Genomic DNA, 137,531 nt, shown 5'->3' with positions numbered 1-137,531 from the left:
TTGTGACTGACTTGCAACATGGAGCTTTAAAACAACAGGAGCATCTCATATTATTAGTCATCTGAGATCATTTATACAAAAGTGTGTGCTACATACCACAGGTGTTTCCTTTTTTTGTCCAACCCCTTTACATACTCAGTCATGCTTTTGGAGGGGATTTCTATTAACAGATCAGCAAATCTTGCTTTAAGTAAACGGTAACCCTTTTTTTTTGTATTCACGAACCACACATGTGCTGATGTGGTATTGTGGGTGGCTGTAACACAGTGATCTTACTAGAAATACCCAAACGAATCCAGGTGTTGAATGAAGTGATACTGTTCTTTGAAAGAACTGAACTCAGTCTTCTTCAAAATAATCTTTACAACTTCCTGACCCCCTTCTGAATTCATAGAAAAAGTCATACGTACTTCAGAATTATGTTTCCTAGTTTCCTGTGTTCAGTTTTTTTTTTATTCTTATTGGTAACAACGTATACATAAAGATAACTTCACCTTAAGCCTGTAAACGAATCTAACATACCGATATGTATAGAGGATATATGCCCAATCTGTATGCAGTTTTCAGTGTACAGAAGACATTGAAACTATGAATTAGTTATCCAGGGGTAGTTCCTGCTCAGTTACGAGGAGGCAGGGACTGTTTCAAGCGACAGTGGACTCGGCCAGGTGTCCAGGGATGGCCTTTGTCCTCCAGGGGCAGGTAGCTCACCAACACCAGCAGCAGAGCTCTTAGAAAGAAACAGGTTAGGCTGTGAGATGAGAGGGCAACCACTGAGCTTCAGCTTAATTTACAGACGTGCTCAAATTTGTTGGTACCCCTCCACAAAAAACGAAGAATGCACAATTTTCTTTGAAATAACTTGAAACTGACAAAAGTAATTGGCATCCACCATTGTTTATTCCATATTTAATAGAAATCAGACTTTGCTTTTGATTTTTTATTCAACATAATATTGTAAATAATAAAACAAATGAAAATGGCATGGACAAAAATGATGGGACCGCTAACCTAATATTTTGTTGCACAACCTTTAAAGGCAATCACTGCAGTCAAACGTTTTCTGTAGCTCTCAATGAGACTTCTGCACCTGTTAACAGGTAGTTTGGCCCACTCTTCCTGAGCAAACTGCTCCAGCTGTCTCAGGTTTGATGGGTGCCTTCTCTAGACTGCAAGTTTCAGCTCTTTCCATAGATGTTCGATAGGATTCAGATCAGGACTCATAGAAGGCCACTTCAAAATAGTCCAATGTTTTGTTCTTATCCATTCTTGGGTGCTTTTAGCTGTGTGTTTTGGGTTATTATCCTGTTGGAGGACCAATGACCTGCGACTGAGAGACAGCTTTCTGACACTGGGCAGTACGTTTCGCTCCAGAATGCCTTGATAGTCTTGAGATTTCATTGTGCCCTGCACAGATTCAAGGCACCCTGTGCCAGGCGCAGCAAAGCAGCCCCAAAACATAACCGAGCCTCCTCCATGTTTCACTGTAGGTATGGTGTTCTTTTCTTTGAAAGCTTCATTTTTTCGTCTGTGAACATAGAGCTGATGTGACTTGCCAAAAAGCTCCGGTTTTGACTCATCTGTCCAAAGGACATTCTCACAGAAGGATTGTGGCTTGTCAATATGCATTTTAGCAAATTCCAGTCTGGCTTTTTTATGTTTTTCTTTCAAAAGTGGAGTCCTCCTGGGTCTTCTTCCATGGAGCCCACTTTCGCTCAAAAAGCGACGGATGGTGCGATCAGAAACTGACGTACCTTCACCTTGAAGTTCAGCTTGTATCTCTTTGGCAGTTATCCTTGGTTCTTTTTCTACCATTCGCACTATCCTTCTGTTCACTCTGGGGTCGATTTTCCTATTGCGGCCGCGCCCAGGGAGGTTGGCTACAGTTCCATAGACCTTAAACTTCTTAATAATATTTGCAACTGTTGTCACAGGAACATCAAGCTGCTTGGAGATGGTCTTGTAGCCTTTACCTTTACCATGCTTGTCTATTATTTTCTTTCTGATCTCCTCAGACAACTCCCTCCTTTGCTTTCTCTGGTCCATGTTCAGTGTGGTGCACACAATGATACCAAACAGCACAGTGACTACTTTTCTCCATTTAAATAGGCTGAATGACTGATTACAATATTGGAGACATGTGTGATACTAATTAAAGAAACTAATTAGTTTGAAATATCACTATAATCCAATTATTTATTACCTTTTCTAAGGGGTACCAACAAATGCGTCCAGGCCATTTTAAAATATCTTTGTAGAATAAGCAATAATTCATCTCTTTTCACAGCTTCTTTGCTTTATGCTATGACATACCAAAGGCATGCAAGTATACATGATAAAATAGCTTTTAATTTCATCACTTTTCAGGAGGAATGAAGCATTATTTCAATGAGCTGTAAGGGTACCAACAAATTTGAGCACGTCTGTATATATAATTCAACTCAAAGGGTCACTTTTAGAACAAGCCCTCATCTCCAGTGTCATTGTCTTGTTTATTAAAATACTTGCCCTATTTTTGAAGAGCAGACGATTATTTATTCTGGGAGCGAGGGTTCTGAATGGGGTACAATGGGTAGCACATGCCCCTTCCCTGCAGCGTTGCAAAACTGTAAATTATTTTCACTTTTCTGGTAGGCCAACAGTATCCATCTTCCCTTCTCAATTCACTACTTAACAGTATGTTGACTCCAGTGCTTTTACTTTCAGGCCTCCTCCTATAATAGTAAAACTGCAAAACATGCAGAAGTTATTGTAAATGCAGAGATTTCTTAGAACAAATGATATAAAATTACTTCTAAAAGAAGCTGAAAAGAGATTTGAAACTTACCACGAAAAGGGAATTTAAGGTGCAAACACTTTTATTAGAAGTACTGTAGGGTTACTCATCCAAGCTTCCTTTTCCCCTGAAGAAATGCAGTAACAAAAGCCCTCCCAAATGCTTACCAAAGGCCAATTTGTTATTTTGCAGTTTTGCAGAACATGCTTTTCCAATGAATTACATTTTAACCACATTTAAACCCTACTCCTTCATATGCCTTGAATGTTTCTGCTAAACCACTACTGAAGAAAAAAAGTTTCAATAAATGAGATATATTTCAAACCTGAGCAGTAAAAGAGAAAAAAGGATGTCAGTAAAATCCATTCCCCGCCACGGCTATACATTCAAAAAGTTGATGACCAAGTGGACTGGTTTGCAGACATAGACACCTCCATATATCCCAAATACTCTCAATACATCATGCTAAATAAGGGTGACACTGAGGTTCATCACAATTGAAAAGCTTTTCTCCAGATGTATAGAAAAATGGTCATGCTTTAAAATAATAGCTGCAAATTCCTAATGAATACACCAGGAATAGCACCTGGATATCTTCTGTACTTCCTCTGGAGTTCTGAACTCATTAATTTGGAATTCAGCCCTGTTAATTCATGTCAATTGAATTAGCTGTATTGATACCATGTTTCTTTGTAACACATTATGCTGATCACATGTGCTGTATAAGGCATGTATTCATGCATGAACGGGGGCTTGTGAGACGTGTTCATTGATGCGTGCATGCATGCCTTATATATATATGATCAACTTGTTTTATCTGGGGAATCCCTCCTTTCCATTACCCTGGATACTCGAGAGCTGACTGTATATCAGACTGAAATGAGAAGAAGTGAGATTCACTCAGGATCTCACAGGGAGCGTTGCATTGACTCTGATTTGGGAAGGCAAACCCTGCAGGGACTGTTTCAATACATCACATGAGGGATATGCAATAATACATGTATGGCACTTTAGATCATTATTCAATTGTAATCTCGTTTTGAATCTTGCAAGCGTGTGCAATCCTCCAATAGAAATGTAGGAATGTGCTGCACTCAGTAGTTGGGTGGGTTTAAAGTATTCAGAACGAATCAATGATAGGTACAAGTCAGGAAAGAGGGACATTGCCCAACTACACTGGGAAAGGAGAGTTTATTTTTTGCGTGGCTTATTTAATTATTTTTTTCATGGGGAAAGGAGTCAAGTCAACGTGAATTAGACAGAGAAGGGATCATTAGTAAATATCCAGTTATTACAATGTAATTAAGAGGCTATTGATGTACTGTAATAAAAAGGGCTACCAACATTTCTAATTCAGCTGGTTTAAAAGGCTATTGTCAAAACATCAAGAGGCCATTGATTGCCCACAACTTAGTAATTAAACCAATTTCAGAAAGAAAATGTTGACAAGTTGACAGTGTTTTTTTTTGTTTTGTTTTTTTGTTTTTTTGACAAATTCACACTTGAATTGGAAAATGAATCAATTAAAAAAATGCATTAAATACATATTTTAAATATACATTATAGGGGTGTTTGCTTTTCATGATATGTGATGACGGTCCTTTGAAAAAGCACTAAAACGTATAGAACACAATCTAGTCTATAGTTTTATTAATACCCTTAAGTACTGTTCTTGGCTATTATCTAAGAGCAGAATATGCTGATCTAACAGATGCTAATGTATCTGTAAAGTACCTTTAAAACAGCTTCCGCTGCGTGGTACAGGTGGAAAACATAAATGAAAATACAATACAAACATGCACCCTTCTTCTCTTCCTGTAAGTGTTTTTTTAGTCTATTACTGTAAGGTGAAATTTCATTGTTGGAAAGGTTGGTTATGAACCAGGTTTAAAATGTCAAGCTAAGTGACCTGCTCCCATGTACTGCTGAACACAATAACGAGTTCAACTTTAAAAAGTCTATCAAAAGCACTATAATAAAAATATGGTAAAAAATATATATATATATATAGTATTATGGTAAACCAGCTGCCTCGACTTCGGCTTGGGACGCATAACTCTACTTGCGTTCATCTAACACATTTCATTGACGGGTACTATGGCTTGAGTATTGTACAGTTTCAATAAACCAACTTCACCTGGCCACTCTAGTGCACTGGGGTTTGAGATCTGTCCTGTAAATCACTGCAGGAACATATCAACAAGTGCTCTGGCTTACACTATCAGTGCACTACAGGGGACATTTTCAAAAGAGCTTTGAAACAGGCTTTAAAGTTATAGGTGTAAAAAAGTTGTCAGGATGTTAACAATGAAAAAATGACAGGTACGTTATTTAAACAGTTGTAGCAACACGTGGGGACGTGTAACGCTATATTTGTCGGAACCCCGCTACTTACTCTTTCCTGTAAATCTATTTGCACAATATATGTAAGAACACAATTGTATTAGACAACGGTTAGGGTTAGTGTTAGGGTTAGGATTAGGGTATATCATGCAAAGAGATGTACACATTAAGTAACTATGTTTAATAACATTGCAATCATGTATAAGTGCTCCTATAATTAGAGACACTTGATGTAAAGTGTGACTGGTAATTTAGTTTAAGCAGCTACTTCAATGCTGTACTTCCAGTTATCTTTGAGATGTGTCTGAAATGATCAAACTTTCGAGTAATGAAAACACATCAGTCACAGTAAAAACAGTGCTTGGTACTCAACGGCATGCCAGTGCATGAAGCTTTTAAGAGTTATTTTAAAGAAAATACATTTTAAACAATTAAACAACTGCCAGCACTTACTTCAAAGAGCAATGCTTGATTGCATAACAATACTTTTGTGTTGGTTTTTACTTTTGTTTTATTTATTTAGTTTGCTTGCATTATGTGGTGCACTAAATTATTTGTTTGAATGTGTGCTTACTGTACCATTTTTAAAAAAAGAAAACATTAATATTAAAACGCTGCAAATAAATAAATGAGACTCCTACATGCAGCTTAAGCATGTCTTCATAGTTCTGTAACATAAGCAATTTGACAAAAGAATGGTTCAAATATAACACAGGGGTAACTACTTATGAATAGAGGCGAATGCCTTCATCAGTGTAATGATTAGCAGCCTCACACACTAAATGTGTCTGAATTGGGCCTGGTATCAAACTTTCGAGTAACGGAACTGAACTATTACTTACTGTAACAAGAGTGAAAAACAATTACAGTAATTTTTTTTCAAAAACCTTTTTTTTTGTTTTGGAGTTTAATTTCCACTTGAACACTCCACTTGCAGCAGCACAAGAAGGGAAAGCCCCAGCTAGTACAAAACCACAGGAGAAAAAAAAAGTGGCTTTCTGGCAGTATCCAGGAGACCGGCCACAGTATGAGCTTCGTGAGAAAAGCAGCGACAGAGAACAGTGGTCTTGAGCAATCGAGCCGCTTGCTGTAAATTACGTCGGCACGGCGACTGCATCACCGGGGGTGTGGGGGAGGGGCGTAACTTCCTGTTTCCTCTTTCGCTCAGGCGGGCTGTTTCTGTAGAAGCCTGACAGCAGAGTCTGAAGAGGAAACCCCTGCAGACTCCACTGTGCGAGACACTTATCAGGAATTCACCATTTCCTTCAAGCAAAGTAAAGGAACTTATGTTTGAGAAACGCTTGAGTTTGAATAATTTGTAACGCATCTACATGTGTGTTGTAAAGGGTGTTATACATAGCATTGGAGGTTTATTATTATTATTATAATTATTATTATTATTATTATTATTATTATTATTATTATTATTATTATTATTATTATTATTAATAATAATAATAATAATAATAATAATAATAATAATAATAATAATAATAATAATAATAATAATTCAGCACCACTTGGGACCAGACTTATGCTCTTCTTAATTTCTTATCTGTTTAATTCTGTAATATGTTCTGTATGACTCTCTACTGTGGCTTCTGCTTAGATCTATATTTACCATGGTTACTAGCTGTGGGGAAGCACATTAGGAATGCACTGAACATCTAATAGGAAAAAGCATCAGACAATCATACAGGACCAAAGTTAATGATATTAAACAGGCAAGCAATGCAACATTATGAAATGCAGATTCTATTTTGTTCATGGCTTATTGTCACAAAGACGGCCGGAGTGGGTGGCGTCAGACCAGAAGCAGGAAATAAACAGACAGAGAGGTGTGGTTTGGTGAAGCTGAGCGAATGCTTTCGCTCAGCATTTAATAAACAGAACAGAAAATAAAAGGTTGGAACAGACAAAACACAGGGCACGGCACTTGCGCCAAAATAAATAGACAAACAAAACGTTCTAAACACACAAACAAACACGGTGAGCAGATACTTATATTTACGCTTTTACAATTCACAATTACCTCCGTCTCCAATCCCGTTCTCCACTCACCGAACACCCAACCCTGAGTGAAAGAAACGTGCATCTATATATACTGTTGTGCTGGGATTCAATTACTAATTAATTATTCACTTGAATCCCAGCACGTGAATTAATTCTGTGCAACCCCGTGCTCACATATTACATTTAACCAGCACGTGAAGTGATTTGTGCCCTCCTCGTGCCTAAATACAAATCTACACTTTTTAAATACACGTGAAACACAGACCCGTTTATATCCTGTGTACCAATGCCTATACACCAACATTAACACACGCACGCAACATTCAATACATAATATGCACACAGGGGCGGGGCACATTGCCACATATACCCCCCCTGTGCAAAGCACACATGGCCTCAATGGCCACCTCCCCCCTTAAAAATCCAGCAGTCCAGGACAAAGTCTCGGGCTGGGAAGGGAGGCTTCAGTGGGCCCATGGCTGGCCATGCTGTCAGCACCCCTGCCGGTAGTGGCACAGCTGACAGCCTGCTGGTCCACGTCTGCAGCGAAATTGCTGCGGGGGATGCTGGTCTCCTGACCTCTCCCCCTTTCTTCGTAGCCGGTAGCTCCCCTTGGTGGGACTCCGACCACAGTACTTCCGGCAGCGCAAGTGCTGCAGTGGGAGCAGGTCTCCGGACCTCCCCCACGATCTCCGGCAGCGAAACTGCTGCAGTGGGAGCAGGTCTCCGGACCTCCCCCACGATCTCCGGAAGCGAAACTGCTGCAGTGGGAGCAGGTCTCTGGACCTCCCCCACGATCTCCGGCAGCGAAACTGCTGCAGTGGGAGCAGGTCTCTGGACCTCCCCCACGATCTCCGGAAGCGAAACTGCTGCAGTGGGAGCAGGTCTCCGGACCTCCCCCACGATCTCCGGCAGTGAAACTGCTGCTGGGGTTGGTGGTCTCCAGACCTCCTCCCCCTTCTTCGTGGCCGACAGCTCCCCTTTCTGGGGATCCGGCCACCGTACTCCCTGTGGTGGAGGTACGGGAAGCAGAGACAGCTCCTGCTGTTCTGCTTCTGGCAGTGGCGGAGGCAGAGGCAGCTCCTGCTCCTCTGCTCCTGGAAGTGGCAGAGGCAGCTCCTGCTCCTCTGCTCCTGGCGGTGGTGGTGGTGGAGGCAGAGGCAGCTCCTGCTCCTCTGCTCCTGGCGGTGGTGGAGGCAGAGGCAGCTCCTGCTCCTCTGCTCCTGGAGGTGGTGGAGGCAGAGGCAGCTCCTGCTCCTCTGCTCCTGGCGGTGGTGGAGGCAGAGGCAGCTCCTGCTCCTCTGCTCCTAGTGGAGGAAGCGGTGGAGGTGGCGGAGGCAGAGGCAGCTCCTGCTGCTCTGCTCCTTGCGGTGGAGGCAGAGGCCATGGGGCTGATGCTGGCCACTCAGAGGGAGGCTGTGGCGGTGCTGGCTCCCTCTGCTGTGGCGGCTGGGCTGGTGTGCGCCGTGCTCCCTTCAGCAGCATAAATAGAGGCTGCTGGGGGACACCAGCATCCTGCCCTCCTCCCCCCCCGGAAAAATCCCTCTGCTGGCAGCTTGGGTCCTAGGGCTGTGGAAGCCCCGACTTCCCTCTCTTCCCTCTCTTTAATTATTCACTTGAATCCCAGCACGTGAATTAATTCTGTGCAACCCCGTGCTCACATATTACATTTAACCAGCACGTGAAGTGATTTGTGCCCTCCTCGTGCCTAAATACAAATCTACACTTTTTAAATACACGTGAAACACAGACCCGTTTATATCCCGTGTACCAATGCCTATACACCAACATTAACACACGCACGCAACATACAACACATAATATGCACACAGGGGCGGGGCACATTGCCACACTTATATAAAGTATTTAGTTGTGTCTGTCAAGACCAGTACCACTGTTAATGTGCTAGCTCTAGCAGGCTTGGCTTTTGCAGAAACACTGGAACATAATTAATGTATATTTTATACAGGGCAGGGACTGGGGTTTAATCCCTGCATTTACTGTTTAAATATCCTTCAACATGCAGGCAAGACAGCCATGTGAGTGAGTAGCTGGACTGCACTAAGTGTGACGTGATTTGGAGGCACGTGCAAAGAGATGCAGGGATGTGGCCAGGCTAAATTGGTTTATTTAACTTGGCCAGCTGTATATGAGGGGAGTGGCTGGTTTCCTAGTCCATCCAACCTGGGAATCAAGTGTGTGTTTTAGTTCCTGACCCAGCCTTAAAGAGACAGCATTTGAATGTGCATTTTGTTTGTATTTTTGTTTAATAATACAAGAGTGCACTGAAACTCATATTGCGTGTGACTCCTGCTTGCCTGTCTTACCTGTCTTACCTATCACAGGTGCTGAAATGAAGAATACATATCATATCCCACCCAGTTCTTCTGCATTGGGTTCCAAATGCTTTTAACACTACAAAGGTTTGTAGCTTGATAGTAGACCTTGTAGAGACGTCTTGGTTGCACACTCATCATATAACTTCTATTTATAAGAACATGACCACTACAAATGACTTATTAAAACTTATTTCATTTTATTGTTAAAAACAAAAGCAGCCCACAAACAGATAGCTGTACACCACAATGCGTTTTGACACACTTGTGTCTCCATCAGGTGGATACTGTTTGCTATTTAGAAACAACCCCCATTTATATGCATCGTCTATCTTAATTAAATGATTATTCAATTAGTAGATTCAATTACACAAGCTTAAAAAAGATGTATACATACATAGCAATGCATCTGTTACAAAACACAATAAACTTCCAATACAAGAAATAGTCACTCATGCAAATTGAATAATCAAAAACCTTGATTATAAAGCAAAGTGTGCTTATCTACTCATATAAATCAAAAATACACAACCATAGTACTCCATTTATCTTTTTTTACACAATCAAAATAATCCATTTATCTTTTTTTCACAATCAAAATACTCCATTTTTCTTTTTTTACACAATCAAAATACTCCATTTATTTTTACAAACAACCAGGTCACTTCAATAAAGAAACTTTGATCGCCTCAACACCTCAAAGCATGATTTCCTATCCAACAGCAATTAAGTCAGATTGTCTGAAAACTTGATTTCTATAAAAAAGCACTTATTATATTGTTTTCACTAATATATATATATATATATATATATATATATATATGCTACTAGGCCAACTGTGTGGAGTAGTGGTTAGGACTCTGGGACTTGACCGGAGGGTCGTGGGTTCGGTCCCAGGTGGGAGACACTGCTGCTGTACCCTTGAGCAAGGTACTTTACCTAGATTGCTCCAGTATAAACCCAACTGTATAAATGGGTAATTGTATGTAAAAATAATGTGTAAAAGATAATGTAATTGTATGTAAAAATAATGTGATATCTTGTAACAATTGTAAGTCGTCCTGGATAAGGGTGTCTGCAAAGAATATATATATATATATATATATATATATATATATATATATATATATATATATATATATATATATATATATATACACACAATATGGACTGGAGAGGAGGGCTATAGTGGTAAATTATTGACCTGAGGGAAGACTATTTTTACCGACAGGGGGCTATAATGCCCGAAGCCGCAGGTAACATGTTCTATTGCTGCCCTAGTAGAGTTACTTTGTGACTGTTCTTCCACACTCAGCCCCCTTGAAAAGGCACGTTCTAGTGAAGTTTGTTAATGGCATTGTTTATTACCCCTCGCTGGTGATGCATATCCCCTGTGAATGGGATAGAATGGAGGCTTGTGTGGACGTACACATGTCTCACTTTATAGTGTTACATACACACTATCTGGAGCAGGGATGGGCCATTCTGACTCAGTCTTTGTTCCAACCATATTCTTAGATTTCATTGAACCAATTAAACCTCCATCTAGGTCCAAAGTAGTTAAATACTTCACTAACCGGGTAAACCTGTGCCTGCATTCAATTTAAATTAGGTCGGCGCCCTCATTATAAAGTATAGCTATGACAGCGGCATTAACTTTGATTTATTCAGGCCCTGGTGTTGAAAGGTTTTGTGTCTGTATGGCACTGACATACGTTTTGAATGGCTATGTCTTCTAATATATTTAATATTAAAATATTGTTTTGTATGTGATGTTAGAACTGTCCAGAAAACAAAACGAATGGTACGAAAACAACTGGGATATCTGTAGCAATACCCTTATAATAGTTGATCACACTAAATTTGCTCTGTAATTCTGCAGTTTTCCCATGGTTATACCTGCATTTTTGCCGTGTTTTACCATACCTCTCTGGGATCTACAATGCACACCTATGCTTTACCAATGACATAACACTTTGCTATGGTGAACAATCTTCCAGCCCTTGTTAAGTTACAGAGCAGCCTCTGCATAGCTTCTGTTCTCTTTTTAAAAGAGCTCGTCATCATATTGCCTGCTGTTCCATAAATGCACGACTTCACATAATTATCTTCCTGTTTTCTTAGAATGACTTATGTGTGTGTTTTTTTTTTTGATTGAATCACGCTTCCCGCATATCCTGACTTACTGGACCAAGTCACTGATCACATGTTGCTGTATTTCTGTGAAACATGCATGGACACTGCCCTGCTAAATTCCCATGCCCAAAGAGCACATTCTGTAACTAGAAAGATTACGAAATCCTACTGAAACTAAAGTAATAGCACAGCACTTTGATACTGGTTATATCATTAAAATGTATCCAATAAAGGGGCTCCTGAGTGACACATCCAGTAAAGGTGCTCCTCGTGGAGTGCAGGATGCGCCTTGTAGTCTGGTATTCGCCGGTTCGAGTCCAGGTTATTCCACAGCCGACCGTGGATGGGAGCTCCCAGGGGGCGGCACAGCAATTGGCAGAGCGTGCTGCCCCGGTGGGGGGGGCTTAGGTCAGCCAGGGTGTCCTCGGCTCACTGCGCACCAGCGACTCCTGTGGTCTGGCAGGGTGCCTGCGGGCTTGCCTGTTAGCAGCCCAGAGCCTCCAACGCTGTAGCTCTGAGGTGGCTGCATCGTGGGCCTGCAGTGTGTAAAAGAAGCGGTCAGCTGATGGCACACGCTTCGGAGGACAGTGTTCCTCTTCGCCGCTCCCAAGTCAGTGTGGGGGTGGTAGCGGTGAGCTGAGCCTAAAAATAATTGGCTATTCCAAATTGGGGAGAAAATGATAAAAACAATTGCCGACTACTAAATTTAAAAAAAAATGTATTCAGTAATAAATAAATGGTGTAATACGTTCCTGTTTGTGTCATAGCTAAACGGTAACACTTTACATTAAGTGTCTTCAATTACTGTGTATTTACATAGTAGTTACATAGTAAATACGTACCTATAATTACAATGTTATTATGCATTGTTACAATGTAATTAATGTGGAAATCTTTTTGAACAATTGTGACAGAGAGCGAATCAATCTGAATCAACAATCTCCCTCCCGACCTGTGAGGGCGCTGTACAGCAGGAACTGCGGGCCTCGTACTGAATGGTTGGACAGTTCATTCCAGGGGCAGTCGGAAGCCAGCCATTCAGGAAGGGGGCAGAGTCACTGTACCAGGAGTCATCACCCTAATACGGTGAGCGAAGTGTCAGTCATGAATTGGAGGAGACTTGACTGTTCTAGCTATTGGAGGGGGCGGGGCTTAGGGTACTTTAGGGGGGCGTGACACCGTAATCCAATGAGAGGAAATGACTGTGAGATTGTGAGTGAAGTGTTTTTGTTTGTTTTGTAACTGTGTATATTTGTCTTTTCCAGACAGCTTATACGAATGTGGAAGCTGTCACTTCAAGCCAGCGATAAGCTCGGACTGCACTGCACCTGTATACAAACAAGCACCACTGTTTAAATCACTGCACCTGCACCTAGCGCACGCACCGTCCGAAGACGTGTCTGTATCTGTGTTGCGTGTCTGTGTTTTTGTATTATTATTTCGGGGCTGCAACCCCTTGGTTTATACGCTGGCAATACCCATAGTTGGGTAGAGCCAGCATTATTATTTCATATGATCAAGGCGACGATTAAAAAGAAACTGTGAACTTTGTGTTTGTCGTTGTCTGGAGCACCTGCATCACCCCTACACCTAAACACTGCCACCCCACGTTAACAACGATATATGTAAGTACAAAAGAGTATCAGAAATGGGTTAGGTTTAGAGTTAGGGTTAGGGATAGGGTTAGTGTTAGGGATAGGGATAGGGATATATCGTGCAAACATTTTCCACGTTAAGTACATTGTAACTATGCATAATAACCTTGTAATTGTGTGTAAGTACATATGTATTTACAGAGTAACATGTGCTTTTGGCTTTCCTTGCTTGTTCAGTGCTGCCTATGATATATCACAGGATAACAGGTTCTGGAATTCTGCTCAAACTGAATGGCAGAGTGACTGCAGTGTCATATAATAAACTATAAAATGTGATGTGAATAGAACACACTGTGAACACTCACTGAGTGCAGTAGTTATTTACATAACAAACTCCAAACTCCATCCTCTCAGATGTTGTATGTGTTTTTCGGCCATCCCCACTCATGTCATTCACAGGGTAGGCTCGTTAAAACATGCTCATGCGGCGTTGACCTTCCAAGCAGCTTTGCTTTCCCATTGCATTCGATTTGGCAAAGTTACAATCACGAGAAGTCCCTCTGGTGCACTGAGAAAGGCAGCAGAATTTCCAGAGACTCCAGGGAATCAATAGGTGCTGTTCATGCACAGCGCACCAGGACACTTTCACTTTGAATTTACGAGTACAGATAAGGGGTTAACTCGAGCAGGTGGGAAAGTCTGCCTGACTCAGAGGTGGAGAGCTACTTTATTCCAGTAAGCTGAGAAACAGTGGGGAAGTCCTGAGGAAGAACAGAACAAAACCTTTCAATTTCACACAACCCTACCCATAGGAAACCTAATCTATCTATCTTTCTATCTATAGAAATATATCAAAATTGTATATATATATATATATATATATATATATATATATATATATATATATATGATCTCAAAGAACAAATAGGAATATACTGAGTTAGTAGTTAGAGATAGGATGACCCATGAAGGACCTAAGTTATTGCAGCAACTTTAAAATCAATTCAGTTACTCGCTGATACCCAATGTAAGGACCTAAGCACTGGAGTAATATGTTGAGAATAACGATTTTGAGAAAGCAGTCTGGCAGCTGCGTTCTGGACAAGCGAAGCCTTCTAAGTGTAGTGCAGTAATAAAGACGAGAGGTTGTGAATGCATGTATCATTGCTTGTGTGTTGTTCAAAGCTAAAGACTGCTATGCACACTATCTGACCTTAGAGGTCACTGTTGAGTGGATCTGGGATCTGTAGTAATAGAAATGCATCGGCAAAGATCACATCCAGTGTAATAACTTCCCACTTTTGTGCCGTTTATATACTGTATAAGAAGAAGAAGAAGAAAAGCAACCTTTTTATTTTTAAAGCAGAAGCAGGCCCTTTTGTGGCAAACAGGCTTTCCATGTCTTTCAGTGATTAATTACCCCCATAGAGACTGGGGATGCAAGTAGTAAGTAAAGCGAGTGTGGTGTAGTAATATGATGATCTGTGTAAGCACTAACACATGAGAAGGGATGAGAAGTGGGTTGTATCAATGCAACTCAAGCCTTCAAGTGTGTGACTGTGCTTATAAAATGGCTTAAAATTACAAAAAAACAACACCTTTTAATCTTTAAAGGATGTTTTATTGAACTTGTCACTGCTGAATGAATTGTTCATTTACTTTGTACATATGGAGATGTGTTTATTTAATAATATACTGCAGTTTGAATGTATTGTTTTTTTTCTCTGAAAAGGAAAACATTTGAAATAAAACAGCCTACTTGTATGTTTTATACACATCGGTATGTCAATTTGAAATGACTGTTCCCCTACAATAGTCACGCTCTGCACCTTTACATTTTAAACACAAATCCTTTGTTTAGCTCACCACCAGTGCTCCAGACTTTCAGGCGCAGCGCTTGCTTATGGCAAGCCAAATGATCATTTAGAGATATCTCAAATGGCTTTTTAAGATATCTGGAAATATTTTGAGATATACCTTCTTTTTTCTTGTTTCATCTAACAAGGGAGGGAGAGGCCAAAGTAATAAACAGAGCAGTTTAAGGGAATATGAAAATACATGCAAGGAAATACTAACAGGGATAGTTACAGAGCATGTCATTGTTGTATAAGTCATGCCTTATAATTACTAGTACAGCACGGGTATTTTGTTGGTTTGATTCAGAGCTTAAATAAATTATTTCAATTTAATAAATAGCCTTTGCTTTAATTAATATGCCCATTTAAACAATACTGAAATAGGTTTTACCATGATTTCACTATGCTCAATTACATTTTGCTATGCTTTTACTTTGAGAAACTATTATAAGTGTCTGGAACTTTAAAAAAAAGCCTTGGCTGACATTCCAGGAAAGGATCATGGGGGTTTGCTTCTCCTATCAATCCCAACTTCCATAAACTGAGAGAAAACAAAAACACTTTTCAGGAGCAGTGTCTTGAAACCTTGTTCAAGGGGACCTAGTTCGAGGCAACTTTGCTGTATCAAACCTAGTCTCCTGAAACCCAGTTCCAAACTATAAAGTGGCTTCATGTTCCTTCAGCTTAACAGACACAATCCCAGATGCAACTTCATCCACCATGTCCCCAACCTCCACTCTGTGCAGATAGTCCACTAAATGTAGGGAGAAGAGCATGGCTCTATCACGGTCCACCATGGCTTCCTTCTGCCCTTGAGATGTGGTACCAGTCGCCAAATCTGGCATCACCCATATGCCAAAGAAGCAACCATGATCTAGACATTGAATTAGACAAGTCAAAGTTGGGGGTAAATGTGGACAATTTTCATCATGACTGTTTGCAGCTCACTGGTGAGGGCATATGGAAAGGCTCCAAGAAATACAATTTCCAAGTAATTTATAAATGATGCATGTGGCTAGACAGTTTATTGGCAAGTACTGCACTGTATTATCGCTGTATTCAAAGTAGTTTGCCTCAAGGCACAGCAAACAATCACAGTGATTATTATAACAATAGATGTATTGTATCTTTCTGCATCGGTGGCGATAGAAAAGTCCCTTTAAAAAAAAACTCCAACCTTTTAAAATTAGCCTTGAAACAATAATTGAATGCATTGTGCAATAAAGGTTTTGCATATTTCACTTGTATTGTAGTTTCCTATGTTCATCTAATTTACACCCAACTCTCACTACCTTATTCTCTTCGCTTCAGGTATTTTCCTTGTAAAGACATTTGCAGGAAAGGGCATGTGTGATGATCTTAGCTGTCCTGGCAAAGCATCAGCCACTCACTTTAACCTTAGTTCAAATATGAAGCATATTTTAGGTGCTTCCAATAGCAGACTAAATCATCAATTGAATAGTTTATTTGCCCCTCGATAAACAATACGTCAAATGATTGGCAAGGAAAGGATTTATATCTTATCTCAATCCACTATGTCCCTGCTATGCACCAGAGTTTGCCTCCTCCTCCCCCAGCCTCCACCTTCTTTTTTCTTGTTTCATCTAACAAGGGAGGGAGAGGCCAAAGTATAAAATAGGTAAATTGTAGTAGTGTTGTCTAGTCAAGTGGTTCGCAATCTGTGGTCCCTTCAAGTGGTCCGTGGAAAGGTTACATAATTAGGAAAGGAAGCAGCAGCATAGTTTATAGATCCCACTGAAAACCCAAAATTTGAAACTTTAAAAACTCAACTACAGAAGCAGGAAGAAAATGCATACATGGAGAATATCTCCTAGTTAAAAAAAAAAGGTCTAAACTCTGTCATATATAGTTTTGGAGTGGCTACAGTATTCTTTACTGGAGTTTTTGTGTATTGCGCTCACATGCACTCAAAACAGCAGCTTGTGAAGTTAAGGGATAACACACGACAGGGCGTGCGTTGTGTTGCATTAACATATGGCTGTAGTTGGGTTGGAGGCACAAAGTGAAGCAACACAACACACAAGCCCTGGAGTGTTTTCCTGTTTATACAATGGATACAATAACATTTTCGAAAAAAGTGTTTTTCTTTAAAAAAAAACTAAAACAAAACAGCAATTTTATTATATTCCTTCCACTTTGTAGACAAAATAGTCCCTCAAACAAGGTTCTATCTGTTGTAAACATTACACTGGAGGTTTTCAAAGTTTCCATTTATTGTAATTAATTCAAATGAATGAAGCCTCTGTGCTGGTCTCAGTCGCTGCGTAAACAGAGCTGACATAACCCGCAATGTTAGCCTTGAGTGACCAAGCATTTAAAAATGCCATTCATGTATTTGTGTTGATAATGAAAAGATACAGAAAAGGAGGCAAAGACAAAGTTCACTATCCACGCATTACTACCACTGATCTGGAGAAGCTAATACAACAATACATGATTGGCTTTTTTAAATGCTTGGTCACTAACAAGCTAAGATTGCAGTTTAGGTCAGCATGGTTTACGGAGCGATCAGCATGGAGGCTAACAAAACAAAACTGAGTACTCTTGACCAGCCGAATTATGCACTGAAGCATAGAATTATCGTACCAGACTGTTTACACAATGTCACTCATTTTTAAAACTTTAAAAGACCTCTCACAACAATGTGTATATGTATTGTGAGTTTATTATTTATTTATTAATTGAACTGTGGCTTCAATAAAAATAAGCCCCGCCATGCATTGTACAGTACTATATAACTACACGGTAATAAACCCTCAACAGCCAATCAGCATGCAGCATCCAAACATTCTGTTTTATAAATAAAGATTAGAGCTGGAGATTCGTAGCTCCAACTGTGCTGGTACCTTATGGGTGTATTGTAACTTCACAAATTATTAATTCACACAAATTAATGTCTGCTGTAATTATTAATTTAAAAATAAAACAACCTGGGATTTCGTTCCCCTCTCGGTAAATTCGTGTTATGAAAAGTAAACTAGAACCATTCTTTAAAACTCAAATTTTAAAATAACTTTGCTCACAGAAATAGGTCCACCCATCGCATTAAAACAAAGGAAGGTAAGTCTACAGTTATTCTTTGTATTATAGTGATTTTTTTACGTGCTTATTTTTCAGTCAGCTACACTGTTTATTGTGTGGTCCGCCGAGAACAAAAAAGTTTGAGAACCACCGGCCTTGTCTATGTTTTAATAAATAATCTATCGCATGAGTTTCCTGACTGAACCAATAGTAATCAAGACAGGCACATTTAAACCCACCTGTCTTTGCAGTCTTGCTCTGTGTTTGAATTGATCTTCTTCCTACCTCCTCCTCATTTTCGGCCTGCCATTACCACCAATGCCAGAACCACCGCCAGAAACTCTGAGCTTTACCTCTGAACCTGGAGGGAGGGGTATTGTGCAGGGACATGCAATTAAAATTAAGGGTAGTCTTGCCATCCTTTTACTGTGCAGTATTATATAGCAGTGTGACCATTAAGAACCAGGTAAATAAGAACAGTATTTACTGTCTGTCGTGTGTGTGTGACTGCCTGTGCAGTATTGATTTAAAGGAGTGGGTGTGCGTTGTCTTTTCAGCCTACACTCTTGGGGAGAACGCAGAAATAAATATTACTGTGTACTGTTGCTGCTGCATGTCCACCTGTGTGTTTGACTGTGTCGCACAACTCCACTTTGCCTGTGTTGTGCTGTGAATTTTAGCTGAAGTGCAGTTAAAAAAAACAACAGCCAGTCAATCATGTAATTCCTCCACTGGGGTTGCGTTGTAACTTGCCCTGCTGTAGAGTAGACCTCGCTGGATGCCTCGGCCCACCCACCCCAGTGCGGCCCCTGCCCCCTGCCCACCACACTACCCCCCTCCCGGCCACCGCCCCTACCCCCCCCCGCCTGGAACTTTATTGTAAGTAACCTAACGTTATACTGTATAATCATTTGTTTAACTGTTCTTGTGTTTGGGGAATTCTGTCTAAAGTTTCCAAAATCTACTTGATAACCTGTTTTACCACTTCCTATTGGAACAACTGTGGTGAGCAATCCCTTGATCCTCTACAGACTATGTAGCAATGTAACCGGACCTTGCGTAAGAACCTAGTGTTCTCATGTGGGTGGTCTTCATCTACCAGGGAGTTACTGGAGCTTTTTTTTCTCAGTAAATGTATTTATTTTTTCTCTATAAGAACACTGCCAGTCACACAATATTGAAACAGCTGGAGGACAAGCTTTTTAATCAATCGAAACAGCCTCCAATGCCTTGCTGGTAGTATTTTAAGAGGATTTAGGCTAATTGTCATATTCTAGTGCTGCGTAATGCACTCACTCTCAAAAATGATGTCATTATCCTTGTGAGAAGGTGTATATGTTTATTGATGCAAAGCAAAGCAATGGGGTTGCGACAGGTTTTATTAAACATTCAAAGAGCAGCAAGACGAATTTTACAAATACTGGTTTTTTTATGAATGCCAATGAAACTGATAGCAGTTAGACCTAACTGAAACAGCATGGAATAGACAGTAAGAAACATATCATATGTATCTGGAGAGCTCGTTTTGTTTTGTTGTTAATGTTACTGACGTGTTATCTGCACAATAAAATACAGGCAGGTGTTGGATTTTGTATCAGTTCATGCAATTTAAGTTTCTTACACAGAAGAGTTGTAATCTATGCTGTGTAAATCTAAGGTTTATGAGGTTTTGGAACTGACGCTAGGCTAGAGTCCAACACAGAGTCAGCATTGTATAGCAGACTGCATGCTAGAGGGGAACTGCTAACTAAATGTGTGGTGTAGTCGCGTTAGAGTAATTAGCTGTACTGCCTAGCCTTGGGCCTGTGACTCCCCTATTCACTGGAGTAGCACTTGCAGAGGTAGGGGGGCTTACAGTGATGCAGCCCTGTAGCTTTAAAACCCACTGGTGACCAGGAATGAAAGTGAGCGACAATAAATCACATTGAAGACAAAACAACAGTACCATAAAAATACCCCTTCTTCTTGATAAAGGCGTGAAAGCGAAAGGATTTTATTCCTGGATCACTGTTGCAGGGTGTGTCTGACAGCCTAATTATGGTAGGTTAATATATATCGGCAAGCAAGCCACAACAAACAGGTAAAACAGCAAGAACATGAACAGCTGTCACTCACTTCAGCACAGTATGAACCCAGTGTACAGTCAGCTAGATTCTCAAAGCTCTTTCATGCAAAACGTTACAGCACAATTTGAAAGTAGAAAAGTCCCCTATTATTCCATAATGTTTTCTTAAAGGTCACACTTGTATGTTACTTTTACAGAGATCACCAGTGTCTTTGAGCTATGGTGCAGTAGATACTGTATGAGAAAACGACTGTAGGCTGTGTGGCCAAGTGGTTAAAGAAAGGGGCTTGTAACCAGAAGGTCCCCGGTTCAAATCCCACCTCAGCCACTGACTCATTGTGTGACCTTGAGCAAGTCACTTAACCTCCTTGTGCTCCGTCTTTCGGGTGAGATGTAATTGTAAGTGGCTCTGCAGCTGATGCATAGTTCACACACCCTAGTCTCTGTAAGTCGCTTTGGATAAAGGTGTCTGCTAAATAAACAAATAATAATAAATAATAATAGTAGCATAAAAGTGCCATACAACATTACTGAGCTCCAATGTGTCAAACATGTTGCAGTATGCAGCAAGTTTAAGTTTACTAGTGTAAAGTACAGAGCCAAATGACTCTAAATACCCTCCATGTTTCAGAACTATATCACTTGTACCAAGTTTTCTGACCCCTAAAATTTAAAACAATAAGAAATGAAGTCAACAGACATTTCTGCTAGTACACTGACGATGGCATTTCTCATATCATTTGTCTGCTTGACAGAGTTGCCAATCTTGTCCAGCAACAAAAAAAGTGGAACTTCTTCTTAAAGGAGTGCTAACCAAATGTAACAGGGGGAGGCTGTGCACAAACCTGCGACCCCACGCACTGCAATAGAACATCTTAACCACAATGCAAAAGAGTGGGCTCGTCTGCAATCGTGGTTATAGAGCTCTTAACCTCATCTCATCTCACCGTCGGGGGACAGAATCCGTAATGGCAGTGTATCACACAACACTGACCGCTACACCAGCTTTTAAAATCCATTTGAATTACCCTTTCTTAGGATCAGCAGAATTATCACTGCTGGATATCTTTTGGTTCTTTTTTTTTCTTTCCCTGATTTCTCCCCCCAATTTAAAATGTCCAGTTAAACTCAATCACTGCAGCAATTCCCTACAACAGCTCAGGATAATTGAAGGTCAATGGACAACTGCCTATCCCTCAACCAAGCCAATCACCACTTTCCACCTAGGAGCTCCAGCGTGAGCAAGCCTCTGGACAACAAAGACCAGCCCTGCAGGTGTCCACTTGAGCCTGGCCAATAGGGTCCGCTGTAGCATGATGAGGAGTAACACCGAGAGTGTGCTGACAGATCATTTTTTTAATAGCACATTAACTACATTGTGATAAAAACAGACAAAAATGGGGCGCCAACATTGACATAAATGCTTGGTTGTAAAGGGGTTAAAAAGAGTTTTTGCAAAGCAGTTGCAGTAGCTGATTGATAATAGACATTTCCATAATCCAACACTGGCAGAAAAACATGTTGCAAAATATTTTGTTTTGAGGCAAACCCTAATCATGAACAAGATTAGTATAAAGCACAAAGTTTAAAACAACAATCATATCTTAGAGAAACTTCAAAGTCCAAACATACACCAAGATATTTAAACTTAAATTAAGTAGCATTCTTTTCCCTACTTTTCCAATGCTTTATGACATTTTTACAATGTGCCGTCCACCATAAAAACCCATAAACCCATACAAGCGAAGTTTTCATTATGATGTATTACACCGTGTACAATTTTTTTTTTTTTTGTTCCTGGGTAGTAAGTGTTATTTCCTAATTGCTCAAAAGTATAGAAAATGGCTATTATTCCCCACAAACTTTGCTTTTGTGACCAGGACAGTGATATTTTGAAATGTACCTTTTTTCCAGAACATTCCAGATAGATTCAGTGCTGAGTAAACTTTCTAGAACTTTCCAGTAATATAAATAGTAGTATAAATACAGGGGCCTTAAGCCCACCAGTTCAGTTTAGTTCCAGCTGCCTAAGTGGATACATATCTGCATTTTTCTGAGATGGCATCAAGAGGCTGCAAGCATCCGGCAGACGCATTTTGCTATGTCTGCGGCCAATTTATCAAGACAAGAGAGAAAAAGTACTCCGTGGAAGCATCTGCTAAGATGTGTGAGGCCTACAAGGCATATTTCGGCATGCCTGTCGGGGATCAAGACAAACCCTGGGCACCTCATTTCACCTGCGAGCACTGCAAAAAAACTCTGGAAGGTAAGATGGACAATTGTTGCTCGGAATTTTATGTTATAAAATTTGTTAAAATTTTTAAAATTGTAAAAGTTTTTAATTTTAAAATGTTTTACAATTTTCAATGTTATTGAAAAAATATATCATATATGAAAAATGTTGCGAGAATCTCTTACACATTAGTCATGGGTGAAATAAATGTATTTTTGTAGGATGGTACAGAGGGGAAAAGAGAGCCATGAAGTTCGCTATCCCAAGAATTTGGCGGGAACCCACTGACCACTCAAGCAACTGCTACTTCTGCATGGTGGACCCTTCCAAATGTCGGACTGGCAAGAATGCACCTGCTATCACGTATCCGGACCTTCCTTCATCCATCGCCCCGGTGCCACACTGCCATGAGCTCCCCGTACCCACTCCTCCAGAGAGAGTGCAGCCGTCTTTAGAAGAGAGCAGCAAGTCAGAGAGCGAGGAAGACGTTGTAGATCCAGATGACAATTTCAGAGGTGGAGCTGAGGAGAGAAACCCATACTACCCCAACCAAAAAGACCTCAACGACTTGATTAGAGATCTTGGTCTCACCAAGTCCAATGCCGAGCTTTTGACGTCTAGGCTCAAGCAGTGGAACTTGTTGGATGAAAGTGTGCAAGTCGCAGATCAGAGGAAGCGTCACCAACCTTTTTCCAGCTTCTTCACCCGTCAAGATGGGCTCTGCTTCTGCCACAATGTGACCAGTCTGTTCGAGGCAATCGGAATCGCCTGTAACCAGAATGAGTGGCGCCTCTTCATTGACAGCTCATCCAGGAGCCTCAAAGCCGTGCTGCTCCATAATGGTAACAAGTACCCGTCTCTTCCCCTGGCTCACTCGGTGCACCTCAAAGAGGATTACAACAGCATCAAGACCTTGCTGGACGCCTTGAAGTATGATGAGTACGGCTGGGAGGTCATAGGAGACTTCAAAATGGTGGCATTCCTGATGGGTCTCCAAGGCGGTTTTACCAAGTTTCCCTGCTATCTTTGCCTTTGGGACAGCAGGGACACCAAGGCGCACTACCACAGGCGGGACTGGCCACAGAGGACCGAGTTCTCTGTGGGGAGGAACAACGTCAAGTGGGAGCCACTGGTGGACCCCCAGAAGGTGCTGATGCCACCACTGCACATCAAATTGGGCCTTATGAAACAATTTGTCAGAGCTCTAGATAAGGAGTCGGCAGCCTTCAAGTACCTTCAAGACTTCTTCCCTAAGCTGTCTGAGGCAAAGGTCAAAGCCGGTGTCTTCGTCGGACCACAGATAAAGAAGATCCTGGAGTGCAATGAATTCCCCAAGAAGCTCACTAGTAAGGAGAAAGCAGCTTGGAACAGCTTTGTCGCAGTGGTTCGGGGTTTCCTGGGCAATCACAAGGCCGAAAACTATGTGGAGCTGGTTGAGACTCTGGTGAAGAACTACAGCACAATGGGCTGTAGGATGTCCCTCAAAGTCCATATCCTTGATGCTCATCTTGATAAATTCAAGAAGAACATGGGAGCGTACTCGGAGGAGCAAGGCGAGCGCTTCCACCAGGATATACTGGACTTTGAACGCCGCTACCAAGGACAGTATAACGAGAACATGATGGGAGACTACATTTGGGGGCTGATTCGTGAAAGTGATTTATAGTATAATCGTAAATCTCGAAAAACTACTCAGTTCTAAATCTTTTGTAGTCATTTTTGTATTACTTTAGTATAAATACATGTTAATTTGGATTTATATGTTGTTTTTTTCTGACTTTATGTGAACGAAAAGACACAAATTCGCCCGTTTTCTCATTGAAAATAGGTAAATTTCAAAATATCACTGTCCTGGTCACAAAAGCAAAGTTTGTGGGGAATAATAGCCATTTTCTATACTTTTGAGGCATGAGCAATTAGGAAATAACACTTACTACCCAGGAACAAAAACATAGTGTTATTTCTGCACACATACAGTAGCTCTCAAAGAGATAGGCAGCCATCGCTAATCATTACTGGCAACACAGTCAGAAGCCAGAACATTGAAAGGATGAGTTCAACACCAAAAAAGGAAATTATAAAGGTTAATTGGATGATTTCATTTGTTGACACAGTGAATGATTCTGAAAGGGAATACTGTCTGTGGAAAGTCCCAAACTTTCTGTGCGGTATAGATGTATCCATGCGTAAAAGAAAAAAAAAAAAAAACTTTTTAAATCTTTATTGCTCACTATACTTTTACAACCGTGATGTAAGGTTCTATTTCTACTGCATGAACATGTTGATAGTCTACCCTGGACTAGAGGTAGCGCCTTTCTCTTAGGGGATGAGGGAGCAGTTCAGTCTCCATGCCTAAAGCCTGCCCTGGACTGGAGGTAGCGCCTTTCTCTTAGGGGATGAGGGAGCAGTTCAGTCTCCATGCCTAAAGCCTGCCCTGGACTGGAGGTAGCGCCTTTCTCTTAGGGGATGAGGGAGCAGTTCAGTCTCCATGCCTAAAGCCTGCCCTGGACTGGAGGGACCACCCTTTCTCTTACGTAGTGAGGAAGCAGTCATCATTGGCGTTGGCCACCCAAAGCACTTTTAAAAGACATACAGCTAACAACATAAATATTCTTATCTAATATGTATTCCCATCATTTCATAGGTCTTACATTTTCCTTCTGGTAAACTTGCACTTTGCTGTTGCTGTATAATAAATGAATGTCTAGCTGTGCTTCGATTGGATGAAACAACCTAGAGTGAAGTATATAACTGGCCGTTTATGTATAGTAGTTAAAACACAAGCTTCTTACTGTGGCAGAGTAGGGGAGTTGTAGTCCCGGAGGGTGCTGCAGGACTACATTCCCTAGAATGCCAGAGGGTTGCCAGGAGCCAGAGTGGAATCACCTGGCTCCATTTTAATGTGAAGCACCTGAGGCTGATTAAGCCCTGGATAAAAGCAGGGGAAACCCTGTAGACAGGGCTGAAGGAGGAAAGTCATGTGCGGAGCAGACCTGTGTGATCTAAGAGATGGTACTGTGTGAACCTAGGGATATTGTTAAACGGTGTGAAACAAGTGTTTTTGACTGGTAAAGGACTTAGCCGCCCAGTGTGTTAGTTAAGATTGAAGAAAAGTTTAGTTTAGCACTCCACGTGGGAGATAGGTTTTTGTTTTGTGTTTGTTTATTTATGAATAAAAGTACGCAATCGCTCTAAACTTTCAGTTCTGTGTCTGGGTCTCAAGTGTTTTAAAGGGTGCAGATGAACGCTGCCTGAAGGTTACTGTTACACATACACATCCACTAGCTCATACCTGTCTCTTCTATGATTAATGATAAGTCAGTGCTTTTATGACACTGCAAAATCAGAGTTTCCAGGTTTGGTTTTAAACTTCTTCAAAACGGTCAGGTCTGGATTAGTCATCATCTGTGTTGACTTAAAACTAGTAAAACATGATCTTCAGTTTTAGCTCAGTCAGAAACACAAAAAGGTACAGAGGGTATGACACAACGTTTTATTCCATCATCAAGGAGCAGCAGTGTGAGTGGGTGTTTGTGGAAAGTGTCTGTCCGTGGCAGACAAAGCAGGTCATATTTCCAAGCAACAGATAATTCAATTAGATTTCCCTGATTAGTTTGCTGAAGTGACATAATGGATTCATTTTATTTATACACATACGCACACACACAGATAACTTTTATAACAATGCACTGCAGATAGTAGTAAAAGTTGTAAAACATAAACATTATACCACAATGTAATCCAAAAGTTTTATAGGATGCTAGAAATCAATGATAAATGTTTATTAGAAGTTTGGCGAGAATTCAAAGCAGTTATTGGGTTTGCCACGTTAAGCATGACAGACAGAGAGACAAACAGAGTCAGACATGGGGTCTAGATTTTGACTATGTTTAGTATGTTTTTGTAAAGACTGCTGAAATCTTAGGTAATGTTTCTACAGGAGTGGTATTTCCTGGAACAGTGATGACCTCATCGGAGGCGTGCTATGACATTAGCACCCCTGTAGCTCACAGAAAGACCACAATACAAACCCTTTACCTCATTCTCCCAGCTGAGGCCGCCCACTCCATATTCATATTAAAATAACAACATTCTATCAAAATGCTGTAATGTCAACTGGCTGAAAATATTTATATTACAACGTAGTTTCTATGGTGACCGAGAAGTGCAAACAGGTAGCAAATCTACACAGAGACGTAGCTGCAATCAGGTGACTGAAACAGGGTGGTGACATCAGAGAAGGGGTGGAGACATCTACAAATCTGCATCAGAAAAAGACAGGCGAATTGTTTAGAACGCGTCTACAGGAAGTTACATTTTGTAATGGAAGTTTAATTTTATGACAGAATTACCTTTTGGGGGGGGGGGGGGGGGGAGCAGTGGATGGGGGTAGTGTTCAAGGGATACTTAATTTAAATTTTATTCAAGGAAAGGAGCTTGGATATGGATCTGTTCCACTTTACGCTAAATTTTAATTATTATGATTATTTATTTATTAGCAGATGCCCTTATCCAGGGCGACTTACAATTGTTACAAGATATCACATTATTTTTACATACAATTACCCATTTATACAGTTGGGTTTTTACTGGAGCAATCTAGGTAAAGTGTGGCTCAAGGGTACAGCAGCAGTGTCCCCCACCTGGGATTGAATCCACGACCTGGGATTGGACCCACAACCCTCCGGTCAAGAATACAGAGCCCTAACCACTACTCCACACTGCTGCCCTAAATCTGTCTGGGCACGAGCTTTTGGAGCAAAAACCTGCAGCAGAAAATCCTGTTAGATTTATTAGCCTCTCATGCACAGTGTGGAGCGGTCTGGGAAACATGTCAGTAAGATGGTGCTGAACAGGGCTGCACAGAGTTCAAACGTGTTATAACCTTTAAAGAGATGCTTCCTTCTTAATTTGAATTCAGTATATCAAGTCAAAACCCCATGACACAATTTGTAAGGAATGGGATTTATTTGATGATTATGGAGTATGGTACAAGATTATCATTTTGGCCTCCAACCCACTGTGTTTGAGGGTCCATCGTCTGACCATTTGGAAATAACGATGGGGTACGAGGGTTCAGTCAGAAAACTCATGCGATAGATTATTTATTAAAATAGACTAGACAACACTACTACATTATACATATTTTACACTACATTATCTGTCCATTGGCCATAAATTAGCTTGCAGATAAAGTGGATAAGCTAACCGTAGGGAAGCCATGGGCAGGGAGCCAGGATAGCTGCCCTTTCCGTTAGACGAAGCCAAAAAAAAGCAGATGGAGGCTGGGGAGGAGTTTTATTTCACTGGGCTTTAGTTATGAAATATCAAACCTTTTATTCTGTGAGAAAGATGCTTTCTTGGGGAGTTCAAGATAGCAGCTTCATGACCAGTTTTGTTGCTGCCCTCTTGCAATATGACATATTGGGGATGATTTAAGGATACGCGCAAAGTTTTTCACACTGCAGACTCTCCATGCAGCCACCCAGAGCTACAGCGTCGGTGGACAACGCAGCTCTGGGCAGCTTACAGGCAAGCTCGCAGGTGCCCGACCAGACTACAGGGGTCGCTGGTGCGCGGTGAGGCGAGAACACCCTGGCCGACCTAACCCTGCACCGCCCCCTGGGAGCTCCCGTCCTCGGTCGACAAAGAAATAGCCTGGACTCAAACCAACGACGTCCAGACTATAGGGCGCATCCTGCACTCTACGCGAGTGCTTTTACTGGATGCGCCACTCAGGGGCCCCATGCTGTGAATTTTAAAGAAAATATCCGAGATTTTCACAGGGACTTACATATAATTTCTTAAGGGTACTCGCTTAACTGATGTTAGCCGAGGCTTTTCCAAACAACTCCATTTCATGCTGAGTCACCTCAGTCATAAGGACTCTCAGCTCCTTCTCAGAAAACTTTTCTTTTTTCCCCCGTGCACCAAGGGAACTTTGTTACCCTTTTCTCACATATTTTTTTTTTGGTTTGTATTTTCATGCTCCACAATTGTCATACAGCGACTACTGTACTCCTAACTCTGCGGCTGCTAAATAGTATTCCTATCTAAGCTATGGTTTATAATGCATACTGTAATTATCAGAATATAACGGGCACCCCTTTTACAACTTGCAATAAAGAGCAGAAATCTGAGCTTGGATTTGAATGCATGCAAGATGGACTCTATGGCAGGTGGAAGCCCTGCTTGTAAATCATGCATGTTTGGTTGTTTAAATTTGGCAGGGAGGGGGTTAAATATCAGCATGTAGAACGTGGCCATTCCCAAATTAGATAATTATTATTATTTATTTCTTAGCAGACGCCCTTATCCAGGGCGACTTACAATTGTTACAAGATATCACATTATTTCACATTATACAGATATCACATTATTTTTACATACAATTACCCATTTATACAGTTGGGTTTTTACTGGAGCAATTTAGGTAAAGTACCTTGCTGAAGGGTACAACAGCAGTGTCCCCCACTGGGGATTGAACCCACAACCCTCCAGTCAAGAGTCCAGAGCCCTAACCACTACTCCACACTGCTGATTGGAAATGGCCGTGATGCTATCCTGCTACAGATTCTAAACTGAGATCCAATGCAAAAAAGCACTGACTATAGGGTTGAATAACCTTTTCATGTTCAACGCAGCAGTCTTTTTTATCTTTAATTTATATATATATATATATATATATATTTACCTGATCTCAGTTTGAAATCAGTCACAACTTGGTATCTCAACACTTGTTGTTTAATAGATTATATGCACAAGCAAGGGCAAAAAGACATGGGTGTATGCTGTGATTGAAGCACCCTGTGTAGTGCTTCTATAACAGGAATGCCCACCTACAGTACATGGGTGCAGTTTCCACACGGTGTACAGCTCTGTCCTGTCTCGTGCGAATCCTTACTCATTTGCCTCACACTCACGCATTTCACCACAATCCCTTCATAGAATATAATTTACCTGCCCCAGTGATCTGTAGAAACATAGTTCTGTGTTCTTTGAAACACGCCCATGAACCCAAAGTACACAAAGAACAGGGAGGAATCCTATTAAGCAACTTCACAAACGCAAATAGGATGAATTTAAATGTGTCCACAACAAACTGCCGCTTCACACTGTTCAGATGATATTAGTCATTTCACAAAACGAAATCCTAGTGCTTTCCCAGTTCATCCGACACCCAATTGTTGTCCTGAATGAACTGCATTGCTTCAGTGCTGGTGTAAGTGTACAGTATTTAACAGTATTTGTTTCTTAACTTTGAATACTGTTTCATGCAATCGTCATGTAGTTGATGTTGCTAATTCCCCTGAAACTGTGTCAGAGACAGCGCATCAAAATGATTTCTGAGGACTCTTAAATACGTCAATCATTGCCTAACAGCTGCCAATTAGTTTCAAAATCTTTAACTTTTAAACACCCAATGAGAAAATACTGGAAACTCTCTCTCTATATATCCATCTGCTATATATTTCACAAACATATTTGAATTGCTATGTGAAGGGTTAACGACTATGCCCATTTATAGAGATTGCACTCTAAATAAAAATAATATGATAACACTTTACATTAAAGAGTAACTAGTGGGGTTCCGAAAAATATAGTGTTACACGTCCCCACATGTTGCTACATAAATAATGTACCTGTCATTTGTCTTTTTATTGTTAACACCCTGACAACTTTTTACATGTATAACTTTAAAGTCTGTCGCAAAGCTCTTTTCAAAATGGCCGCTCTAGTGCACTGGGGTTTGAGATCTGTCATCTAATCGCTGCAGGAAGAGCGATTAAAAAAACAGGAAAACATAACAAGTGCTCTGGCTTTTCTGTTCCATGCTACATCATGGATCATTATTGCTGTGTTACCTGTTTGACAATGTGGGCAATAGTCCACTAGACTGGACATTTTAAAAAGAGCTTTGAAACAGACTTTAAAGTTCTAAGTGTAAATAGTTGAACACCGTTGATAACAATGAACAAAAAAAATACAGGTACGTTATTTAAACAGTTGTTGCAACACGTGGGGATGGGTAACGCTATACTTTTCAAAACCACGCTACTTACTCTTTAAGGGCACTGTCACACCTAGTTCGTTTGACCCTTTGATGCAGATTGAAGTTCGGTTCAGTTCTCTTGGAGTGATCTGTGAAGCCTCTGACATCCATGGACTCGCACCAGGGTGCGCATCAAACCAAGTGAACCCAGATCACTTGAAATGGTCGTCTCGGTTCGCTTGGCAGGGGACTCAGTATGTTTGCCACTTTGCTCTGTTTCAACGTTTTGCAATGTGAAGCCAAACGTACTCCAGTTCACTTGGAAACGAAGCGCTCCAAACAGAGAAGCACACTGTGGAAGCACCAAGGGAAGCGTCTCGCCACTGTCTCTCATACGCAACACAGGGCTTGTCAAAACACACACATACACACCAGACAAGAACACCATAATGTCACATGTACACAAAAGCACAGCACCAAAAAATACTATGGAGCTGATTTACTAACTGATGCAACTCGGGGCTATTCAATGAAATGACACTTATACCAGTGTTTGAGATTTACTATTGCAGCATGCGCCTTCTTTAAGAATAACAGCAAAGCTGTCACAAGCAAAGGAAAGCATGAATGACATGAAAAACAATTCAATAATGATTTTAGCACATGTGTTTGTCTGGCTTTATTATAATTGTGCCATATACACTCACATGGAAAACATTGTGCCAAGACAAAGTGGTACAATCTGTACAGACATTAGTAACATCTAAATTGCAGTTGAATGTACAATATGTACATCATTTTCATAATCATGATTGTCTCTGGCATTTCCACCAAAAGAACAGTGTTTTTCCGACAAACACCGTGTTCTCACCCTCAATTTGAGGAAAAAAAACATTAATAAAGATGCATTTACAAATGAATTACGCATATAAGAAAATGATGTATGGAGGCTGTGTGCGGCTGTCTGCCGTCACACAGAGCATTACAGTTATGTGCTGCTTCTCATTTCCAGTCGTGATTACTCACACCTGTTTTTCTCCCTTTCTGTGAACTGTGGTATTGCTTGGCATGTTGAAAAATACAGCGGTTTGATCAGCATTTCAGATCTGTCCAAGCTGGTACTTTTTGTTAGAACAGAGCCTAATAATGAAACACTGAAATTGTAAAAGCTTCTCTTTGAATTCCTCAGGCGCTTCTTTGAAAATGGCTGCATGTATGTCATGGATGAGTCGAGACAGACAGAGACGTTTGTGTTCCTCGTTGTTGAAATGTACTTAACGTGTAAATCTTTTTGCACAATATATGTAGGTACACAATCAGAAAAGGGTTAGGATTAGGTTCATATCATGTAAAAAAATGTACACATTAAGTACATTTGAACTATGCATAATATCATTGTAATTCTGTGTAAGTACACATGTATTTACTATGTAACTACTATGTAAATATACAGTAATTAGAGACACTTAATGTGAAGTGTTCCCCAAAGCTTATTACTTGATCCAGTTTATTAGGGGAGGTTTAGCCCTGCCCTCTTCTGGGTATGAGTGCGATGGCTCAGGGTACAAGTTCCAGTAAAATGAATGGCTTCTCTACACACCTGGATAAGGGTGTCTGCTAAGAAATAAATAAATAATAATAATAATAATAATAATAATAATAATAATAATAATAATAATAATAATAATAATAATAATAATAATAAAAAATGGAATTGCTTAAACAGCTAACTGAATTTATTTTGCATTGAGGAACCAGATTTTCAGAGTGAAAAACTGGGAAGAGTTTTTGTTCTTCAATTAATCTGCTGCCATTAAAATAACTGTATTTAATAACACAATCATTGGGTGTATTTCTTGTATGTTTCTAAGTATTCGGTGCCTTCCTCCAATCAAGTTGAGTGTATTAATCGCACACTATCAACTTGATTAGAGGTAGGCACTGAACACTTACAAACATAAAATTAAAAATTAATAGTTTTCTATCTATTGTCATCTTAATCCCAGTTTTCCTGAGACTTCTGGTAACACAAATTTTGCCATATGTATTTCTGTGTAGGTGCCCTGTCTGCTCTTCTCATCCCCCAAGTCTCACGGGCAGCTGTGGTGAAAGCTGGCACAGGTATATAATGCTGTATGAATGTTTGCACAACCTTTTTAAAAAATGTAACTTATAACATCAATACATTTTGCTAAAATGTATTTCCGATTTTTTATGGGGCTTGATTAACTGTATTTGTGTAGTATTTTTTTAGTTGAAGTATTTTCTCTGAAGGCGATTTCTGCTGCAACACGTAACTGTACTTATTTTATCAGAATAATCGCTAAATGCCCCAGAATTCCTCCGTAACATCACATTGTGCAACATGAGAAAACCAGACACCCAGCTAAACACAGGATACTACCCTTAACATGTCTGTCTCGGAAAATAAAATGTGTTAACTATTTAAGACTTCTTATTGGCAACACTGACTCCCATTTTATAGCATGACTTTTATTGATGAAAGTGGTTTATTGATGAAAATTTCTATTTAAAAAAAAAGTCTTTGTTTGAGGGGCAGATGAGTTATATAACACACCCCAGTATTCAGACACCAATCCTTGCTAAATCTTTAACACCAGAACTCTGTGCCAAACCACCAATTTATCACTTTGTGTCTGGCCAAAGTGCCAGTGGCAGTGTAAATCAGGATTATGTGTATTCCACTTTATATTGGCCCTGGTGATAACACTGAACAAGCACCATAAAGAACCTGCTTTCTAAAGCTGATAAGTACACAGAGCTAACACAATAATTCCAGTAAATGGTATCTAAATGGTGCGTGGACAGTATCATTTAGCCACATGAAAGATGCAGACGTTATGGTAAAGGTGAATCTGACGTGCAGATGCTGCTCTCCTGTTCACGTGTTCCACTTCACATAAAGGAGCACAGTCGACTTTGAAACACGTCAGTCGTAGAAAAAGCAGCAAAATGTATCTGGGAAGGCGAGACAATGACAGATCAATCTCAGAGTTATGAAAACCAAACTTACGAACTGACCGGTCTACTGAATACCCCACTTTCAGGAGGAGGTATGCAAATCACTCTATGTGTGCAATGCAACCAGATATAAGAGGCAACTTTTAATTTTAATGGTAACTTAAATGTAGCCTTTTTCCATGTTTAGTACCATTTTAAAGACTTTAGAACCATAACAATCTGAGTACTGCATTAGTGTGTTGTATCCTTGAATTATTCACCAGATTGAGGCTGTAGATAGCAGGTGTGCACATTTATTAAAACCATTGAAAACTCATTTTCATCGTTGCGGACATTTCGGACCTATGAACAATCTCCAATCCCAAGGTGTTTGTAACTCTGGGGTTCTGCTGTATCCAGGAGTTTGAGTTCTTGTAAAGGAAATACATGGCAGGCATTTATAATGCTTTTTGTATCTAGGAGTTTATCTGACTATTCTTAGGAAATGTATATTTAAGCCAAAATATAAAAAAATATACATTCTGAATTTATTTTTAATTTTTCAAGAACTCAAACTCCCAGAAGCAACTCCCGTATTTCCAAAGTCGTCTGCGTTCCAACATAAGGGGAGCAACGTTGGAAAAAATGCAGAAGACATTCGCCAATTGCTTTGTTCACTAATAGGTATGAAAAAAATACCATTAAAAAGCGAATACATGTTTAACATAATGTGTGTGTCTTCTCTATGGGAAAACGTGAGATCAGTGATGGTAATACATATCAGGTGAGTGTGGGGTGTGGGTTATCCGCTTCGAGAGATGTTGTGTTTGACACGTCATGTAGATGCGCGGGTTTTATTTACAAACAAAACAGATTTTCTGGTGCAATACCATGCGCCACCACCGAGCTACCAGCAATGGTAATACTGGGGACAGTGTAGCTTCTTTAAACAAAGCATTACAAATAAAACAAAATAAAACTACAGTAGTTCGGCCGTGCGCTGCTCCCCTACACAGGGAGGCCCCGCACCAGGAACCTACCCTAACTCAATTAAACTTGCTGTTTGCATTTATACACATCTGAAACTGAGCTGAACTGAACTAAACTCTTACACTTTACCGGACTTCTTTGGTAAACGGCCCAGTCACCTCGACTGCCCACAGTCTCCTCAACCTGGATTAGAACAAAGGAGCTGGCTTTCAGTTCCTTTTTATATGTGACCAGGGTTAATTGACAATCAATAAATCACTTAACACCTGGCCACATTCCACACTTCTAATTAGGGAGGGGATTCAAACCCCAGCCCAGCCATATCTAACACACGGTTACATGTGATTATTTACAAAAACTAAACAAACATAAAAAGCACAGTATTTCCATGCACAGAGCTTCAGGCCTGCCCAGGGAGACTTCCTGGAATTGTTTGGTTAGCTCTGCGTAACTAAGGGGAGCTATGAGTACATAATTGGAGTCTGTGTGCTCCAGTGGTTAAAGAAACAGGCTTGTAACCAGGAGATCCCCGGGTTCAAATTCCGGCTCACTCACTCACTGACTCATTGTGTGACCCTGAGCGAGTCACTTAACCTCCTTGTGCTCCGTCTTTCGGCTGAGACGTTGTTGTAAGTGACCCTGCAGCTGATGCATAGTTCACACACCCTAGTCTCTGTAAGTCGCCTTGGATAAAGGCATCTGCTGAATAAACATATAATAATAATAATCTTGTTGGTAACACTTTATATTAAGGTACTGCTTATTAATGTTTTATAAATATATAATAAATAGCTATGTTATAGAGTGTTAATAAAGCATTATAGATGGTTTATAACCATGCAGTAGCCATAGACGGAATTATAGTTTTACGCCCTGGATAAGGGTGTCTGCTAAGAAATAAATAAAGGGGACAGGTTTTAGCCACCTATTCTCCTTTGGGATGTTTAACCATGCAATAGCCATAAACGTAATTATGTTTTTATAAAGGGGACAGTTTTTAGCCACCTATTGCTGCTCACTTTACCTAAAATGCACCCTAAGAAATAGTTTTACATACCCACAGATCTTAAAATGGTGTTGTATGTGAGGTTAGAGTGTTTAGTCCAGAAAAATCATTTGAATGGCACTGACACCCTGGGATAGCTGTGGCGATACCCTACACAGAGTCCAGACTGACACTGCTGGGGTAGCTGTGTGGCGATATCCTACACAGAGTCCAGACTGACACTGCTGGGGTAGCTGTGTGGCGATATCCTACACAGAGTCCAGAATGACACTGCTGGGCAGCTGTGTGGTGATATCCTACACAGAGTCCAGACTGACACTGCTGGGGTAGCTGTGTGTTGATACCCTACACAGAGTCCAGACTGACACTGCTGGGGTAGCTGTGGCGATACCCTACACAGAGTCCAGAATGACACTGCTGGGCAGCTGTGTGGTGATATCCTACACAGAGTCCAGACTGACACTGCTGGGGTAGCTGTGTGGTGATATCCTACACAGAGTCCAGACTGACACTGCTGGGGTAGCTGTGTGGCGATATCCTACACAGAGTCCAGACTGACACTGCTGGGGTAGCTGTGTGGCAATACCCTACACAGAGTCCAGACTGACACTGCTGGGGTAGCTGTGTGTTGATACCCTACACAGAGTCCAGACTGACACTGCTGGGGTAGCTGTGTGGCGATACCCTACACAGAGTCCAGACTGACACTGCTGGGGTAGCTGTGTGTTGATACCCTACACAGAGTCCAGACTGACACTGCTGGGGTAGCTGTGTGGCGATACCCTACACAGAGTCCAGACTGACACTGCTGGGGTAGCTGTGTGGCGATACCCAACACAGAGTCCAGACTGACACTGCTGGGGTAGCTGTGTGTTGATACCCTACACAGAGTCCAGACTGACACTGCTGGGGTAGCTGTGTGGTGATAACCTACACAGAGTCCAGACTGACACTGCTGGGGTAGCTGTGTGTTGATACCCTACACAGAGTCCAGACTGACACTGCTGGGGTAGCTGTGTGGCGATACCCTACACAGAGTCCAGACTGACACTGCTGGGGTAGCTGTGTGGCGATACCCTACACAGAGTCCAGACTGACACTGCTGGGGTAGCTGTGTGGCGATACCTAGTCTGCATAGACAGCCACAGTAGTTTTCCTTCATCCTTTATTCAGACCATCTTGCCTGAGGAGGCATCCTTCACTGTTTTCTTTGTGTTCTCTTTACATTTTGTTGTACTAGTTTTCATGTTGTTCGTTGTATAAGCACCTAGTTCAACACGAGAGCATTCTGGCATTAAACCTACAGGGCAGTAAAATGGCACTGGCAGAAATTCCCAGATGAATCATTTGAATTGAAAATAATAAATGAGGAGCAGTATGATGCTACAGGTAGTGAAAGTTGACTAAGTGACAGTATAACATGATCTGTAACATGATTCACCGAGATGTCTGCTGAGAAACCAAAGATTGCTTTATGCAGACTTAGATTGAAAATGACACTGTTGTGTAAGAAGGAATCATTTGCCAAATCACTATTAACAGATCCATTTAGTTTGCCCAAATGAGCTTGACTTGAATAGTCTTGGATAGTCTTTTAAGTAACACTTTACATACTGTGTATTTACATAGTAGTTACATAGTAAATACGTGTGTACTTACACATTGTTACAATGTACTTAACGTGTAAATCTTTTTGCATAATATATGTAGGCACACAATTGTATCAGAAAAGGGTTAGGGTTAAGATTAGGTTTGTATCATGTAAAAAATATACACATTAAGTAACATAATAACATTACAATTATGTGTACATACACATGTATTTACTATGTAACTACTATGTGAATACATACAGTAATTAGATACAGTTACTTAGTTACTTAATGTAACATGTGGATTATCAGTGAATCATCAGAAAAAATAATAATAAAAAAAACATAAATGTAAAAATAAAAAGAGACACATGAAAGTCCCAGTCCTGTACTGCACAGAGGGAAATTAGCAGAAATATTTCAGATCTTTGATACAGTTGGTGTCTTGTTCATTGAAAACATTTTAAAGAAACCTTGCAGCTCTATGCAGTGTGTGTTCAATCATTTACAGGAAGCAAACTAAACCGGCTGCCAGGTTCCTAAATGCAGTGTAACAGGCAGTGCGTCAATAAGGCAAACGATTGCTGAATTTATTTTTAAGTGATAAAAAAGAGGTATAACCCTGAAAATTCATGCCTTACTTATTCCTCTCTAGAAGGTAAACCATAATCTAATTCAGAAAAAAAAAAACATTGCAAATAGATTGTTAAAAGGAAGTTTCCAGATCTGCCAATATGCTTATCCATTGCCCCAGAAGGTGTGTTACATCCACAGATATGAATGTGTGGGGAGTTTGTATATTTCTACTTCAGAACCCCTATTGGATTCACTGAAAAGGAAATAGAAGCTTGTATTTGTTTGACCTGTCTGCGTTGTATAGACGTATTATATTAATAAATTAAAAAAGCAATGCACCAGGCTGACAGCGCTTATATAAACCAATCCCTATCTCAATGCATGATCTGCTCTGATGAACTGGCTATCTCATTTCTACTATGAATAAATACAGTGTGCTTTTTAATGGGCAGTCCTCTGTTTGGCCCTCATATTCCTAACACCCATCTCTAGTCTACTTTGCCTTAGATGCTAATGTAAGGACATAGACAGTCGTAGTCCTTTGGAAGTTTTTTTTAATTACAAAGCAGATTTTTTTTAAACATACAAGCTTTTCACCTGATTTCCTTGATTTGTAGGAATCACCATGTTGCTTGCAATTCCAGCAGAGAACTACACAATTGCATTGAAACACATGAACCAAACAAACTGTTCTACAGAGCTCTGCTCTCTGCTACAGCTAGCTAGCTAGCTTCAGTAACGTACAGTGCGATCTGCATGAGACCCCTGCAGGGAGTCACTCGGATCGGATGCGTTTCTGCTGTGCATCTCCCATGGAAACAGGGTGATGACTATTATGGGCTGTCTGCACACTTGTTCAGAGGGCTGGAAAATCTCCATGGCAACCAGTTTTTAGGGAGTCTTGTGGATCACATGGCAGTCAACAGTGTGCGGTTCAGAAACAGACAACAGAGGGTAGCAAGTTTCAATTCCTCTATTTATATAATACCCTTATTCATCAAGACTAATCACCCAGCCACACTTACACTTCAGCAGCACACTGTTTCAGTATACCCAAGTGTATTGTTTCATTCTGAACTGGTCTTGTGAGTTGTTGATGAACACGAGAGGTTGAATGACTGATCTTTAAAGCCAGAGTTTGCAAGTTCACATTTAAAGTGTATCACCCTCCTTATAACTGTGTCAGTAGCAGCGCTCCAGATAAGCTGTGCACTGGGTGTTCTACGCATTGAAAAAATATGAATTAGGCATGATATTTATACATACAATATTCTGTGTTTGGAGACAGCTGGGATGCTTTATATTGCTATAGCTATATACAAATATATACAGTGTTGTTTCTTTATGTGCAGTTGTGCAGTGTCAGTGCAGTTCTTTTTTATATTTTTGGACAGTTATTTATTTTAATTTTTTAATTTTTTTTAGGTCCGTCTGCTTAGAAAGTGAGAGCACAAGACTGAGGAAAGAACATTTACAGAAAACAAAATAAAAAAAACCTGTAACACAGCCTAGTACTAGTTGGAGGAGACTCGGTGAACGCAGTAGCTAACTACATCGAGAGGAGCAACTTCACAGACTATAATGTTATAGACATTAGTGAATTTTTTCAGGTGGAAAATAATAAAAAGGTTGTTTTTATTGGAAGTTTTTGTGCAGTAGTTCAAAGTTACAATACAGTTCAAATCTAAGGCTGTAGTTACTGCATACCCCATAAGTTAACATTAAAGTGTGTACTGCATTTATTGGAAGTATTCATAACTTCAAGGTAATGTTACATTTAATCACCCAAAATATATTTTACTCACATAGGGGCCTATGTACTAAGAGTCGGCAAGCGCAAGCAGATGCGGCTGCGTATTTAATTAAAGCTGCGCAAGTGCGCAGGAAATGAATTAACTGTATTGAAAACTGCACCTGTGCATGTGAATGTGTGCCGGCGTATTTAAATGAAGTGAATGTGCCGCGCATCAGGATAGTGTAGGCTGTGGACTTGGCTGAAGGGGGGATTGTGTTTCTGTTGCTTGAACTCCTGGCACCGTGACCAATACCCCTTTCACACACAAATGCACTACCGTCTCAGAGAAGTTTAAAAAATACTTAAAATACCCATACACACAGCACGAAATTGCGTAAGCTATGTCAGTATAATGCCAGAATGACAGTCAACAGATTGTTCTCATGGCAACAGAAATTTCACTTCAACAAAATCTTTTTTTGTTTTCTTTTGACACCCTGCAATGCAAATGCATTATATTTCACACTGCGTATTGTTTGAAACAACTATGAAGGTTTTGATAGGGGCACCTTTAATATTTTAAACACCCGTATTTAATTGACAGCTATGTATTCATTTTCATTACCATTGTTAAACCATCTCAATTACTGTATATCATAAATATCAGACGATGATAAAACGTGCAAAAAATAAATTCTAGCTATACATTCCTTGAACAAAACTATTTGCTTTCCTCTCCCTGTAAGGAAGATGTAGTCACTACAGTACACACAACCTGTTTCAGAAAGAAGGAGATGCACTCTTTTTAAGATTAACAACTAGCAAAAATGTAGAATTAGCAAAAACCACTGAGCACAATGGAACACTGGTTGTACTAGCAACCTTTGTTATAGATCCATAGCAATTATAATAATATGATCTTCTGCTTTATCTGTCTCTCTATCATTTTGTGCGGTTGTGTTTTAAATACTAACATCCTATTAAACAATTATTGAAAAATGAAACAAATTCTACGAAACAGAAGCAGCATCACTAGTGACTACTGGGCTGGTTTTTTATGTGTCACTGTCAAAAAACATTCAGAATTGGCGAGAGCGAAAACACTGAGCGCATTACAATAAATTATACAATTTATTTTTAATATAGCCCTATAGCATAAACTAATTAAGCCACACAAATGCAGGTACTGATTCAGAGACGTCCCCCCAAAGGCACGTGTTTAAAACAAAATTAAATGTGGTATATACAGTATATTATTGATGTATGCATTCTTGGTACAAACAAGATATCTCATTAAAGGCCATGACATACGGCATTTTTATGTTATTGCCACATCTGCCCATGATAGAAATGCCGTACAGTATGTCACGGCTTTTCATGACTTATCTCTGTCTGGAGAACACACTCACACAAGCACACCTTTTTATAGCCCCGTAGCATCATTTACATCAAGTCCTAAGTGGCGCCTAGTCCTAACTTGTTGCGTAGGCATAAAGTTGCCCTCACGAATTCCAAGATGCACTGGGCATTTCACTTTCGTACATATGTCGCAATTTTGCTCATGTGCATAAAAAATGTTGCACACACGCAATTTTATATTTGCACACGCACAAGTCTTAGTACATAGACCCATATGTGGTTTCTGTCAGCTTGCATAATTGTTTCCAATTGCAGGTAATTTTGATTAATTGTGAAAACTGTCTCTATGTACTGAAATTCTGAACAATAAAGATACTCTTTGCCGGGCTTATTCATCTATCTCTGTGGTTAAAACTCTTCATACTGTGCTTCTCCAGTGCCAGTCAGTCTGGGGACTAAACCATCCTACACACCTAGTTTAAGTGTTTTCATTGAGACCTGGCTACCAGTAATGGTGAACAGCACATGTATCTTACTTGTGTGGGTGTTCTGAAATCAAATTCTTTCTCATACCTGTAAAGCGATGACCAATTCGTGTGCCAGACCAACATACTGCATTCATACAAAATGAAATTCCATTCTGGATAAGTGGCATATTTAGCTAAGTTTGTCTACAGTTTTTTTATTGAGCATCTTTACATATGTATTTATTTTCTACTGTCTTCTGTATAACTTTATATGGGTTTATTATGGGATGGGCATGTAGAGTTTTTCATGGATGGATTTTGTTTTTTTCCCCAGAGGAAATAATGAAAAATATAATCGTTTTGTTTTCTAAAAAATACAAGCACCTAGACCCCCTGTTATTGTTTGTTTATTTTTTATTGTTCAATTGAATTAAAATATAAAAAAATATTAAAGATTAAAAACTACAACCCCGAACACAAACAAAATACATTTTCTGGTAACTAAAATTGTGAGACAGACGCCTGACTTATATATGAAAACGAAAGACGAACTTCATTGTTTCAGAACACAGCGTGTAGCCAAGTACAGGACGTGCCCAGACACAGTATTTACAGTTTTACAGTGTGAACCGAGTATAGAAAAGAGTAAGCTCAAATATGTGTTAGTTAACTATCATGAATTAAAGAAGCTGGCTAGATATGTATATAGTATGCTACAGCAACAAGTGTGCACTTTGAGGTGAAATTCTGTATACAACTAGCCGTATTAAAACTTTTCCAAATACTGTTTGGTGTTCCATACAGTACGGAAGTACAGATCTGATGGCTTTTCATCTGTTAGGATTCCCTTTTAAAAGAAACACAAATAAACAACAGCATCGTAAAGGGGAAGTCAAGTTAGCCACAAACCTAAGTACACTTTGCTTTCTGAATATAGTCCATATCTGGGCGTGCCTTATTGTTGTTATCCCTCCTCTGTTCACTTCATGAAGTGTCCCTTGAGCAGTAATTTAAGTGCTTTCTGAAAACCAGCCAAAGAAAACCATCACCTGCTTTCAAGTCAATCCTAACCGTTTGCCAGCAACTTCCCCACACCATTGCTCTCCACATGGAAGAAACAAACTTCACGTTTACAAACATGCTTTTTCCTTTAAAACTCCCTAGTTATAATTATTTTCTTTAATGGTTTACCACACTATACATCGGAATTAACTGATTTAGAGATGCTTGTTAATTACTGGCACATTCCTACTTTATTATATAACAATGGTTTTCTTTCACAGTTAAAATAACACAACACTGTTTCATTTATTGGTTAAGATATGCAGTTGAATTTATTTACACATCTATTATATGTGTGCATTACTACAATATGGCATTTCATTTTTTTTAGTTTAAATAAAATATTTTAGATCCAGTTTCTTTTAAACTTTTAAACTGATGTTCTCATGCTATGTACTCTGTGATTCGATACCTGTGAATCAGGTTTGCTTTATGTTGCCTCATCTATATCTACACAAACCTTTTAAATGAACAGCCACATACTGTACAATCTAAAACAGCAACTTATTCCATATTAACCAGTACCCAGTCTATTTTCCTACCTGCTTATTTATTAACCTAATTCTCTGTGTTTGTGCTGTGTCGTATCAAAGGTTTTGTGCACTCCCCAGTCCTCTTCATTGCTTATATAAATGTGCTCTGTACCAGCAATACATACTGGACTTTCAGCCTGGCTCCTTGGAGCGGTGGTTAAGACGCTGGTGTGTATGCCCACTATCAGCATTCCTCATACCCTCCTGTGTAACACTATGGTTACTGGTAGGACCAGGAGGTTTGCATCAGAGGACTTTAGGGGTGCAGGAAGTCAGTACTGTGGATCAGAGTGCCAACTCAGACATTTTGGTAGCTCCCCTAAATAATTAAATACTGAATTTAAAGGTTAGTTATTAGCCCATATGTTTGGCTCTTACAAGTGATCAAATAATACAGCTTTACTTTACTTTACGACCACCCTATTTTATGGCACTATGCTATCATTTATTATATTTGTTAAGCTATAATAAAGGGAACGTGTTACCGTTTTTACAATGTCTTTATAATAAATGGCTTTTATAATCATTCTACGTGGTTCTGGGTTCTGTTCTACACTAACTCTTGAAGAATCACTCAGCATGGTTACTAACCCCATCAAATGTAAAAGAGCAGTGAAATCAAAGCCTCTTACTGCTGAAGTAACTATAGGGTGCATATGCAGGAGGCTGTGTGGTCCAGTGGTTAAAGAAAAGGGCTTGTAACCAGGAGGTCCCCGGTTCAAATCCCACCTCAACCACTGACTCATTGTGTGACCCTGAGCAAGTAACTTAACCTCCTTGTGCTCCATCTTACCCTAGTCTCTGTAAATCGCCTTGGATAAAGGTGTCTGCTAAATAAACAAAAAAAAACAAATATGCAAGGTGATAACAGTGTTTCAAGTTGTTAACATCTTAAAAGAGTTGAAATGCTTATTTGATTGACTTTGGAATGGATTTGATCAACTGATACCCCGCTAGGATAAACAGCACTGGAGAATCTCTTGATGAAGGAATTGTGAACAGGATTAAACTAGAGGTGCGGTGGAATAATCTGTGTTCTTGTTTGCAGATTGCACGACATTGTCTCTTGACGTTCCCTCTAGGTATTATGACGGTGGTTTGGAAAAAGGACACTCAATGGAAAAGCTGAGAAAGCTGCAGGATGAAACATGTGGCTGTCATGAAGACAGGTGTGTTAAATTAAAAGAACAAATCAGAGATGAAGAGAATGAATTGTAGTGGGTGAAATATACAGGCAGAGACAAAACGAGGAACTGACACATGGGTGGGCTTTTGACACCTTATTCAGGTAAGGCGTGGTTCTTTCAGGTGAATAGCAGCCACAACATTTCCAGGATTCAAGGAAAAATTAATTCAAATACATTCATGTGCAGAGAGGCTACATTTAACAAAATGACAATCTCTAACGCAATATAAATCTTCAAGAAATTAAGAAGATGATAAACTGCTAAGAAATATATAACAAATTATCCCTTAGAAGATTTGTGAATGTGCCCCAATATTTATACATATTATTATTATTATTATTATTATTATTATTATTTATTACTGTATTAAGTATCATTTTTATCATTTGAAATGCACACAGATCACATATCAATATAATTTGTATTACATGTTGTGAGCGGGGGGTGCACACAGAGAAAACAGACAGGAGTTTCCAAAACAAAGCACGTTTTTATTTCAATATTTTATAAGGCTTGCTCTTATACTGCAATGTCAGCTGCGTTATCGAGCCATGTCCATAACGAAAGTAAACAGTTCAAACAAGATTTCAAACAAAACAAAACCACCAAAACAAAAACGCCGATGTAACCCAACTGGACCAATAACCACGTCCAGTTGGTGAATAGGTCATTCCACCTGGGGTTTGGGTTTTTTCCAGCTTGCTTGGCTTCTTCTACCCTTACTCTGCAGTCCAGTCTTTTATGGATCCCAGCAGCGGACAGGCCGTTCCTCGTAGCCCCTGTAGAGAACAGGGAATTGCGGATGCAAAGGACCACAACGTTATCCGACACTGATTCCTGTTATTCTATTCCAGTCTTGTGGTAGATAAGCCCCAGAGGTTCTCAGGCAGGAAAACAAAACAAACAACCCCCCAGACTGCCGGCACATGCTCCCTTTTACCAGCCAGGCATTTGGCTGTTACAGGCTACAGGTGTGGGCCAATTAAGGCCAATGATAGTCTAACAGTAGTCAAGCCATGGTTGCCTACCTAACCACACCTGCAGCCTGTTGGCCCGTTAACTCCTTGACGTTATGGCAGGCATGTATGCTGCCCACAGGTCCATCTGATCATTACTGGCAACCTCTGTGGGCTCATACCAAGCCTGCCATGAACGACTCCTGGTGGTAAACTTGTGAGCTGGCTCACAATGTAAAATAATTATGGATACACGGCTGGTTTCACAAACCCTGATTAGCACTAGTCTTGGACTACTTTACCTAAAATAACACCAGTCATCCAAAATTAAAGATAATTGGGGTCTGTGAAAGCAGCCATTGGTGTGCAAGGTTCAAAAATGTTTTTTCATTTCATGTTTTTAGTTTTCATCATTTGACTTCTGAATGGGGGTAAAATGTAATCAACAATAAAAAAAATGAAACCTTTTTGAGTGACATTCAGATGTACATAATTTCTTATGTATTGATTTATTATAGTTATTAAGATTGATGGGTTTATAGTTTATAGAGCACTAAACCCTCCAGCCTCATTGTCAGGACATTCTGTTCACTTCCCTTCATTGCGTGCCTAAAAGAAATGCAGTTGACTTAGAACACGACAGACGTGCTGTCAGCACCAGCATGTCTTTCATGTTCATGTACAGAACCTTGCTTTCTATCTGAGATAGGATGCTTTGAAGCTGGTGCAGACAATGTTATCACCTAAACGTCATGTGATATCGCTGCTGCCCATTTACAGTAAGCCTAGTTTGAAACCTGAATTGATACTGTGAAACTACTGTAGCAGGTTCATTTGTGCCAGATTGCACCCAAATTCCATACCTAAAATTACCACATTTTTTTTTATAGATTTCAATGAGGACTTCTGGTCGAACATCTGTCATTGAATATATGAAGTTTCTTTTAGTGTGTCATTGAAATATTGTTATTATTATTCTGTTAACATTTAAAAATGTACCACTATTAAGTGTTTTATAGTTCTGGAAGAGTGAAAGAGCATACTGTCAATAGCACAGTTAAAATGTAGTACCTGTTAAAAGCTGTCAAAACGTTTGTCATTGAATGTATTATTTCAAAGCTGTTTTATTATTACTTGTTAATATTGTTGCATGGGATTTCATGGAATAGATGGTAAAATATGATCCTCACAGCTTGTTGTTGAGATAATGCTAGATGTTTGTTAACAGATTATAGGGCTGGGTGTGTGGGAATGGGTGCTTCATTTTGGAATTTATCTTCAGGGTGTATCTAGGATTTACTCACAGGCTATGAATAGGAATCTATGGCTTAGATAATTGGCATCACTGTGGCCAGCTACTTAGTGTCTGTTCATGACAGCTTACCACAATGTTAGGGTAAGTGAGGATTGAATCACATGTATGTAATACGATATCAAGACGCACCTGCTTCTTGAAGTCTAGAGTGGGAAACTCTTAAATTGACTTTTGTTCAAATGCAAATGTAAACAATTTTATGGAGCCCATTTTATGCAAATACCTCAAAGCGCTCCACAAACTATTAAAGAGAGGAACATTGAGAACATAGAACTGAAATCCATAGAGCTGGATTTTAAAGCTTCCCCATTCTTTTTCTAAAGCAGAGCGAGCTACCGGCCTCTGGAGAGCGAAGGCCAGCCCTGCAGATGTCCTCTTGAGCTCACCAGGCCACTGTGGACAGTCCTTGTTGACTTTGCCTCTGTAACCTGCGGGGGCACCACAGCAAATGCGACGAGTCATCAGTTTAACACAGCCTCCCATGACTGTGTGACTCACCCTGCACACCACAGGGATGAGCCATTACCAGGAGAGCCATGCATAAGACATTTTGTAAATAAGTTCTATTTGGAAAACATGTGTGTAGCAGGGCAAGCAGCAGGAAAGCAAACTGGGAGTCAGGAAGCTGCCGTTTTGAGCGCAATGCACACTTCTATTAACAAAACAGAATAAACTAAACAAAGAAACAAGGGACAGGGGTCAAAATAAAAGGTTCAAACAAACAAGTCACGCACCTGCAACACAAATTTGACAATCAGGCTGGGCAGCCTCCTTCACTTTTCTCCTAAACTCCTCCACCAAACAAAGGATTCTGCTCCCTTTTTAGACCATGTGGTCAATCAAGATCCAGGCACATTCCACACGTGCATCTGCAGGGATGGAATTAACCCCATCCCTGCCAAACTTAAATACGAAATGATATTTTTACCAAACCTGTTATAGGTCTGGGTAAACTTTTAAACCCTTGTTACCAAGAAAGAAAGTATATTATCGGTTTTATTTTTTCAAAGAAATATTTCAAATAACAGCATTGTTTTATATATATATATATATAATGTGTGTTTTATACCAGTGGCGGCAGAAGCTTTTTACGATTTTTTGAAAATCTCACTATACATAAATTGCGACAAGTTCAAAAGATGCAGCTCAATTGAGATCAAAACATGACAAATTGCAGAAATGCAGTTCTGGTGCCTTAAATATGAAGGTTAAAAAAGCCATACAAACAGGGTTTAATTTTTTTATTTCATAAAAATACTAATCTGAAATGGCAAAAACATGAAACAAGTAGCATTCTTTTTAATGGCAATTGTATATACATGTAAAAGTAGAAATATTTAACAGTAAATCACTTTTTAAAAAAAATCAAGTCCTGCAGACTTTGTAGATTGCTCGGTGCATTTATAGTATTTCACAGGCATTCAATTTCAAACAATAAAACATTTTTCAGATACTGCCAAACACGGTCTACATGTGAGCATTCCCTAGGGCTTACCAGAAAACTGTTCTGTAAGTTCAGGTACCTCCTACATAAAAGCGAACAGGTTTGTGAACTGCTTTTATCTAACTCTTTAAAATGTCAAATATGTAAAATAATAAAAGTACCAGCAACTTTTGTTGTCTGGGCGAAGAAATAAAAATAAAAATTTTCAAGCATAAAAGAATAGTGTATTTACACATTTGTCAGGCTAAAGGAACTCTCTGATCCATTTTTTAAAACATATTTCTGGGCCCCACAACGCGCACCCCCCACGTTTTCACTGTGGTCACCTGCTCTCGATTGTTCAGACAAATAGATTTAATCTATAAAACAACTATGCAACTTTTGTTTGAAATATTTGAAACATTAAGACAGAAAACATACTTCACTTGCTTTCTTGGCAGTCAGGATTTCAAAGTTTACCCTGGTCTGTTGCAGATTAGTATCACTAAGGATTGCATTCCATTTGTCTCATTATTACTGTGACTCATTTCTTTAAAAATGTTAACCCTTTGTTTTACAGCTGGAGCTTTGTAGAAGGGGTTGTGTGTGCGCTGACAGCTATAGGAGAGACACAGAGGTTGTGGTCCACAGGCCACTCAGACCAGCAGGATTTATTTACAAATATGTACAATAATTCAGACGCAGTGGCAGGCGGCCACCACTAGGGTACCAGCAATGGTGGCAGGAGTGTGGAAGGACATACACACAAGTGTAATGAAAAAGACAATACAAAAATGCAAAACAAAACTAACTGACCAAAAGTTGGCTATACAGGGAGGCACCAGGAACCTATCCTCTCGAACTAAAAAACACTGGGTGGGATTGGAATCCCCTAAATGAGTCCCTGCTCTAAACACTGGGGTCCGGGCAGAAACGCGGTGGTCTCGAGTCGTTGGTTGCTTTGCAATCACAGTCGTGAGGATTCCCAGCCAATTCACCGCCATCTTGCAGAGACAAGGAACAAATAACTGGCTTCTCATCTCCTTCTTTATTGCAGATGGACTGGGTTAATTGATAACCAGTTTATAAATGAACACATGGCCACCTTCCACACCTGGGATTCTAACTCCCAGCCCTGCCATATTTAACACAAACTTAACTTCCAAATAAAACAAACGGTATAAACCAAACAAAAATACATGCTGCAGAACAAGCTCTCCCCATCAGTTACCTCAATCACAGGTCTTGTTTGTCCTGTTAGCTGGTACTTTTTAAAAAGCGACACAAAACCTACCACGGTTAGTGGCAGCCGGTAAAGTGTTTTGAGTTTGCATTTTTTTTTTTGCTCGTACTTCGACAGAGAAAGATTGTACTTTCTTTAAAAAAGCACCCTTTCTGCAGGACTTGTGTTTTTCCCTGATGCTTGCTGGCTGCAGCTAGGGTATTTCTCAGTAAGTCGGTGCACTGTCACGGTTTGGGGAAATACATTCCATGGCAATGTGGTCTGATGGACCAAAAAATGCACATACTTGGGTATCTCAATAACGCGTTTCTACAATGAGCTCTTTAAATCGAATACCACTGGAACTCGTACTGGTACTGGAACGTTGGTGCGTTGGTCCACACTACCTTTAGGACTTGCTGACCGTGTCCATTCCATAAAGATTAACACTCTAACTACATTTGTATATCTTTTCCAATGTATTCTTGTTTGTCACCAAAGCCTTTTTTATTTCACTTGAGCAAATGATCTCTTTTTATTTGGAACAACAGGGCTCCTCATATCAACAGGTTCTTCCTCCAGAGACTGAAGCCTTTGGGAGGACTGCCACTGCCTAACTTCCAGTTTGACTGCTGGTCAGCTAGCATTCATGGTATTACACAGTGGTTACACTCCCATCATCATCAGGATGGCCCTGCATGGCTATGTGTCTCAGGCTATCAGTCTACATCATTGTCCACTCTGCTCTGCTCCTCCCATACCTCTTTCCAGCTCTCCGTTCAGTACTAACCCTCTAGTTTGACAGTCCCTCCTTCTCTGGGGGACCTGGCCTTTCATATTGGGCATGAAAAAGGTGTCAAGTCTCTTAAAAACCTAGACATTGAATTTTACATCGTTTGGCAAACTCATTTTTTCCTGCACCAAAGTGGCACAATTTCCTTTGTTATCCCCCACATCCATTTATCCTCTGTCTGTGCCAAGCATCGATTCATACAGTTAAATATTTTGCATCACATCCCTTTATGTAAGAATAAATTGGCTAAGATCTGTCCAGATTTGGATTCAACCCCTGATCGATGAAAGAAAGCGCCCACTTCCCTTATCCATAGGTTTTGGTCCTGTCCTAGATTGGCTCCTTTCTGGACCTTGATTTTTGAAGCTTTCTCTCAGATCACTCAAACATACATTGACCCCCTCCCCAATGATATCCCAGCAGTCCCTGGCCTTTGCAACCTTGTTGGCCAGACGCCTAATTCAGTTTAGCTGGAAGCAAGCTGCCCCACCCTCTTATATCCACTGGGTTAGGGGTGTCAAGCGATTCCTAACCCAAGAAAAAATGCAATTCACACTCGTGGGGGTGCACAGAAAAATTCTACACAGCAGGGCAGCCCTTTCTAGTTTTTTTCAATCACCTCTTCTTACTCCCAGAGCTAGCTCAAGGTCTGCTCTCTCCGTTTCTCTCTACTCACCATTATTTTTATCCACCAAACGTGACTCTCTAGTCTCGGTTCTGTTTTTTTCTTTCTCTACCTCTTTTTTATCAATTGCAGTGTTAGTTTAAGCTCCTTTTATTTGGCTCATTTGATCCACATTTGCTGTACGTTACAAAATCAATAAACACGTTACAAAAAAAGAAGAAGGCTGCTCCGCATGGAATGCTCTTATTCAGATAATCATGCCACTATACACTGAAATTGAAATGTTGTTGAGTATTTCTCTTTTGTGTTGCTTGCACCATCTAGTGGACATAGGTTGCAAGTATACCTTTAGTAACCAACCAGCTGCTTCCCCTATTGACTGAGTCACTGCAATTTCCCAGGAAATGGAACAGATTTCCCGAGAATAAGGCATGCAAACGGGGAACTTTCTTCAACCTGTGTGGTACCATAAAAATGAAATACAAGCTTGTATTGTAATGTGTGTTTCTTTAAAAGCTGACACCTGAGACCTATGCAGCTAACGGAACAGGTAAGATTTAAGGAACAAAAGTAAGATAAAGGGACATCTGTATGCAATATATTTAGAATGTGTGTCAAAAGCCAACCAGCTGCTTCCTATATTTACTGACATGCTTTGCAGCCAGTGACAGATGCCGTGTTTTAAAATGAAAATCATTGCTTGCTATATTTCTTTCCAAAGTGCAAGTCTGAGACCTATAAAGTGAATGCAAGTGCACGGCAGGGAAGATGAATGGAATTCCTTTGTTAGCGCTGGCATGTAAACCAGTTGAGATCATGGGTTTGCACTACAGTATAATTGCTTGGTGTCTGTCTACTGCATGTCTACGGTTTATCTAGCCTGCTGTGCCCGCTGTCATAGCAGAAAACAGACACTGTTGACCAGTCTGTAGAAACCATTCAATGAACGAGGCAACAGCTCATATACAGATTAGTAATAATAATGTTTATTAGATGCATGGTTATATCACAACATTGTGGCCCAGAATCTCATCTTATGGCCAGCGGGAGTTGCTCTCTGGGTGATGGGACCCCTCTGTGCGGAAACTAAATGATTTATTTATTTGGGTTTCTCTGGGTGTATAGGAGTGCATGCAATGAGGATTTAAGCACAATTTAGCAATCTTCCTTTACTGACATCAAACTTCACACTTTTACAGCTTAATCATTAACATTAGACACAGTAGTGAGGCCACTAGTTATTAACAGAAATGAAGCAATGAGATCAGTTACCGATCTGTGGAAGAAGCATCAGACACGGTGCTGGTGTGTGCTCATGGAGCACCTCCGAGTGCTGCTGTTTCTACAGTCTCTACACCCCTTTGCATGCAGAGCTTAGTTGCTGGCTTATCTCTGTGTGTCAGCAACATTTTAACCACACAACTCCTGCTTGCACCAGGACAGGTCAGTCTTAGTGACACTTTCTCAGGCACTTTCCCTGACTGCAGCCTGATAACAGCATGTTTTGCACAGTTGCACTCAGAAGCATAGTTTTGTACTTATAATCTTTTCATTGTCATTACACATCGACCACCTAAAGGGAGACACAGCTGTAAAGGAGGCAGTGGGGTGCAGGAACGAGAAAGAAACTCCACACTGTTTGGAAAAGGTAAGCACTGAATTTAAAACTATCCGGCTGATGATATGACAGGGAGACACAGTAGCCTTGCCCCAAGAATCCCAGCAAGCCTCCCACTTGGTTTGTTTACAATACATTCCACACAGGTAGCTTAGCTGTACCTGTATGGGTCCTCTGCCCTTTACCTTCTTTTCAGCTCAGGAAGTTGATCCGAAATTCAGCAGCTTATCTTTTTAAATATATTGTTATTTGGTGCCACCTGCTGGCTATTAAAGAACTGCTTCTTGTTTTCTTTACAACTTCCTGCCGTCATATAGTAGAGTTCATGCCACAGATCTAGAAGAGGTGCACTATGAGAAAGACCTTGGTGTTGTTACAGACTCATCGCTATAGTATAGTCAACAATGTAGAGTACAAATCAAAGGAGCTTAGTGGCCTTAGAGAAAGTCCAGCGAAGAGCAACCTGACTAATCCCTGGGCTGAAATACATTAACGATGAAGAAAGAGGGAACTGAATGAATTTAGACTAGAATAAAGAAGAATTTGGAAAGACTTGCTTGAAGTCTTTAAAATCTTAAAAGGAGTTGACAATGTTAACCCTAGATGCACAGCACAGCAGTAAGGTATGTTATGTGAGATTACAAATGAATGTGTTATACAAATATAATTCATATTACACAGCCCCAATGACACCCCCTCCCCCCTCCTACGTCTCATGCCTGAATGCGCTTTATCATGGTATTCAGTTATATATATATAACAGTTTTTGACATTCTGTTTACCTCCAAACTGATAAGGTAGTCAAAATGGGAAAAAAAAAAAAAAACAGTCTAGTAAATCTGAATCATTTCTGTGTTTGGAACAGCATAACAGAGTATAATAAAGCACAGTGAAAGCATGTGAACCGCAGGTAAGCATTGTACTATGTGGTAAAACATGCTAACTATGGTAAGTTATGGTAAATGCATAGGATAGCCAGGGGAAAAATGACTCTGCAGATGTACCTGTCAAGTTGGGGGCATTTTACCAGCATGAATGACCGTCATGTGAAGGCTGATGTGGTGAACAAACACTGTGGGATTTGTTATCATGTTGAGGGTGTGAGAGGGAGATTACTACAGTCCTGTTCCCATTGATCCTCCACAAGACCCTGCAGTATAATACTAAGAACCGTCACTGTCCCAGAAGCACGGGGCTATGCTTCATACTGACACACCTGACTGTGATTTCAAACACTTCAGAAACATCCTCAAAACACACCTGCACTGTATTACTGTGAACCTTCTGTGTGCTCCAGTGAACAGAGTGTTGGTCTAGGTCTGTAACTGAGCTTAGGCACTACAGAATGTTAAATATTGTGGGGCTAATTACGTTAGTTTGTTTAATAATTCATTTAAACAATTAATTAATTTGAATAATTACAATAGTTCAGATTAATGTGCGTTAATGATCTTGAATAAATACAATATGACCATTACCATATTAGATCGACTAAACACAGACAATCTATTGTTTATGTGTAAAATAATCGGAATATTCATTCACGTTAATAAAGACCTCGTCATAATCATTTTATTTAATGACGTGTATCAGATCGAGGAATTACAATGAACACACAAAACACCCTCAACCACAACACAGTAGGTTTAAATATCTAGCAGTTTTTTAGATAATAATACTAATGGTACAAAAATGAACAACTTAGAAAATCATCGTGAGGTAGCAGTTCACATACATATCAATGCAGCACAAGTAAACACTTATTACTGTAATGCTTCTATATATGTCGTTTCTCAATAATGCGTTTAAACTACAGTACAAGTGGAATCCTATTGCTCTCCTAACATCCAGTACAGGTTCAACATCTCATTCTAACACAGTACATTAACTCCTGTCTCAATCTCAGCACAGGCTACGCGGCTCTGCTAGCAGGTGATGACGTCACTCTGCTGACAGGTCCCTCCGCTACACAGACACCCGCGTTTATTATTAAAATGTGTGGCCTCCACGACCTATTCTCTACTTAACTGTACAGGTCGCTATGCAAACTACGCCATCTATAGTTTAACGAGGAATAGAACCTCACATAACCTTATCTATCTAGCAGCAATATTTGGGTACACCACATAGAGCCCCTCTCAAATAAATAAAAAGACAAAAGAATGGAAATTGGTTGTGCTCTTTTCAACAAAATCTTTATTATAAACAACAACACTAAAATCAACAATTGCTGCAGTGCAATAAAACAAACACAATCCTAACCATATATATATATCTTGCACAAAAGAATAATTGTTTATTTATTGTCCCTAGCGACACCTAGAGGAGAAATAGAGAAACGTCCATCCAATTAATAAATATCTGGCTGCTCCACCCACCAAAGCCCAGAAGGGCAGTCAACCACCAGCTGTGATAAAATAAACAAAAAGAAACCACACGTGAATTATTAAAGTAAATATATTAAAAGTGTAACTACAGACAAAAATCACCACACCAAACGTAATAGTGCACAATTCAAAAAGAAAACACAACCCAGGACCCAACCTGACTGAGCGTTCAATGCTCTGTAGAGCAGAGCAGCCACAATAGCGACGCTCTCCCTCGCAGCTCCTATAGACACACACACTAAAAGCTAGCTAAACGCTGCACGATACTATTAAAACTGTAAAGACAAATAAAAACGTGCGTATACACAAACTAAAACAAAGGGAACAGTGGCTGGCGGCGTTCCACTTCCTCGGGAGAGTCCGGAATTCTGACGTCCAAAAGTATATCCGCCGACTCGCCCTCGTCACAGGGGGAACCCCAAAACACAGCTACACATCGACTACCTGGCGCTCTTGCACCCTTATGGTGCTGGTATTTATAATGCCAGCCATTCACACTTCCTGGTTCCCACGGTCCCACCTGTTACAAATGCAAAACAAAACGTGTTCAATTACAATTCTTCTAATAACATATCACAGCTAAGGCTGGACTACAATTGTTTACTAACAATTACACAAGTATACTTTCAAACAAGCACTTCATATGACAATATGAGTTCAGCAGCTTAGTTACTTTTTAACAAGGTTCAAACTCTGAGGTTTTTTATTCGCGCGTTAAAAGCGCAATGTAAGAGAACTATTTTTTTTTTTATCAATTTCTGTGTGTTGTAGTTACCATTAATTACTCTAGTTCCACAAGGGAATGGTAATGGAATTATACTCAACGGCTCCTTGAAGAAGACCCCAAAAGTCTGCAGAACAAATCTTCCCTTGTAGTTATATTTTCGCTTCGTTTCCACAAATCTTCAAACCCAAGTTGGGCTCCTTTATCTTCAAAACCCAAGTGGGGGTTTCACACACGTTTCTTCTTCGCAGGCAGACACAGTCTCGTTATGCTGTATGGTTCTTCTTTCCTTGCATGCTTCGCCTCGCAGGCAGACACAGTCTCGTTATGCTGTGTGGTTTCTTCTTTCCTTGAATGCTTCGCCTCGCAGGCAGACACAGTCTCGTTATGCTGTGGTTACGACTGGGAACAGAAGCTTGTATCCGAGCCGGGACGTCTCTTTTTCCTATTACAGGTGTCCTGAACACGGAGCTTTCTTTGACGTACGTTTATTGCAGGGTACAGAATCTTCTTGCAGTCAAGAGGTATAAAGCTTATACTATCTTCTCTCATGGAGCCATGTTCGCCTCAGAAACCAATTCGGGAATCCAATTGAAAACCAATTCAAAGTTCTGGCTGCAAGTTGCCAGTTCTTATAGGACTTTCACATAAAGACCTATACATTATCCCTACAACTGTCTTCCATTGTTTTGGACCATACCTCACCCTTCATGGGATGAACACATGATCTAACTATGGCTTCATTCTGCTGTGTCCAGCTTTCGTTTCCCCCTTTCTGATCAGATGCTCCGATCTATTCATGATCCTATAGAAACCCTTTGTGTCGGGTTCAGTTAAAGTCCACCGGCCCGAGGCTCACTACCCCCTGCTTCGGATGTTGCTCCAGTCAATAGTTCACATGCTGCAATGCATCCTGCGTGTTCAAGAATGAATCCAAAAGATTAGTTCAGAGATGTACTTATATCAAAAATAGTTATTAATTCCAGGCAATTGTGCCTATAATATGAATGTATACGCAGTCAAAAACACCTGCCATAACACTGTCAGTAGATAAGAATGAAGAACACAGACATCGGTTTTCCAACCCACACTACAGAACTTTGGGACTACACCAGTGAGCTGCAGACAGGGAGCGAACGACCCATTTGCGCATCCTTTATTTAACAAATAAATAAATACATATTTAGAAAACTACAGTGAAATATATGGGCAACTATATTCCAATATATTATTAATTACAAAATATATTGTACAATGGATTAGTGCTAATCGGGGTCTGTGAAGCTAACCTTAATGTATCAATACAGAATATTGAACTATATTCAAGTATTTTATAACATATATTCAAATACATAGATATAAATATCTCCTGTTATAAGAATCAATTCTCTGCATTGTGTAAGTGATATACAATGACAATCAAGACTCGGTCCAACCCGTTTAATACCATTTCAGAAGTAGATACATGCATTACAGTCCTGTTCATTGTTATAATTGATTGTTACACATTGTAGCTCAAACGTGTACTATATGTTGTTCTTTATGCCAGATCATTTTAATACTACACTCGTCGAATGATCATTGGCTCCCCTTTTATTAGCTAGGTTATCAGCACCCAGGACAGAGAATCTTGCTTGCAGTCTAGCACGTCGCCAAGAGGTGGTAGCAGCGAGCGTGCCTGCTCCTTTGATTGGGCTGTCGTGTCTCACAGTATAGTGGGCGTGAGTTCACCTGTACACAACAGCAGGTTGTATGAGACAGCTGAGAGAGAACCGACAGCACACCTGGAGGGGATCGACTTGGTACACAACACCACTAGTTTATATAGAGGGCATCTCCAATAATTAATATTTACTTTGAATAACTGGTTTTGGAAAATGTTTTAACTACTTTGGCGAGTTTCGTGGAATATACCCACAACAGTCTTTCTTCTCTGTCCTTTTTTGTATCGTTTCGTGCAGCATCCATCCTTTTTTTTTTAAGGACACGTTGGTATTACGCTTTGTTTTACCTGTTTGTGGAGGAGTCGACAGCTGACGAACCATGGCGAAAAAAGAAACAAGCCAGAAAAATAGTTTTTACAAAATGTTCGCCAAGAGCGAGGTGAATCTGGAAGACTGTGATAAAAAGGACAAGGGGAGCGCGAGGTCGTTGAAAAGCCTCTTCAAGAACGACCGGGTGAAAAAGAAACAGAGGGAAGAAAACGTAGAGGAGCGCAGCAAAGACTCTACTGACGGGTAATGCACATGCACCTATAGTATAGGACTCGATACAGGGGCTTTTCCGTGTGTTGTGTGTTTCTCTAAGGTCCTGCATTAACACAATAAACATGTCCCAAACAAGCACTCAGAGGGAAGTGTCCTGCGGGTTTTAATACAAATATAGTACCTGTATTCATGTTAACAATAACAGCTCTGTGTCTGTTTCCTGTACACATCTAATCAAATGAAAACAGCCCAAATTAATTTCTGCTTTTAAAACCGAGCTTGAATATGCAATCTATAAACTCCTGTCGCAGAATTATAATTAGAAGTATGCATATTTGACACACGACAGTACATACACAGTGACAAAGTGGCGTTTTATAGCAGGGGAGTGGAAATGTGTGTATTTTGTTTCAAATTGACACTGTGTTTTTATGTGCATAGGTTGTAGCATGCATATGTAGTATTGGGGGTAACGCGTGTGGCTATGATCGCTTTTGGAACGTGTATGTTTTCCCATAATGCAGCGTCCTGCTCCCGAGCTTGCCTTCTGTAAATGTAACTCGGTATACTTACAATGCTAGAGCTTTCCCTTGCCCATATTCTTTGGAAATTACTTCAGAAATTTTGTTTAGCACTCATGCTGGAGTAACTGAACAATGATCTTACATATAAGTTTTATTTTGCACGTTGTATATGACTGTCGCGGGTCTGCGGTTTTTAATGTCAATTTGCGGGCCTGACCTGTGAAATGCGGCTTAGGTGTGTTATCGTTTGTTTTGTCATCCCCTCTGTCTTCCTCACAAAGTAACACCAGCAGTTGGTGTAGTTTGTGTTAAGCAAGCAAGTGTGCAACCTAACGCGTTCCTTCAGCCCTCTATATCAAATTCTGTCAGATCTGCTTGTGACTGGCTAATATAAAGTGAGATTTTACTTCAGCCCATGTTTAATTAATAAAGGTGAATAATATACTGTGCTTCGTATTTGTTATTTGCATTTCTATATTTTTTTCTCTTTGTCCTTATAATTTGCTGGCTTTAGGCATGTATTTAATTGAACTATCCACCCAACCCACCATTCACAGATAATCATGCAGATCAGAACTAAGACAGAGCCTCAAGGTAGTCCTAGGACAGAAAGATTAGTGTGTGTGTGTGTTTGTGTGTGTGTGTGTGTTACAGTATAACCATTCTTAAAATCTTTTTGGTACAACAACCCATCCAGTATCTGGGGACTGCTTTTGTGATGAATCTTGAAAAGGACATTCTTTTAGCACAGGTTATTAAGAGCCAAATTCAATAAACTGGGATAAATATGAATGTATGCAATAAACAATGGGAATGTGGAGATGTCCTAATTAAAGCGATGTCTTAATTAAATCAAAATGCCAAACGAAATTTCCACATTCTCCCTGCTTAATCCATGACATTGTATTTTCCTAAAATACTTTTGACCAGATAAAAGGTAATTACATCTGTCTGTCCGTCCGTCCATTTGGCACACTTCTGTTTTTACAAATATCTAGAGATGCACTTGTTCCTTGTGATGATAATGACATATGTTTTGTACATTGTTTAGAACACATTATTGAGAGTATCTATGAGGCATATGAAGGCATGAGTGACACCCTGTTTCCATGCGCATTCAGTGGATCATGGTCGTGCTGGTCTACTTTGTATGGCTACTGATGGTGACAGTTCTGTGCAACTATTCAGAAACCGTCACGGGAAAGCAGAAGGATCTCAGACAGTGATTTCACCCGGGGCGCGGTACCGCGTAATCAACTCGCAATCAAGACAGGCTCACAGTGTGTCCTACATGCTTGAAAGAAAGCCCAAGCAGGGAACGCGGGATTGAGCTCACAGACATACACAGCGCAGGGTGAACGCCCTGTATGTTAGCTACAATCGGTTTAAGGTTCATTCTCTTTTTGAATAATCACCATTGTTGCAGGTAGAGCAGTTAAATAATGTGCTGAGGAGTGACGGTTTTAGGTTTCTTTGCCTTTGCTTTGGTATACATGGTGGTTTTCAGAACCCCCTGTCTTTTTATAGAGTGTCATCATCTGTACTGCCTTCCCATGAAAACACTGCACGAGATGTTATTCCTCTGGCTAGAGTCCAGTCTGCAAAAAGTCTTATAAAGCTTTATTGTAGCATGCCATGGTAAAAGCATTAGCAGAGTGTAACAAAGCACAATGGAAGCATGGTAAAACCCAGTGACATTTTATACAGCGCAGTGTACAGCATAGTTCACGTGTGGCAGACTGCAACATTATTGCTGTTTATTTAACGTTATTATGGGAGAGGACTCAGACAAAGGAGAGTTAATCTTAAAATGAATCCATTTACAGTGGTTGTTTGTTCAGTTAAAAGTGTTTAGACAGAAGGACTCTCTGAATTGTACTGCCCAGTTGCTGGTTTTGGTAGATAATAAAGTTCATTTGGACCAATTGTGCCTTTGTTTAGTATTTGCTGTATGAGATGTGAACTGAGCTTTCATTAGTCACAATTATGTCCCAGCAGGCATCTGCTATCTAATAGAAGCCTGCTTATTGGCTGATGGTACTGAATCATATTCTAATATAATATTACTGTCCTCCCAAAAGTATTGGCACAGCAGCCTTGAAACAGAATGACTGGGGTGGGGCTTGTATTTCCCTTTGTACATCACGTAGACCCCTTACCTATTAAATATCATGGAAGAGATCATCATCTCCTCTGTAAATAGAAGCATTGTAATGAGAAGGCCATCTCACAAGTGCTGTCGTTCCCCAAAATGTTATGCATTTCCTATCAATAGAGAATAACTAGGGGTGCACCATCTATTCCCATTAACTGCTCAGGCCCCTTGACTAGGAGCAATAAGTCCCACAAGTGCAGAATAACTGGGTGGATTTTTTTTTTATTTTCTTTCGCTTTCCCAAGAGTTTCAGCACTGGTGACTGTCAATGCTGGCACAGCATTCAGTGACGTGCCTGTCACCATTGCAGGCATCATTCACAAACTCATTTTGGAGGTTAAAAGTACAAAACCCCACCCCAGGTATTCTGCCTGGGTAGTAAATGGATAGCAGTAGGGGTGCCACTGCACCTTTTTAAAATCTGTTGCCTATTTTTGAAGAGGGGAAAGAGGGAAGAAAACTGCTTTTTAATGATGAAGTAATGCGCCGTCTTTCACACTTTGTAAAGTGGTCTGTGTTGAGAACATTGTGAAAGTACGGTAAAGTCGTGGTTAAGCACAGGCAAACAGATGGACTCATCAATTAGTAGAGGCTGGTTAGTGAAGGGATATTTACACGGGTGGTATGAATAAGACCCACTAAGTATAAGAATAATTCCAGAGGTTAATGCTGCTTGAATACTTCATTTATGCTTTGGAAGTGAAAGTTTCCAGTCTCTTCTATTGGAGTGGTTTTAAATGCTGTGTGCTCAGGTTGAAGGAGGCATGGCAGGTGTGGAACTTGAGTTACGAGTTTTATCTGATCCAAGGCACATCTTTTGTATCTAGTTCAATTGTAATGCAAGTTTCATCCAGGGCGGTAGTGGAGCTACATGGTTATAATTACACGTTTAGCAGTGCGACTGCATGGTTTGCATAGTTGTGCTTGTGCAGTTGCTGCATCATAAAGGAATAGCTTTCTGTGCTCTGATTGGCTGAAATGACCATGAGAGGTGCTGTAACGGGCGTTCGGTTACGTGTGGGTATCCGCTGGGAGAACAGACAGACACAGAGGGTTTGACGGACCGCAAAGGGTTAAAATCCCCTAAATGAATCCCTATCCTAAAGTTCTAACAGTTATCCCGGTTCCACATGCAATGATAATCCTTAGTGCACCCTGGTTCCACACACATTCGCAAGGGTTCTCCTCGTTCACCTCCAGGCTTGCAGAAAACAAAAGTACAGCACCAAGCAAGCAACCAACTAAACAAACAAACAAACAAACAAACAAACAAACAAACAAAGAAGAACAAAGAAACTGGTTTTCAGCCTCTTTCTAAAGGCAGGTGGGGTTAATTGATTGTAATTCTTCAATTGCCCACTGGCCACCTGCTGCACATTCCTTTCAATTAGACAGGGAGGGGAGTCTAATCACCCAGCCCTGCCTTATCTAATCAAACAAAATTACATTTTCTTTACAAACCACCACCAAAACACACTATTTACAGGTGCATACTGTACAACACAGTACATGCAGTGAAATAGCAAAGCAAGGCAAGCATCAACACTACTGTGCAAATGCAGCATGAATACCTTCGTCATGAAAAAGATTTAAAAAGAATCCATTACAGTAGCTGTTTATTTAGTTAGCACTGTGCGGACAGGGTGTCTTGCTGTGTGCTGTCCCAACTGTTTAAACACAATGTAAACCCAACTGGAAATAGATTGTGTGTACAATGCATTTAAATGTGTACATATCAAACACAATGATGAAACATACGCTCAAAAAAGCAATGGCTTTTTAATGTTATGTTAAGTGGTTTTATTCTTTTCTATTACCTATTCTGTACATTTCTTAGAATCATCCCTAACTATGAAACACTCAACAGTGCTGCATTTAGAAACAGTAAAAGAACCTTAATACATCCCATGACAAACATTTCAAACAGGATCCTTTCCCAATAAATTCATTACGTTTCTTTTTCTTAGAATGATAATCGTCTTCCGAATGGATAAGTTACAGGAATGGATGTTATACTAGTGAGGAAGAATGAAATCCAAATTCCCCACAGCTAAAGATACAAAATGATGTGCACACATGTGCTGCTAACCCGTCCAGCTCATTCTGAGCATCTGTACAGAACTCCGTCCTGTACAGATGATGTGCCGTACTGCCTTGTAAAAAGCAATAGATTACCGTACAGTACCTTCAAATGAGGTCGGAGAGCTACACTGTATTGTTATTTATATAAAATATAAACATCTGGCATAAACACGATATGTGATGAAAAACCATTACTTACGTTATTAATGTCATGGGTGTTTGATTCCTGTTTTACACCAGACCTTTATTACTGAATATTTTGGTATTTTGGTATGAAGTTGTGTTTCTAACACCTCCCTGCAACCCTATATTTTAAGAGATGACTCATATACCGCATAAGGTTCAGTCAAAATGCCACTGCTAAAATTAATAAGTAATGAATGTCTTTGAGCACACTATAAATACTTCATTCTTTCCTTTAAACATCATTGATAACATCTTTCATTCTACTGACGAAACTTTTTTTTGTCAGTTTTACTACTGAACTACTACATTTACCAGATGCCAGGCTACATGACATGTGTTGAATCATGCAGAAGCAAAGACTAAAGCTGAAGGAAAACAAAGCCACTTTTTCAGGAAGAGTGGCTTGAAACTTGGTTCCAGGAGACCGGGAGACCTAGTTTGAGGCAACTTTGCTGTATCAAACCCCAAGTCTCCCCTGGCGTGCCATGCAGTGACCTGAAACCATGTCTCCTGAAACCAAGTTCCAAGCCACTAAGTGGCTTCATGTTCCCTCAGCTTAAGACCTGTCAAATCTGTGTGTTTCACAGAAAAAAAGTTGGTTAATAAAAAGATGACATAACCAAATAACAATTCCATTCTGGTAAAAAATAAAAATAAATGGAGACCCCCTGTTATTTTCTCTTATTTTTAGAATTAAATATATCAAATACAATCAAAGATTCATTACTATTTTTTTTTTAATTATTATTTCCATAGGGAGGCATACAAAAAAAAAAATCAGTATATAACATTACATAAATATCTCTTTTATGTTATTAATTCAATTGTTCAACAAGTTTTCATGTGTTGAACAATTGAACATGTAAATAAAATTATCATCACACAAAAAAATACCTTTCCATGGATGTTATAAACATCATAAATACGTACTCAAAAACATAGAGGCCTGCTGTATAATTAACTCTTCCTTTAAACAATGAGGTGGCTTCTAGCTTGGGCCACTCCCAGACTGTCTGTTGTGTGTGTTTAGAATAATCTATTGTGTGTGTTTAGAATGATATGTTGTCTGTGTTTAGAATGATCTGGTGTGTGTTTAGAATGATCTGTTGTGTGTGTTTAGAATGATCTGTTGTATGTGTTTAGAATAATCTGTTGTGTGTGTTTAGAATAATCTATTGTGTGTGTTTAGAATGATATGTTGTCTGTGTTTAGAATGATCTGTTTTGTGTTTAGAATGATCTGTTGTGTGTGTTTAGAATGATCTGTTGTGTGTGTTTAGAATGATCTGTTGTGTGTTTAGAATGATCTGTTTTGTGTTTAGAATGATCTGTTTTGTGTTTAGAATGATCTGTTGTGTGTGTTTAGAATGATCTGTTGTGTGTGTTTAGAATGATCTGTTGTGTGTGTTTAGAATGATCTATTTTGTGTTTAGAATGATCTGTTGTGTGTGTTTAGAATGATCTGTTGTGTGTGTTTAGAATGATCTGTTGTTTTATTTAGTAGACGCCTGTTCAATCAGAAATGTTTTATTGATTCCTGACTCCTCTCGCTATGTTCGGCATTTTGATTAGAGCATGTGAAACGAAAACAGCTAGTCAGAACTGATTTATGTCCAGCGATATGTTAATAAAAATATCAAAACAATCGCAATTATGTTGAAAAAGATATTACAAGAATACATTCAACAAAGCAGGGAACTAGGGAAAGTAGTGTGTTGTGTTTTAAACCCTACTGCCGGTTCGGTAACACTTTACTGACTTATATAAATATGATACCTACATATTTCAAGGTTACATGTAAGGGGTAAGATTTAATGGAATTCCTCGAAAACTTTGGACAGTGATTAATCTGACCTAAATTATTAATTACACTACAAATCAATAAGAGACGAAGGAAACAACAACATTGGCTAATTTGAAATGATATTTGCAATTTGAATTAAGAATCCATCAATGAATAGAGTGCATATACAATCATGTGTTGATAAAGACAAACTTTGTTGGTTTTTTTTTTACAGTAGATCACCCAGACAGTGATCTTCACGTACGTTTTATTATGTGGGTTGTGGGTCGTATAGCCAGGGGGGCGCTGGTTCGTGTCCTGACTGAGCAAAGTTGCTGGTCTTCACTTCCAAAGGGTGTTGCATTGGCTCTGGCGCTCCCGGTTCTCTCAAGCTCCTGTGTGTAAAGAGGCGACTGGCTCCAGTTCTCCTGTATGTCCGTATGGCTTTCAGTTCAATCGCACGCTGTGGTTTGGACAAGACAAAGAAAGCCATTAGAGCTATTATTTGCATAGATAAAAGGGCCTTAGTTTCATTGTTTCCTTTGCCTCTGTAGGCAGCTCCTGCTAAATTGCAGCTTTGTCCAGGCCTCAGTCTTGTTTTATGCCTTCATAACCAGCAGTTAAATAAATGCAGATCGCTTGGATATTGCAGGTAGCAGAACAGCCTGGCCATTTGCCCTCTCAGCCCATTAAGTGCCATTGTCCACACTTGAGGGCAGTCTACTTTGTAATTGTTTTGCAGCATTTTTAACTGGTAGCTACCTGTTATTTAAATATTCTCTGTATCTACTGTTATGGTAACTGCAAAATTTAAGTGTAATGTATCAAATTGCATAAGCACAGCGTGTATTTGGCACTGTATACTGTCTGTAATGTTTCTCTTTGTTTATCCAGGCTACTGTTAATCTGCGACTGTCATTTAATTTTTTAATGTTAGTGCTTGTGAGTCATTGTTCATGAAAGGTGAGGGTCTGGCAATGGCTACAGTCAGCCAGGCGTCATGAGAACTTCCCTTCACAGCTCTGCAAGCGAGAGAGAGAGAGATTACTAGCACATGCCTGTTTTCCGTTGCATCTGAAGGCTTTTGCAGAGAGTGCAACAGTGCAGCGGTGCAAATGGTGAACGAAGAGGATAACATTGATTTTGAGGGGGTTCATGTGACTGAGGGTGCTCTGCTGTTGGGATTAGATACTGCTTTCCTGCAAACAACTGCACCTGCGGATTTCAATATACAAGGTGTAGTAAGAGGTTAAGAACTCCGACCTGAAGAGTAGTGGGGCAGGTGGAATCCACCCAGCTCCTTTCACCTGTGTGCTGAGCTGCTTGTGAACTCAGACCTAAAGGACTGTGCCACCTACCCCCTTTCTTCTTCCTGAGCCCAAGCATCCAGTTATACGTTAGCAGAGTTAACTGTGAGTTTTCTGAATTGATATTTTGTTAATGACTAGTGTGAGCCGTGGCTTTATCTCTCTTTTTGAACCGAAAGCTAAAGATAGTCATTATCTCTTCACTACAGAACAATCTGTTATATTTGGATTTCCATTTTGTTCGCATTGTGGTATTCTGTGAGGTATTCACAGCAACGCAGCTCCAAAGCATTGTCAAAATGTGTCTTGCTTTTTGTTTACATTAAAGTGTGTAATCCACACTACATTTTAAAAATACAATTCAAAACACGTAGTACTACCTACCTCAGATTGAAAACACATTGCTTTTTAAACATATTTAAATGGTCTTCTGCTCCTATTACACATTTGGGTGAAGTGTATTCACTTCACATTCCCACATAGTCAAATAAATCATTTAAAAAGATGTCAAATACATGGATTTGTATTGAGGTGCTTATTAATGTTACTTGCATTTAGTGTTTTCTGTGTCTGTAAGGAGGCTGATGCAACAAACAACAATGACAACTTTTTAAACAAAAGATGGTTTTAAACTCTTAAAAAACGTTTTAAACCAAACGGCCTGCCACAAGCTGTATGGAAAAAGTAAACCGTGCAGAGGATAGACGGGCAGGACACAGCAGCTGTAGATTGACTCCCTGTTCTTTGTTGGATCTGTCAGGACTGTGGAAGATGTGGGAGATGCAGGGGACCCTGCCCATCGCTACATACTGGGAAGAGACGGAGAGAACTGGCCTGACCTCATCGGATCCAAACAGACCTCCATCTACAGCACAGCCCCCTCCTCAAAGGTCAGTTGCAACACAGGGACACCTTGCTTTAGGGCCCCCACAGTATAAAGACCACATCACATTTTTTTATTATGGAAGTCAGTGTAAAGTTACCTTCACTATTAAGCCACCCTTTTATTTGGTATTAATGCCCTTACCAAGTGTCCCAGAGAACAGTTTGCAAATGAGAAATCTAAAACCAATAACTGGACTGGCTAAACTGCTCATTAACATGTTAAATAAATTGGCTGAAATAACAATGTTTTAGATACTCATAATCCTAGAATACTATGAAAAAGTCTCCTTCAGCAGTAATAAAGAGGTGTCACTGTACTTGAATGGGGACTAATGATCAAAGCAGGTCAACCATGATGTTAAACACTTACACGGTCATGATGGGTGACTTTTTATGAGGAGTAATACGATGAAATGGATATGATTGTAGACAAAACTTGAGATAGGAAGTCTATATTCATAGCAGCTATAAATCACATGCATTCGTTATTCAAGGATTACTAGTAGCTGCAGGTATGGAGTGATTTCGGTCATACAGCTTTATTAAGGCTGCATTTTTTTCATGGTTATCACAGATTTCACGATTTCTCTGAAATGAACCCAATGCGTACAATGCAATCCAAATGTAATATGCAGTTCCCCATCAAAATTCCCAATTTCTGAAACATAGTATAAATATACATATTATTAGCACTTCAAAATAAACACAGCAATCGTTTGCCTTATTGACGCTCTGTTACACTGCATTAGGAACCTGGCAGCCAGTTTAGTTTGCTTCCCTGAACATGTAGCATAGAGCTGCAGGATTTCTTTAAACCAGCTGCATCAAAGATGGGAAATATGCAAAAAAATCACTCAGTTCAGTACAGGAAGGGGACACTTTACATGTCTGTTGTAATTTTTACATGTATTTATTTATTTTGTTTGATAATCCACTGATGGTAAAAATAGAAAGTCTTCAAAAAAGATAGACATAAAAAACCAAAATATTACTGTTTTCCAGTAGAGCATTTAAATATCAGGGAATATTTGTTGTGTAATAACATGATACATTTTGAATGTGACAATGCTATTTTTTTCTGCTTTAATAATTATGTTGAATTGTGACATATCTTGAAATACCTATTTTTAGACCGTGAAATGCTGTGAAATTATTATTTTTAATAATAAATTAAAATTATTATTTTTTTGTACCGTGAAAAAAAATACAGGCCTAGTCATAATACATGCAATACCACAATGCCATATGCAAAGAGAGTTCTGCGATTTTTCACAGGTACTCGATGTATGTTACACCCCTACTTGAGTGATAAAACGAAGTTACAGGAGAGAAGGGGTTAAACTGTGAGGAGTCGTCTTGTGTGTTGTGCTGTACGGAGAAGTCAGAAGTCAGGAACAGGGAAGCTGTTTTACAATTTCCCATCTACATCAGCTTTGCTATAACCAATCGAAGGCACACAGCTTGCTTTTCCAGCCCTCTGTGCAAATATCTGCTGATCATGTATTTGCATGTTGGTTTAAACGAATAGTCCTTGTTTTAGGTGAGGTAAGGCGCTGTGACCTACATTGAAGCACAGTAAACACAGACTGTTGCCTAAATACAGTCCAAGCCAGCAGCAAAACAGCTTTGCAGGTTTGTCAGTAAGGTGATAAATATTGAAGATCAGAAGCCACACCTTACTCGGTTTGAACCTCTTCAAGCTGGCCAGAGAAAGCCCAGAGCCCTTATAAAAAATAGCACTGTGTGTCAAAGCACAGTGAAAGCATGGCAAAGCATAGGGAAGCAGTGTAAAACTCAGAGGTGAGGTAAATCATATATATAAAAGAAACATGGCAAACCATGATAAACTATGGCAAAGGCACAGTACTTAGATGCCCTTGTTATGTAGTGTGCATTATTTGCAGTATGATTGAGGTGGCTGTACATCCATACGTCTGTATGTCACACTTACATTATTACATGGATCTTGAGAACACAAGACATTGTCCACATGCTGTAAAGCAGTCATTTTAATATGCTTCACCGTGATACTAACACCTCCTTGTATTACGTCATGATATATCACACACAGTATCTGGTTGTCATTAAACTATTGCCTCAGTCTGTACTATTCTGTGCATGCTGTTGACATACGACATGGTTAGCAACTTTTCCATCAGATCGATAGCTCTAATTCTGTTCCTCCCTTAATATCAACACATCCATTTTGATCTGCTAATTCGTTTGTACAGCTGCTCTGAGGTGAAGCTGCATATTTATTAACTGCAGGTGGCATTCACGCTGTTGCTATTAACATGGCTTGCACCACAGCTGTAAATAATAAAGCTATAAACGACTGTAGTTTAGACAGATGTACATATCCAGTACTAATCATAAAATGTATTACAGTTCAGAAAACATGCATGAGTTTGTTTTGAATTAGTACCGTAGAAGAAAACAGATTGAAGGTTAATGTAAGTCCAGAGGCTTGTTTGCATAGCTTTACATTCAAATAAAAATTGGTAGTGAAAGTGGAGGCAATAATTATGTTTTGCCAATACTAATAAAATAGGAAATAGATTTGAAAGCCATGCCTCCTTTTAAAGGGGAGGCAGTGGCATAGCATCCTGATTTGCACACTTGCACACCGATCACTTGGGAAATGCTCTTGGATAGGGCTGCAGTGTAATTCGCTCTCAGCACTGGAAAGAAAGCATGCCTCCCTTGCCACACTGCCCTTGTTGTTTTTAAAGCAGGATGTGCCAGGGGATCGCTGCAGGTGGCAAGCTGTTACGCTGAGTCGCTCTGATTATCTGAGAGCCCTCGGGGGAGAAGGAGACATCAGACACTCTGCTGGGTCTCATCTGTGATCTCATCTCGGTGCCGATCACCACTACAGTGCCCTCAAACACACATGATTACTATGAAAAATTAGTTCATGTATTAGTAAGCTAGTTCTTGACAGTTAAAAAAAAAAGCCCATTAAAATAATTAGAACACATGATTGTATAGGTCATGATAAAAACACAGGACAATTTCACCAGTGCAAATGTACCACAGTGAGCTTTGATCAAGACAGTATCGATATCCTGCAGTGACTCAGTCAGCCATGCAGAGTGTTGTTCTCCCTGAACTAACAGCGTTGACGAGTGGATCTAGCAGGTGCTTTAGTACAGAGAGGGTAAACACAAGGTGCCTGCTCTCAGGGACAGGAGTAAACACAGTCTCATAGGGCAGAGATAGCCATGCCCACATCCTGCTCCAAAGAGGCATGTTGAGCCAGATTCACAGAGCTGGGTTCTTATTTGTCTTGTTTTCATCCCTACCTGCCCCTGTACACCTTGTTTTTTAGACTTTTCTACAAACCCCTCCAATTTACTTGGAGTTGTAACCAAGTAAATTAACAAAAAGTATTTTAATCATGTAATAAGAATGATTACAAACATCGTAAAAAGATAAGGAGACAGTAAAAAAAAGTAATGCAATGGGAAGCTGCTCTGTAATATCAACATTCATTACCTGCTACTTAGGGGAATTACATTGAAATGAATGGAGGATGCCAAGACTTACGCTGTATGTAAAATGTCATTTACTGCAAAAGGTACTGTTCTGGAAAATAAGTAGCAGGTACTATATATTGGATAATGCATGCAAATTCCATCCATTGATAAACTCTTCAGTTCAATTGTACAAAATTAGGCTCCGTCTGCTAAGATAATTTACCAATGTAAAAAAAAAGAAACCCAATAAGAACGAAAGTCACATTAGACCAACGGTGACGCTGTTTTAAACATGGCCCCTCATGTCTCTGGATCTTTACAGCTCGGAGGCATCTCTGGATTTTAGAAACAGCAGGCAGACAGGCTTTGCTGTTCTGTGAATGGGAGCATTTGTGACCTGAATTATGCATATGGAGGCAGTTTTGTGCTGCTTTTCATTTCCAGTCATGATTACTCACACCTGTTTTTCTCCCAATTTGTGAACTGTGATATTGCTGAGCATGTCGAAAAAATACAGGGGTCTGATCAGCATTTCTGATCTGTCCAAGCTGGCGCTGTTTGTTAGAAATGCTGAAATTATAAAAGCTTCTCTTTGAATTCCTCATGAAGCTAATGACTCTTCTTTGAAAATGGCTGCCTGTATGTGATGGATGATTTGAGATCGGGCAGTAACGTTTTGGTTCATCTTTTCTCGTCACGTTGCTGTTTGTGTACTCGGGTAGTCAAGTCTTTTGTTGGCGATTTTAATAGATGCATAACTACTGTACTCAAATTTAAGATGCAGGCTATTTTTGAGAAGCAAAAAGTGGTTAAAAAAAGTATGTCTTAAATTCGAAGGAATATGGTCTTTCTCTAGGTCATGATACCTGCTATGGATGATTTCAATCTGGGAATGTATGTGACTGGCTTTCTTAGTACAGTGACCTCAGGGTGTATGGATGTTCACTACACTGTGCAGGAGTTCTACCTGAATAACAAATCAATTTTGGCAGCAGCAGTTCATTTTTTAGTAACTTGCTTAACAAGCTAGCCAAGGTTTTATAATCCTTTCCCCTCGTAGTTTCCCCAGCGCTGGTATTTGGTGTTCTTTTCAAATAGCTCTGTAAAATTCATTTTAAACTAAACATACTATATTGACCTATACTGTAATCTGTGACCTGTATAAACCTCTTGGTTGGACATTTTTCACTTCTCGGAGGACGAAGCACTGTTCTTGTTAACGACCTGTAGCAGTGCTTAGAAATGTCATTTCTGAATTTGGTAGTTTCCAAGGTACGCACAGAAATTAGTAATGTATTTACTTGGCTTCCTCTTCCTGGAACCATAGCAAGCTGCTCTATACAAATATATTGAATAGCTCTGTCGGCACTGACTGAGTGCAAGGTGCCATCATTGTATGTGTGAAAGGGTGCCCTCTGCAGGATACAAATGGGTATGTCACCCCTGACTTAACCCCTTAAGGTACACAAGGAACCGAGTGGTTGATCCCACAGTTTCTTCTTAAAATACATTTGAGAGTCACTCACGAGGAAAGTGACAATTTGGATGACCAGATCCAGCCTGTCAGTACATTTTAAACTCTGTTTTGTGCACCTCATTGCAAAAATAAGATAGTTAGTGTAATTTTAACCTTAAAGGTTTGAACACTCAGATATTGTATACAGTGGTACTAAAAATGAACAGCTAATATAATAGAACAAGTAATATAATTTGATTAATGTTACAGTTGTAGACCTAGGGGTGTAGTTTTAGGTTCTGTTATTTTGTGTAAGGATTTAAAGTCTGGGTTTGTAAATGGAAATCTGTGTCTTAACTTGCTTTAACATTGTGTGTAAAGTGGGGTGTTTGTGTGCTTGATTTGGTTTGTTGGAATTTCGACTGAGCATATTGAAGTTATAAATACAAATTATATACATTTTAATCATATAAACTGGAATAGAGAAAATAATAGGAATTAATAATAACCAATACAGAAAAAGAACTGTTATTGGAATACAATAAATGTCTGTTGTTTGATATTGTAAATAGGTAATTGCACGAAAACCAATACAAATATAAAAATAAAGGCCACAGCAAAGCACCATTTATCGCTGAAGACCTGGAAGACCTGGTTCTTCAAGCTGAAGGGTTCAGTTCTGTGTGTTCACAATGAGTGTGGAAGACCTGGTTCTTCAAGCTGAGGGGTTCAGTTCTGTGTGTTCACAATGAGTGTGGAAGACCTGGTTCTTCAAGCTGAGGGGTTCAGTTCTGTGTTCAGAAAGAGTGTGGAAGACCTGGTTCTTCAAGCTGAGGGGTTCAGTTCTGTGTGTTCATAACAAGTGTGGAAGACCTGGTTCTTCAAGCTGAGGGTTCAGTTCTGAGTGTTCACAATGAGTGTGGAAGACCTGGTTCTTCAAGCTGAGGGGTTCAGTTCTGTGTGTTCACAATGAGTGTGGAAGACCTGGTTCTTCAAGCTGAGGGGTTCAGTTCTGTGTTCAGAAAGAGTGTGGAAGACCTGGTTCTTCAAGCTGAGGGTTCAGTTCTGTGTGTTCACAATGAGTGTGGAAGACCTGGTTCTTCAAGCTGAGGGGTTCAGTTCTGTGTTCAGAACGAGTGTGGAAGACCTGGTTCTTCAAGCTGAGGGTTCAGTTCTGTGTGTTCAGAACGAGTGTGGAAGACCTGGTTCTTCAAGCTGACGGGTTCAGTTCTGTGTGTTCAGAACGAGTGTGGAAGACCTGGTTCTTCAAGCTGAGGGTTCAGTTCTGTGTTCAGAACGAGTGTGGAAGACCTGGTTCTTCAAGCTGAGGGTTCAGTTCTGTGTGTTCAGAACGAGTGTGGAAGACCTGGTTCTTCAAGCTGACGGGTTCAGTTCTGTGTATTCAGAACGAGTGTGGAAGACCTGGTTCTTCAAGCTGAGGGTTCAGTTCTGTGTTCAGAACGAGTGTGGAAGACCTGGTTCTTCAAGCTGAGGGTTCAGTTCTGTGTGTTCAGAATGAGTGTGGAAGACCTAGTTCTTCAAGCTGAGGGGTTCAGTTCTGTGTGTTCAGAACAAGTGTGGAAGACCTGGTTCTTCAAGCTGAGGGTTCAGTTCTGTGTGTTCAGAACGAGTGTGGAAGACCTGGTTCTTCAAGCTGAGGGTTCAGTTCTGTGTGTTCAGAACGAGTGTGGAAGACCTGGTTCTTCAAGCTGAGGGGTTCAGTTCTGTGTGTTCAGAACAAGTGTGGAAGACCTGGTTCTTCAAGCTGAGGGTTCAGTTCTGTGTGTTCAGAATGAGTGTGGAAGACCTGGTTCTTCAAGCTGAGGGGTTCAGTTCTGTGTGTTCATTATTAATGGTTTGATTAACTCAATGAAACCTCCACCCAGGTGCTAAGCAGTTAACTGCTTCATTATACCACCTGGGGTAGAAAGGTCCTCCAGGACCAGAGGTGCCAGTGCCTAGCGTAGCACAGAGCAGTTTATTACCTGCAAAACAAAAGGTAATTCAAGGTGATCCAAAGTGGCACTAGATGGCGCTCTTGCTTCTATAAAGGCACTTAGGCACTTCAGCAAAACAGTATCTGAGTAATTGTTAAGGCTCTATTTTTTTCACTGTAAACAATGGCTAATTTCATTGTATTTAATATTTATTAATGCAGAAAACAATAGTGTTGTCACATTCAAAACTGATAAGAGTTTATTACACAAGAAATGTTTCTAAATATGCAAATGCTTACCCAGTTCTCCAGATAAGGTGTTTGGGTCATTGAGTAATTTAATCTCCAATTTAGACACTATGTGGTGTATTTTGGGTGAGTAAAATGCAACATTACTTGAAGTCATGAGTACTTCCAATAAATACTGTTCATACTTTAATGATAACTTGTGGGGTATGCATCAACTACAGCCTTACATTTTAACTACTGCACAACAACGTGGTCTTATTTAGTCCTCATGTAGCCCTGCCTCAATATTACAATCCGTGAAGTTGCTCCTCTCGATGTAGTTAGCTGCTGCGTTCACCGAGTCTCCTTCCACAAGTACGAGGCTGTTACAGTTTTTTGTTTTTCTGTAAATCTTCCTTTCTCAGACACTTGTGCTTTCCCTTTCCAAGTCAACAGACATGCTCCCTAAAAATGTAAAAACAAAACAATACTATTGTTTTCCTTACTGATCACCTTGCTATAGCTATATAAAGCATCTTGACAGACTGGAGAATTGCAAACGTAATACCGATCCACAAAAAGGGAGACAAAACCCAACCACGTAACAACAGACCAATAAGCCTGACTTCTATTATATGGAAACTTATGGAAACTATGATAAGATACAAAATGGAAAATTACCTATAAGGTAACAGTATCCTGGGAGACAGTCAGCATGGTTTTAGGAAAGGGAGATTGTGTCTAACTAACCTGCTTGATTTTTTTGGCGTGGGTGGTGACGTCAGCGTCCTTGAAGCAGCACATAAACAACCAAAGGTACGGGGCTGAAACGGCCGCAGTCATATATTTATTAAACAAACACATTTACCAAACACAAAGAAAAGGGCACATTGCCCAAAGCAAAACAAACACAACGACTACCATACGTTACTAAAACAAGCACCTTTCAACTTTCTAGTCATGGTAGCATTCACTCTCTCTCTGTCTCTATATTTACTTCTTTCTCCTCAGCTCTCCATTTAATGAGCCCGGAGTGGGTCCTTTTATATTCTGTGGCTGGAGCCTTAATTACCTATTAATCAAATAATTAGCTTATTAAGGTTCCAGCCACATTCCCACAAGGTTTTTAGGGATGTGGATTTAACCCTATCCACGCCACCTAAACATCACAAGACCAGCTTTTTCGCCGGTCCCAAATAACAAATAACAATGACGGACGACCTTCACAGCCCTAGGCATTGCAGGCGTAGCAGTCCTAGGCGTTGCAGGCCCAGCAGCCCTATGCGGTGCGGGACAGGCAATCCCAGGCGGTGCGGGACAGGGCAGGCGCGCCCCCTTCAAAGGCAACGGCAGCAGCAGACCCTCGTAAGGCAACGGCAGTTGCGGACCGTCGGGAGGTGACAGCAGGGGGGAGCCCCTGGCCAATAAGGTGGCAGCGGGAGCTTCACTTCTCCCCCTGGTGATGGAGGTGGAAGCTCCAGGTAGTCTCCCTCTGGTGGTGGAGGTGGGAGCTCCAGGTAGTCTCCCTGTGACGCTCGGAAGTGGTGCTCCCTCTCCTCCGCCTCCTGGAGTGCGGGGCAGCTGACCACAAAGTAGCCCCATTCCTCGCAGGCCGAGCACAGGTTCTCAGCCTCGAGAGTGCTGACGTAGGCCTCACAGTGGTCGTCCCTCTTCCTTCCCGGGCCGGGGGCAGTTGATGATGGAATGGCCACTCTCCTCCCAGGAAGGGCACCAACTTGAGGCCTCCACCAGGGGGAAGTATTAGCGGCCCCTCTTAGGTTTCGCTTGGTGGTGCGCCACCTTCTTGGGCACTGGAGACCATGGCGGGAACATCATGACGTCTCTCCTGGATGACGACAATGGGCACAGCAGGCTGTCTCCCTCTTGCGGTGGATACATAAACAGCCTGCACTGGGGCTGTGGCTACTCGTACTCCTGCCTTCTGGGCGCTGGATGCTGGGGAGGTTGCTACTGCTGTCGCTGCTGCTGCCTTCTTTCCATTTTCAAAAAATAAAAAATACTTTTTCTCAAAAAAAAAAGAAAAAAACAAAACCCAAAAATTAAAGCAGCCGCAATATTCCTGGTCTGACACCTGGAGGCGCTGTTCTCCCATGATGACACCATATGTGGCAAGGATGGCTTTGAGGGGCACGGGTGGTGACCTCAGCATCCAGGAAGCAGTACAAAACAACCAAAGCTACGGGGCTGAAACGTATGCAGCCGTATATTTATTAAATAATATAACAAACACGTTTACCAAACACAGAGAAAAGGGCACATTGCCCAAAGCAAAACAAACACAAACAATATCAAACGAGTACCTTTCAACCTTGTAGTTGCGGTAGCATTCGCTCTCTCTTTCTCTATATTTACATCTTTCTCCTAAGCTCTCCATTTAATGAGCCTGGAGTGACACCCTGGGATCCTTCAAGAAGCTGCTTGATGAGATTCTGGGATCAATGAGCTACTAACAACTAAACGAGCAAGATGGGCCGATTGGCCTCCTCTCATTTGTAAACTTTCTTATGTTCTTATGACTCTCTCCAAACATAAAATATGTTATTTGTTATATAGATTTACCTTCCAAAAATGTGGTTGACAGATAGGTAAATTGGTAGATTAGGTTGGGGGGGGACAAAGACAACGCTGAGAAATCCTTACTTTAAAACAAATAATAAGGACTCAGAATGATGGCAAACATCAGAAAAAGGTAAGGGGACAGTGCTCAGCTAAGCAAATTGAAGGTACTTTGTCTTTATAAAAAAAGGGCAGTGTTCAAGATGAGAAAGGAAGAAATCCCACACTATGGCTAGTTGTCTGGAATTGTACAATATGATATCTGTAGTAACATGCAGGATATTAAGAGTTAGTAGCTTCAAATGTCATTTGAATTGCTTTTTTTACATTCCTTTCATGGTGTGTGTAATGTAGCTCTGGGTTCTGGCTTCAATATTAAATTCATTTAGCAAGCTGTCAACTTGCTGTGAGCTTGTCTCATTCCATTCAAATCATGTGATATCAAATCATGAAACTCTGCCAACCCTGTAGTTATTTTAAAAACACCTGGATGTTATAAATTAACAATGTCAGGTACACCAGTGTGTCTAAAACAGCTACTGTAGGTATACTATACAAAGAAAATGAGTGAAAACGATTGCAAAGTATTAAATAAAGTATTTGGCAACTTACAAAACAGCATTCCAAGAACAGTTCTTGTCGTGCTTCCTCAGTGAATGCCAAAGTAATCCGACACTGTAAGTGTGTGTTAACCCAGGACAAAAATGGTGTTTAAAAAGTGTCTACACAAACACAAACTGGTTTTAGAGGTTGGTGAAAAAACTCTTGTTTCAGCTTTTAACGGTACTCAGTTTGTTTCAAGTCGAGTGACCGCATGTAACAATTGAAACTGAATTCCCAAACACGCCGTCTTTAACCTGCAAATGAAATCCATTCTGTTCTGCTAAGAGTGGAATTTACTGTTTTAGACCCATAATACAATCTGTATTGATCAGTTTCTTTCTGTACCATTCAGTTGGTCACAGTGTGTGTAAGTGACACATGCCAGAGGGCCATCAGATAATAGGGAGCATTGTATCTTTCAGATTCGAATATGACAGGTTTTGCTGGAAAATGAGAGATGAAGCTACCTGCTGTTTAAATGTTAAGAAACTGTGGGCTGTATTTTCATAAGATCGGTCCATGCAGAAGCCTATATCATATTATTATTAAAATCAACTCTGGGGGACAACCAGGTTTCAGAAATAGTCAATACGTCATGTTCATGTGTCACAGTCTAAACTTGAAGTTGGTCAATTTTGGATAATATACTACGACTATGTATGTGAAAAAACATCACTGAATTCCAATTGATTTCCTCTCGATCGTCACAGTGTAGGAATGTATTATTACCAAGGACAGGCCAAGAGGCCTCGGATGCTGCTCAATATCCCCACAGAGTATTAAGTCTTGCAAGTGAGCGCACGGAGGACATACAGGGAATGTGCATAAAGCAAAATAAAAACACTGTACAAAAACTATAAAATAAAAGCGTGCACTGCTCCCTAAGGCATGGATGGTCCCGCTTACTCACCTCGCTCTCTATACATTAGAGGGATCTACAATGCCTGAACTAATCTTCTGTGTTCATAAACAAACCGACTCTACCGACTACTGCCTCCGGTTTTGGTTTCTTTTCGTTCTGATCCCGGGTCACTCTCATGGGGATCAGAGGATTACTGCAAGGTCTTTGTCCGGTAGCGTGGGCGGTGTTCAGCGCAGTCAATATTTCAAGAACAAAACTCACTAGTTCACATGTAAAGAAGAACTGCCAGCCAGTCTCTGCTTCTCACCCACTAACTGTTCAGATGGCCCTCCAAATAGAGGTTTCTATTTAGGATGCATGGTTATTTAAAGCAACATTGGGCATTAATGAATTGACCAAGGAACATTCCAAATAACATAAGGGACTTGAGATTCTGTTCCTCAGATGGTTTACTTTGTGTTCAGCTGTTCTTAAGATATCCAGTCAATCTGTAGATCCCTACTTACACCTTAGCAACGCTTTCCTTAGTTACATTTACTCCATTCGTACATCCATGCTTGTAGCTGCAACAGTAAATGGGCGAGTACATTGGTAATCTCACAGTTTTAGAAGCCATGGCAATGTTGACCGAAGACACTTATCTCTTGGCAAATGTCTTAAAGCCAGTTCTCTATTTAGGACAATTCCTCCTTCAGCCTGTTCAGGTGCAGTGAGTACCTGTGGCTGTATTACTATGCTTGGAGGTGAAATGAGGAAATTGGAACAGTGCGGCACATCTAGTCAAGCTTGACTGGTGATAGCATTCTCTTTCGTTGGTGCATTTACTTCATCAGTCCATACATCCAGGTAGGGCACTGGCACTAGATGAAGCTGGACAGCCTTGCAGGTTGAATAATTAAGTCCCAGGCACAGTCTAACATATATATATATATTTCCCGTTTTCAAGTGTATTTATATGGTACAACGATATATACTGTAGTTGTACAAATATGGCACTGAAATACATGTTTTTTAAATGTTACTGTGTTAAAAAATGAACATGAAAAACACGAAATACCCAAACATAGAACTGTTACTTCACGCGTGTGTAAAACCCAAACGGGGAGTAGGCTTGAACAGCACTACACAACGATGTACAACAATTGTCCTTACAAAGAGTAAAGCAAACATAAAAAAATATGTGTTGCACTTACAATCAATTCTAAAGAACACACTTTTAAATAAGAAATTGTCCAACGTTGTCTGCTTTTTACAATGTACCACCTCCTGCTGTAAAGCCATCTCAATTTTGCGTGCAGCTTCGTAGCCAGTTTCAAAGCCACGATTCTGCCTCAGTCCACCAGAAATACGCATTGCAGTGTTATAACAGCTGCATGAAGTATGTGCATAAATCATGCAAGTGCGCTCTGTAGCACTGGCTAGTAATAAAGCTGTCAATAAGCGGCGTGCAGTTGCTAATATCAGCCCCCTTCCTATTCACATCCAGCACTGTTTGCATATGTGTGAAAAGATACATTAAACCTGATATTAAAAACTTTACAGTACTTCTGAATGGCCTGGCATTATCTATTATATTTACTTAGCTGGTAGAAGATCAAATATAATCTCTTTATTAAAAAACAAAGCTCTTGAAGCGACATTTGTATTGTACGTGTTTAGTTTGCTCTCTTGAAGCGACCGTTGTATTGTACGTGTAAGTGCACCTCTCCATGCCGCAGGCCTGCATGGGCCTGCAACAACAAGCTTGACATTATCAGAGATGACATGCTGTACCATTGGGGTGTAATACTAATGCCATTCAGCTCAAGGCATGTTTTATTACAGTAAATGTGAAGCTCCCAAGACGTATAACCTTTAAAAGTCATGGCTCATTTACAGACATTTCTAAGCTTCTTCATTTGGCTACTAATCCTGTATTCCTGAACCTTCTTGTGTTCCAGAATCTGCTGCCTACATCTGGCACTGGGGCCCATGGGCTGATTCAGATTTTTAAATCAACAGGAAGTTTATTCCTAACTTTGTATTTGTAAAACAAACAGTTTCCAAATCGAATCGCCAGGCCTGCTTTTTGATTGAACCCGAAAGGAATCATGTTAGTTCCCACTGTGGTAGCATTCGACTTGTGACAGACTCATACAACTATAGATCCTTTGCACAGCCATTGCCCCTCATACAGAACTTACAAGTGCTGTCGCTTAAGGTCTCTGCAGTAGGGGACTGCAGATCAATGCAATGCAATGAGATCTTGTATATTCTAGCCCTGCACATTTAAGCTTTGTGCTTTTTGGCGAGTGACGTCTCACTCCAGCTCCCAGCAAAGATGCACTGTGGATGTGAGATGACAGGGAATGGAGCTGGATGCTAAGTGAGTGAAGTGGATGGCAGCTAACAGGTGTGCAGAAACATAGCAAAAGCAAATGGAATCTGAATGTATTTTGGAGCTGGTACTGCTATATTATTCTTCACAATGTTACTCCGGCAGAAACCTTACACAAGCATGGCGCACTCATTCTAAAGACCATTCAAGAGCAAAAACGCATTGTATTTCAAATTCTCACCATGATGCTGTTCTATCAAACTTTCCAGCGGCACGGCTCATGAGTTTGAAATGAAGGTCTCACAGCGATAGTTAATAAATCTTCCTTCTCATGCACATCCATTCACTATGTGGCTCAAATGCGCACTTTCAGAAAACACACATGATATCGGCAAGCATCTGGTACTACAGTAGGTGAAGGAACACTCTCAGTAAATGTGTTTCCCTTATCTTTGGGGTCAAAGCATCTTACTGGCTGCAAAGCATGTCAGTCATTAGGGGCAACAGCTAGTTGGTAATGACAGGAAACAAGGTCCGGAAGGGGTGGGGACAATTTCACTCTCCAGGTGAAATGACCATGAAAGGTGCTATCTGAATGCAAGGCCTACAAATAGAGATTATTTCAACCAAGGTATCATATTTTTAAAAATGAAAATACATGTTTGCTAAACATAGATTATCAAAGCTACACATCTGACTTGTTACAAAGCTGTATCATGGTGAAAACAGCAAAGGGGCTGATTTTCAAAGTGTAAATTACTCCATATTTTCAAAAGGTAAATAAAAAAAATTAAAGTTACAAAATGAGAAATAACTTAAAAAGTAGCGGGGTTCTGAAAAATATAGCCTTACACGTCCCCACGTGCTGCTCCAACTGTTTAAATAACGCACCTGTCATTTCTTTTTTCGTTGTTAACATCCTGACAGCTTTTTTACACTTGAAAGTCTGTTTCAAAGCTCTTTCCAAAATGTCCGCAGTACAGTGCAGTGAGGTTTGAGATCTGTCCTCTAAATCACTGCAGGAAGAGAGATACATTAAAAAAAAAAACATAGCAAGTGCTCTGGCTTTTCTGTTCTGTACCACAGCATAGATCGTTATTGCTGTGTTACCTGTTTGACAAAGTGGGAAGAAATCCTAACACTATCAGTGCACTAGAGCAACCATTTTGAAAAGAGCTTTGAAACAGACTTTAAAGTGTAAATTACAGGTACATTTCTTAAACAGTTGTAGCAACAGGTGGGGACGTGTAGCGCTATATTTGGAACCCCACTACTTACTCTTTAAAATAAATATCTGCTGTGTTCTTTTTTTCTAGTTGTGTGAGTCGTAACAGTTGTTTTTCTTCTTTTAAAAAAAGAAGTAATTTACTCTTTGAAATCCTCGTGGTATGGTACGGTAAAGGCTTTGTTAACAGCAGGACTCACTCTGTTAAGCACTCTAATGCTCTGGGAATGTGCATTGTATGGGAAAAGCAAGGCAAACTGCAGAATTGTGTAAATGTCAAGATAATCTTTACTGAGTAACGTTGAGGATGATAAACCTATTAAAAGTGACATTTAATCTTGGCTGAGCTCCGCTGTGTAGTGCATAGGAATGCAGGCTAGAGGTGCTGGAAGACATGTGCATGTACCGACAGGAGAATCAATTGCTGGAACAAAAGCAGAAGAACATTACTGATGAATAATACAAATAATATCAATACTACTACTGTCATGCTAATAATGGTATATGATATACAATAGGATACTAGATGGCCATTATAAGAAAATTAAAAAAAAGAGGTTTCAGTATTTTCAGTATTTTTGTGCAATGCAAGACAGACGCACTTCAATCCAGTCTGTGTTTCATTTTTATTCTTGCTATTTCATGGCATTTGCAATCATTCTAAGGGGTAGATGTACTAAGATGGGCCAGTCGCAGTGCAAACATACCACAGTTTCCATTTATGTTGCAACAATTTGCAAAGTATACATTTTGTTGTATGAGAAAATATGACAAAAGTGTCAAATATTTGTTGCGTCATCTCAGTGAGATTTCTAGCAATGCGAGAGTCATGCTACATTTTTTTCAAATAAATAATGAAAGGCAGTTTGATCCCATCAGATTCTATAGTGGGGCACCCACCTTCACCCCCAAATAAAAAATGTGTTTCTATCAAAAAGCATTTGATAATCATACAGTAGGTCCTCGCTAAACCGGACATGTTAGTCCAACATTTGGAGGTGTTGGGTTTAAAAAAATACAATGCAGTCGCACACACATACATTTCTAGGGCTCAATGTATTTTAAATGTATACATCATTGTGCTGAAATAACACTGATGTGTTTTGGGTAGGCTACACATTGCATTATGTAAAAATATAAATCTGTACAGTAGGCCTATACAGTATACAGTACAGTAGTAAAATCAAATGAATACCTAGCGCACTTTCTTTTTAGTTTAGCCTGTAGGCTGTAGGCTACCGTTAACACAAAATAAGTCATGCTGCTGCATTATATACATTGGTGTACAATGCGAATAAAAGATTATTTTAAATTGAAACTTAATGATTTTATCTATTATTATTATTATTATTATTATTATTATTATTATTATTATTATTATTATTATTATTATTAATTGGCCTACTTAGTAGCCTAGATAATTAACACACAATAGATAATGGTGTCGCATTGACAAGTTATGATACTTACAGGAGGACAGTCAATTCTCATCAGTACGAATCTTAAGGGACCAGCAACACATTTTGCATTATACCACTAATTCATATTATCATGAGTAGCCTATAAGTCAAATGCATACTGTCAGTTTTTATTTAAGATAGTCAGTGGTGCAGTGCTAAATTGTGCACAATTACAAACCACCTGCACATTAATAGAATAGGTGTGTTTCCTGTTCCTGTACAGATGTTCAGAATGAGCTGGAGGGGTTAGCGGCACATGTGTGCAGTCTATTGCTCCCAATAGACTGCACACAGTGTCATAGAAATTTAATTTCAAGGCTTGTAAGTACACCCTTACTTTAGGGAAAATAGGTTCTGGGTTATTTGAGCGTAACTGTAGAACCGTCTGTAGAATCCTAATAATGTGACAATGAGACATGTTAACAGTAGCACAGTCAGCCCCATCCACTCTTGCTATCATTATATATATATATATATATATATATATACACACACAGCATATAACTGTAGAGTAGCAGGGCTAGCAGAGTTGAAGTTTCATTGTCACATGATATGAATGGAATTAAGAAGGATGTTCAGTTCTGCCACTTTGGATTTTCCAGACAAGGTCAAAGCCGATCAAAGCCAGGTGAAGTCAGATTAAGAGAACAACATTACACGTCCAGGCCCACTCATATGAATGGAAAACAATTGAAATTAAATGAAAATGACATGTGAAGTTTGTCAGTAGATACTTTCCTCTGACTGGACAGATACTCAAACTGCCCTCTTGTGCCTGTAGCGATATTCCCTTTAATGGGTTCCTAATGGTCTTCAAATAAAAAGCACTGAAAACATTTTATTGAACAAACAATTACCAGCAAAACTAGTCATGCTGGTGATCTGAACCATACATGAAGCAACACCCGCCACTACACAACAAAGAAAACCAAAATGCCAATTTCATGACTCAAACATCTTGACAGAGCAGAGGAGAAAACTGGCACCTGACCAGCCAATTCCAACTGCTGAGCCAAACATCTTCCTGATGGGTGGAACGCATTGAAGCTATATGGAGAGTTTATCTAATTACAGTCATTTAAACTGGCTTAAAAGCATTAAAGCATGGAAGCACATTCAGGTGTTTAAAAGTTTTTTAATTTCTATTAAGCAAAGCGGTGGTTGTGGCTGGGAACTCTCTGAGCTCAACTGCAGAGCTGTGTGATGGTGGAAGGGAGACCGAGCAGGGAGCTGGTCTGGTACTGGAGGGGAACCTACAGCCTCAGGCTGGGGCAGCTGTCCCTCCCTGCGAGGGAGAGGGGAGCAGTGCTGAGCCAAGCTCCAGAGCAGGGTCTGAACCCAGCGCTGTGCAGGGCTTCCCTCTATCTGAATCCCAACTGGAGTGCAGTGTGAGATCTACACTCTCAGCGAGTGTAGTTGCTGCTGACAGGTTCCAATGGGGACATGACTTACAATTGATTTCACAACTGGTGAATGAAAAGTCCATTCTGAGTGGCTTTTCATGCACTATATTGTAGGTGTTTTTTTTAAACACCTGCTGGAAATGTCATCTACCCCCTTACACAACAAAACAAATCCAGTACTTGCCTCCTGTTAATTCTCCTGCTTTACCTAAATGTCAGCTCTGACTAGTTTAGCATTTAATCCAGTGCAGTCTTGTCTGTAAATTCCTACATGATTCATCAGCTACTTTGTATTAATGCTTTACAAATCAAGTGTGTGTGTGTTTATTTCCTTGTAGTTAAAGTATATTATTTTGCTTTAACATTTTTGTCAAATGTATTTTGTTTTAACAATCTTGCATCGAATAACTGTCATATCCAATGCTGCTGCATTAATATATTTTTTTTTACCAGATTTTATTTTTGAATCTTGTCTACATTCAAGTCGGACGACAGAATCGCCGGGTGAACTACCCTATAATAAATGACCCTGCATTGCTAAGCTGATGCAGAGTTTGATTTAAGGGAATTAGGACTCGGAATGTAGTTGTTCAATTTAGAGTTATTATTTTTTTTTTAATTATTATTATTATTATTTATTTCTTAGCAGACGCCCTTATCCAGGGTGACTTACAGTTGTTACAAGATATCACATTATTTTTACATACAATTACCCATTTATACAGTTGGGTTTTTACTGGAGCAATCTAGGTAAAGTACCTTGCTCAAGGGTACAGCAGCAGTGTCCCCTACCAGGGATTGAACCCACAACCCTCTGGTCAAGAGTCCAGAGCCCTCACCAGTACTCCACACTGCAACCCTGCAATGCCCATTTCTATGTCACATATGGTACAATACTTAGCTACCCCTCTATATTATTAATTTTTAAATCCAGTCTCACAAGCCGGAATTTCTCATATGCAGTACATGGTGTGTTACCGGACAAGGGGGAAAAAAAGTGTTTTGTACCAGAAACATTGTACGTACTTGATAAACAGAATACGCGATGCACCTTCATGGATTGCTGTGTTTGTTTTCCTCATGACCGTAAACAGTTCAGCTGTTCTCATTGGTAACTGCTGTAACCCCATGCACGTTAATGTAGTCTCCTGTAGGTCTATGTTAAATGAAGCAAGGCTTCTGTTCCAACAGGACACAGTGGAGCATTGCAGGCTTGTCAAGTTACTGTGTACTGGCTTGTCCGAGTCCGCCAGCTCATTTGCTGATGCTGTCAATTCATTGGACTAATCAGAGGGTTTTCTGTCTTTAGCCATCCTTGTAGGTGTGTTTGAGCAGGATGTATTTTATATTACTGAGTACTGTAGTAATAGTAACTGTCATTGGCCCAGTTCTGACCTTTGTCTGCATGTTTTCTTTTCTATTGAAAATAGGCGAGTGACTTCCAATGTAGTACTTTTAGAAACATACATATACACACACATCTATATATATACACTTCCCCTTTAAGGAAGTCGCACCAATCTGTTATCAGTCTAATCAATAAAACTGCTCTTCCGAAGAAGTTTGCTGTACTGTTTGTAAAATCATGCTCCCTGCATCGGAATCTGGAATTAATTTAACGATATGCAGTTCCAGTGAATGTTGCCACAATTACAAGTCAGCCACACCTAAATGTAAAGGACATGTAAAACATAGACAGAAAGGCATGATTTATACTGCTGCGTTATCAAACTCCTTTATTATTTCATAAAACAGATTGCTAGTTCATTACATAATCCATTTCTGACATAGATAAATACTAAGATAAAACAGAAATATTGCTGCACTGATAATATTGAAAGTGTCGCTCACTCGTAAATATGGTGACATATCTGTGCCCAATTATTTTCCCTCACAGCAGCAATTCCCCACACAGCTCAGGAGAACTGAAGGTACAGTGGACTTCCTCCGATCCCACGACCGAGCCAGCTTCCCTTTTTACCCAGTAACTCGAGAGCGGATGTCAGCGAGCTATCGGCCTCTGTATGACAAAGGCCAGCCCTGCAGGTGTCCGCTCTGAGCTCACTGGGCGCCTGGCCAGCAGGGTCCGCTATAGCATGATGAGATGTGTGTAGATTTGATACCTCTTTGCACTTAACTCTCTCTCTCTCTCGCTCTCTCTCTCTCTCTCTCTCTCTCTCTCTCTGTCTGTCTCTCTGTCTGTCTCTGTCTCTCTGTCTCGTTTCTGTAGGGTGGTTCTTGTTAACTCTCCTTGCCTAATTACTGCAGGCGAGGAATGAAGGCAGGGGACATGTCTCCTTAGTGAGTTGCAATCTTCACATTACTGCTCTTTGATGTGTGGCGCTTCCTGGTTTGTTTTCTGTTAGTTTGATTCTTTCATGCATTCTTCCATACAAACTTCTCTACTTGCTTTATTTGCTGTTAATCCCAAAAATCTAATATTGTGATATACAGTTGTTTCTTTTTTTGAAAATATATTATAATTATTAGTTCTGTGAGACGTAAGAAGAAAAAAAACAATCTTACCTAACATTTTCCCACTTCTTTATTTTCACATGGACTTTCTGAATGCTTCTACAGGAGTGTTACAGGTAATAGGACCTCATCTGACCCCACACAGAATGTAAGTGTAAGGGTCAGGCTGGGTCCTATTATGTGTAACACAGGAAGTGAATATGGTTCAGGAAAATGCATTGAAATCAATGGGAAAGTCCCACTCAAGGATAAATCAACGTTTTACCTCTTTTCCAAGAGTCCCAGAGACAGCAAACAGAAGAATCGGTTGGAATCCACCTTTCCCACCTGGTATAGACAATGCTGGACAGCTATGACCAAAGGTTTTGCATCACCTAGAATTTTAGAATTAAAAAAAATATATATGTGTTTATGAACATAATTTAGATCTTTTATTTAACATCATGTAATCAAAGAAACTTCAAGACTACTGGAAACCATAATAGTAGTACAGTATTTCATGTTAGATTTCAAAATATCACATTTTAAAATTGTTGTCAGTTTTTCGTGAAGTATATGGAAAACTACAAAGCGGTGTGTAATTCAATATGTTAACGTAGCATTATTCAGCAGGTTTCATTCGACTTTATGAAGCAAACTTTGTTAATTTTATAGATTGATGCAAAACCTTTGGCCATAGCTGTACAGCAGCAGACACTGATACCAATGACAACTGACACAGGATCTTAAGAACAACAAGAAGCTTTGGGGCTTTTCACAAGTTAAGCACTATTTTAAGGGATATTTTTTAAGGACTGTTATAGCTTTTAAACCTTCTCTTTGGTTAAACAGCACTTTGAATACAGAATAATCTTTGAACCCTCTCAAAAACATCATCAGGAAAAAAAAAATTCCATGAAGTGGAGCAAGATATGCAAATTAACAAGAACCCAAATCCATTTTGAAACAAGAGACATCATGCGTCAATTTTCAATAACAAAAGAAAAATGACAAACATCTATCCTGACAACTCAGATTGTTTACATTCCACACAGGAGTTTTTAGCTGTCAAAACTTGTACAGTGTGAACCAAACATGTAGACCTTCCCCTGCTCTCCCAGTTTCATCTTTTCCTTTGAAATGTTTGTGCTGGTAAATGTAGTTCCCGTCTAAGGTGAGGGACACATGGCCCAGGGAGAGCTTCTCCGCACAGCATTGCGAGAGAGAGAGTGCTCCTAAGCCTGGCCTGAACCCCACCCCATGCCTGCCTGTCTCTCGTCACACTGATTGACAGTTACACTATAAGTTAAAATGCCGTGTGTAGGGTGAGATGTCCTGCAGTTTGGGTGAGAGGACCAGGAAATTAACTTATTATAAATCACACCCTCTTCTGTTTGTGAAATGGTCATAAAGACTTTTTTTCCATCCAACTTTTAAGCTTGGTAAAACTTATGAGGATAAGAAAATATATCCAGCAAACGCTATGGAAAACAGTTTAAGTCGACTTTTTTTACTCGCATGACAAGCTCGCTCGCTAGAGGTGGTTTTATCTTTTACTCACAGCGACATTTTATTCCACACTTGCATGGGAAACTGTAACGAGCGTGTTTCTCGTCCTAACGTCCTTCTTCGCCATTCCAGTGACGTCAAATTGTTTAATGCGATAGAAAATGGCGGAGAAAACAAGGCACACTTGGAGCAAAGGAGAAACAGAATTATTTTTTAAATTAACGAAAATTATGTTGCCTATGCACTTGACGGCAAATGACAACATAATTCAACAATATTTCAAAACATATAGCGTGACATTGCAGCCCAAGGTATTTTAAAACCTTGGGAGGTGCTGAGATATAAATGGAAAGCAATGAAGCAGCGGTATTTGTCTGAACGGCGCACTTTAGGACGAAGTGGAGCTGGTGAAGTGAAACAATGTCAGTGGTATGATGAAATGGAAATGCTTCTTCAAAACTGGTGCCAGTGTGTGTGTGTGAAGGGTTGTTGCACTCCTACCTCCCACCTCCTCCGAGTGCGGTAGTACTGCCATGTGTCAGGTGGAGACTGGCATGGTATACCCAACATCTGCATGGACATCTCCAGCTTCTGGAGGGCTAGTCTTTGCTGCCACCTTCTCCGTTGAATCATTTTCATGATGGAGACAAGTTGAGCCAGCAAAAGCAGTAGTAATCTTCCAAACAGAAGCATTCCTTGCAGTGGTGTGTTTTCCCTTCTGGGATACATTTGTGTGACTCGCTTTCAAATACGCATACTCCAAAACCTTTTTTTTTTTAAATATATTGCGTTAGCGCACCAAAGAAACAAAATTGTTTTTCAATAAACGCGGTGGAAAATTTATAATAAAATGTAAACTAAAAGTATCTATAAGGAAATATTATTATTATTATTATTATTATTATTATTATTATTATTATTATTATTATTATTATTATTATGATCAAGTTTCATTTCGATTTTTAAGGTGCTTGCTCAGTAGAATGTATATTCGCTAGACTAGTGAGCAAGTTAAAAAAAACTGTATGTAAAATCTAAAATATTTTATGCGAGTTGGCAGAAAATGTTGCAGCATATACAAATTGGCTATGACATCACAAAATGTCTCAGGGAATTCCCTTTGACTCGCTAGAATTTAAAAACCATTTTTTCACCCTTATGTCGCTACTATTTTTGTAGTAATTTTACCGAGTAACTTATAAACTCACTCGATAAATGGATGGAAAGGGGACTATAGTGAGACTATTGTATTTATTAAAAACAAAAGTGCAGCCAGAGAAACTTGTGTTTTTAAAAGTTTGTAGCGATTTCTGTAATATTTTCTTCGGAGAAGCTTGTGTCAAGTCCATCAGACTTTAAAGAGTGGAGTTAATAGCATGGCCCATTTTACAAAAGGTACCGTGTGTGTGTGTGTGTGTGGTATGTTTTTTTATTTTGCTTTGTTTTGTTTTGATTTTTTTAATATTGGAATTAGGTGTGGTGTTCTATGCATGGGATTACATCTGTACACAGGATAAGATGTGCTAGAATTTGGGCAAATAATACACTGTGATTGATTGATTTGTTGCTGGTAATATTCTGTTTTGATAGGGTTACTCAAGCTACAATAGTATCTCATATTTGATGTTGCCCCAGGACCTCTCTTAAAATGAGATGTATCATTCTAGTTGTATCGTGTTTATCCTTAGAAACCCTACCCTACTCCTACCCTAGAGAAGTGGAGTTTAATAATTGGGACCTTAGTTGACACCTGTGTTCCCTTGTCTTCTTTTCCCAGAAAAGAGGTCTCAGCTACTCCGAGCTGGACTTGCGGAAGGGGTCCCTGCTCAAGAGATTTAGCTCGTTTGTGACGGGCAGCAGCGGGCGGAAGAAAAGGAGCAGCATCCTTGACGTGTACAGCAGCTCAGCCAACCTCCGTCCAGACGAACGGGCGGCCCTGGACGATCTGGATAGCAGTATCACCAGCGCCAACAAAGACCCTGGCATTGGCACATCCGTTGAGTGTTTAGACACGCTGTCACCGGGGGGAAACACACAGGGCAGGCATGGAAGGTTTGTCACCTCATCCGAGTTCTTACCCCAAGATGAGGGCACTTCTCTGGTGCTGCTTCACAACCCAAACTCAGGCCATTCCCAAAGGCCAGCATCCACAGTCAGAAAAGCAGATCCCAAAGCAGAAACTGCGGAGCCCCTAGAAGCTTGGGCGGAAGATATTCTAACCACCTACCTAGGGCCGCCCAATTCTGCTCTAGAGGAGACCCTAGAAGTCCAACAGGAAATCACAAAGGATTCTCTAAAAGAAAAAAACAAGCTGTTTTCGAGTCCATCGTATAACAAAGAAACCACGTTTCTTTCGGAAGTAGTGAAAAGAGACCGGGGTTTAGATCTGGCCCCCAATGTTAGGACCGCCTTGAGCAGAGTGTCGGACACACCGAGCCATGGCAGGAAGACCAAGTACAACATCACCATCACGATGACCAAAGAGGAGCATGAAGGGGTTAGCCAGGATGGTCCCGAGAAGCCAGGCACTCGTGAGTTTGTATCAGATCAGAGAGAGCACAGTAACAAGGAGAGAAGCCCAATTCATGAAGAATTAATGGAGAAAGCAGCCAACAAGGACAAGCACACAAAGGTTGGCACCAGGCAGCAAGAACCTTTGGCATCAGCTTCAAGGGATCAGGAGAGGGATAACATAGCTGGGGGATTAGACAGCATTAGCCAACCAGTGAACCAGGGGGATGGTGGAGCCACGGTTAAGAATAGCAGCATTAGCCCTGGACTGGGCAACGTTACACAAGCTACTGACAATCCAGTAGAAGTAGCTCAACAAGCCAATCAAAGCAGTATAGATAGCATGCAGAGGGATCTGCAGAAGAGAGAATTGGATGGAAGAAAATTGGCACATGTTCCAGAGCAGAGAGAAGCCATCAGCCAGCACGAGAGTAAGAGTAGGCATTTCGAAGAAATCATTTCAAGGGCTGGTAGTAACCATTCTGGACATCTGTCATCATCAGATCAGGAGATAGATAATAGCCCTGGGGGGACAAAGTTGGAAAAACCTCCAGATGTGAATCCAAGAAATGAGTTGGAATATGGGGAAATGACAGAGGCATTAGAAGGCTTTAATTGGCTAAGGGATGCAGAAGGATCTGGAAATAATCACAATTACAAAGAGCAGCCCAAATCCTCTGACTTAGAATTAGAATCAGGGTTAGGAGGTTATGAGAAAGATAAGAGAGAAGCAGGATTGGCTGGGACTTTGCAAACCATGAGAGAGTTGACAACAGATTGTGAAGATAGCGGGACAGACCATGGTGACAAGACACATGGAATTATACAAGATAGTGAGCCTGGAAATGAAATAGGGCATGAAGGGGGTCTGATAGGATCAGACAGGGACAAGCAGGGTTTCACTGTGGATCAAACAGAAGCTGAAAGGGACAACACTGAGGAGCTCAAAGCACAGGAGAAAACTTGCAGAGGGGAGGTCCTTATTGGGTTTGGTCAAGCATGGTCACAGTGTACAGAAGAGCACAGATTGAGCAGGGAGAAGGAGGGAGTGTGTGAATCAGAGCAGGCAGATCTCGGGGACGATAAGAGGAGATTGCAATTTCTAACAAAACCAGAAGAACCAGTTTCTCTGGCTCCTGAGGGAGAGGAATCCCAAACATCTCCACCCATAGATGGGTGTGAAGCAGAAACCAGAGATGAGCGAGAGGCGCATTCCAAAGATGTTTCTGCTGCTGCTGCAAACCTGAGGCTGCCAGAGCTAGCCCCTCCTTCACATCCACATAACAATGAACTTCTAGACAGGAAGGTGTGGATACAGCCAGGGGATTCAGGTGCTGCAAGTTCAGGCATATCAACAGAAGACCAGCTTGTTCTGACAGGAGAAGAACCAGCAGCTACAAAGTAAGTGGGGCTTTATCAATGAATAGAAGATTAGAACCAATTATACTTGTCTGTGGGTTGTCCTTATTAAACCTTATTCATTATTCATTTCTCTACAGTTTCATGGCACCTGTATCTCACCAAAGTTACAGTGTGTGTTACATAGGCAGTTTTCATTTTGAATGTTTACTAAGTAAAAGAGGAAATCATACAAACTGTTTTTGTGGAACTGTTTTTGTAGTATTGTGAAAAGACTTAGGTTCCAAGTAAGGAGTTCACACTGTAGGCATAGAAATACTCCTGTATAAAAGCTCTCCATGCATTATCAGTTTTCGCTCAAAGCAAGAAATTGTTCAATCTTCATATTGCAACAGCCAGCCAGAAACTTGAAACCTGTTCTTCTTGGTTTCAAAAGAAGTTGGACTAGTTTAGTTCATAATTAGTTTGTGGAAAAGTTTGAGAACTTGGACCCTAGAATACATTACACAGAGGAGTGCTGTAGTATTCTGTTTATATGACAAGTACAACATATGGAAAGACCTTTAAACCTCAATTGAATAGCCTAATTGAACAGATTAATTTCCTTAAATCGAGCATACTTATCTGCTTTGGAACACAGCTTAATTAGGAACAGCACGGTTCGCCCGGTCATTCTGTTGTTGGATTTCAATGACACATTCTCACTTTCCACTCTGCAACTTGCTTGCCACAGTATGTATATTCCTCTTATTGGTCACACAGGCATGCTTCTGTTGCTATCTGAAGTATAAGAAGAATATTATAGCAAAACTGAAAGAAATGGATGAGCTTTGTCACATGGTATTCTCTTTGTATTACCCTGATAACAACATGCCTGCAGATCTGATACAGCATTTTAGTTTCACCAAAGGCCTAAGAGTGTTAAGGTGCACAGTTTGTAATATTTGGAAATATTTATTTTTGTAATAAATGGAAATAAGGCCTATTTTGGATTAACTGCAACACCAATGCCACACAATATCAAGAGTTTGGTTACACTTTCAAATAACGTCCTCAAATTCCTCTGAATTCCAGTGCATTAGCTGCTATTACTGTGGAGTTCCATTTGAATTCATTATGAATTTGGGGCCATTTTTTATCTTCAGAGCTACAAGCATCATGCAAATGAACAACAACAACGCGTTTGTTATTCAGATGTTACTGCAATTCAATCCTCTGAAACTGCTCTGAAATATGTTTCTGAACTTCCTTGTTGAACTGATGAATACTTTTGATGAGCCATTTGGTAACACTTTACATTGTGTCTCTAATTATGGTGTATTTACATAGTAGTTACTTAGTAAATACATGTGTACTTACAATGTCATTATACAAAGTTACAATGTGCTTAATGTGTACATTTCTTGCACTTAACCCTAACCCTTTTCTGATACCATTATGTACTTACATACATGCAAAAAGATGTACACATTAAGTACATTGTCACTATGCATAATAACATTGTAATTATGTGTAGGTACACATGTATTTACTATGTAACTACTATATTAATATACATAGTAATTAGAGACACTTAATGTAAAGTGTTACCAGACATTCTTAAGCTGAGGGAACACAAAGCCACTTTTCCAAGAACAGTGGCTTGAAACCTGGTTCCAGGAGACCGGGAGACCTAGTTTGAGGCAACTTTGCTGTATCAAATCCCACGTCTCCCCTGGTATGCCAGGCTGTGACCTGAAACCCAGTTTCCTCGTGTTCCCACAGCTTTATTTGTTCATGATAATTGAGAAAGACAGCCATCCCAACCTATTTTGGCTACACAAACTTAGGCATCTGATACTCAAGGCACCAGCAGGAGGCAAGCGAGGGAAGCAGCTCTGCTGTTTGTCATTGCCTTGGGGCACTCCTGTCAGCTAACTTCATAGAAGAAGTCTTAAACCTTTCAAACGAAATACCTACAAGTTAGATCTAGATAAAGCAAATCCAAACAGGTTTCAACAAAATATCTTTATTTTTATTTTTCAAAGTTCTGCAAAAATGCAACTAGTACCTAAAAGTTAATTTGGGTATGGCATCACGAGGCATGTAGAGTTTGGGTTAGGGTTAGATTCTGAGAAATCAATGCTATTTTTTTTATTTGATTTTTTTTGTAAGCAATGGATATTTATAGAGCAAGTATAAACAGATCCTATTAAGGCTTATGAGATTCGCTTGGATGAATCGTTGTGGAATGTTAGGTTAATAATAATGAGCTGTTTGCATACTTAACTGGAGAGTGTCTTCTAATTATCCTTTTCCTGAGGAATTATCATACTTAAATGCCTGTACTGTGTTTGCACTTGTTCAAAGCTACAAGCAAAAAATGTATTGAAATAATATAGTGTAAGAGGTTTGATTTCTTCTTAAAAATAATTAATCTTCTTTAGGTAAAGTTAATCAAAAATAATTTATTCAGGAATCAAAATGCAAACAGGAACAAAGCAAATCGAAGGCAATACTTCAGTGATCTCACACACATCAGTGATCTCACACACATCAGTGATCTCACACACATCAGTGATGTCACACACATCAGTGATCTCACAAGTCTAAGCTGATGCTGTTCTGAGCTGCATGAGGGTAGGTGTTTCTGAGCTGAGACCACCTTTCAATTTCCTTGACCAAATTTGGTCTTATTTCCCTGGCATGATGCATGGTGTGAGACAAAGCACATTAAAAGTTAACATTTGCGTTTCTTCTTCACTTTACCAATGTCAGCAGAAAGCCAGATAGCATTTAAGATATGAGTTTTGCTCAATTCTCACAGGCAGCAAAGCGCCACACACAAGCATCACAAGGTCGAGTGACAAGACTGGTGATTGCAAACTGCTGATGTGCACCAGCTATGTACAGCTTAATGTTAAGACTTCATTAACCCTGCGTTGATTCAGAGCTTAAAGTGGTTTTAGAACTGGTTTTAATTGGTTTAATTATGGTTTGTACATAGGCTCAAAACAGCTTATTAAACAGGTTTTATCATCCCTCCGAGGTCACAGCTGTACTCTGAGTTATGAAAAGCCAGTCACTCCAACATGGGTGTATTTCAGGCCACATGCCAAGCCAAAGAGCTACACGGTCAGGGAAGCAAGAGTTTTAAAATCCTTTAGGAACAAACATTTGTACTTTGTAAAAAAATCTCTGATTATTAGTGCTGCTGAAAATATGAGTCCCTTCTTCATGCAGATTAGCCCCCATACCATAGCATTATTTTCTGTATCTTCAACGCGTTTGACGGGTTGCAAAACAGTGGTATTTACAATCAAGAACTAATGAGAGCTGAAAAACTTCTTATAAAACCTACTGTAACAATCAGAGTCATCCGCTGTGGCAAGACGGCTGCTTGAAGCTTGTGTGCCTGCAGTGGCAGCTACCTTTAGGGCATGTAAACAAACTGGTATTCAAACAGAGCCTGCTTTCTGGTGAAGTATAGTGCAAAGACTTTGGACTCCTACCGTATTTTACTTTACAGTTCAACATGCTTCCCTGGAATTCTGTAAACAAAGGTTCCATTGTTGACCACGATTGTTTCATCACATTGAAGCCTAAGGGTTGTTCTCCGACTAATCATAGTTGAATAATCATAGATTTGGTTTTGGAAACTATGCATACAAAACTTTAATTAACTTTAATTATAGATCAGTGATTTTAGGAGTAAATGTTCCCTTGAAAATTGTCAGATATTGTGCAGTTTGAAAAAAACATGCACAATTTAACTTTATAACTTTATAACATAACTTTTCTGCTGTACGATGGGTCATTCAGAAAGTGATTGATACCAGCTTGTAGGCTCTTATAAAGCTTGATAAGCTGTATTGCAGTCCCTCTTAATTCCTCATGGAACCGACATGCCTGAGGAGGCTGTTCAACTCCTCCTTCGAAAGTGCATTAAATCTAAGTCTACCGTTTTTCTTGGAGCCAGTTTTGTATGATATTCACAGTGCATTTAGAAGCCTTTATTTTGTTTTGTTTTTTTCGTTTCGGGCAAGTTCAAGTAGATTCAGGTCTGGTTCTGTTATTTCACTGTGCAGTTTTTCTTTTAAAGAAATTTGAGTTACTGGATCTTTGTCCGGTTCAGGAAATTCTTCATACCATTATTTATACCATTCTTCAACAAGTTAATGGTTGCTTCTAGATATTAAATGTTATAGAATTAGAACAGGTAAGAGGAATTTGAATCAGGGGTGATGTGTCTGTTGAATGGTTGTGTGGGATTAATGTATTAGCTGATAGACTGGTGCTAACCAGTCAGAGATTTCCAAGCAGATTTAGAATTGTTTATACCAATGTGATACCTCTAGATATCAAAATAAAAAATGTTCTCTGTGGTATCATTCTAGATGTAAGTGTCTTATCGCATTGCTGCTGACTATGTGCTACCATTGCATTGCCACTGTAGCACCTGTAATGTTGTTAAAGATCATTTGGCAAGATTGTTTTCTCAAAGACATGCCAGGCTGGTTTCACATACCTTGAATGCCATTGATCTTGCACCAAGTCTAGTAGTCCAAGTTTAGAGCTAATCAAGGTCTGTGAAACCAGCCAACAAACCAAATTGTTGGCTGGCACTGTGGTACAGTGAAAATCTTTGGCATAAATGCAAAGGCTTAAAGCATTTGAGGTGGAGGCCTAGCTATTAAAGAATTGTCGAGCTGCGGGAATGCTAGGACGTACTGAATCATCAAACTTGCCCTCTAATAACAAAGGAAGGTTTATTGTTTTTATTTTCTTCTCCCTTTGGCAGAAATCACTATGCACACTCATCCATTGGCTTCATGTGTTCTTTATGTGTCATTAAGCAATTTCATTAAGCAATAGTCATTTGCACTATTAATGAATCAATCAAAAGTATATATTGCAGGGGATATGGTGGGTAATAAGGACACAGATATCAAGTACACCATAATCTGAGGTATATGGAGTCTGTATGTCTGACCATCTGTCTGTATGCTGCACATGGATTTTTACAAGCATCTAAAGATCTTTACATTATTTGGTGGAGGAGACCACATTGTCCAGAGTAGAATAATGTGAACCAAAACTCACTTCAGCATTGAGACAAACTTATAGTCATTGCATTTTTACAAAGTTTCTTTTAATATTTCTAAATATCCAGAGAAGCATGATGGAACTTCAGCACAGCGTCTGAGAAGTGGGTGAGTGAAGAGGAGCCCTCTCCCTTTGTATGCCACCCTGACTGATTTACAAATATATGTTTTAATTGTGGCGAAAATTACTTAGGACATTCTTTACCAGATGTGTGTCTGAAAGTACACATTTAAACATTTATTTAAATGCTTTTCACTAGATTTATAAATCTGAAAAAAGATTTTTTGTTTACATCTGTGAATAAATATAAGATTTAGGTTAAATCTGGGAAACAAGACATGTTAAAATGCTAACGCTTTTTTTTTTACACTTGGCGCCCCACAGTATTTTGTATTAATATGTTTCAACAGCGGGAAAAGCTTAGCTTGTTGCTGAGTTGTATATTCTATTTATAATTTATCTAAATAAAAAATGTACATTATAAACAGATTAACCAGGTTTGCATTACCCCATAGAATGAACACATTTTACTTCATTACACTGAATGAATCCTGCTGAATAATGTTACGTTTATATATTGAATTACATACCGCTTTGTAGTTTTCCATACACTTAACGAAAAACTTTTGCGATAGCATTTTGTAGTTTATTTGTTTATATGATGTTAAATAAAAGATCTAAATTATGTTCGTATAGTTTTTTGATGATATCTCAATCCTATAATTCTAGATGATGCAAAACTTTTGGCCATAGCTGTACATGCATGTAATTTATAAGGGAGTTTATCTTTAGTCTTTAACTGCAGCTGATAAATAATTTACTTGAGTTCGGATAACTACACACATTGCACATTAATATGGTGCTAATTATTAAACCCAGGCTCACACTAAAGCTTATGTAGCACAGAAGACCTGATTATCATTCAACAAGGATTCGTTGTGCTTCTTTTCAGAAATACCCAGGTTAGATTAATCATCAACAAAATACATTTTAGTACAAAGATTTATGGGTTGCAGAAATAATTTTACCGTTGTAGATGCAGAACAGAAACCTGCTGGAAAATGTTACTTTAAATAATTTACTTGCATTCAGATAGTTACATTTGGTTGTATGGGGTTGGCAGAATCAGTCAGCTCAGATTGTAACAGTAAATAAATACTTAAACTCATTCCTAATCCCGAAAAACATCTGAACAAGTTGTTTTATATGTTTTGCAACTTGTTCTGTTGCGTAATAAAGCTGTCTTGTCAATAATCTTTTCATAATAACTCTTGTGAATAATGCCTGTGAATGGGAAAGGTCTAAAGTCTATGAAAACTAATTTAACAGGCATTGCATGCCTAAGAGACCTTCCACGTGTGTGGTCCCTGAGTGACTCACCTGGTAAAGGCCCAGCCACGTGGTGTGTAGGATGAATCGTACAGACAGGGGTTCCTGGACGTGCAAAGATGCCACCCTTTGCTGTGGATTCCACAGGGAGTGTCTACAGGGACACAGGCCTCCCGTGGGACTGATGTTTCCTCAGCACGATCCAGCGGCCGCCAGTAGTGTCCTGTGATCTCAAGCGAACACCTGCAGGGCTGGCCTTTGTCATCCAGGGGCCAGTAGCTCACCAGTATCCGCTGTTGAGCTCCTGGATGTATAGAGGCCATTAGCTTGACCATTACCTTCAATTCTCCCGAGCTGTTGTGGGGATGAAACATAGATAAATAATAATAAAATTATATAAAAAGAAACCTTGCATTTTTGGTTCTACTGATTTGAAATAATAATAATAATAATAATAATAATAATAATAATAATAATAATAATAATAATAATAATAATAATACACGTTTCTCAGTTGAGTTTTATTTCCATTGAGATTGATGATCTCAAATATGTTGTCAAGTCAAGACACATTCCACTTGGTTCAAGCCAAACCTGTAATTAATCATTTTACAGGTAGAACATCTATCCCAGCAGAAATGGAAGCTGTTAAAATGCTAAAATTCCTGAAGGAGTTCTTTATAACTCTATAAATGGGTTTAATAATTAACTTTGATTAGCATGTTTGAATACACTCACCACCAACCTCTAATCAAATGGGGAGTGTCAAGTCAAGGAATGTAGTCGAGGCAGGTGGGGAGCATGTATAAAGATACAGGGACACCTACCATCTATAGCACAGGGTTTTGTGTAAACCCTTTACATTTATTTGGCAAATTACATCCTTGGCATGTATTCTGTAATACTGTAAAAGGGCAGGGAGGGGGTTAAAAGCCTCCCTGCCATCACATGTGCAAATGCACGTTTATTAATTTTTTTAAATTGATTTGGCAGTGGCTCGTTATTGTAAATTAGAGCTAACTGCCAATATATAAGAAGAGCAATCAGTCTGCTCGGGAACTCTGCTGTGTGAAGAGCCCTGACTGTGTGTCGTAACAAAAAAAAAGATACTGTGTGAACCTTTCTGGCTGTGTTTATTTTAACAGGTAAACAGCCTAGATGTCCTGTTTTATAGTTAGGGTGTTCCTGACAAGGTTTAGTTAGCGCTCCGAACGGAGTTAGGTGTTTGTTTTTGTGTATTTATTTTTGTGTGTAAAAATAAAGCAACACAACAGCGCTTTAAAAATCAATTTATGGTGTGAGTGCTGAGAAAGAACCTGATGCAAGCCTGTGTGGCAAGCGTCAGTTTACAATATATACAAGTTGCATCTCCCTGTTTCTTGTCTGTTTTAATCTGACAGACTTTGATAAAAGGCTGATAGTAGGCGATTGATTGGCAGGGACAGTCACAAAATAAATTACTCTAGAAAACAGACTTCTAAAATCTACCCTATATACTGCTTACCTGAAGCCAGACATCATTGAGGAATGAATGCATATCCCTGTAGAAACATCTTGCAGGTTTGTCATGTCGCTTCATTGCCGTTCCTTGGTGGCTCTTGACAGTGTTATGGCTGGTGTTTCAAATTGTGTAACTCCTGTATAAATGTTAGTATAAGAAGTTGTCAGAGCGCAATGCTACTCTAAAACCTTTTTTTCTGTTGCTTCTTTCTTTTAACAGCTCTTTCAATATTTCTGGGGCCCCTGGACAATCGGTTGCTGAACATTTCCTTTTCGAAAGCCCCTGGGATTTAGACCAGATGAAAGAAATGAGTGCAAACGGGTCTTTCAGCTACACTGGAATCGGGGTCTTGAGCACCACTATGAACCTGAAGCCAGACCCCCTGAAAGAACCCAAGGATGATAGAAGAAAAAGGTTCCATAAGGTATCGCTGGTCAATGACAAATCCAAACCCAGCGAAGGCCACAGTCCCTTTGCAGAAAAGACATACAACGATGGCATCAAGAGTCCAAGGGAAATCGTGGAATACCCCTTCATGGAGAACCTGAAGCAATTGCCCGAACGTTTAGAGAAACCTTCTGCAAACACCATACCAGAAACCAAAAGCCTAATAAATAACAACTCAGTGACTCAACCAGCCTCCATGTTGGAGGATTATAACAAAAAATCAACACTCATTCTTAAAACCTCACCTGCCAGTCATACAACACAGCCTGATCAGGAAACTGTAATCATTGAGCTTAAGAAGAAAGAAAACACTGACAGTACCGTCACAGCCACAGCAGCCAATTCCAAAGGTCAACAGAACTACTCAGAGAGCAGGGAGGAGCCTGCAAAAACTACTAATCACACCTGGGACTCGCAAGCTGTTTCAGCTCCTGTGCCAGAAGCAGACTCTGAGGCAAACGACATCTACAGAGCTGTGCGAGTGGAGTTCATTCCCAGCTCTGAGCCTGAGGAAAGAGACACATCTACCGCAATGGACAATTTGGTGGACACCCTGCGTGGCATGGAGCCTCCCCACAATTTGAGACTCAACCGAGGGCCCAGACCTGCACGACCAGTCTCTCTTCCAAGCTTCTCTTCCCTGCCTGCAATAGACGAAAATCTGCCTTCCCCAGATGTCACACCCATTCCATCCTCCAGATCGATTGAATTTCAGCCACACAGTCCTGTGCCGCCAGCTCCAGGTCAACCTCCCAAACTTCAATCAGATTTTGGTTTCCGATGGACCCCGACAAAAGACATGCTGTCCCCATTGGAGATGATGAAGAAGCAGCTGGAACAAGACTCAGTGGACAAACCCAAGCTCCCTTCTCTGCTCCAAAGGTCTTCCAGTGAGACCAGTAACGTGTACAAGAATACCCAGCTGAATGGGAGCACCTTGTCAGGCAGTCTGCTGTCTGATCGTTTGGACAGCAAGCTCACACCCACAGAGGATAAGCTGTACTCCAGGCTGAATAGCAGTTTGTTGTTCTCAAGCATCAAGGCTCAGGAGGTAAGGGACAAGCCTGTGGAGAACGGGAAGGCCATATCTCTGCCAGACAGCTTCTTCCGGAGGTCATCCATGCCTGATCTGCCCAGCTCCGTGGAGAGGAGCCTGTCTCAGGTCGATGGCCCCAAAACAAGCAGCTATGAGCGCTTCTCCTACCTGACCTCCTCCGCTGACCCGCTGTCGGGGGGCTACGACCCCAGGAGAAATAGCCTCCCGCCCCCCAGTCCACTGGAGTTTAAACAGCAGAGCTCCTTTGATGTTCACTCCATTGCGACCCCAGCAATAGAAACCCAGAGGAACAACGTGGTGCCCAAATACACAGCCTTCCCAGATGCTTATGTAAGTAGAGCTGAAAACTGCATTTTATTATACAGGGTGTTTTATTAGAGCATAGACACGTTTTAGTTTCATCCACAGCTGTAAAACACTCAATAGAGCACAATTAACAAATAATAAATGAAAGACAAAATATTTGTCATTAAATTATTACTATTACATTTTTTTTGTATTTCTTAATTTCTTAAAAACTAGATAATTACACATTAACAAATCTTGTTCATTTTGTGTAAATAGTTACACAGTTATTTATATACTGATAAAAAGTGGTTTATTAAAATAAAATCTGATCTTGCTACCTTAGCATTACTACAGAGCATGTTATAATATTGAGTATATTTAGCACATGTGGTGAAATATATGAACATAAATATATGAGCATAAAATACAACACAATGGCACCTATTTCATAATATATAATACAATTAAAATGGATACCATATAAAAATCACCTCTGAAAAATACCTATAAAATAGGCAACAATCTGTGACTTTTGCAATAGAAAAGAAAGCTTGAAAAACAATATATAATCGTATTCCAAAATAGAAAAACGTATTCCAAAAATAGAAGGTGGTACAGCTGAGGGTGTTGCCTGTCAGTTTAAACTAAAAAGTTTGATCGTTTCTATATGCGTAGGAGTTAATGAGATAAACAAGCAAACTTTGTACATTTAAAAAGAGTTTCTCCCAACAACAGTATTGCTATGTAAACAAGATACCTTGTTTACTTAGCTTAGGGAATTGGTTTACAACCAGGCTGTGTCCTTGTTACTGGAACTGCATGTAAGTTTAAAATAATGTCATTCCTTTGAAATCAGTGCCGACATTCCTGTCCTTAACCAACACGCTGCTCCCCCTATTTGACTAACATGGATATCCCCGTGGTTATGCTGTGCATTTACTGTAGTTTACCCTGGTTTGATGTGTTTATTAACAGCGTTACCATACCTTGCTTTTTTATAGTGCTCACCTATTCATTCCCATGCTTTCACTGTGCTTTATTACACTTTGCTTTGCTTTTACTATGGGAAGCTTTTATTAGGGAAGCAATGCAATACAGAATAAATAGGTTTCTTGAACTCAAGAGCGATTTTAACCCAAACCAGTTCATACAGAGGGTTCTTATTATTGCACAGTACCTAAAAGGTTCAGAATTCTTGAGCTGTGTTGTGTTTTTTTTTTTTTTTGGTTAGGTTAATGAAAGGCTATCAGGACCACTTACCCAAATTTGATTGGATTTTGCATGAACATTTGTAAGAAGTTCATTCACACACTGGATGCAGGGCATAGTGACTCTAGCACATCCTTGTCTGTTACTGACATACCTTCTTAATGGGGCATACTTTCTTAACAGTCTGGTCTCTAACAGACAGATTTGCATACTGCAGAATGTACATGCGCAGTTGTTTCTTCCTTTGGTTAAAAAAAAGCAGCCGGTTGAAAACCAGTTAGTTAGTCTAGTTTTAGGTGGTTTAGTGAAATACTGCATGTGTAATTGATGGTAGTGCATTTCAGATATACTGTGAAACCTGAACTAAATATCCACCTGCCTTTACCAGCTAGCAAAATCCAGAAAGTATTTTAGATTTTTCCAGTACGAGAAATGACAAAGGCAACTTCAATCTTGATAGCCAAGATTTCAAACCCCATTTTCTTGCCTCTGGGGGGCCCAAACAGCAATGTCACGGGTGCCTTTTTTTAACGTGGTCAAAACCTTTTGGTTCATGTCCAGGAGTTGCTGTATTTTTTTTTTAACCAACCAAGTTTTGTAAGCCAGAAATGTAGCTACGGTAAAGCATTAGTGAAAGAAAGAAAACGGGAGATTAGACTAAATACTTTAAAATAATCTGCAGATTGCCCTGGTACAGTAGCTACAGGAAAAATCCCCTAATAAATAGCTGCTGAAGGATTCTTAAACATTATTGTTTAAAAGCTACTGCGTTCCCACAATCATCTTTAATGTTCTAGTACAATATTAGCCCTCGGACATGGCTTTCTGTATTCCTGCATAGTTTACCAGACAGCGCTTTCACACACGCGATCAAGCTCAGTCATTTTCAGAAACGCCTGCAGGTAAAAATTCAAAACTCTGCGCAAACGAAAAATCCCCATTCTACTAAAATCAAAACATTATACCGGCCAGCAAGTACAGTCGTGTTCAAAAGAAACAAAATATGAACAGCAAGACTAGGAGTGAGGATTGTACTGCCCGTTTTTCCTCACAGAGCCCCATTAGAATCCTGTATTCTGTATGATATTTTTACAGGGATACCAAGATATTTAGTGAGCAAGTAGTCTGTGAAGTTATCTGGCAACAAACTCCCCATCCCTATTTTTCCTGCTTAGTATCACCAGGAATCAAGACTTCCACCAGGCCCTGGCAGTGTTGATGCTCCAATCAGATGTTAACAGCATCCTGCCAGGAACGGATTCTGTAATTGAAGCAAATGGAAGTCACATTTAGATTGACATGTCTAAATGATGTAGAACAGTGCCCCCTCTGGGAGACAGTGGCAGTGCGAGTGTGGAGCACATGATGGTTAGGGTTAGGGTTAGGGTTAGGGTTAGGGTTAGGAGTCGACCAACTACATTCTAGCGCATAGTTGTTGTTTAGCCCCCACCACACTGTACATAAATGGTACAGACATGCACTGCAGAATCATATGACATGAATTAATATAACATGTGCAATATGGGGATAACAAGAATGCCAAACGGTTCACCTGGTTTCTGTTCTTGTTCCTGTTTCTTTATGTTTTCTGCAGGGGATTACAAAACCACTGTGTGCATGTCACTCTGGATGCAGTCGTCATAGGCAAGCTGTTCCACATTCTTAGCATTCTGACAAATGCAGATTTGTTTGTCATTTCACTAGTTCTTTTCCTGGTGTGACTCAAGCTCCTGACTAAATACTAAGTGTTCCACTAGGCTGCAGCATGTCTAAGTATTATTTTAAAATGTAGAGGTACCACTTTAAAAAAAAACAAAAAAAGCTGGTTCAGTGAGGGCTCAAGCTAAAGGGACACTACTGGTATCCTAAACCAGAAAGAGAAGTACCGAATAGAATCAGTCAAACTTAAAGTCCATGCAATGGAACTCAGAACTAATCAAATATCATAGCGTGGTTAGGGAAGATACTTTCTCTTTAAATTAAATGCCATTCACGAGTCAAAGGAAAGTATGGACAAGCGTAATTGCTATTATAGTGTTGATTTTTCTTCCTTAAAAAAATCTATTAAAAATAAAAATTGGTGCAAATAATTTATTTTACATAATGTAATGAAAATGCTGTATCAAATCCCCTTAAAAAAAGTAGCAAATAATATAGCATTAAAGCACACCTGTTGTATAGGCCTAATAGATTATATTCTTTTGAATAGTTGTGGACTGATATAAATCTGTATTTAAATTTGAGGGTGCCAGATTATTGTGGGTAAGAATCAGTAAAAACATTCTGAAAAAAACAAGGAAAGCAGGACTTTTTGTTCTTCACTAAATAAACTCTGTTCCCTCGGCTGGTCTTCATTGGCCTGGGATTAGTCTGGTTGCTCTCCATTGAGCTGGTAATGTGCTGATGTGGCTTGCTGAGCCTGTTCTAGTTCCGTGCCACACATTTGGTGTTTAGATCCTGCATGTTCTTGTGACCGGCTTGCACGCATGTTGTTAAAGTTACATTGATTTTGCCAGGTTCCCTGCCCAGTTCTATAGCGTTCGTGCGCGGCTTTCACAAGCTTGCTGGAACATGCTCAACTATGCACTGGAGCAAAAGCTAAATCTGTCAGAAAATACCTGAAAATGTCACTTGATAAATCGAGCTTGGTGCCAAGCAATGAACGGAATGTTTTGCCTGTTGTTTTGCATGAGGTGTAAATTCATCTTACCATGGGATAGGTCTGGAGAAGTGTTTACCTTACATGCAGAATGACCAGGCAAATTGTGCTGTTCAAAATGACACTGTGTCACTAAGTAGATGCAGAGCTTGATCTTGATCAATATAGGTTTTAGCATACTTTCTTTTCTATATAATGTACTTGTTATATACATGACCATTCACAGAGTCATGTGGTTAATTCACTCACACACATGGAATACCTACAGCACTGTGAATGTTCATGGTGTATCCTCTATCTCTACCACTGGATTTTATAGATAACTGCAGTTACTGTGTCTCTGTTCAGGTTGTGAGTTTTGTTTGATGTGTCTTTGTCATTCTATTGTAGAATGGATTATTTTGCAAGAATTCCATTAGCAGTAATCCTTTTGTGTGTCAGATACAGTCCTTTCAGGTTTAACCGCGGGAGGATTTCCAAGTTTTACTTACCTTTCATACTTTTACCACAGCAAAAGAACCCTTTTGGCTCACATTCAGTCATAAAGTAACTGACTGCCTCTAATTCACATTGTATTTGCTGTGCACCATGGGGACTGTGAAGGGGTGAAAAACCATCACTTGTAAATAGTGTTGATTTATTTTGTGTTCATAATTTATTTTGTTCTGGCACTTGTTTTCACTTCCACAGTATAAATGCACATAACTCCACCAAACTACGTCAAGAACAGATTATCTTTCTGTTCTCTTGTTTTTGGTATACAGTAAATGTTTAACAGTGTTATTGTTAAATGTGTTTATATTAAATGAACCCAGGAAAGGGTTAAGTTAGAGCCTTGATTTAAATGCCCATTTCCATGTGAGAGTGTGGATAGAATGGAGTAAACTTAGCCAGGATTGGTGGTCCAATTCATGAGTTATTCAGTTTAGTTTAAATGATGCTGGTGTGTATGAAAGGCTGCAGTGAGCCCGTCTGTTAAGTCTTCAGAGGCTGGGGCCAAGGAAGGAGATTCTGTGGGTTGCTAAGAAAAGCAGCCAGGCGTCTAGTTTAGGGTTAGATTAGTTTAGTTCTCAATAGCATTGCTATTTCAATGGATTCCTGATTGCTTGCACTTAACCCTCACAGGGGTTAACAGTGTGCACATTGAAAACAAATACATTTTAGCCAGACACCTTAATTACAAAATATTGTGGTTCTGTATCTATGATGCAAAATATGTGAATAAGCCATTCATCCCTTACAATGGTTTCCAGCAATGGTGACTGACAAGATTGGTACCACATTGGATGTTTAAAATGGAAGAGGCTGAAGGAAGGAACATCCATTAGAAACGTCCCCACAGTAAAAACATGACAGTTAAGCATTGTAAAGCCCATAGAGGTATGATAAAGCAACATGGAAAATCATTGTCAAATATGGTAAATGCATAGTATAACCACGGGCCAAGCCCAGGAAAACTGCAAAATTACTGGGCAAACTAACTGGTAAACCTTTAAAAGGGATTTATTACAAAGCTTGAATTCAACAGACAGTATTTCAGGTTCAGCACTAGAGGGCGCACAGAACACTTGATTTCTCCATAAGCTCCTATGCTGAAGCCCTGCACAACACAATCACAGACCACCCAAGTGACACGCAAATTGACATTAAAACCAGCAGACCCGCTACAGTCATTGTACAACCCACAAAATTAAACATATGCTGTATGTAAGATCACTGTGTGGGTGATGTTAAAAACTGGAGTTTGTCATTATCACCATGTGATTATATTATTATTATTATTTGTTTATTTAGCAGACGCCTTTATCCAAGGTGACTTACAGAGACTAGGGTGTGTGAACTATGCATCAGCTGCAGAGTCACTTACAATTACGCCTCACCCGAAAGATGGAGCACAAGGAGGTTAAGTGACTTGCTCAGGGTCACACAATGAGTCACTGGCTGAGGTGGGATTTGAAGCGGGGACCTCCGGTTACAAGCCCTTTACTTTAACCACTGGACCACACAGCCTCCTATGTGCACTCCATTCATTGATGGGTGCTTAATTGAAGTTAATATACTTTTAATATATAATTGAAAATAATATACTTTTAAATGAACCAATGTTCTTGTTACCTTTTTTTCTTTAATTGATTTGAAATGTAGTTTTAATAATCTAGGTCAGATTAATCATTGTACAAAATTTTCATGAGCAGCAAATAGTCTAGACCAGCATTCCAGTTGATGAAACTTGGGACCTACAGTATGACTCACAAAGTTCAGGGTCTACGTTTTGTTCCACAAGCCCTTCAGTTTCACAATGCCCTGTTGACCAGTTAGCTTGCCAGCACTCACTCTGCTCAAATTTCACAGCTGTTAAGAGCTTTTAGTAAATCTAGCTTTCCTCAACACTCACGCAAACTGGCTTGCCAGGACCACAAGAGCCCCCCAGGTTAGACTCACTCTTTCAAGTTTACAATTCCTAGCTTCAGAAACATTCTGAAAATCTCACTTTGGAGTCTTGGCCTCCTGTTTTCAGAATCTATTTTGAAGTGTTTTTTAAAATGATAAATACCTTTTAAATGATTTTAAATCCTTAGGATAACTGCATGCTGTGCTGAAAGGGACTGACAAGACAATATGTTTTTCTCCTCAGAGAACCAAAGAAAAAGAGCATGGCAAAATCAATCCTAGACCAGGAAAGGTAATGTGATGTTTTTAATACTTTTTATTGATAGAGTAACATCCCTGTATTGTCTATTACAGCTTTCATTTTAAAATAAAACTACCAGCACTGTCAAAGGGGAGTGGATATCCAATATGGCACTGATTCCCTTTGAGATGGTTCCCCATGAATCCTGTAAATATACTGTAGTTGACTTTTCTAAAGGATACTGGTACCTAAACAAAAAACTAAGTTACTTCAAATTTATTGAGTGGTTATTTTTGCAATTTTGCTAATATTATTTTTTATAAACCTGTGTTTATTGTTTTTGACCATTGGCTGATTTCACAGATCCCGGATTATCACTAATCTTGGACTAACTAATGTAATTTTAATTAAAGTAGTCCAAGACTAACGCTAACCAGGATCTGTGAAAAAACAGCCGTATGAGTTCAGGAGCTGCTCTTTAGTTGTATAGTTGCCAGCAATAGACATATTTAATGTAGCCAAGTTTGCTTATATCTTTATATTGTTAAGCTGCAGAACTAGTGGTGTCTTGCCAGCACCGTGGCAGATCACTTTGGCTGATGTAGTCTGTGCTGCATTTTTGTGACACAGCTGGAACTGAAGAGCTTGCCCTGAGTCAATGCTAATTTGGGGGCTTGTAGTCTTTTAGTTGTTATTGGTAATTGTTTTCATTCAGAAAGAAATGTAGTTCCAGTTAAATGTATATGTTACACCTGCAGTGTTTTCTGTTAGATTATAGTAACAATTTGAGGTTAAAGAGTAAGTAGTGGGGTTCCAAAAAATCTAGCGTTACACGTCCCCCCTGTTGTTGCAACAACTGTTTAAATAACGTACCTGTAATTTAACTTTAAAGTCTGTTTCAAAGGATTATTACCCACATTGTCAAACAGGTAACACAGCCATAATTACCCATGATGTGGCACGAAACAGAAAAGCCAGAGCACTTATTATGTTTTCCTGTTTTTTTAATCGCTCTTCCTGCAGTGATTTAGAGGACAGATCTCAAGCCCCAGTGCACTAGAGTGGCAATTTTGAAAAGAGCTTTGAAACAGACTTTAAAGTTATACATGTAAAAAGTTGTCAGGATGTTAATAATGAAAAGAAAAATGACAGGTACAGTATTTAAACAGGTGTAGCAACACATGGGGTAACAGTGCTGTTATTACCAGAGCAGGAACACAGGCATTCGGTTTCTGTGCCAGTCACAAAGTTCAACCTGAAAATACATACATTAGTTGTTTCTGTTCTAGTTCTGTTTTCTCCTTTTTAGCATAGAAAATGTCCTGCAGTCTGACCTCAGAAGTCCTGATTCAGTGTATAAAGGTGTCGTCATTCTGTTCGTTTCAGATGCTTATTTACCAAGAGCCTGGCTTCACTGGGGAGAAGATAGTGATTCAGGGTGATGTGATAGACGCTACCCCCTGGGACCTCCAGGAACCCCTTTGCATCCGTGTGCTGAGAGGAGGGTAAGAGCATCTCACAGACTCCCTCAGTTGGATATATTGTAACAAGCTTGCCGGTCAATAACACGCTAGGAGAGGAGACATCTGTTTTAGGAACTGGAGGCACTTTATTCAAGCTATCATCACATTAGGAGACGCCCAGAGATTGCTTAACATACAGGTGTTCCAGAAAGCATTTACCCACCACATTAGAACCGGCTAATTACTAAAAGCCACCCCGCCCTGTCTGATCTGCAACTATTTACTAAATGTGCCTTTATCAACTTCCCCACATACACTCCCTGAACCCCAAAATACAGAAAAATAAGTACCCCAAACCCCAACCCGCTCCCATTTATATAACTAGCACAATACAGAGCTTCCTATAGAACATAAGAACATTTAAGAACAAGTGAAGGCTGTTTGTCTGAGCTTGTCCAGTTCCAAGTAGTTGGTTGATCTCAAGTTGGGTCTGAAAGGATCCAAGTGATTCAGCCTCAGCATGACATAAGGTAGGCATGATTGCTGTGCACTGCACTGCCACCTGCTGCTTACACTGTACTCCCCCCCTTGTCCATCACAACACTGTTTTAATCCTCCACTAAAGGTAGGTCTGTACACATATCTGCAGCCATCTCAAGCCGTCAAGCAGACAAACGTCTTGGTCAGTGAACCACAGGTAATGACCGCTGCGGAGGATAGTAATGCTATAAACTCAATTGTATTTTGCATCTCTTAGGAATGATGTTTCTGTTTAAAGCAAGTTGCTAGTAGCTTTTAGAGAGCATCCTTCTGTGGTATAATGAGCGCTCTGTTTGGAACCTGATCCGTGAGGTTTGCAACTAGCTATCCCCTTAATATTGTGGGTTCCACTTGCCAGCAGTGACTTCAGAGATTATTGCAGTGCCACATTTCCATCAAACTAGAACCCTGTGCTGTTCTCTCCTAGCTGGGTGCTTTATGAGAAGCCCAGTTACAAAGGGGAGAAGTGTGCCCTGGATGAGGGGGACCACAAGCTCTACTACCCCTTTGGACAGAGTGAGGAGCAGCCCCCCGAGGACCAGGACCCCGAGACCAAGCCCAGCAAGCGCTTTGTCATCGGCTCGCTGAGAAGGGTGGTCAGGGTAAGATCAGGAGCGCATTGCAGTCACATCACAGACTTGTCTTCAGTGTGGAGCTGTTCAACCGAATAATCAAACCCTTTACTATCACTTCAAAAGGGATGTGCACAAGTCGTGATAACCTGGCAAAAACACAAACATAAGAAAGCTGTAAACACACACTGCAGTGCTCTCTGCTCTATATAAACAAGAAAGCTGTAAACACACACTGCAGTGCTCTCTGCTCTATATGAATAAGAAAGCTGTGAACACACACTGTAGTGCTCTCTGCTCTATATGAATAAGAAAGCTGTGAACACACACTGTAGTGCTCTCTGCTCTATATGAATAAGAAAGCTGTGAACACACACTGTAGTGCTCTCTGCTCTATATGAATAAGAAAGCTGTAAACACACACTGTAGTGCTCTCTGCTCTATATAAATAAGAAAGCTGTGAACACACACTGTGCTCTCTGCTCTATATGAATAAGAAAGCTGTAAACACACACTGTAGTGCTCTCTGCTCTATATAAATAAGAAAGCTGTAAACACACACTGCAGTGCTCTCTGCTCTATATGAATAAGAAAGCTGTAAACACACACTGTGCTCTCTGCTCTATATAAATAAGAAAGCTGTGAACACACACTGCAGTGCTCCCTGCTCTATATAAATAAGAAAGCTGTGAACACACACTGTAGTGCTCTCTGCTCTATATGAATGAGAAAGCTGTAAAAACACACTGTAGTGCTCTCTGCTCTATATGAATAAGAAAGCTGTAAACACACACTGTAGTGCTCTCTGCTGTATATGGTGGTGTTGTTCTTTATATGCTCAACATTTCTAGACTGCACAGCAACTTATTTGCATGGAAACCTTCTGAATCGATATTGAGGTTAAATGTGAAATAATTAGGACCACACCTGTCATCTGACTGCTACAATCTACACTTATTTTTTATAGAACTATGACCCCATGCATTTATGTACAGTCCACAAGGTGGCGCCACATAACCAGTGATTTGAATTGAACAGCACAGTACATAACAAAATAACAACTGCTCAAGAGAACGGATGGTTTTTGCCATTTTATGCAATAATGTTGTGAAATAATGGTACGATTATTGTTTTTGTTATCTGGAAAGCCACCATAATTAAAATGTTACCATAGGCTAAGTTATGAAAAAAAAGTTGTAATAATCTGTTTGAAAAAAGAACACAAAAATGTATTTTATAAGTTACCCATAGTAGAAGCATAGCCAAGTGTAATACAGGATAGTGAAAGCATTGTAATGCCCAGAGAGGTATGGTAAAGCATTGTAAAGCCAGGAGATGTGTGGTAGAGCATATTAAAAACTATGCCAAACCTATGGTGGTAAAAAAAAAAAAAACATTACTGTGCAAATTTACCTGGGTAAACTTTTATAACATTTGCATTGTAGGTGTATTTATATAACTTGAAAACACTCCCATATTCACAGACACATTTCACCAGCCCAATATGAAACATTGAGCACAAATATTAATATAAAACCAATACAAATGCTTTCATCTGGCCCTCTTTTTCAGGATTACAGCGTTCCAGAAATCAGCCTGTTTCCAGAAGAGAACGCCGAAGGGAAGAAGGTGACATTCCGGGACACCTCCGAGGATTCCCGGATCTATGGACTCCCGATCAAGGCCAAGTCCATTATCATTAATGCTGGCCTGTGAGTACTGCCACTCCCAGCTCCCTGCCGGCTGCACGGAACAAACAAAGCAGCAGTGTCTTCAATGGAAAAACACTGCTGCTGTTTACAGTTACAGTATGTTTTTATAGCTATGGAAGAAAATAAAAACACAACTGCATTGCTGCCTAACTCATTGCTGTCAGCCTAATCAATCAATGTAATTTACAGTCATGTGCAAATATACTGGAACACCACAAGATGTGTCATTTATATCCTTTATATACCTACCTGCATGGAAACTCTGTGAGAATTTCCATTTTCGGTTCCAGTGCTTTGATTTCAGGTGCACAACAAATCAAAACAACAGAAGCAACAGAGTGTTCTAATAAATGTGCTGTGCATGTGAAATCAAACCACTGTAAATGGAAATGTTTGGCAAAATAGGTAAATTAGGGATTGTCTGATTTAATGGATGACTTTAATAGTGCAATTCATTTCAGTAAGAGAAAAGAAACACACAGCCACATATGGTGAAATGCATGAGACTTTTGAGAAGTTGTTAAGGTGCCTAATTAAAGCACAAAGTGGTCTAACATTTCCACACATAAGTACCTATTGTTTCTGTATCACTGAAAACTGACTTAAATGTGAAATTCTCACACCAAGAGGTTTTCATGCAGGTAGGCATATAAATGATATACATGACTATTATTGAGGGGTTCTACTAATTAAATACACAGCATTATTCTGTGAATACAACCTTAGCGTACGTTTATATAGCTACACTGTACTGTAGGTTTGTGATGAATGACTCATGGCTGACTAAGCGCACCCCACTCCTCTCCTCCACAGGTGGCTAGTGTTTTCCAAGCCCTTCTTTGAGGGGGCTCCCCGGGTTTTGGAGGTGGGGGGGTACACTAATCTGCAGGCATGGGGAGCCACGGAGCCAGACGTAGCCTCAGTTCACCCTCTCAAAATAGTAAGTAACAGGATGGACCGGGCCTAGACACACAGGCCACAGGGACGGTGCAGAGGTCTGTCCAGCACACATTTGCAGTATATATACAAAAACAGCCACTATTAGACAGGTTCTCATTTTAGGTTAAAACCCGACAGTCTGAAAATTTGACAAAATGTCTTTATTAACCTGACAGATCCCTTCATTAAGGTCGTGCAGCTGTTATAATTCAAGGATACTTTCTTAATATCAGTATTTCCTTTTTTTAATAGTGTTGTATGTAGAGCAGATGGATATATATTCAAATGTTGTGATGTTTTATTTGTTAAGAGTATGACTAGGACTGCATTTTACCTGGTTTCCAATCTGCTCTGTGTGTATAGGCAGAGTTCAAGCCTGTTCAACACGGATTTTTAAATCTGAAAATGTAAACATATTTTTAAACCCAAAAACAGTGAACAGCATGTTTTTTTGTTTTTTTTTAAGGGTGCATCAAAATGCAAAAAATAAAACAATTAAGAACTCCTAACTATAAACTAGATAAAGATGCATGCTTAAACTGGCTGTACTGAATACTTCTACCTTGTGCTGAGTCTTAAATATAGCTTCAGTACGCTTGTTTTATTATCCCTGCTGGCGATGCATATCATCTACCTGTATAGGAAAGAATGTACTTCAAAAACACAAAACTGCTGTCTCTCCATTGTATTCAGAGTAGTACTACAAGACTCCATGTGAGTTTACAATAGTTTGTGGCACAACGATACAAGCGAGCGTGCTGTTTGCAGTGGTTCCTATTGTAATTACCCAAATACTGTGTTTTTTATGTAAAGGTTCTTTAAGTTGCCTGCTATACACATAAAGACATGCTGCATGTATTGTAGGCTAGCAAAGCAGTATATATTTATTCAGATAGCAATGGCAGTGGCAGCTATATGTGTGTGTGGTTTAGCATGTCTAACATACAGCAAGGGAAGGCGACTGGAACTGACTATTGAGCAGGTGAAATCATTACAAGCATCAGAAAATGAGGCCGGTAAAAAGGCATTTTGAAGCTACTTTTTAGAAGTGTAAGTGGAAGGCTCTTCAGACTGTACTGCTTAGCAAGTGTTTGTCTGTTTGATTTCAGGGCGAGCCCAAAGTGGAGAAGCCGGATGAACCCAAGGTAGGAATCGGTACTATTTTAAATTTAGAGAAATTCTATTACATTGGTATTACAGATCGTAACACTGTCTAAATAAACAGTACATATTACTAAAGTTTTTTTCCAGTATGATTCCCAGTACTGCAGCAGTGTGCACATGTATTAGAACACCCTTATTGCTTCTGTTGTTTTGATTTGTTATCCATATGAAATCATGGATTTTAAAACCGTGGTTAGCACTGCTTTAAGAGGGAAGGTAAACAGGATGGAGTTTGAATGGATGCCCCCCTGTGTGTCTCAGGTGATCATCTTCGAGAAGTCCTACTTCCAGGGGAAGAGCCGGGAGATTCACACAGACTCGCGGGACTTCATGACCAGAGTGGACTCGCAGAATGTGTTCATGTCCAGTGCCGGGTCACTCAAGGTGGTGGGGGGCTGGTGAGTGGACACTGACCCAGGGAGAAGAGGAGGTCAGGAGTTATTAAACAAAATAAATGACCTTTAAGCAAGGAAGACAGATTGGGGAAATGTATATATTTATGAGAGGTGCAATTAGCAACCAACTTCCTAATTGAATATCAGGTAATAATCGACGATAATAAATGCATGAACTTTATTATTAAAACGGAAGAAGCAAAACAAGTTAGAGACTTCACAAAACTCTTCAAATACAACTGAAAGCATGCATACTGTTATAGATCCTTGCTACCCGAACCCAAGCCCAGTGGGACCCGACAAGAAGTGTCAGGTTCTGGTCGGGTCAGGTCAGTGTGTTATTTCAGTGAGTGGATTATGGCGTTTTTAATTTTTCCGTTCCACCACTGGAAAGTCTAAATCCACTTTCTGGAGAATTACAACATTGTGGTATTCAGCGATAATAAAAGTCCATGTGGCTTTGTACAATGCAAATCTTGTTTAATAAAAAAAAAAAAAAACATTATTTTTCAGCTCAAGTACAGGTGCTATATACAAAGAAACATAACATGCTATCAAAAAGAAACTAAGATAGTGAACAGAAATGCAAATTTTTGTTTTAAATATTATCTTTGAGCAGGCTAGAGGGTCAGTAAAGATCAGGTCATACTGAAAAACAAGTGCCAGGTAGTGTCAGGGTGTGATGTTCACATGTTCCTCTGTAATTAGTTACATATACTTCTCTACTATGTTCTGGAATATGTATTTCTTACTTTAAATATCCCATTTTATTTAATCTTGTATGCTACTGAAAAGACTCCTAAAGTGAGGTAGTTTGAACAGTGAGGGTGTGTTTTTATTTACTAACTCATCGTTGCCATAGTGACTGCCCTGTTCTCTAATACCACTTCAGATATTCAGCTTGGTTTAAAAAACACATAGTTTAATAAATAGCAAACTCAGCAGACACAGCATTAGAGAATGATTAAGAGCACACGTAACAGGGTATTGAACTAAAATAAGAGATTACATTTCTGATAGCCACTACAGCTTCGTTATTTACACAAGTGAACTTTATTACACGTTACAGATGAAGCCTGAGGTGTAATTCTGTGAGAGCGAATGGAACAGACACACCCCAAGCATTTTGTGTAACAAGAGCTCTCTCTCTCTCTCTCTCTCTCTCTCTCTCTCTCTCTCTCTCTCTCTCTCTCTCTCTCTCTCTCTCTCTCTCTCTCTCTCTCTCTCTCTCTCTCTCTCTCTTTCCAGCTGGGTGGGCTATGAGAAGGAGGGATTCCGGGGTCACCAGTACCTGCTGGAGGAGGGGGAGTTTCATGACTGGAGGGTCTGGGGTGGCTGTAACTCTGAGCTGCGGTCTCTGCATCTCATCCGAGCGGTAAGGCCCGGCGAACGCTACCAGAATCTTTGTATCTTTGGTTTTCATTTCTTGTCTTGATTCTGTTTTTCATCACCTCATTGGGACTTATTTATTGATGATGCAAAAAGCCCTTGTGGGATAATGATCTCAGACAACTAGAAATGTTTTTCAGCAGCAAGGCTTGTGCCTGTAACTGGCTTAAACTTTTTAACACAGTCAAACTGTTAGTCATATTCTGATGTGTCTCTCGTGCTTCTTGCCCAGGACTTCGCAGAGCCTGAGATGATCATGTATGAGTGCACTGAGGAGGGGCAGGAAGGGCACAGTCTGGACGTGCTCGAGGCCATTCCAGACTTGGAGCTGGTCGAATACGGAATAATGACGCAATCCATCCATGTGCTCAATGGAGCGTGAGTATACCTCAAACTCTAAAAACAGCAAACATACAGAAAGAAATGGAGGTGCCAATTGCATCAACCTAAACCCTATAACACACAGCACAATACAAGACCATGGAGTCCACCTGTTTTAGTGGTGATCCTGGGATAACCATGGAGAGGTGGCAGATGCAATCCAGGTGGATTCTCCAGTGCTGTAAAATGCTCTAATAAAATCTGCAGTTTGTGATCCTGGTGGGGTACAGACATTGCGAAGGCAACTAAATTGGGCATTACCTTGGTGGTTGACCTTGTCTGTACAATTGCCCTTACCTTCCCGACACAGTTCAGCTGGTACCCCAGAGTATAACCATTAACCTATCCCCCTGCAACACTCTGCCCCTAGTTTATGTAAGGATTACCATGACTATTCCGTTCTGTTGAGACAGGTTAATGGATACACTTGGGTGTACCTGATGTACTGTGGGATGCAGACATGTTTCTGAGAGCTCCATGCAGGCCAGAGGAGTTTTAAATAGTCACCAGAATGTAGTGACTGAAAGAGAAAGACACAAAGTGAAGATAACACTGAGATTTTGCACCCACAATTGTTTTTTTTAGGATAAGTTACAGTGGCCTCTGTTTCTGTGCAGATTTTGACCTTGTTTTTGTTCCCAGGTGGATCGCCTACTCCAATGTTGATTACTCTGGGTCCCAGTATATCCTGGAGAAAGGGTTTTACAACAGTTACCAGGACTGGGGAGGCAGCGACAGCCAGATCTCCTCGGTTCAGCCCATACGACTGGTGAGTACCTGATCATCTGCAGGGGTCATGTCCATTTGCTTTGTAATTGTACAAAAGCTTCATTTAGTGTATTCCAATTACACAATTTCTGTTTTTACTTCTGCCTCTAGATTGCACAGTCAATGAGTTTTGGTTTAATTAACGTGCACGTTTATATTTGTAAATGTAGATCACTGCTGAAAAACAACTACAGTACTCTTCAGAATCTTTGATATTCAGAAGATATTTACATTATTGTATTTCTGTTTTTTTCAGGCAGTAGGGAGTAGTCCAAACTTCAAGAACAAGGTAAAGTAACTGTTTAAGTCAGTGGCACCAAACGGCTGTTGCTACCAATAAAACACAGATGGAAAAAGAAAATATATATGTTTTCTTAAGCTGCTGTCGCATCACTCAGCCAAGCCTACAAACAATAGAGCATTTCATTCAAAGGGTAGAAGGTTTTTAATTTGATAAGAAAAATGTAATCAGAGGGCCATATAATATGTATTGCTTTATTATGGCTTACAGTAACATATTATCAGCGTTCAGGCTATAGCAGATACTGGATAAGGTTGGGGTGAAGTTACAGTGGAATTCATTTATAGTGCGTCACAGGAAGTTAGCTTTAAAACTAGCAATATATTAGGTGTGTCCCGAACTCTCATGAGAATGTCCAGTCACATACAGTCAATTCTACCCTACCTGGAACTAAGCAGAGTAAACACTGTGCACTGTGTAGCTGTAACTTACACTTGAATCAATCAGCTACCAAAGCATCTGTTGGCTTTCCACTTTGGTGATATAAAAATCTAAACAGCGGTGGAGCTAAATACCGCCGCTCTGTAACGCTGTATTAATCGAGTTGGGCTTTTCCCCCAGGAGTGACTTATAAACACACTCATTAAAATTGCTATATATAGAAATGAGTTTTGTAAATGCTCAGGTTTTCAGATTTTAGGCACTAGCAAGGTCATTAAAGGAGACGTCTCTATCTGTCTTTTGTCATCACAATCTCTTTACCCCTGGTGAATGCAAGAAGCAGAGGCACAGTGCCACCTGTAACCAGCCAGAAACTACAGTGGTGTATATCCAAGGCCATGTCAGATAAAGCCATCAATGCTACAGCGTTCATTTTAATAGTCTTAGGAGATGCAAGAACAAGGATTAGTTACACAGGTTTACCTTTACATAAAGTCAGATGAAACTTGTGTAGACTGTTGGAAACACTTTGTGAATGTGGTCCGTTGTGTAAATGGCTTTGTGGTTCATCGTGGTTGTAAAGTTAGACTGTGTGGGTGTGCTCTGTGTTTAGATCCAGCTGTTCTCGGAGCCGGAGTTTCGGGGGAGCTGTCTGCTGTATGAAGATGATCACACGGCCATCCCTGAAGCATTCCAACCCCAGTCTTGCAGAGTGATGGGGGGCAGGTGAGTAAGAGAATCAGCCGGGTTGTATTGTGGTTTGAATTGAGTTTGTGCTGCCCCCCTGGGGGTAAGAGGAGGCAACAGGATATGAACTCTTTAAAGAGGATCGATCCTACCCTATGCCTTCTGCAGTAGTTTTCTGTATGTGTTTCAGCTTTAACTAACCTCTCACCCTAAAAGCCCTCACTGTAATATCAGTACCACAGTAACAATCCCGAGCATTATGGGTGGTGGTTGAGTGATGATTGTTATTGTTGTCTTTTCAGCTGGGTCGTATACGAGGGTCGTGAGTACTCGGGTAACCTGTACGTGTTGGGGCAAGGGGAGTACCCCAACTTTGCCACCATGGGGTGCCCCCCAAAAATCAGTATACGCTCCATCAAGATGGTCCCCTTGGTAAGCATTTCCAAAACCTAAATTTACTAATTTATCTTGTGTTTGGATATTTTGGGTTAAATTGATCAAAAAAAAAAACAACACAGATTCTATTACTGTTGGACACCATTTAAAAATCCCTATGAAGTCAATCGCTGTTTAGGGTTAGTGATATAACTTTCACACTTGGATAAGCCACAGCTACTGTAGATTGGGGAGTTTCCCAGCATGAAATCCAGTGCTGTGAATTGCTTATCCCAGCGAAGTATTGGTTGATCAAATTGGCCGCTTAGTAACTTTATACAAAGACTACCCTGGGATAGCTAATTAATGCACTTTACTTGCTCTTATCTGCCCCCTATTTTTACTGCATTTAATCATGTACTTTAGAGTACTGTAATCTGTCACAAGTTTTATTTAATCTGTTGTATTTAATTATATCCTGATGTAACTATCACTGACACTGTTATCTGCTCCGTTATTGAATCGTATTTTGTCATATACTTGTACTTGCTAGAACCAAAGTCATTGTATTTTTATCTTGCCCTTAATTGTATTATTACTTGTACTGTGATTCTTGAAATGTATTTTTGTTTTACAGTGTAAGTTGTCCTGGATAGGGGCGTCTGCTAAGAAATAAATAATAATAATAATAATAATAATAATAATAATAATAATAATAATAATAATAATAATAATAATAATAATAATAATAATAATAATAAATAGATTCTTTTCTTACACTGAAAAAGAAATAAAAGTGAGCTGTACAGGGCATTACCACACGATTCAGATAGAATATCTAGCTTTAAAAAAAGGAAGGAAGCAAACATTGCAAAGGCAACTAAACCTGTAAATTCAAGATTTCAAATCTACTAACAGTAAAATCACAGTTTACTGGATTCTAATCCCAATGAAACTCAGATTATTGGGCATTACCTTGGTGGTTGGCCACTTTATTAGGCTTTGCTCCGTATATCGGGTTTTCCCAGAGCACAGCTTGGGCATGACCTGGCGTAGACTCCGCAAGGTGTTGGAGGGTGTCTCAAGGAATGATAATCCATTAAGGTATTAAGATTTATTGCGAGCCTCAAGGTTCTAGTCATCGTCTGTTTGCAGCCACAGCTGTCTCTCATGGCAACCACTTTCCATTTGTTTGGTTATTGCTGATAGCTGATGGTCCACGATGATCCTGGAGGTATTGGTAGCTTCTATGTCTGTGTCGCCTCTATGCCCAGTATTTATACTCTAGTAGGCTCAGGGCATACGTGAATACAGTTTATTTCTGTTCTCTTACTAATTAAAATAGAAATGAGTCATTCAGTTGTTACTCCATTCAAGTGCAACCAACCACTAACTACTCTCTTTGAAAAGGTTACTGTGGTTAATTGCTTACCATATTTCTTCTTTCTCATACTTTCTAGCACCTGCCTTATCATTCATCATTCTAACCTAAGGCCAATGGAGTTGTTTTAGCAGCTCTACTTATGTCAAAGTCACTTTCATCTTTAATATTACCAACACCTTTTATTTCCTATATTTACCAGTACATGTCCACTGTAGAGCAGCATGCTGTTGAAATAGTTCCTGACGCTGTGCCTCCCCCTCTTCCTGCAGGTGTTCACGGAGCCCTCCATCTCTCTATACAGTCTGGAGTGCTTTGAGGGCAGGGAGATCAGGCTGGACTCGGAGGTGCAGAGTCTGCTGTCAGAGGGGTTCAACAACCACGTGCTGTCTGTGCGAGTCAGTGGAGGAGTGTGAGTAAATTGCAGACACAGCACCGCGTGGGGTCTCTGAACCCCAGTATTCTGGACTGACGTGTAGTCCAGGCTATCATGATGAAGTGCATGCTTGTAGCAGCTGTAGGAATGTCACAATTCTATGATATGGATGTAATATATATATATATATATATATATATATATATATATATATATATATATATATATATACAGTCATGTGCACATTTATTAGAACACCCCATTGCTTCTGTTGTTTTGATTTGTTGTGCGTATAAAATCAAACCACTGTGACTGAAAATCTTGGAAAATTGTCAAAATAGGCAAATTAGTGATTGTCTAATTGAGTCTGACTTTAATAGACCACACATGGAATTAATTCAAAATAGTAAGAGAAAAGGAACACACAGCCACAAATGATCAAGTTCATGATATTTTTAGTTGTTTAAGATGCCTAATTAAAGCACAAAGTGGGCTAACATTTTCACACAAGTGCCTATTGTTTCGATATTATTATTATTTGTTTATTTAGCAGACGCCTTTATCCAAGGCGACTTACAGAGATTAGGGTGTGTGAACTATGCAGCAGCTGCAGAGTCACTTACAACTACGTCTCACCCAAAACTGAGGTGGGATTTGAATCGGGGACCTCCTGGTTATAAGCCCATTGCTTTAACCACTGGACCACACAGCCTCCTTATCACCGAAAATTGAAATTCTCACACCCAGAGGTTTTCATGCAGGTAGGTATATCAAATCGAGGTGTTCTAATACATTTGCACACTACTGTAGTAAATATAAATATGTATGAAAAAACATAAAACAAAATAGACAAGGCAAGTACAAATTAGGATTGGAAAAATAATCGATTTATTTGTTAACTGATTATTTTTGTAGTGAAAAATGATTTGGGATAATCTCACTGCTTAAAATGGACAGTCAGTATGTTGAAACAAACAATAAAAAGCATGTGTACCTGCAGTTATTTATACTGTGTACACATAGTGGTATAAATACATGCTGAATGACTGGGGGTGGGGAATTCATTGCACTGCCTGACCCCAAACACCTGCTTAATAAATATCTTAGCATCGCTGAATAGATCTCCTTCAAATGTATACAAAATATATCAATGAACAAGCCACCCCACAAGTGCAGCTATAGCAGAGAGATCACCCATTCACTACCAATGCAGAATGACTAGCTGGGGCGTTTGTTCATTTTCCGCACAGGTTATTGGTGTTTCAAATGTGCTTGGATGTTAGGCATTATTCTGAGAGTTGTATTGGGGTCACAGGAAAAGCTCAGGATTGCGAAGTGCATAAACAACCATAGGCGCAGTCAACTGTACATATTAGCGTATTTGAAGTCAGGTTTTAATAAAAAAAGAACACAATACATATTGCTGCTGTCCAGTCTTTGTCAGTTTTGGTCATAAGGTGGCACTTATGACACAAATACCATTTTGATTGGCTCTTTAAATCTGCTGTGAGGATAGCGGCACAATATTTAAACTGCAACCCCAACCTGTTTCCTGATTGGCTGATTCTGTGCCCTGGCAGGTGGGTGGTGTGTGAGCACAGTAACTACAGGGGCCGCCAGATACTGCTAGAAACCATTGAGATCACCAACTGGCTGAAATTCAGCGAGTTCAACAAGATCGGATCGCTTTACCCAGTTCGGCAGGTTAGTGCTGTTTTATGTGGTATTTAAAAAAAAAATGGAAAGATATTGGGCAATGATGCTAATAGGAAAGGTAAACTATGAATATAGGAGGCTGTGTGGTCCAGTGGTTAAGGAAAAGGGCTTATAACCAGGAGGTCTCCGGTTCAAATCCCACCTCAGCCACTGACTCACTGTGTGACCCTAAGCAAGTTACTTAACCTCCTTGTGCTCCGTCTTTCAGGTGAGACGTAATTGTAAGTGACTCTGCAGCTGATGCATAGTTCACACACCCGAGTCTCTGTAAGTCACCTTGGATAAAGACGTCTGCTAAATAAACAAATAATAAAATAATAATGGTTGTCTCCCCGCTCTGTCTGGCTGCTGTCAGTTGACACAGTAAAGCTGTATTTTCTCGTCCACTGCAGAAGCGAGTGTTCTTCCACCTCAAGCACCGGGAGAGCGGTCAGTACATGGCGATCCAGGCAGGGCTGGAGGACATGAAGTCTGGGAGGGTGGTGGTGACGGAGCAGCTGGAAGGAATGAGTCATGTGTGGTTCTACCAGGACGGGCTCATCAAAAACAAGGTACATCACACTGGCTTCTCTGTATGTCACTGCTGTTGTGTTTTTTTTTCTTTTGCACAAACCAGCCGCTGATCCATCATAATAAGGGCAAACTTAACACTGCAAATAATAGTTTATGATTGTGACCAACACCTAGTAACATGCACACCACCTAGTAACCCGTTGAACAGCGTACATCACCCGATGACAGCAGACTTCGTCCAGTAATATACAAGCTTAATAAAAGGCACCAGTCAGATGCACAGCGTCATCTAGAAACGTTGACATGCCAGGAGGTGTCAAAAGTAAGGTGCTTTAAGGTGCTTTAAGTTTTTATATATAGGTTAAGATGTAATTAAAAAAAAAAAATCCTCAACCTTCTCACAACCCCAGTTTGAGAACCGCTGACGTACTCAGATGCTGGATAACTTAATATTAATGGTGGCCAGTAAAACCCGTATAAAGGTTTATTGTAGTAAAAGCATAGCAAAGTGTAATTAAGCATAGATAAAGCATGTAAAGCATAGGTAAGCATTGTAAAACACTGAATTTATGTATTTGGTAACTTCTAATAAATCAGAATTGATCTAAACCTTTTCGTCATTTAAATCGTCATTTAAATATTTTTTTATATATTTTTTTAAAATATCATCAATAAACTTAAGAGACTCTTATGACTTGTTGGATGTTTGATGTTTATAATCTTAGTAGGTGCCAGCACCATCTAGTGCAGTCATTGCCAGGAAAACAACAGGAAACTTGATCCAGATCACTAGATCCAAGAGGAAGATCACTCGATCCCCAGCTCTATGAAGAGACTGTGGCTGATCCAGTGTGTTACAGTACATATCGATCTCCAGCTCTGTGAAGAGACTGTGGCTGATCCAGTGTGTTACAGTACAAATCGATCTCCAGCTCTATGAAGAGACTGTGGCTGATCCAGTGTGTTACAGTACATATCGATCTCCAGCACTATGAAGAGACTGTGGCTGATCGAGTGTGTTATAGTACATATCGATCTCCAGCTCTATGAAGAGACTGTGGCTGATCCTACAGTACATATCGATCTCCAGCTCTATGAAGAGACTGTGGCTGATCCAGTGTGTTACAGTACATATCGATCTCCAGCTCTATGAAGAGACTGTGGCTGATCCAGTGTGTTACAGTACATATCGATCTCCAGCTCTATGAAGAGACTGTGGCTGATCCTACAGTACATATCGATCTCCAGCTCTATGAAGAGACTGTGGCTGATCCAGTGTGTTACAGTACATATCAATCTCCAGCTCTATGAAGAGACTGTGGCTGATCCTACAGTACATATCGCTCTCCAGCTCTATGAAGAGACTGTGGCTGATCCAGTGTGTTACAGTACATATCGCTCTCCAGCTCTATGAAGAGACTGTGGCTGATCGAGTGTGTTACAGTACATATCGATCTCCAGCTCTATGAAGAGACTGTGGCTGATCCTACAGTACATATCGATCTCCAGCTCTATGAAGAGACTGTGGCTGATCCAGTGTGTTACAGTACATATCGATCTCCAGCTCTATGAAGAGACTGTGGCTGATCCTACAGTACATATCGATCTCCAGCTCTATGAAGAGACTGTGGCTGATCCAGTGTGTTACAGTACATATCGATCTCCAGCTCTATGAAGAGACTGTGGCTGATCCTACAGTACATATCAATCTCCAGCTCTATGAAGAGACTGTGGCTGATCCAGTGTGTTACAGTACATATCGATCTCCAGCTCTATGAAGAGAATGTGGCTGATCCAGTGTGTTACAGTACATATCGATCTCCAGCTCTATGAAGAGAATGTGGCTGATCCTACAGTACATATCGATCTCCAGCTCTATGAAGAGACTGTGGCTGATCCAGTGTGTTACAGTACATATCGATCTCCAGCTCTATGAAGAGACTGTGGCTGATCCTACAGTACATATCGATCTCCAGCTCTATGAAGAGACTGTGGCTGATCCAGTGTGTTACAGTACATATCGATCTCCAGCTCTATGAAGAGAATGTGGCTGATCCAGTGTGTTACAGTACATATCGATCTCCAGCTCTATGAAGAGACTGTGGCTTATCCAGTGTGTTACAGTACATATCGATCTCCAGCTCTATGAAGAGAATGTGGCTGATCCTACAGTACATATCGATCTCCAGCTCTATGAAGAGACTGTGGCTGATCCAGTGTGTTACAGTACATATCGATCTCCAGCTCTATGAAGAGAATGTGGCTGATCCTACAGTACATATCGATCTCCAGCTCTATGAAGAGACTGTGGCTGATCCTACAGTACATATCGATCTCCAGCTCTATGAAGAGACTGTGGCTGATCCAGTGTGTTACAGTACATATCGATCTCCAGCTCTATGAAGAGAATGTGGCTGATCCTACAGTACATATCGATCTCCAGCTCTATGAAGAGACTGTGGCTGATCCAGTGTGTTACAGTACATATCGATCTCCAGCTCTATGAAGAGACTGTGGCTGATCCTACAGTACATATCGATCTCCAGCTCTATGAAGAGACTGTGGCTGATCCAGTGTGTTACAGAACATATGGATCTCCAGCTCTATGAAGAGACTGTGGCTATTCCTACAGTACATATCGCTCTCCAGCTCTATGAAGAGACTGTGGCTGATCCAGTGTGTTACAGTACATATCGATCTCCAGCTCTATGAAGAGACTGTGGCTGATCCAGTGTGTTACAGTACATATCGATCTCCAGCTCTATGAAGAGACTGTGGCTGATCCTACAGTACATATCGATCTCCAGCTCTATGAAGAGACTGTGGCTGATCCAGTGTGTTACAGTACATATCGATCTCCAGCTCTATGAAGAGACTGTGGCTGATCCAGTGTGTTACAGTACATATCGATCTTCAGCTCTATGAAGAGACTGTGGCTGATCCTACAGTACATATCGATCTCCAGCTCTATGAAGAGACTGTGGCTGATCCAGTGTGTTACAGTACATATCGATCTCCAGCTCTATGAAGAGACTGTGGCTGATCCTACAGTACATATCGCTCTCCAGCTCTATGAAGAGACTGTGGCTGATCCAGTGTGTTACAGTACATATCAATCTCCAGCTCTATGAAGAGACTGTGGCTGATCCAGTGTGTTACAGTACATATCGATCTCCAGCTCTATGAAGAGACTGTGGCTGATCCTACAGTACATATCGATCTCCAGCTCTATGAAGAGACTGTGGCTGATCCAGTGTGTTACAGTACATATCGATCTCCAGCTCTATGAAGAGACTGTGGCTGATCCAGTGTGTTACAGTACATATCGATCTCCAGCTCTATGAAGAGACTGTGGCTGATCCTACAGTACATATCGATCTCCAGCTCTATGAAGAGACTGTGGCTGATCCAGTGTGTTACAGTACATATCGATCTCCAGCTCTATGAAGAGACTGTGGCTGATCCTACAGTACATATCGATCTCCAGCTCTATGAAGAGACTGTGGCTGATCCAGTGTGTTACAGTACATATCGATCTCCAGCTCTATGAAGAGACTGTGGCTGATCCTACAGTACATATCGATCTCCAGCTCTATGAAGAGACTGTGGCTGATCCTACAGTACATATCGATCTCCAGCTCTATGAAGAGACTGTGGCTGATCCAGTGTGTTACAGTACATATCGATCTCCAGCTCTATGAAGAGACTGTGGCTGATCCTACAGTACATATCAATCTCCAGCTCTATGAAGAGACTGTGGCTGATCCTACAGTACATATCGATCTCCAGCTCTATGAAGAGACTGTGGCTGATCCAGTGTGTTACAGTACATATCGATCTCCAGCTCTATGAAGAGACTGTGGCTGATCCAGTGTGTTACAGTACATATCGATCTTCAGCTCTATGAAGAGACTGTGGCTGATCCAGTGTGTTACAGTACATATCGATCTCCAGCTCTATGAAGAGACTGTGGCTGATCCTACAGTACATATCGCTCTCCAGCTCTATGAAGAGACTGTGGCTGATCCAGTGTGTTACAGTACATATCAATCTCCAGCTCTATGAAGAGACTGTGGCTGATCCAGTGTGTTACAGTACATATCGATCTCCAGCTCTATGAAGAGACTGTGGCTGATCCTACAGTACATATCGATCTCCAGCTCTATGAAGAGACTGTGGCTGATCCAGTGTGTTACAGTACATATCGATCTCCAGCTCTATGAAGAGACTGTGGCTGATCCAGTGTGTTACAGTACATATCGATCTCCAGCTCTATGAAGAGACTGTGGCTATTCCTACAGTACATATCGCTCTCCAGCTCTATGAAGAGACTGTGGCTGATCCAGTGTGTTACAGTACATATCGATCTCCAGCTCTATGAAGAGACTGTGGCTGATCCAGTGTGTTACAGTACATATCGATCTCCAGCTCTATGAAGAGACTGTGGCTGATCCTACAGTACATATCGATCTCCAGCTCTATGAAGAGACTGTGGCTGATCCAGTGTGTTACAGTACATATCGATCTCCAGCTCTATGAAGAGACTGTGGCTGATCCTACAGTACATATCGATCTCCAGCTCTATGAAGAGACTGTGGCTGATCCAGTGTGTCACAGTACATATCGCTCTCCAGTTCTATGAAGAGACTGTGGCTGATCGAGTGTGTTACAGTACATATCGATCTCCAGCACTATGAAGAGACTGTGGCTGATCCAGTGTGTTACAGTACATATCGATCTCCAGCTCTATGAAGAGACTGTGGCTGATCCAGTGTGTTACAGTACATATCGCTCTCCAGTTCTATGAAGAGACTGTGGCTGATCGAGTGTGTTACAGTACATATCGATCTCCAGCACTATGAAGAGACTGTGGCTGATCCAGTGTGTTACAGTACATATCGATCTCCAGCTCTATGAAGAGACTGTGGCTGATCCAGTCTGTTACAGTACATATCGATCTCCAGCTCTATGAAGAGACTGTGGCTGATCCAGTGTGTTACAGTACATACAGCTATAGCAGGTCCATTAGAAGTGTTGAGCAGCAGCTGAACTCAGATGAAAGCACCTGAACACAGACTTAACAAAAAAATAAAAAATAAAACATGTACTGTGTTTAAGTAATTGCAATAATACCACTCAGAATGCTTGCAAACAGTTACGAAAAAAAGGAAATGAAATGCAGTTACTTACTCTTCAAATTGTCTTTTAGATATGTGAGCTGATGCATTTGAGCATGCAAAACTTATTTATTACAAATGACCAAACCACACTGTATTCTGCTTGAAGAATTCTGAATTGTTAACCCCAGCCCTGAACCCCCCCCTCTCTCCTCCCTGTCTCCCCAGCTGGCCCCAGAACTGAGTCTGCAGGTGATGGGTAAGCCTGACAATGCTGCCAAGGTGGTTCTGTGGTCAGAGACCCGTCAGCCGAGGCAGAGCTGGAGGGTCCAACCCGACGGGCACATCCTGAGCCAGGCCTTCGAGGGCATGACCCTGGATGTGAAAGGTGAGTGGCATTGCAACACTGTGTGGCACATTCCTTCAGGTCCCATATCATTTTGCTGGTGTCTGGTGAAGTTAACTATCCTGCCACCCCACTACAGATTCACATCCTGTGCCAGTAAATACATCTACTGTACAATGTATACTGGACTTGAAAGAAAACAGTTATGTTAGTTACAGGTAAAGAAGTTTGAAGTCTTACTTTACTGTGGTAAACGAATGCCCATATAGAAGCTTTGCTTGGCCCATTGCTGGCTTTAAAAAATAAGAATGTGTATGTCAATTGTTGGTTGAAAAATACCCCTGATAATAATTTGTTGCTTGTCCACATCTGTTTTGGTAGCATCCTGTAACCATGGTTACAGGATTAGAATATTCAAACAAACTGCTTGAAAACGTATGAAATAAGTAACACATTCTGCTGTACAGAACAGTGTTTCTCTCCTTTAATGTATCTTTATCAGTGTTCAGTATCTGCCTCTAATCAAGCTCAGTGTATTTCTCACACACTCTTAGCTGTGTCAGGGTCTGTCATACAAAGAGTGCTAGAGAAACTACACTCCCAATACTTGATTAGACGTAGCCACGGAACACTTATCGCGATAATATAAGTCATTTAATCTAAATAAAAAATAGACCAAACGTGATATGAACCTACTTAATCTGTTTTTATACAACACATTGTGGTGTAGTTGTAAATAAGTTCCAATGGGCACTGTGACTTAAATTGATTTTATTTGACAGATTTTTATACTGTAATATGATACAAATTATACCTTTGTTTTCCAGCTAATTCAGAATTAAATAATATTTGAAAATGTAATACTTGATGAATACCCAAACATGAAAAAGCCATGTTCATCCCTGCACTAGCGTTTCTAGAGATATTTTTCTGAGCATCTCTTTGCTGTTTCAGGTGGCAAGACATACGACAGGGACCATGTAGTGGTCTGGACTGTGAGTGAAGAGAGGCCATCACAGCACTGGGATATGGAGAGCCTGTAGTCTGGACTGCAGTGAATGAACTTTAAACCAGCTTGAGCTGTGAGCACTTCTTACAGGCACGGAGTGGAAGTGCTTCTTACTGATCCTCTCTGATGCATCCCTGAACGCTAGCCTGCTCTTACGGCCTGACAGATTGTTCTCCCTGAAATGCAAGCAAACCTCCTGGTTAATTCTTCAGAAAGGCTAAACTGGGCGTTGTGCACTATATTGAAGTCTGCTGTAGATATGGGGAGTAGTTTAAAACACATTTGTGTTGCTATTTACAACATTTGGTACATGTTATCCCCACAGTTATTTTTGTACTTTTTCATAATGTGTATAAAAATACTATTTTTAATGATGTATGTCTGAGTTAAATAAGTCTCAAAATGAACAATATTGGGTGCACTGTCCACTTCTCTGAGCTGGCTTACAGGGGAGGAAATTTTTGAATTCAGACATAGTGATCCTGATGTACAGTATCCAGCAGCAATTTCTCATTCATTCCAAGTATGAAGACAACCCTTCGAACTGCTTGTTCATTACAGCACTGCAAGATGCTCATATTATTTAGCCTTTTTCAGTGCTAATACTTTCCAAGGTACTGTCTATTCTTATGTTCACTGAAGGAACTTGAGGCTGGTAATGAGAAACGGAGCCCCCATGAGGGCTGGTCGTATCAGCGATAGCCGCCCTTGATGGTCGTACAGCATATTGACACTGTTATGGCATGTGTTTCTATTATTTCCTATTCCAGACATGCAACTGTTAGTGAATCAAGCAGATTAACAAAACATTCCTTAAACAGTCCAAAAGTGGGGGGCTCCTGAGTGGCGCATCCAGTAAAGGCGCTCCACGCGTAGTGCAGGATGTGCCCTATAGCCTGGAGATCGCAAGTTCGAAACCAGGATATGTCACAGCCGACCGTGACCGGGAGTTCCTAGGGGGCGGCGCACAATTGGCTGCCCGGGTAGGGAGGGCTTAGGTCGGCAGGGGAATCCACGGCTCACCGCGCATCAGCGACCCCTGTGGCCGATAGGGCGCCTGTGGTTCTGCAGTGGAGCTGCCAGATATGTGTTGTCCTCCGGCACTATAGGTCTGGTGGCATCGATGTGGATCCGCAGTGCGAAAAATGACTGCTTGACAGGAGCACGTTTCGGAGGACATGTGTTCCAGCCGCCGTTAGGGGGCTTCTAAACAGTCTTTTTTTATATGAAAAATAAAAAAATTAAAAAAACAGTCCAAAAGTTTAGCATGAAAGTGCCCGTAATGTTAGCTAGTCAGCGTGTTATGGGCACAATTTATGGAGGCAAAGATTGTGAAGTACCTTTACTGTAATTTAACTCTGAACTGACCCCAGAAATTGAACCCTGCCTTGAATCTGGGCACTTACCACATGTGTTGAAGCTGTATATGTTGTCATTGAAACAAAAGGCCACCTGTTTATTATCTATTATATATGTGTTTAATATCCTGGGATTCGTGGTGTGTTAGTGAGTGTGTGTGTGTGTGAGTGTGTGTGGATGTGTACATAAGTGTTGGGATGAAGATCTCTTTCAAATGTATTCCAGAGTATCAGTCTTCTTGTTTGGCAGACATTGCATGTCATGTCAATTCTATACTGTACACTCCAACAGGTATAGGAACACTGGCTGGATTCTCACTGCTTTTTACTGCATCGGTTATTTTTCTTTTTTTTCCAATACACACCCAATAAAGATACCAAACCTGAAATAAACCACTCACACATTTTATTTAGGGGCTTCTAAACAGTCTGGAGCGGTTTCTTATTTTAACATGTATTACTTATGTATTACTACATGTTTGTGAATGGATGGAGTCGATTCTATCCCTGTACTATATACTGTAGTGTTTATATATGTATGTGTCTTCAGCTGTGTTACAGGGCTGTAGGTGTTGATTTTCAAGGCTAAAGGTTAATGCATTGCTAAAGCTAAGCAGAGCTTGATATAAGAAGAGTAATTCAATGAATTCAGCATTTTTAAAACCCAATCGGAAAATGGATCTGAGTTTTTATTCTTTAACCTGATTTATATTGAACCTGTCATTGTGTCGTCCCTAATCTCTGGTAAAATACCTTGAATGTTATCTTTCAAACTATGTTTAATCTCTGTTACAAATCAATCCGGCGGAAATATGTAAATTCAGTATTTATTTATGTCATTTACCTTTTTTTCTGCTTGATGTTGCCTTTCAATCTACAGCTGTGGCCAAGTTTTACATTACCTAGAATTTTAGGATTTTTTGTTAAGTATATGAAACTACAAAGTGGTATGCAACTCAAAATGTGTCACCACCCCGTTTCAGTCCCCTGGTTACAGCTACGTCTCTGTGTAGATTTGCCACCTATTTTGTGCAACACAGAATGCAGTAAGTACATTAAACGCCAATCAGAACATGTCTTTGCCTTCCAGAGGATTAATAATATCTCAGCGACAGGAATACAGTAGTGACGCTGATGTGTGTGTACAACATGCTTATAGTAGGTGCATTGGTTTTCAATTAATTAAAAAAAAACGAATTTGGAATTGAATCAAACAGAGCAGCTAATGTTCCTACAATATTAACCATTAAAACAGGGCACTTCCAGTTCAGACACACAGGGTTTAAGTGGCTTGCATGCAGTATTCAGCATTTTAGCTTTCGTGGTATATGGGAAGAGCCTGACCACAACGTCATTTTATTTCTTTATCAACTTTTTCCAAGTTTTTATTGAGTCTCAATAAAAGAATAACACAGCTGTAAAAGCACACGGTTATTGTGACCAAACATAGAAGGGCACGGCACGTTGGATACTGAAAATAAATGAAACCCAAATGTCATTTTATTTTTGTTCCACCTTTCCTTTGCCTTTTTGGGATGTTTTTAATCACTGAGAATATTTCTGTTTCTCCAGTAATTAATTAATTATCCTATTTCTCAGGTTTTACCTGGCGCTGAACTTGTTTTGCATTTGTCTGGAGAATTGCACAGCCTAGCACTTGAACAAACTTCCTCATTCTGTGCACATCATGTGACAATGTGACCTTTCAACTCTGCCCACCCAACCTACTCTACATATAAAGAGAAGGTGAGTAGGTGGACAAGCCCAGTTGGAAGGCCATTTTGTCACATTATTTGAATTGGATGAGGAAGTCTGTTCAGTCCTAAGGTTTTTTAAGACAGAATCACTCAGCATAACTGCATCATAAAAAGGCAAGCGAAAGGTTGAATAAAAAAGGGCATTTGAGGCTACTTTCTAAAATTTCCAAAATAACATAGTAAAAGTACAATTTTCACAGTGTAACAGCAGGAACACATTCTGTTTGCGAGGCAGTCAAAAGGTTAAACCCAGGTCACTGAGTGGCTCACCTGGTAAAAGCACGGCCGTGTGGTGTGCAGGAGGAGGCATTCCATTCCACTAATGTGGAAAAGATCTGTGATGCAGATTATTTCATTACAACGTTGTAGCAAACTACCCAGGGACAAGCCATGATTCATTCATGCTGTAACAAAGCAGTCTTCTTTATGGCTTGGAGAGCTCAGAGACACTTGGCTCTTGGTAAGTGGCAAACATATAAATTGATCTTTTTATTTTGCGGTGCAATTAAAGTTATCTAGTTTGGGGTGTGGCATCATTCCACTAGTGTAGCGCTATATAGTGTGTAGGTGGTAACCATGATAATATAGCAGGCTACCGTTAACTAGGGATAGCTGTGCCATATTGTTGTACACTCCTATTTGTTATCATTGACCTATGTGCAGGGGTTCACGTAACTTTTATCGTTAGGTTCTTATGTGAGTACCAGCAGAAATGGTTTGGAATTCACCCAAATTAGGGGTCATCATCCAAATCGCTGTCCAGCTCCACCGCCTCCTCCCACAGTTCAAACAATTGGGATGTCAAAGACCAAGGGTGCAAATTTAGAGCTAGATTTTTTTCTTTTATAAATGTTGTAAAAACATCTATATTAAAACACATGACAGAATAAATGTTCTAATATAACTTGTAACATAGCAGGGAGGGGGTTAAAATCCTCCCTGCATAAGACATGTGCACAGGCATATTTTTGTTAGGTTTCTTTATTGATTAATTTAATTTGTTAATTTTTTTATTGTTTAATGATCTCCTGCACCTGGGTGGTAATTGTAAATTAGGACCAGGTGCAGGGTATAAAAGAGAGACAGTCAGTCTGCTTAGGGCTGTTGAGGAGAAGGAGTGCTTTGCTTTTAAGCAGTCATTAAAAGGACAAAGAAGTAAGTTTATAGAACGGTGTGTGTTGGTGTTTAGCAGGTAGACGGCTTAGCCGTCCTGCCCGTTTAGTTTAGGTTCCTGTGCATTTAGTTAGTGCTCATTAAAGAGCTAGGTGTTTATTTTGTGTTTTGATTTGTTTTTTAATTAAAAATAGCGCGTCAGCGCATGAAAAATCCATTTTCCTGTGTCTGGGACAATTTTTAAAGGGGCAAAGAACCGTGAGTGGTGCAAGTCGTGTTATAAACTAGAAGTCAAATACATTGGATTTACAGTGTTAACAAGCTCCTGTGTCATGTTTTGTGGAAACCCAGTGCTATGAGGAATGGTGAATTCTGGCCCACCCTTGTGTTCTGGATGGAGGGAATCCCTCTTAACATTACCCTTTCTGATCAAAATGAAATGCATAAACAGAACAGCTATAAATCCAGAAGTTTTGCTTCTGGCAAAAGAATAATTGGAACAGAAGGGCTAAATGCAAGTCTCTGGCAAACTGTGGATGTGACAAATGCAGGAGTGGGTTGTTAATGACAGGGCCAAAACCCTGCCCAGCTTGTAGTCATATGGTAAGACATTGCAAAATGCTATTTCAATGTGATGACCCTGATGTCATTCTCACATTTGAATGTTGACCCAGATAAGAATGTGTTGGGTGTGAACCTGATCATACAGTGAAATGGGCTCATTTGGGCAGGCTAGAGTGCAAAGAGGGTATCCCTGCCAGTCGTGTCCAGATATCTTGCAGGTATCAAGTGAAGGCTGTTGTCACCCATGCCTGTGATGTGAAGAGATGGTTGGGTCGCCCAGTAGTGATTTTCACAGAACCACTCAGAGCTGAACCGGAAAGGGAATTGGAATCCTGCTGGAGTCGGACTGATGTGTTGGACACGAATTGGAGGATTTAAGTGAATCAATGAAATATACGACTTATAAATATATTAAGATATACTCTTTTAGTAGTTTGCAGTAATGTAGTAGGATTCTGCATTCCTGTTTAGATATTCTCTGTAACCAGTAGAACATATTATTAGTGGAATTGTATGGAGTCTGTGTCGAAGGTTCATTACTCAAAACTCTGGCTAGCAACAAAGAGAGAGGGAGATCACAGGCTCCAGCAACTCATTGGTATAATCTAAGGCAAGGTCCTAGAGGGACTAGAAAGCAGGTATGTAAAGGAACCAAACCTAAAAGAACACAAAATAATGGTTCTATCAGATCCTTCTTTTTTAATCCATCAGCAGCAGCAGCAGCTGTCGAGATGATGACAGAAGAGGCAAAGGAGATAAACAGCTTTAAGTCAGGAAATGAATCTGGTTCTAAAGAACACTAGGGCAATAGATGCATTCCATACTAAGTGATCTAGTTTCTTATAGCACAGGAAGAAGATTCCGGCACTGCCTGTGACACTGCCCTTTAACAGGATCAGTCGAATACTGTATGTATATGAAATACACTAGCTTTCTGATTATACTATTTTCAATCTGTATTGTTTATCTGGTGTGCTGACGTCATTGTCAGAAACCCGTTTCAATTACAAACACCTCAAGTAAACTTCTTTAAACATGATTTACCGACTGTCCTGTCAATTATCACCCATATTAAAAGTCAATTACTTTATTGCATTTTATGACCAGATGAATCATTTTTTACTGAATACTCAAAGAGATCTTTTAAAAATGATAACCTGAATTTAACCCCAATTTTATGTCTGCCTTTAATTTTCAGAAAATGGAGAAGGAAGAAGGACAAGAACACATTTCTAAGTGTATAAATATATTTTTTTTTTAATAAACGTTATCAAAGTTTACAGTACTTTCATAACAGTGTTGATTAGACCAATTGAATATAGATTCTCACAATAATAACAGTAGTAATGCCCTGTATTAATGCAGTTTAATGCACTTAACATCAGTATACACCCACTACTGAGTAACAAAATGCCAGAGTTCAGTTTAACACATCATTGTATTCATTATATAACAAGTACTAAATCATTTAGCATCTCTATGGTTACCAGACGTCCCGGGAAAACTGGGATTGTCCAATTTTTCAGCCTTGTTTTTTTGTCCCGTTCAGAAACAGTAAAATTATTTAAATCCTCTCAGTTTTGTTATTAAGTACAAAACTGTAGCGGTTTACTCAGCAAGTGACAGCACAGTCATTTATTATACACAAATAAAATAAAGAAACTTGATTAATAATTCTGATTATGTGTTTAATAATGAATATTCTATTTAACTTCCTGGACCATGGCTATTTTTTTATATATATCCAATGTTGATTTTTTTAAAATGTTGATTCAGAATTGCTACAGCTTCAACGAATTGAAGGAAAAAAAAGTCCCGGTTTTTCATTATGGTAATCTCCAAGCATGACGCCAAAAATAAGTTGTACTTATTAGTACTTATAGTAGTTGTACTGCATACAAATCTTTGCTACAGACTTCACTTAAAATGTATTTCCCTTACACAGTAAATAACATGCCTTTGAATAAAAATGCTCCTCTTTCATCGCTATATTCTCTTTCATTGTAGTGTTTTTTTTTTAAAAGTGGCTGATGACCATGGTTCACCATTTCATTGCTCTTAAGCAGTTCCCACATGTTGAATAGAGTTTGTTTGGGGGCTGCCATATCTAATCAGCTGCTCCTTTGGTCCATGTATGACACTGCAGATTTTATTCAGATTTTAGCTCCCTCCAAACATACATTATGCACAGATTAGGAATTGCAAAACAGCAAAACCATATTTACACATAATACACATTTAAACTAAATGGTCAGTAAATTATTTTAGCAGGATTACAAAGATTGAAGCTAAAAATGAAATTATTTACTTAAATAAAAGGTTTGTCACAAAATAAGAGGAGTATGTGTGTAAGGTGAAACTACATTAAACTTAGTCTTAATTCTGTGTTATACATTGTATTTGTCTTCTGTAAAAAGTATTTATAAAATAGTTTTAAACGGGTTAATTTAAAAACAGAAAAATACCAGATCTTATAATTAAGGAAGAGGGATAGCATTTTTGTTTCTAGACCTGTACGGACCTTGATTTACAGTAGGTCCCATATGTTTTTCAAGTTCTCATCTGCTTGAGGGTCTGGGTTTGGTGCCTTATTGTTTGAACAATACCAGTGGCAGGCCGTCAAATCTGATGAACAGGAGCCATTTGGGCTCTAAAAACTAGTAATTTTCTTACTCGTTGCATCCTAAAATAATATTGTAAAGCCATAAATATTTGTGAGTTTTTTATTATGCGTTTTTCACGTATTAAAAAAAGCACAAGCATTTCTGACATCAACGGGTCGCCAACATTTCTGGAGCAAACTAGGTTTTATGGGTGTGATTCGCCAGATATTTTGGTCACAAATATTTATGGCTTCACAGTATTTAATTACAGAATACCTTCATCATTTAAAAGCTGTTTAATTGTCACCTGTCAGGCAATAAGGACTGCTTCACAGGAAAAAAATAATAATTTCTTGATTGAATCAAACCTGGTTTTGGGCTTTCAGAAGGAAATGAATAATTCAGAATTGCTCACGTTAATTACGCTTCAATTTGTAGGAACCAAGCCAATAATTATTTTTTAATTCAGAAATTGAAAGGAAATTGTCCGTCCTTTTCCCTCCCCGTACAGAAGCTCTTCATTTGTTCCCTGCCGCACACACGCAGTCTCTCCGAGCCCCTGCTGGTATTCTGGACCGGTGCTCAGTGGAGGAGAGTGAAGGAGAAGATGGACACCAGGGATCCCAGGAAGAGGCTGAGGGAAGCGGTCATGGCTGGACTGGCAGCGGTGGTGGTGGTGGAATTAGAGGCAGCAGTGGAATTGGATGTGCTGGTGAATGAAGTTGTAGTCATTGGGGTGGAAGGGTTTTCTGTTGTACTTGTTGTATTTTCTGCTGTACCTGTTGTATTTCCTGCTGCTGTTGTACTGACCTATAAACAGATTGGAAAACAAAACCCAAAACAGTCAGTTATGAAAACACTTGCCATATACAGTGCAGTTATCTACAAACTCCTTTGCACATGAGCAGCGGTGCTGGGACTGGCAGTGGTTATGTTAGTTGTGGTCTATAAACAAACTGCAAAAACAAAGCCCTGCAT

At 40.0% G+C, this 137,531-nt stretch overlaps 1 protein-coding gene across 1 annotated transcript; it reads left to right on the top strand.

The window, feature by feature from the left end:
- Nucleotides 1-56,650: 56,650 nt before the first annotated feature.
- LOC117413488 (uncharacterized) lies at nt 56,651-129,536 on the top strand. The gene is made up of 22 exons (XM_034906328.2): nt 56,651-57,156; nt 65,923-66,052; nt 89,334-91,468; nt 99,561-101,175; nt 107,637-107,684; nt 109,020-109,138; nt 110,064-110,238; nt 111,781-111,920; nt 112,734-112,860; nt 113,969-114,004; nt 114,285-114,421; nt 115,667-115,793; nt 116,040-116,185; nt 116,831-116,957; nt 117,213-117,245; nt 118,252-118,364; nt 118,628-118,757; nt 120,354-120,493; nt 122,038-122,161; nt 122,566-122,724; nt 128,032-128,191; nt 129,104-129,536. Exons 1-22 carry the CDS (start codon nt 56,963-56,965, stop codon nt 129,190-129,192), a joined length of 6,204 nt encoding a protein of 2,067 aa, XP_034762219.2. The 5' UTR covers nt 56,651-56,962; the 3' UTR covers nt 129,193-129,536.
- The last annotated feature ends 7,995 nt before the right edge of the window (nt 129,537-137,531 follow it).

This window comes from Acipenser ruthenus, chromosome 23 (genome assembly GCF_902713425.1).
Source record: "Acipenser ruthenus chromosome 23, fAciRut3.2 maternal haplotype, whole genome shotgun sequence".
Classification (NCBI taxonomy): domain Eukaryota; kingdom Metazoa; phylum Chordata; class Actinopteri; order Acipenseriformes; family Acipenseridae; genus Acipenser; species Acipenser ruthenus.
This window is presented reverse-complemented; position numbering and strand designations above follow the sequence as displayed.

Bases quoted from the DNA above. Each gene is read 5' to 3' on its own strand.
- LOC117413488 (XM_034906328.2), top strand. From the start codon at position 56,963: ATGGCGAAAAAAGAAACAAGCCAGAAAAATAGTTTTTACAAAATGTTC. The intron at 116,186-116,830 runs GTGAGTATACCT...TTTTGTTCCCAG, and splicing joins ATCCATGTGCTCAATGGAGC to GTGGATCGCCTACTCCAATG. The intron at 120,494-122,037 runs GTGAGTAAATTG...GTGCCCTGGCAG, and splicing joins GTGCGAGTCAGTGGAGGAGT to GTGGGTGGTGTGTGAGCACA.